The following is a 135,566-nucleotide window of genomic DNA, read 5'->3' on the forward strand; positions in this document are numbered from 1 at the left end:
TTTATCTTATTTACTTATTTTGGTTTTCTTGAGACAAGGCTTCTCTGTGTAACAGTCCAGACTGTGCTGGAACTCTTCTTTGTAGACAGGGCTGGGTTTGAACACACAGAGCTCCACTTGTTTCTGCCTCCCAAGTGCTGGGATTAAAGGTGTGTGTCATAACCTCCTGGCTCCTTTGTGTCCATTAAAAAAAAAGCCATTTAAGACCAATTAGTGCTTCCCAAATATTCTTGTGTGTAGTCTAGCACTGAACAAGATTGATTTAACAGGGGCTACACTTTTTAATTTAATTGTATTATTATTATTATTGGTTATTTTAGAGGCAGTGTCTTGTTATGTAGCTCTGACTGTCCTGAACCCATTATGTAGACCAGGCTGGATCTCACTCATAAAGCTTCACCTGCCTCACAAATGCTGAGATAAAAGTTTGCCCCACTACACCCCATACCCGGGGCTACACTCTTTTTTTAAAATTTAAATTAGAAACAAGCTTGCTTCACATGTCAATCCCAGCTCTGTATCCCTTCCCTCTTCCCCTGCCCCCCACTAGCCCCCCTCACCTCCCACCCAATCCCCACTCCACTCTCCTGGGAGAGTGAGGCCCTTCATAGGATATCTCCAAAGTCTGTCATATCATCAGAGGCAGGGCCTAGGCCCTCCCCCATGTGTCCAGGCTGAGAGAGCATCCCTCCATGTGGAATGGGCTCCCAAAGTCCATTTGGATGACAGGGATAAATACTGATCTACTACTCGAGGCCCTATAGATTGCCAAGGCTTCCTCACTGACACCCAAATTTTAGGGGTCTGGATCAGTCCCATGTAGGCCCCTCAGCTATCAGTCTGGGGTCCAAGATCTCCCCCCTTGCTCAGGTCAGCTGTTTCTGTGGATTTCACCCGCCGGGGCTACACTCTTAACTAAAACTGACTCTCCCTCTTCCAGTAGCTGGCAATTACCATTAGCTCCAAGGCTACAGCAAGAAATATGTGCCTAAACTTCCATTCATTTCCGGTATTTTGTCTGGTTGGGCTTGCACGGGTATTGTGCGTGCTGTCACAGGTGCTGTGAGTTCATAGCAGCTGCCCTGCTGTGTTCAGGGTACACTGTGGTCCCTGAAACCATCTGCTGCCTCTGGCTTTTATGATTTCCCATCCCCTCTTCCTAAATGATGTCTGAGTCTTGGGAGGAGGAGATGTATGGTAGGTATGATCGCTTTAAGGCTGAGCATTCTGTAGTCTGGTATTCTCTACACCTTGATCATTTATGGGTCTCTGTGTTAATCTCTGTCGACTGCAAATAGAAGGTTCTCAGATGAGGGAGGGGTGGGGATGTGTCGAGCCACAGGCACACTGACAAATGCGTGTTTTGTTATCTTTTTGAAAATTTCATAGATGCATGCCATATGTTTTGAACATATTCATCCCCATTTTTCCTGTAATTCAGTACACACCCCTCCCTCCCCCTATTTTGCATCTCCCTTTTAAAAAATAATCCAGTGAATATAATTTGTCCTGTCTGTATACTCAAGGGAATGGGGCCATCTGCTGGAGCCTGGTTAGCCTACCATGGATCACACCCTTAGAGAAAATTCTCCCTTTCCCGGAAGCCATAAACTGTAAACAGATCCTCATCTTAGGAGTGGGGACTTTCTGAACCCTCCCACTCCATTCCAGTGCTCATTTTACTTTTTTCCATTTTTATTCATGCTTCTCTCATATAATAAATCCCGACAGCAGTTTCCCCTTCCTCCATCGCCCCCACCTGCCCCGTTCCTCCATCCTCCTTCTGTACCCCCCACATCCACTGCTCCTCCAGCATCCCTTGAGAAAAGAGCAGTTCTCACAGGAGATATCAGTCTAGTATGCCATAGCAAGATGCAATAAGACTAGGAACAAATCCTCATATCAAGGCTGAACAAGGCAACCCAGTAGAAAGAATAAGCCCCAAGGGTAGACAAAAGAGTCAGAGGTACGTACACCTGCGTCTACTGTTAGGAGTCCCACAAAAACCCCCAGATAAACAACCATAACATACATGCAGAGGCCATAGTGCAGACCCATGCAGGTTCTGAGATTGCTGCTTCAGTCTCTGTGAGGCTCTATGAACCCTGCTTAGTGTGGGCCATGTTCTCCTGGTGTCCTGAACCCCTCTGGCTCCTACAGTGTTTTCTCTTCCTCTCCCTTGTGGTTCTCCGAGCTCCACCTAATGTTTGGCTGTGGGTCTCTGTATTTGCTCTGCCATCTGCTAGAGGAAGCCTCTCTGATAACGATTGGGCTAGACTCTGAATTAACTCCATTTTACTTTTGGTTTTGAGACCTGGTCTGTCTTCAAGTCACATTGTATCCCAAGTAATACTTGAATGTATGACCCAGTTGAGTAAGCTGGGATTTGAGTCTGTGTCTCTGCCTCTGGCCTTGGGGTTAATTCGAGAGTTCTTTCAGAGGTAGAAGGAGGACTGTACTCTGACACTAATGGGGAGGACGGATGGTTGGGTGATCATCGGAGGCTGGATGTCCCCACCTATGTCTCCTCCTTCCCAGATTCTCATCTGTAAGCAAACCATGTGTTGAGCGTCTTTCTCACTGGGACTTCTCTTTCAGTGCTGTGCCTGGGACAGACAGTTAACACCAAGGAAGGTGAGTCAAGTCTTTGGCTGCTTCTGAACCCATGGGTATCTTTAGAGAAGATCGTGTGCACCTGGGCGGCCTGGAGGGAGACCCTTCAATATTCCCTGTAATATTCCTCCCAAATATTCAGCCTTCACCTCTCTTCCTTTTCCCACCTGTCTTCCTTTGTTTTCTTGGTTAAAAATGTTTTTAATTGACAAATAGTACCAGTATATATTTATGGGATGTAATTCACCATTTTGAGGTGTGTTTACTCTACACTTTGATTATGTTAGGCTAAGTCTCATGTTTGTCATCTTTTTTTTTGGTTTTACGAGACAGGGTTTCTCTGTATTGTTTTGGAGGCTGTCGGTCCAGCCCAGCCTCGAACTCACAGCGATCTGCCTGCCTCTGCCTCCCCAGTGCTGGGATTAAAGGCGTGCACCACCACCGCCCGGCCATGTTTGTCATCTTTGACACTCATCATTTTTGTTGTTGTTGGTGAGAGTGTTACACATCTACCGTTGTAGGAATTTTTAAAGAAACTGTCATGCATGGTAGATCTGAGAAATGCATTTATCCTGTCTAAATGGAATTTCAGATCTTTGATGACCATCTTCTCTGTCTGCTTCCACCTTCTCTCTAGGCTCAGGCAACCAACCATTCTTCTCTCATTCTGTTTGTTTCTGGGGCCAATGCCTTTGCATTCCATGTATAAGTGAGATCCTGTAGTATGTTATTCTGTGACTGACTTAATTCATTTAACACCCTCAGATTCATTTGATTGCCACCTACAGCAGCATTTCCTTTCTGAAGGATGACCAATGTTCTATAATGTCTGTGAATCAAATTACTTTTTCTATTCATCTACTGACTGACAGTTGCCTTGATTCTCTCTCTTCTCTACTAGGAATCATGCTGGGAAGAAGGTGGGGGATGAGATAACTCTATACTAGGCTGTCTGTGAAGACCAAGCATGACCAAGTCTACAGCTGAGTGATGACTGCCCATAACCCAGATCTCTCTTAGGATCCCCTTAGCAAGGCCTTGACTGTCTCAAAGATGAGAATTCACACTTGATCTCATGTCTCTATCTTCCTATGTACAACATGTCTCCACATCCTGTTGACCCTTCCCCCTAAATTTGTAAGTCTGTTGTTAGTTTAATTAGTTTGTTTGTTTTGAGACAGGTTCTATGAGACAGGTTCTATGAGACAGGTTCTATGAGACAGGTTGTTTTGAGACTATGTATCTATGACTGTCCTGTAGCTCACTCTATAGACAAGGCTGTTGTAGAACACACAGGGATATGCCTCTTTCTGCCTTCCAAGTGTCGGGATTACATGCGTGCAACACCACACACAGCCTCAAGTCTCTCTCTTTTTCGCATAAAAATCTGCTAACATCTTCCTAAGCTTCTTCCCTACCCACTCGTTGGTGTCTTCCCTCGTGTCTGCTCTGAGTGTATACATCATCCTTGTATACACCATCTCACCCTTTTTGACACCATGGAGATTGTTCCTTGCTATGAAGAAGCACAGATATCATCCTTATTTTATTAATGTTTTATTCCAGAGAGTCTTTTCCAGTCCCAATAACTAGGCATCATCCACCAACTCTCTTTCTAATTATTAACAATTATTTTTTGATTAAAATATAATTACATCATTTCTACTGTCTCTATACCTCCTCCAACACATTCTATGTCCCTTTTTTTCCATGATCCCTTTCAAATGCATGGCCTTTTAAAAATTATTGTTACATTTATTCAAATAAATGTATAAATACAATTTGCTGTGCAGTGGTTAGTGTTGCCTATATGTATATGTGTCTGTTTACGTATACATGTGTGTGTGCGTGTGCACGTGCACACACATGCATGCACACACACGCATGCACACACATGCACATGCTTTCAGAGATGACAACTTGATATTGGAAACCAGTTAAGAGGCTCTTCCCTGGGGAATACTAATCCTCCCTCTCTCAGTAGTCATTAAACTCTTGTAGCTCTTCATCTAGGCATGGGGCCCTGTGAGATTTCCCTCATCCAAGTTGGGTGTTGTCTTTGCTCAGGACATGTTTAGGCAGTCGTATTGTTGAGGTATCATGGGTATAGCTTCCCAGTCATATTGGGAAGATACACTCTCACTGTAGATGTCCTTGTTTTCTGGCTTTTACAGTCTTCTTGTTCCCTCTTCTGTGATGTTCCCCGAACCTTAGTTATAGAAATGTGTTGTAGATATATCCATTGGGAACAGACCCTCATTACCAGTTGTTTTCTGCGTTTTGATCAGTAGAGGTTTGCTGTAATGGTCTCCAGGTGCTGTGAAAAGAAACTTCTTCCCTGAGGGTGGAGAGGCCACCTAGCCAGTCAGATCAGCTGAATCAACTTTGGCGATCAATGGGGTGACAGATGTTGCAGCCAGATCGGCCTCATACTTGATCCTCTTATCAGGCTTGCTTATCTTTAGGTTCTTCAACATTCTTCCATTTTCTTTAAATACTCCAGTCATCCATGACCCTCCGAGTACCTCACAGGATGAATTTTAACTTAATTTTTAAAATGACAAAAATCGCATGTGTTTACCATGTCTGACTTCATATTTGGAAATGAGGAGATATTAGTGAAGGACCAAATCAAACCAATTAGCATATGATTCATTTCAGTTCTCACATTTCACACATTTCAGTTCTCAGACAGCACTTAAATCCTGCTCTCAGTGACTCCAATGGACACGAGGCTTTGTGTTAACCATCTTTGGCATATCCCACAGAAGAAGGACTACTTCTCCTAATGAAGCAGAGGGCCTGTCTGTATCCTTTGAAAGGCACTTTAACCTGTTTTATCAGTGTTTGATTCTCCATGTCCCTGTCAGCTATGTACAAGGAGTTTATGCCTTTAGGGTCTCAGCGCAAGTATCTCTCCTCTATCATTTCAGGGAGGACATCTCTGTTCTCACCTGTCACTTGAGATTCCTATGCTCACCCCTCACCTTCATTGAAGTTTTGTGTCACAGTACTGGACAGTTTATTCTTTCTACATCTGTCTTTTCTTCCAAGTTTCAGCTTCAAATGGAAGAAATTGTGTTCCTTGTAAAAAGGAAGCCATGGAAATATAGAAAACAACTTCAAAATGATGACTAAGATATTAAAAATGGTTGAAAGAATGAGTGAAGGAAGGAGAGAGGGTTAGGAAATCTTGGTTTAAGTAAGGGCAAAAAATTTCATTTACACATTGCTAAGGGCAGGAGGTCAATTATGCAGCATGGCTAGCAACTATGCATTTGTAAGCTTGGAAATTGCTAAGGGGGGTGGTGAATGTTATCCCCAGAAAAAGGTAAATTTATGAGTTCATCCACATTGATTATCTTGAATCAGCTGTTTCATAGCACACATCAAGACATCATCTTAAACACAGTAAAAGTCAGCATTTTAAATTTGTCTTTGGGCATAATATACTTATTTGTGATTTATGGGGATGCTCCTACATTCAGACAGCTTGAAGCAGGTGGGCTTTTAAAGCCGCAATAACAGACTGGACAGAAGGTGGAGATAGAGGTAGTAAGTGCAGAGGTCCCTGGAATGAGGCATTTCCCAGAGATTCAGTGGGCTCTGTAACAGACATGTCCAGCCTGGCATGTTCTGAGATTTCCTTGGATGAATCTTTGCTAGACCGAAGATGTGCTTAAGATTAGGTTTCTTGGTGTCATGTGGCAGGAATTCAAATGCACACAGAAAGTGAGGATGTCATGGAGCTGCACTTTCATCATGTCTGGAGAACTCTAAACTTGGTGATAATATAGAATGCACCCCTAAATTGGTTTAGTGTTGTGATGGTGTCCTGCCTGTGTACACTGAGATTCCTGCTCTGCTCTCTCCTAGGGTTTCTGGAGATTCCTTCCATCTCCGTTGAACCAGGCCTTACTGTCCCCCAAGGGCATTTTGTAACATTTGTGTGCTCAAGCTCTAGTGGGTATGACATATTCCGCCTGGAGAAGGAAAACCAGGAAGTCACGGATAAGAAGAGCACCCCTCATTCTCTGACAGAGGCTCGATTCCGCCTTGGCCCAGTGGATGACAGCTTTGCTGGGAGCTATGCCTGTGTCTATGAGAAAGAGTCCACCTGGTCTCCACCCAGTGAGACCCTGGAGCTGATGGTAACGAGAGATTATATCACCCAGGCTCCTGACCCAGGACCAGCAGTGACCTCAGGTTTGTTCCCAGGTCCCTGGACTCTAACCCTAACTGCTCTCTCCTGTCTCAACTTCCTCTTCTTTTTCTTTTTTTAAACTTTTTATTACTTTAATTTTAAATAGCTTGCTTCACATATCAATCCCAGTTCCCTCTCCCTCCCCTCTTCCTGCACCCTCCCACCCTATCCCCCCCCAGCCTCCCACCCTATCCCCACTTCTTTCCACATAGGGGATATGCAGAGTATGTCATTTCGCTCAGGGCAGGGTCCAGGCACTCCCCTAAGAGTCCAGGCTGAGAGCATCCCTTTGTGTTATGGACACACGAAAGTCCATTTTTATGCCAGGGATAAACACTGATATACTGCCCAGGGCCCCATAGGTTGCCCAGGCCTCCTCACTGATTCAGGGGGTCTGGATCAGTCCCATGCTGGCCTCCCAGATGTCGGTCTGGGGTCCAAGAGCTCCCCCCTTGTTCAGATCAGCTGTCTCTGCTGGTTTCCCCAGCCCATGCTTTGCCAATTGGCTCATCGCTCCTCTCTCTGTGTCACTGGATTCCATGGCTTCAGTTCAGTATTTAATTGTGGGTGTTTGCCTCTGCTTCCATCAGTCACTGGATGAAGGTTCTAGGATGGCATATAGTGTAGACATCAAGTTCATTATCAGGAATGGGTATTTAAGGTGGTCTCTCCACTATTGCTTAGCTTGCCAGTTGGGGTCATCCTTTTAGATCATTATTGGTCTCACTGGTGCCAAATCTCTCTTCTAACCTATGATTCCCTCTATTATGGTATTTCTCATCCTGTTCTCTCCCTATTCTAACTCCCACTCAACCTTCCTGTTCCGCCACGACCTACTCTCTCTTCCTCTTCTCCCCCTCTCTTCTTCCCAGCTCCCACTCACCCCAACCTCTCGCCGTGTCCCCAAACTGTTCAGATCTTGTCTCATTCCTTGTCTCTGGGGTATCATGCATATCTCTTACGTTCTTTCCTGTTTCCCAGACTCTCTGTCAGTGGAAGTGCAGACTGGCACTATCCTGATCTATGTCTAAAATCCATATATGAGTGAGTACATACCGTGTTTGTCTTTGTGACTGGGTTACCTCAGTCAGGATGGTTTCTTCTAGTGTCATCCATTTGCCTGTGAATTTCAAGATTCTATTGTTCTTTTTCTGCTGAGTAGTACTCCATTGTATGAGTGTACCACATTTTCTCTATCCACTCTTCAGTTGAGGGGCATCTAGGCTGCTTCCTGGTTCTGGCTGTTACAAATAATGCTGCTATGAACATAGTGGAACAGATGTCCTTGTTGTATGAATTTGCATCTTTTGGATATAGGACTAAGAGTGGGATTTCTGGGTGTTGTGGTAGATTGATTACCATTTTCCTGAGGAATCTCCATACTGATTTCCAAAGTGGCTGTACGAGTTGGCACTCCCACCAGCAGTGGAGGAGTGTTCTCCTCTCTCCACATCCTCTCCAGCATAACTTGACTTTGGTGTTTTTTATTTTAGCCATTCTGACAGGAGTAAGATGGTATCTCAGAGTTGTTTTGATTTGCATTTCCCGGATGGCTAAGGATGTTGAGCAATTTCTCATGTGTCTCTCAGCCATTTTAGACTCCCCTATTGAGAATTCTCTATTTAGTTCTGTAGCCCACTTTTTAATGCATCCTTTGGTGTTTTGGAGACTTGCTTCTTGAATTCTTTGTAAATTTTGGAGATCAGCCCTCTGTCAGATGTGGGGTTAGTGAATATCTTTTCCCATTCTTTGGACTGCCTTTTTGTCTTGCTGAGTTTGTCCTTTGCCTTACAGAAGCTTCTCAGTTTCAGGAGGTCCCATTTGTTAATTGTTGATCTCAGTGTCTGTGCCACTGGTGTTATGTTCAGGAAGTGGTCTCCTGCACTTCCTGCACTTCATTGAAGAGTATCTCCTACTTTCTCTTCTAAGAGTTTCAGTGTGGTTGGATTTATGTTGAGGTCTTTGATCCATTTGGACTTAAGTTTTGTACAAGGCGATAGACATGGATCTATCTGCAGTCTTCTGCATGCCAATATCTAGTTATGCCAGCACTATTATTTGAAGATGCTTTCTTTTTTCCATTGTATAATTTTAGCTTCTTTGTCAAAAATCAAGTGTTCATAGGTGTGTGGGTTAAAATCAGGGTTTTCAATTCGGTTCCATTTGTCTACCTGTTTATTTTTGTGTCAATACCAAGCTGTTTTCAGAACTATAGCTCTGTAATAGACCTTGGAGTCATGTATGATGATGCCTCCTGAAGTTCCTTTATTGTATATGGTTGTTTTGCCTATCCTGGGTCTTTTGTATTTCCATAAAGAGTTAATTATTGTTCTTTCAAGGTCTGTGAAGAATTGTGCGGGGAATTTTGATAAGGATTGCATTGAATCTGTAAACTGCTTTTGGCAAGATTGCCATTTTTATTATGTTGATCCTACCAATCCAAGAGCATGGGAGATCTTTCCATTTTCTGGTATACTCTTTGATTTCTTTCTTTAAAAACTCAAAGTTCTTTATATACAGGTCTTTCACTTCTTTGGTTAGCATTATCCCCAGATATCTGATGCTGTTTATGGCTATTGTAAAGGGTGATGTTTCTCTGATTTCTTTCTCAGCTACTTCATCATCTGTATATAATAGGGCCACTGATTTTTTGAATTTACCTTGTATCCTGCCACTTTGCTGAAGGCGTGATTTATCAGCTCTAGGAGTTCCCTTGTGGAGTTTTTCGGGTCACTTATGTAAACTATCCTATCATCTACAAATAGTGAAAGCTTGACTTCTTCCTTTCCTATTTGTATCCCCTTTATCTCCCTTTGTTGTCTTATTGCTGTAGCTAGAACTTCAAGTACAATATTGAAGAGATATGGAGAGAGTGGACAGCCTTGTCTTGTTCCTGATTTTAGAGGACTTGCATTGAGTTTCTCTTCATTTAGTTTGATGTTAGCTGTTGGTTTACTGTATATTGCCTTTTTTATGTTCAGGTGTGTTCCTGTTATCCCTCATCTCTCTAGGACCTTTATCATGAAGGGGTGCTGGATTTTGTCAAAGGCTTTTTCAGCATCTAGTGAGATGATCATGTGGTTTTTCTTTCGCAGTTTGTTTATATGGTGGATTACATTGATAGATTTTCTAATGTTGAACCATATCTGCATTCCTGGGATGAAACCTACTTGATCATTTTGGATGATTTTTCTGATGTGTTCTTGAATCTGATTTGCTAGTATTTTATTGAGTATTTTTGCATCTGTATTCATGAGGGAAATAGGTCTATATTTCTGTTTCTTAGTTGTGTCTTTGTGTGGCTTGGGTACCAAGGTAATTGTAGTCTCACAAAAAGAGTATGGCAGTGAGCCTCCTGCTTCTATTGTGTGGAGTACTTTGAGGAGTATTGGAATTAGCTCTTCTTTGAATTTCTGGTAGAATTCTGCACTGAAGCCATCTGGGTCTGGGCTGTTTTTGGTTGGGAGACTTTTGATGACTGCTTCTACTTCATTAAAGGTTATAGGTCTGTTTAGATTGTTTATCTGTTCTTGATTTAGTTTTGGCAAGTGATATGTATCCAGGAAATTGTCCATTTCATTTAAATTTTTGTGGAGTACAGATTTTCAAAGTATGCCCTGATGATTCTCTGGATTTCCTCAGTGTCCATTGTTATGTCCCCCTTTTCCTTTCTGATTCAGTTAATTAGCATGCTCTCTCTCTCTGTCTTTTGCTTAGTTTGGACAAAGGTTTGTCTATTTTGTTGTTTTTCTCAAAGAACTCACTCTTTGTTTCATTGATTCTGCAATGTTTTCCTGGTTTCTACTTGATAGATTTCAGCCCTCAATTTGATTATTTCCTGGCGTCTGCTCTTCCTGGGTGAGTTTGCTTCTTTTTTTTTTAAACTAGAGCATTCAGCTGTGCTATTAATTCTCTAATGTGACTGTTATCAAGTTTCTTCATGTGGGCACTTAGTGCTATGAACTTTCCTCTCAGCACTGCTTTCAGAGTGTCCCACAAGTTTGGGTATGTTGTGTCTTCATTGCCATTGAATTCCAGGAAGTCTTTAATTTCTTTTTTATTTCTTCCTTAACCCAGGGATGGTGCAATTGTGCATTGTTCAATTTCCATGAGTTTGTAGGGTTTCTGCGATTTGTGTTATTGTTGAATTCTAATTTTAATGCATGGTGGTCTGATAAGATACAGGGGGTTATTCCATTTTTTGTATATGTTGAGTTTTGCTATGTTTCCTATTATGTGGTCAATTTTAGAGAAGGTTCCTTGTGGTGCCGAGAAGAAGGCATATCCCTTTGTGTTTGGGTGGAATGTTCCACAGATGTCTGTTAAACCAAGCTGGGACATAACTTCTATTCATTCTTTTGTTTCTTTGTTAAGTTTCTGTCTGGAGGTCCTGTCTCTGGTGAGAGCAGAGTGTTGAAGTTTCCTACTACTAGTGTGTGAGATTTTATGTGTGATTTGAGCTTTAGTAATGTTTCTTTCATGAATGTGGTTGCCTTTGTATTTGGGGCATAGATGTCCAAAATTGAGACTTCATGTTGATTTGATGGACTTTTCCTTTGATGAATATGAAATGTCCTTCTTTATGTCTTTTGATTGATTTTAATTTGAAGTCTAATTTGTAAGATATTAGGGTTGCTACACCAGCTTGTTTCTTGGGTCTGTTTGATTGGAAAATCTTTTCCCAACCCTTCACTCTGAGGTAACATCTGTCTGTGCCATTGAGATGTATTTCTTGTATTCAGCAGAAGGATGGGTTCTGTCTTCGTATCCATTCTGCTAGTCTGTGTCTTTTTATAGGTAAGTTGAGACCGTTGACATTGAGGGATATTAATGACAATTGATTGATGATTCTTGTTTTCCTTGATTTATTGGTAGTGGAGTTATTGTGTGTAGGTTCTCCATTTTTCTTATGGTGTCTGGTAAAGTGGGATTATATATTGTCTATGTCTTTGTGAGTATAGTTATATTCGTTGGGTCTAGGTTTTCCTTCTAGCACTTTCTGTATAGCTGGATTTATGGATATGCATTGTTTAAATCTGGTTTTGTCATGTAATATTTTCTATTTCTCCATGTATGGTAATTGAAAGCTTTGCTGGATATAGTAGTCTGGGCTGGCATCCTTGTTCCCTTAACATTTGTACTACATCTGTCCATGATCTTCTGGCTTTCATAGTCTCCATTGAGAAGTTGAATATGTTTTCTGTACCTTTGAGCTGTATTTCTTCGCCTTCTATACCTATTATTTTCAGGTTTGTCTTCTTCACGGTGTCCCATATTTCCTGGATATTTTGTGTCAGGGATTTTTGGTTTTGAGATTTTCTTTGGTTGATGACTGTATATCCTCTAACGAGTCTTCAACACCTGAGATTCTCTCTTCTATCTCTTGTATCCATTTTTGCTACTCAGTGTCTTTTTATAGGCAAGTTGAGACCATTGACATTGAGGGATATTAATGACCATTGATTGATGATTCTTGTTTGTGCTTGATTTATTTGTAGTGGAGTTATTGTGTGTAGGTTTCTTCCCTTTTTCTTTTCGTGTTTGGTAAAGTGGATTACCTATTGCCTATTTCTTTGTGAGTATAGTTATCTTTGTTGGGTCTGGGTTTTCCTTCCAGCACTTTCTGTAGAGCTGGATTCATGGATATGTATTGTTTAAATCTGGCTTTGTCATGGAATATCTTGTTTTCTCCATCTATGGTCATTGAAAGCTTTGCTGGATGTAGTAGTCTGGCCTGGCATCCTTATTCCCTTAGCATTTGTAGGACATCTGTTCAGGATCTTCTGGCTTTCATAGTTTCCATTGAGAAGTCATGTTTAATTCGGATAGGTCTGCCTTTATATGTTACCTGGCCTTTTTCTTTAGCTGCTCTTAATATTTTCTCTTTATTCTGTAGATTTGATGTTTTGATTATTATATGGCGAGGTGACTTCTTTTTCTGGTCCAGCCTATTTGGTGTTCTGTAAGATTCTTGTATTTTCATAGGCATATCCTTCTTTAGGTTAGGGAAGTTTTCTTCTATGATTTTGTTGAATATGTTTTCTGTACCTTTGAGCTGTATTTCTTCACCTTCTCCTATACCTATTATTCTCAGGGTTGGCTTCTTCATGGTGTGCCATATTTCCTGGATATTTTGTGTTAGGGATTTGTTGGTTTTGAGATTTTCTTTGGTTGATGACTGTATATTCTTTAATGGGTCTTCAACACCTGAGATTCTCTCTTCTATCTCTTGTATTCTATTGGTGATACTTTCATCTGTAGTTCCTGATTGTTTACCCAGCTTTTCTATTTCCAGCATCCCCTCATTCTGTGTTTTCTTTATTGTTTCTACTTCAGCTTTCAATTTTTCAACTGAGTTGTTTCCTTTATTTGTTTGGTTGTTTTTTTCTTGGTACTCTCTAGATTCTTTGAGAGATTTGTTTATTTCTTGAAATTTTTTGGTTCCCCTTTTCCTCCATTTCATTTATTTTTTGTTTGTTTTTTTCTTCTATTTCTTTAAGGAATTTCCTCATTGGGGGTCTCTATCATCTTCATAAAATAATTTTTAAGGTCTGTCTCTTCTGCTTCATCTATGTAGTGCTTTTCAGGTCTTGCTGGCATTGGGTCTCTAGATTCTGGTGGGGTCATATTTCTCTTTGTATTGCTGAGTGAGCTCTTATTCTGTCTTCTTCGCATCTCTTTTTCCAGTGAGTGTAGGTGGGGTCTTTCTGTCTCCATTGGTCTCCTTCTTTCCTGAAGCTAAAGCTGGGGACCCTGGAGGGTGGGGTCTGAAGCTGGGGACATCAGAGGTTGGGGTCTGGAAGGACCGATGCCTTTCCTGTGTGGGTGGGTCCTCTGGATGCCAGGAGTGGGCCCCTGGAAGATTGGGGGGATGGGTCATGGGCGGGGGATGGGGATGGTCCCAGGGGGACTCAAGCTCACCTGCAGCTGGGGATGCCAGAGGTTGGGGTCTGGCAGGACTAATCCCCCTTCTTTTTGTTAACCACAAGGCTCCTTTCTCCCTCCTGCATCAGCAAATGTCCCCTCTGCTCTTAAACTCCAGATTTATAGAGCTTTAGTCTTAAGAGATCCCATGAATGACCTAGATACAGTTTTGACGGTAGGACTCTGAGTTGTTCCTGATTTCTGGGTAGGGACTGAGCTCCAGCAATGGTGGGTGTAGACTCCTTTTTGGGAATGCAAGTTTTCTTCAGTGGGTATGGTGATTTATCCTGTCCTTCCATTGAGTCTGTAGGAATATATTTCCTCTGGCTTGGTACCCTTTCACTAAACAGTTCAGAGAGGGATGCTGGGCACATCTGGGCTATTCTTTTGGGAGTGTTTTCATATGGCCTGCATGCAGTCAGGCCCCAGATTTTACTAGAGTCAGGGTACAAAAATAAGTCTATTTCCATGTCTCCCCACGTATTTCTTGGAGATTCTCAGTGTTTATTCTGTGCATCCAAGCAGAGTGAGTGACAGGGGGAACAGAATGAAGGACCAACATTCAACAGGAGGGATTTAAGAGGGCCTCTGCCATGTTTTCTGTTTCCCTGTCCTTTCACTTCAGGTCTCTCTTGTGGTCTGTGGTTGAGAGATAAACAAATCTCCCCTTTTGGATTTATACTTAGGATGGAGAAGGGGTCTACATAGCTCTCCTCATGAGTTCTGTCTCATTGCCAGTGTTGTAGTTTATAATGGATTATTTGCTGGTTTGATGTACTGAGTAGCCTCCTGCTTAACCTTGGAGCCAGGAACATCAGGGTGTCCTCCTCCTCCTCCTTCTCCTCCTCCTTCTTCTTCTTCCTCTTCTTTGTCTTCCTCTTCCTCTTTTTCTTCTTGTGCTTTTGTGATGAGATTGTAACACACCAAATAAAAACCCAGAGTCTGAGATTGGGGTTCAAGCTTGAAGCTGAAGATCAAAGAATCAAAGCAGCCAAGCTGGTAGATCTTACCTCTATGAAGCTTAAATGGCAATCCTGTCTCCATGATTCCTCAGAGGCAAAAACTCTGAATTCCTGTCACCACCTCCTAGAACTTGCTTTATAGACCAGGTTGGCCTTGAATTCACAGATCCAAAGACAGGCGCCATCACACCTGGATGCCATTTTTCTTTTGTAGGCTTCTACAGAAAACCCACCGTGTCATTCTTGCATAACTCTGCAGAAACCTCAGGAGGGAAGATGACAATTCAGTGTGATTCCTTACTGGGATATTATAGGTTTATTTTGATGGAGGAAGGAGAACAGAAACTATCTAAGATGATAGATGATAGATGCACAGTATGTAACCAATGGGCAATTCCAAGCCCTGTTCCCTGTGGGTCTGTGGCTTTTGGCCATAAGTGGATGTGCAGAAACTATGACAATTACAAGGTCAATTCACATGTGTACTCAGAATAAAGTGACCCCTTTAAGTTCCTGGTGTCATGTGAAGAAACTTGATCATTGACTGAATAATTTTTTGAGATTTTCCTCATAGATTTCTGAGTCTTATTTCCAGGGGAACTAAAATTGGAGGTGACTCAGAGAAACTTGGGGCCTCTGATCCAGGTGAAAACCTAATACGAGAGGCAGTGACACCTTCAGGGAAGGATAAGAAGGAGCCAAGCATCTCTTGTACCTCTTTTCTGCCCATCTTCCCCCTGGCAATGTTCAGGAAGCCCTCCCTGTCAACCCATCAGGGTCTGTACCCTGGAGAGAAGTCAGACCCACAGAGACACCCTGTCATCAGCTGTGCTCTGTTTAAGGAATTCAACTGTCCTCAAATGTCCTGACTCACCCCCAGGACTAGATAATGGGTTGCAGATTCAGTCTTCTTGGAGTGGTCGGACCTAATTGAACCCACACTCACCCTAAGCACAAGTGAGAAACCTAGAAAATTTAGTCAAAGACTCAGATTCAAAACAGGCCCTGAGTGGGAAGCCCAGGCGATGCTCACTAGAATGAGGAACAGGAGTGTTATGGAGGGAGGAAGAGACAGAGACAGGGAGGGACTAAGTTTGAGAAAATAGAAAGACATAGGTCCTCAGAGACTGGCCCTGGTGAGGTCTCAACTCAGGAAAAGGTGAGCAGCCTCTCTCCTGTCCTGGTCTTTATGATACTTCCCATTATATTCTCCCTTTCCATGATCCAGGACCTACAGTGTCATTAGGAGAGTGAGTGACCTTACTCTGCTAGTCTCGGAGCCATGTGAAACACTTTCTGCCTTTCCAAAATTGATACAGTCAGTCTCCTCTTGTGTCTAAGACCCAAAATTGCAGCTCAGCATTGTCAGAATTCTCTGTGATCCCTGGGATTTCAACTTTCTTTGTGACATGTAGGGACTTGGTCTGTGTTTTCTTGGCCTCATCCTTGGAGGTGACAGATAAGAAAGCCTTCTCCCTCCTGCCATTGTTGACCTCAAAATCCATGCAAAGGGAACTGCTTGGATGTGGTCTTCAAGCAGTTTTTGAGACCTTCACGCAGTTTTCCACCATTTGAGACATCTGAGATGGGGCTTCATTCTAGACCCAGACCTCTCTGCTTCTGTCAGAACTGTACATGTGAAAGAAACAGGGGCCGGGGAGACGCCTTAGTGGTTAAGAGTGTACGCTGTTTTTTTTTTTTTTTTTTTTTTTAAGAGAATGACAGTTTGGCTCCCAGCATCCAATTTCAGCAGCTTCAACTGCGTGTGACTCTAGTTCAAGAGAATCTACCTCATTCTTATGGCAACAGCACACATAGACACACACACACACACACAGAGAGAGAGAGAGAGAGAGAGAGAGAGAGAGAGAGAGAGAGAGAGAGAGAGAGAGAGAGAGAGAGAATAGAGAATTTTCATTTTGAGACAGGGTCTGTCTATGTATTTCTGGCTGGCCTAGCATTTACTATATTGACCAGGCTGGTCTCCAAATCACAGATATCTACCTGCCTCTGGTTCCCAAGTGCTGGGGTCACAGGAATGTGTCCTGACACCCAGCTTCAATACAAATAATTAAAACAAATCTTTTAATAAAAGATAAAAACCACAGAAGATGTTGAGCTGAAACATGAGATTTTACATCAGTCTTGAGTTTCAGCTGGATAAGAGGAAACCAGAATATTATGGGAATGGTAAAGATTTATAAAAAAACCCCTACTCATTCAGAAGCCTTCCTCTTTCATGTGCCATAAAAACTGGGGTGATATATTATTTATGATTTAATAAAGACTGCCTGAGGTATCAGAATGCAAAGCCAGACACGCTAGTTAGATGTAGAAGCTAGGCGGTCATGTTACATGCCTTTAGTCCCAGGACTCATGAGACAGAGGTAGATGGATCTCTGTTAGTTCAAGCCCAGACTGAGCTACATGAAACTGTTCCAGTCTAAAAGGAAATAGCTCATACAAAGGAGATCTCAGCACTTGGGATTCATGCCATTAATCCCAGCTCTAGAGAGGCGTAGACAGAAGCAGGGTTTCAGAGCTGGCATTTCAGTCTTAGAATTAGTCTTTAACCATGCTGAGGACAGGACGGCCCCTTCAGCCTGAGGTAGAGGTAAGAACTAGTGGCTGCCAGGTTTGCTTTTTCTGATCCTCAGGCAATCTTTATTAAATCATGTGTAATACACCACCACAAAAAACCATACTCTTGAGTGCATTAGTAGATAACACTCTGTATGGCACACTGGTACCAACCATCCCTGCAGTTTGTTTTGCAAGGGGAACACATCATGTTATCAAGATGTGATGCTTAGGTCTGACCACTACTCAGAGGATACTGGAAGCTGATAGGGAACACAGGTAACTGGGTGACAACAGGGCAGGACACAGGGACACTGCCTTAGTGGCTCTTTTATCCAGCTGCTGAGAGACTTTGAGGGTGCAACCCCCCACTCATGCTTGGAATGTCCTCCTGAGTCCCCTCAGATTAAGAGATGAGGCTGATCAGGTCACAGTGAGGTCTTATTGTGGATGAGAATGAGGTTCCAAAAAGACATGCTGCTTTTGAGAGGCATCCCACGCTATGGGTACCACTCTGCTCTGCCCATCTTGAATTCACTGTGGCCTCCATACTTACTGTAGAACTGACACTTCTGCAGTTACTATGGTCATTACCACCTAGCACATTTTTTTACCCAAACATCAATCTGTTTCTTCTTTATATTTTATGTTTACACATGTGTGTATTTGTTCCTTTAATTTTTAAACCTTTGCAAATGATTTAAAGCAAAACTGTGTGTGTGGGTATTTTGCCTGCATGAAGTCTGTGCACAATGTGTATGTTTTGCCCACAGAGGCCAGAAGAGGGCATAACATCCCCTTGAGACTGGACTTACAGACGCCTTTGAACATACAGCACTCATAGAGGTCAGAAAAGAACACTGGAAACTCTGAGTCTGGAGTTACAGCGAGTCGTGAGCCATCATGTGGGTGTTGGGAATTGAACTGGGTCCTTTGGTAGAGCAGCCAGTGCTCTTAAATATTGAGCAATCTCTCCAGCCACAAGACTTCCTTTTCTAAAACTGGAGCTGGGGAGATGACTCAATAAGTAATGTGAACTTTTCTCAGCATGAGAACCTGAGTTAGGATCTCCAGTATCAACACGAAAGGCTTGGAATAGCTGTAACCACAGATTTGGAAAGGCACGGACAGGAGGATTTCTTGGGTTGGCTTGTTGTCTGCTTTTGCTGAATCAGCAAGTTCAAGTTCAGTGAGAGACACCCTTCAAATGTGTTGGAGAGAAATTGAAGAAGACATAAGATTACTGGATGCTGGCCTCTGGCATCCATATGCACGCATGAAAACACACACACACACACACACACACATAGGCACAAACATATATACACATGCACAAACACAAATTTTTGCTCTATAATAAATTCATAAATGCCATCTAATCCTAACAAAATAGGATTGGTCATTTTTTATAGTAAAATGTATATCTCATAAACTAACTCACATAGGAAGTTATTGTTTTCAAGGTTTCAAAACCTGAGGCTGAAGAAATGACTCAGTGATTAAGAGGACTCTTCTTCAAGAGGACTCAGGTTCAATTCCCATACATATTCAGTGGGCATAGACACCAGAAGAGAGTATCATATGCTTTAGGCCTGGAGGTGTAGACAGTTCTGAGCTATCATGTAGAGGCTTGGAATGGAACTCAGGTCTCTTGCAAATACAGCGAATGCTCTTAACCACCAAGCCATTGCTCCAGCTCTGGTGTTTACATTTCTACATATAGAAGCAGGTTGTATTTCCCATTGGCAATACCGGCACTTAGAATTTACATGACTCTGTGTATATCTGTATCCCTCTGTATAGCACATTGTGAATCAGACTTTATGATGTTAAGTTAATGATAGGTTCAAAGGATTATGAAGTCCCAGGGTATCTGGCGAGGATATGAATTCATTTCCTGTTACATACAGAAGATGTGCTAGAGTCCCTGAGGACCCGTGCTTGATGATTAGCCTTTGGGTTGTAGCATGTGAGTCAGTGGTAAATCATCTCTGTGAAAATTAATTTGCATGACCCTGTGATCAGAATCAACAGAGAGCATAAGAGGGGGCTGCTGCTTCCGAATGGGGACACAACTTCTCACCAATCCTGAGTTCTTGGGAGGCACAGATACATTTTAAAAATCCAGATACAAGTTCAGAACTCACAAAGGATAGTAAGGCTGAATTATCAGAAGGAAACTGGCTGTGTCAGGGAAAGCGCTCACTAAGTCTACCTTAAGGGGCTGCAAGGATGACTCAGCAATTAAGAGCACTGGGACAAGCTCCAAGCTCCAGGTGTCCGTTGGAAGAGAGGGAAGAGAGGGATCATGATGGGGAAACCTTCAGAGACAGCTGACCTGAGCTTATGGGAGCTCATGTACTCTGGAGTGATGGCTAGGGAGCCAGCAGGGGACCTAACTAGGCCCTCTGCATTTGGGTGACAGTTGTAACTTGGTATTTTGTGGGGCTCCTGGCAGTGGGACCAGGATCTGTCTCTGACACATGAGCTGGCTTTTTGGAACCTGTGCCAGATTTTGTTGATTCCACTGGGAGGCTTTACTCATTCTGAATGGAGATGGACCAGGAATGGATGGGGTGGGGGGCGTAGGAGGAAATGGGGGGGGAAGGACTGGGAGGAGAGGAGGTAGTGGGAACTGTGGTTGGTATGTAAAACAAATTAATTAATTAATTAATTAAAAGAGCACTGGCTGTTCTTCCAGAAGATCCAGTTCAATTTCCAACATCCACATGATGGATCACAAACGACTGTAACTCTAGTTCCAGGGGATCAAACACCCTCACACAGACACACGTGCAGGGAAAACACCAATGCACATAAAATTTGAAAAGTAAAGACTCTACCTTAAGTCATGAAGATGAAACTTAAGAAACTATACCCCAGGGGAACATTTGTATATCTTCGGTATGAACATCCTCCTCTGCTTCTTTATTTCCTGAGTACAGCTCAGCCCATTACAGAATAAGTCAGACCCCCAAAACACCTGGACAAGGAGATTCCCAAGATACGGAAATACATAGATACAGAAGGTAGAGTCTTGTCCGTGGGAGGCATGTGCCCTGTGTGGACGTTCAGGTTGGCTTTGATCTTTATTGTGATTTTTTTTGTCCAATTCCCAGGCTCATATCCCCAGGATCACCGTGGGGAGAATCTCATTCGGATCACTGTGGCTTCTTTGGTTCTGGTGACTCTTGGAGTTCTGCTGTTTCAGGCTTACCACAGCCAGAGAAGGAAATGAGAGCACAATGGCTATTTTTAGGCAGGGAAACGGCACTCACACACTGGAGAGGGCAAGTACGGATAACGGAATGGAGGAGTACAAGCAATGTACAGTGATATCAACATACAAAACTATGGAATCCAGTTTTCTTGTCTCGTCACTAAATTAGTAAAATAAATAAATTTGAGATGGAGCTACCTAAAGGTTCTTTACTTTCTTCATTAGGTTCCTAGGCAAACATACTGATGTTAAGATCTCAAGCATGCTCATGCTTGTGAAATTCATATCCGCAATCACCAAGCGATGACAGCAGCCTAAGTAAATGGCAGCATATGAACTTATTAATGGACAAAACTGGAGTGTATGCCACCTCGAGAGACATTTCTATCAGTTCAGGGTGTCAATGAAGGGCAGAATGCCTTTCTTCATGCCTCGTCCTGCTGGAGTCCGTAACAAAAACCCATGAGCCTTTCAGCAGAACATTTGAACTGAGCCATCGATTTGTAAGTGAGCCACTTTTACTAGGTGGAGATCCAGAAACACACATCCGGGAAATGAAAGAGTGAAGATGGGCTTATTGCACATAGTGGATGAGGAGAGCAAGGAGTTTTTGAAGAAAGGAGGCATGGGATTTTATGCAGGGAGCCCAAACATACTTATGTCATAAAAGTCTTTAGAGGTGTGTAGTTTCTCTATGTAAGGCGAGAATACAAGAAAGGAAGTACAATAAGGGAAGACTGTAGATACATTTTCAGCAGCCCAAGAAGATCATGGGATAGAACATTCTAATCAAAACCTGCAACAGTCATCAGAAACACTTTGGGATACATTCACCTTGCAGCACAATAATAATTGAAGGGAGTCTACACGTGGACATGTTCAGTGGGTGTCATTAAGCTGGTCTCTGTTAAAAGAGAAACATGGCATGTACTCTCTCATATATGGATCTTAGACATAGATCTGGGGAGTGCCAGCCTACAATCCCATGGCCAGAGAGTCTGGGAAACAGAACCTTCATTCAGTGGCTGATGGAAGAAGAGGCACACTCTCATGGCTAAGCATTGAGCTGAACTCAAGAAAGCCAGTAACAGAGAGGGAGGACTGATGAGCAAAGGGGTTAAGACTGGGCTGGTTTAACCCCAAGAAACAGCTGACATGATAAGGGTTAGCTCTTGGATCCCAGATTGATGGCTGGGAATCCATCATGGGACTGATCAAGAACCTCTGAATGTGGGTGTCAGTGAGGAGGCATATTTAATCTATTGAGCCTTGGGCAGTAGATCATTATTTATCCCTGGCATACAAATGGACTTTGGGTGCCATCCCACAATGAGAGATGCACTCTCACCCTGGACTCTTGGGGGAGGGTCTAGGCCCTGCCCTGGATGAAATGACAGACGATGGACACACCCATGGAGGGCCTCACCCTCCTTGGTGAAAGGAGGAATTGGGGGGAATTGGTGGGAGGGCACGGGAGGAAGGGAGGGAAAAGGAGAGGGACCTGGGATTGACATGTGAAGCAACCTTGTTTCTAATCTAAATTTAAATTTAAAATAAAAATTAAAAGAAAAAAAGATGGTCTCTGTTGATCACAGTCAAGATCTGCGTCAAGATCTGGGAGTCCAGATGAAGAGAGGGAGGAGGGATTCTGTGAGTCAGGGGTTCAAGATCATGATGGGGAAATAGACAGCTTGTGAGAGGTCATGGACTCCAGACTGGCAGTTAGAGAGCCTGCATGGGACCTACCTAAGGCTTCTGCACGTGGGTAAACAGCTGTGTAGCTTGGATGAGACCCCTAGCAGTGGGACTAGGATCTGTCCCTGGCACATGAGCTGACATTTTGGAACTTATTCCCATCGGTGGAATGCCTTGCTCAGCCTTGATGCAGGGGGGAGGAGCTTGGTCCTGCTTCAAAATGCTATGCTATGCTTCGTTGACTCCCATTGCAGGCGTTACCCTTTCTGAGGAGTGGATTGGGTGGGAGTAGAAAGGAGGTTGGGAATAGGGAAGGGAATAGGAGGAGAAGATAGAGGGAAAACTCTGGTTCGTTTGTAAAGTAAATGAAGCTATTTAACAAAAATGTAGTTGGTCTGTGTCCAAAACAGAAATGCCTCCAAGGACGCTCAGCTTGCATCATGAGTATCGCAGACGGGAACACTGTCTCAGTCTAGGTCATGAAAGAGTGGCAGGGAAGCCTTTGGGCAAGCTGAGCTTTCTACACAAGTTTTAGCTTTGTGCAGGAGAGTTGCCTTGAAGCTATTTTAATACAGAATATGGCCTGCAATAGTGTCAGACCTGCTCAGTAGCCAACAACAGTGTGAAAGCTCCCTTTGTATTAACTGAGTAAGTTCCAGAAATATATTGTATGGTTAACAAAATTTTTTAATTTATTAGACAACCACAGTCAGGCTTGGTGATGCATACCTAGTGCAAACTTACGACACTGAAGCCAAAGAGTCCATTGAGGCCACGAGTTCAAATTTTAATCTATTCTTTTTGAATTTTATTTTATATTCCATCCACAGTTCTCCCTCCCACCCCTCCTCCTGTCTCTCCTCATCTCTCCCCAGCTCACCTCCAGTCCCCTTCTCCTCACGGGTAAGGGCTACCATCCAGTTAAAGAGACGGAAAATTTATTTAAAAACAGATGTAAAGTTCTTTTTGTTCTGTTTTGTATTTTTGAGACAAGGCCTTTATATGTATCGTGTGTTCTGGCCTGGAATTCATTGTGCAGACCAGGCTGGCCTTGAACTCACAGAAGTCTACCTGCTTTAGACTACTAAGTGCTGGGATTAAAGGCTTGAACTATTATGCCTGGCTGAAGTTTAGTGTTTAATTATAAAACCTTTCACACCTAAGTGAAGTTTTTGAAAAACATATAAAATGTCTTAAATAGTCTAAGAAGAATTCAACTTAGTCATCTTAAGGAATTTGAAGTTTTAAGAAAAATATTCTTCAAAGCCACAAAGAAACCCTGTCTCGAAAAACCAAAAAAAAAAAAAAAAAAGAAAAATATTCTGTATGTTATAGTCTCACATGGCCCATTTTATTTTGTGACACTAACATGGGAATTAAAAACAAAAAATAGGCCGGGCGTTGGTGGCTCACGCCTTTAATCCCAGCACTCGGGAGGCAGAGGCAGGCGGATCTCTGTGAGTTCGAGGCCAACCTGGTCTACAGAGTGAGTTCCAGGACAGCCCTCTGCAAAAGAGAGCTTCTCTGACCAAGGTTGAGAGAAGCTCACATTTATGAAGCAATTGCTGGCTTGATCCTCTGGGATTGAAAAGTGATGTTCTCAAATGTGATACATTTACACAATGGAGTACTACTCAGCAGAAAAAACAATGGAATCTTGAAATTCAAAGGCAAATGGATGGCACTAGAAGAAATCATCCTGAGTGAGGCAACCCAGTCACAAAAAGAGAAACATGAAAGGGAGAGGGATCTGGAATTGACATGTGAAGCAACCTTGCTTCTAATTTAAATTTAAATTTAAAAGTAAAATAAATAAAATAAATAAAAACAACAAACTCTCTCATATATGGATTTTAGACATGGATCAGGAGAGTGCCAGTCTGCACTTCCACTGACACAGAGTCTGGGAAACAGGGAAGAACCTAAGAGAGATATGCATGGTACCCCAGAGAAGAGGAATGAGAACCTTCATCCAGTGACTGATGGAAGCAGAGGCAAACACCCACAGTTAAACACTGAACTGAACCCATGGAACCCAGTGACACAGAGAGAGGAGCAATGAGCAAATTGGCAAAGAATGGGCTGGGGAAACCAGCAGAGACAGCTGATCTGAACAAGGGGGAGCTCTTGGACCCCAGACTGACAGCAGGGAGGCCAGCATGGGACTGATCCAGACCCCCTGAGTGTGAGAGTCAGTGAGGAGACCTGGGCAACGTATGGGGCCCTGGGCAGTGGATCAGTGTTTATCCCTGGCACACAAATGAACTTCGTGTGTCCATAACACGAAGAGGGATGCTCTCTCAGCCTGGACTCTTAGGGGAGTGCCTGGACCCTACCCTGAGTGAAATGACAGACTCTGGATATCCCCTATGTGGAAGGAAGTGGGGATAGGGTGGGAGGCTGGGGGTGATGGTGGGGGATGCGGGAGGAGGGAAGGGAGAGGGAACTGGGATTGACATGTGAAGCAAGCTATTTAAAATTAAGCTAATAAAAATAAAATTAAAAAAAGAAAAGTGATGTTCTCAGACACTCCCCACCTACCCACCGCCCAGATCCAACAGGTTCTCCGTGTCTCTGTGGAGGAGGGAAGAGTGGAAAACATTCAGTCCTGCAGCCTTAGGGTTTCCAGAGCTCTGGCTTGTGCAGGAGGGTCATTCTTTCCTGGTAGTCCCTCTCAGACTCATACACTCCGCCATGACCTCTTCTTTCACTTAAGCAGAATTACTTTTGAATGTAGTCTTCAATCTACAACTGCTCACTACAATGATACCTGCCTCCTCCTAGCTCCCTGTTTTGCCTGACACACCCTGTTGTAAGTGTTCTGGTTAGGAATCTCAGCTTCCTGACCCTGACTGCCCACAGAGGGTTCCTCCCAGTCCGATCCAGGGAATGACCCAGACTTGGGACACTGTACGCCAGCTTTGCACTGATACCTACTTTTCCACACTTGGCATCTTCTTAGAATTGTGACTGTCAGCAATGGCTCCAGTGTGACACAGTCAGACTCGTATGACACAGATGCTCATGGTTGACAATACTGGAGTGGACCTGTCTTGTGCACTTACATAGAAGGGCAGCTTAGTTCTGACTACGGGGCCTGGACAATCAGTTTAGACATCCCAGTGCTCATCTGCTGTGACAATACATTGCTTATGATCTAATAAAACCATCGAACATCAGAGAGGCAAAGCGGCCAGCCACTAGAGAGTTCTCACCTCTACCAAGGCTGAAATGGAGATCTTGTCTTCCCTGTGTCTGGAAATTAAATCTCATAGGAGAACCTCTGCTTTTTCCTTATATACCTCTCTAGTGCTGGGATTAAAGGCGTGAACTCTTTTAGATTGAAACGCTTTCGTGCAGTACTGGGTGGTCTTGGACTCACAGAGATCCATCTGCGTCTGTCTCCTGAGTCCTGGGATTAAAGGTGTGTGTCATCATTGCTCAGCTTCTATAACTGACTAGTGTGGCTTGCTTTGTATGCTGATCTCCAGTGGATTCATTAGATCATAAACAATATATTACTGCAATCTGCAAACAGGGAGATGGGAGTTACAGATGCCTGCGTTTGCCAGGATCCCTTGATTCTACTTTCATCACGGTGCCAGGATCCCTTGATTCTACTTTCATCACGTGGAAAGCATCCTCTGCTACAGATCTCTGAGGATCCTACACTCATTGTTCCTGCTGCGTTCTGTGAAATGGGTTATTCTTCATTCAGGGAACTTCTGTTTCTCTTTTTCTTTCCTGACCACCATGCTCTACAGTTTTCACATGTATCATAAAGGACCATCTGTAAATACTCAGAGCAGAGAGAGACACACATTAGTGAGCATCTAAATTGTGCATGTCCCTAACTCATGTGGTACCCTGGGCAGGAAAACGGTGACGGCTGATTTCTCAATGCCCCAGACAGCACGGCACCACGAACAATCTGAACAGCGAAGTGCTTACAGCAGGTTCCAAAGGAGGAACCTCTGAAATGAGACGCCAGTGTTCCAACAGTCACTGGCAGTAATAGGCAGGCATTAAGGAACTGTTATAACAGTGAGGAGGCACGAACAGCTCTGTTCCCGCCGAGCTGGGTGTGTTTGCTGCTGCTAAGACAAGAAGAGGGTATTCCATGCAGGGGCCCGTTCGTTACAGGAACCCACGCCCAGAACCACGAGAATAGCTGTACTTCCTTCTCCATTTCCCTGTGTTCTCCTTTGTGCCCATCCTCAGCGTGAAGCTTGATGTGCAGGGCACAGCTGGGTGCTCAGTGTGCCGGCTACTCTGCATTCACGCTGCAACATCACCCTGTATCTTTTTAGGGCTAGGAGATGACTGATCTCAGTCAGGACCCCATCTTCGCTATGCAGACGGGTGAACTGGAAGAGCGGACTCTCCATGGAGAGTTTTTAAGAGAGAAGGATCAGTTTTCATCCTCAAGTGCAAGGGGGCCCAGCAAAGGGAGGCAACAAGTCTGTTTGCTGCTACTTTCTGAGTGAGATAGGTTAGGGAAGAAGTTCTGGAGTGCATCCAAGCCACAGCCCTAGGGAAATGAGAGGCAGTCGGCTAGGGAGGGCTGTTCCACTTCCCATGTGTATTCTGGAGAAATAACCATGTGATGCCAGGCACGCAGTTTCTCTCTAAAGGTCTCATACTCCGTGCTGTTTGGCTATGTGGCCAGACTCCGTCCGTGGTGTCTTCCATAAATACAGTTACAGCCACTGAGAGAAGGAGCCATGACCTTCGTCTTCACAGTCCTGCTCTATCTGGGTAAGATTTGAAGAAGAGAAGGGGATTATGGTCCACACAGCCAGGCTCCAGCCAATCAGGAAACTCCAAGGTGTTTAAGTGGTTTCAGCGAAGGGAAGGCTTATTTATGCTGGCAATAGGGGACAAGTTCTGACAAGGGACTCTCTTCTAGGGCTGTGCCTGGGCAGACAGACTCTAGTGTTGGCAGGTGAGTGTGTGTGCAGCTGTTCCAGATCGGTCATCACTGGGGACTTGAAGATACCCATGATCAGTGGGGCTTGAGAACATCGGGCGATGGGGGAGGCGGTGTGTGTGTGTGTGTGTGTGTGTGTAGAGGTGCTGGAAATGAAGGCTGACATCAGAGGGGGAATGTCCTATCACAGAGCCCCTCATTTCTTTTCAGGGAATCCCCCCAAGCCAACCCTCAGCGTTCAGTCAGGATCAGTGGTTGCCAGAGGGAAGCAGGTAACCATCTCATGTGAGGTGACCACAGGAGCCCGGGAATTCCGTCTTTACAAAGAGGGGGGTCCACATCCCTGGCGCACAAAGAACACACTCGAGGCCACAAACAAGGCTGAGTTCTTGATCCCATCAATTGAACAACAACATGGAGGGAGGTATCGATGTTACTATAAGACCCCTGCTGGGTGGTCAGAGCACAGTGACCCTCTGGAGCTGGTAGTGACAGGTGAGAACACCCAGCCACATGCTCTGCCCCAAGAAAAGGGGTCTGTTTTCTTTCCAGGAGTTTCCTGGTCTTACAGCCCAACACTGGAAGGCACCATGGGCTCTGTAAACCCACTTAACATGTTACTACTTTCTCTCCTAGGATTCTATAGTAAACCCAGCCTCTCTGTCCAGGCCAGAACTGTGGTGACCTCAGGAGAGACTGTTACCCTTCAGTGTGGCTCACAGCTGGGATTTAGCAGGTTTGTCCTCACTAAGGAAGGAGAACAGAAGCCTTCCTTGATCCTGGACTCAGTGTTTATGAACTCTACTGGGCAATTCCAGGGCTTGTTTCCTGTGGCCCCTGTGAACTCCAGCCAGAGGTGGACATTCATATGTTACGGCTATCATGTGGCCAGCCCCCAGGTGTGGTCAGAACCCAGTGACCCCTTGGAAATAAATGTCTCAGGTGAGGAAGCCCGATCATTGATTCGAGTTGTTGATGGTGTTAAGGTTTCTGCCATGATCCCTGATTTTTCCTAAGGGAGTCCCCAGGACTCAGGAGGATGGGGGAAACTGAAACAGAACCTCAGTGCTGGTGTGTGTGTGTGTGTGTGTGTGTGTGTGACTGTGTGTGTGAGTGAGTGTGTGTGTGTGCTGTGTGTGTGTGCTGTGTGTGATTGTGTGTGTGTGTGAGTGTGTGTGAGTGTGTGTGGTGTGTGTGTGAGTGTGTGTGTGTGAGTGTGTGTGTGTGAGTGTGTGTGTGTGTGTGTGTGTGTGTGTGTGTGAGTGGCACCTGCAGGTTGGATGTATGGGGAAAGGCATTTGGCAGACATCAGCTTTTCCACCAACACCTAGTCCATGTTCCCTGCAAGGCTGCCCAGGAAGCTCTCACTGCTGACTTTGCAAGGCCCTCATCCTTTCTCTTGGAGATAATCTGACTCTCCAGTGTTGCTCTTACATAGGTTATGAAAGGTTTTCTTTGTCCAAAGGATGGAGAGATGACCTCACCCACATCCCTGGCCTGTTTTACCAAGCTGGTCTCTGAAGGCCAACTTACCCTGGGGCCCTGTAAGCACCCCCACAGGGACTGGTACAGATGCCGTGGTGTCCAAAATATCTCCTTCAAGAGGCCAGTACCTAGTGACCCTATGGACAACCTGATTATAGTTGAGGATCTGAGTGGGTCTACTCAGAGACTCAAGACTGCACAGCACCAGGTGATGAGGAGATGATGAGCAGGAAGAAAGATGGGAATCTCAGGACCAAAAAAAAACCAGGAGGTGGGGTCGGAGCAAAGTCATGGAAAGCAGGAAGAGATCAGAGTTACTAGAGACAGGTTCAGAACAAGATGGGCAGCCCCTTACACATCTTTCTAGGACAGCTAGCTCTCTGTTATACTCTTCCTCTCAGTGAAGTCAGGCACCATGATATCCCCTAGAGAGAAAGAGATCCCGTCAATCATGGGAAATAATGGACACTTTTTCTTCTGACCAAGGCAAGAGTAGCTGCCTTTTTTCTGTGACTAAGATCAGTGTTTCCTGGCTCAGCAGTATTGGGTAGAATTCCAAATGAGTGCTGTGACTTCCCCTCATGGAGATATTTAAAGATGCTGTGGTTGCTGAAACTCATCACCCTGTCTGTTGTCATGCCACAGCTCCCCTGTGGAACTCAAGGTCTTAGGTCAAAGGACCCTTACCTGTCCTGTCTGTGCTCAAGTGTCCACTCATTGTCCCACTCCCAGGAGAACTCTACCTCTAATTATACATATTAGTGAAATTCAGGGCGGCTTTGTTCTAAAGTGACTTTGATGCAAACTTTGAACATGAAGATTAGAGTGGGTTTGAAGCATCCAGCAAGGAGACCAGTAAGAACCAACCACAGAAGGGAGGGCTGGTCCAGACACGCATGAAGTTACATTCTGAGATGAATGCATATTTACAAGAGAGAAGAAACACAGGTGATGGGGCCAAGAGTGTAGCTCAATTGGTAGAGTTATTGCCTAGTATGCAGGAGATCCTAATAGTATAAATAAAAGGGGACCCATGATTGGTACCTGTAACCGCAACACTCGTAAAATGGAAGCAGGAGGATCAGAAGTTCAAACTCATCCTAGGCTACATGGGGAGATAAAGACCTGCTTGGGATACATAAGACTCTATTCCAAAGACAAGAAAGAAGGAGAAAATAAGACAGATGGGAAGGAAGGAAGGAGGAAAGGAAGGAAGGAAGGAAAGAAGGAAGGAAAGAAGGAAGGGAAAACAATGACAGATGAAAGAAGGAAATAAAGAAAGGAAGAAAGAAGGAAGGAAGAAAGAAAGAAGGAAAGAAAGGAATGAATGAATGCATGCATGAGAGAGGCAGAGAGGGAGGCAGGGAGGGAGAAGCAGAGTATGAAATTAAATTAAGAAAATTGAACTTGCTAAGCAAGGTATTGCACAGTTTTATTTCCAGGACTCAAGAGGCAAAGGCAGACAGATCTCTGTGAGTTCAAGGCCAGTCTGGTCTACCTAGAAAGTTTAATGACAGTCAAGGCTACAAAAAGAGATTCTATCTCACATAACCAAACTAAAAAAACTAAGACATTTGAGCTATTTTAAAATTATTGTATAAAACATTACAGTAAAATCAAGCATAAACAAAAATGTCAAATTGTTTCCTTTATTTTTTTACATTTATTTCATCTTTAAAAATAATTTCACAAATAATTGTATTTATTTATACTGTTTCTACCCTTTCCTCTCTGTCTCTCCAGCTCCTCTTATGTATCCTTCACTCCTCAAATTTATGACCTTTTCTTTAATGATTGTTATGTGTATGTATATATAAATAGAACATGCTGTATACAAATACAGTGCTATATTTAGTATTGCTCCTGTGTGTGTGTGTGTGTGTGTGTGTGTGTGTGTGTGTGTGTGTATGCTTGTGTTTAGGGCTGACCACTTGGGATTGGATCACCTACCAGGGTCTCTTCCCTGGAAAAGATGGCATCTTAATCTCCCAGCAGCCATCGGTTGCCTGTAGCTTCCTCATCTAAGTGTGGAATCTTGTGAGATTTCACCCAACCACATTGGTATGCCAACTGGTTTTATCATGCAGGTCTTGTTTAGACAACCACACATTTAAAAAAATCATGGTGCAACTCCTTGCTGTAGATAGAAGACACTGTCTCACAGCAGATGTCCTAGTGCCTTAGTCCTCTAGTTCTTAAAATCTCTCTGCCCCCTCTTCTGAGACATTCCTTGTATTGCAACCTTGTCAGTTAGGGGTGTGTACCTCATGATTACCTGTTCTCTGTATTTTGATCAGTAGATTTTGTAGATTTCTGTGATGGTATTTGTATTCTTCAGACACACACATACACACACACACAGAGAGAGAGAGAGAGAGGGGGGGCAGAGACAGAGACAGAGACAGAGAGATTTACTACTTAACCCCAGCTGGCCTGGAACTCACTCTGTAGATCTATAGACCAGGCTGGCCTTCAACTCAGAGACCCACCTGCCTCTGCCTGTCAAGTGCTGTAATTAAAGGTATGTTCCACTATACCTTCTCTTAAAATAATGGTACCAGGGAGATAGAAGGGAAGAAAATAAAAACAGAGGACCTAAAAAAAAACTTGGATCTTAAGTATTTCACACATCCTCCTTAAAAAGCATAATGCTCATTTTTATTTTATGGTCATTAGTGTTTTGCCTATGTAAGGCAGAAGCCCTGGAACTGGAGTTGCAGATCGGTGTGAGCTGCCATGTGGGTGCTGGGTATTGAATTTGTGTCGCCTGGAAGAGCAACCAGTGCTTTTCTTTGACAGAGTTTCTCCTGTAAAACTCAGGTATCTCTGAGTTCCTGGACCTTGCTTTGTAGACCAGGCTGGTATCAAACTCACAGAGATTCACTGGTCTCTGCCTCTAGATTACCGGGATTAAAATCCTGCACCACCACCACTGCCACGTGGTAAGCCAGTGCGCCACCTCTGCAGCCCCTCCACAGCCTTCTTTTTTCCCTTTGGCTCCTAGGAGCAGTTCAGCCCCTTGAGCAATCACCAAACATCTCAAACTCCAAGGCAGGTAAGTAAGAATTGTCAGTCACAAGACTCAATACAGAAGATGAAGTCATGTCCAGGGGGAGCAATCTGCCCTGACCTCTGGGACCTCTTTTTATACATCCTCCAGGCTCACAGGCCCAGGATTACACAACGGAGAATCTCATCAGGATGGGGATGTCTGTCTTGGTCCTTGTACTCCTGGGCATTCTGCTGTTTGAATCTCAGCGCAGCCGAAGACCCGCCCGACACACAGCCAGGAGAGAAAATAGTGCATCTGTCAAGGTGGCAGAAACATGAAAATAAATCTGAGGATCTCAGGTGGTTCTGGGACAGAAGGTGGAGAACCATTTTCAGACACTATCCAGGGAGCAAATGTGATTCGAATGCAGGGAAACATCTGGGTATCATGTTTGTTTGTTTGTTTTTCTAGACAGGGTTTCTCTGTATTGTTTTGGAGGCTGTCCTGGACTCACTCTGTAGACCAGGCTGGCCTTGAACTCACAGAAATCCTCCTGCCTCTGCCTCCTGAATGCTGGGATTAAAGGTGTGTTCCACCTACGCCCGGCAACGTCTGGGTGTTGTGGTGGAGAGGTCTTCTACAGCAAATCATGTTAACCTCTTCACCCACATCAGCAGTTCTCAGCCCCCTTTGGGGGGGGATTGCATATCAGATATCCTGCATATCAGACATCTACATTACAACTCATAGCAGTAGCAAAATTACAGTTATGACGTAGCAGAGAAAAATAATTTTATGGTCTGAAGGTCACCACAACACGAGGATCTGTATTTCAGGGTCACAGCATTACAAAGATGGAGAACCACTGACCTAGATGTATACTTTAGCTGACTATCCCCTCTTTCTTCCCACCTTTAGTGATTCAGGGGAGGGATAACCCTGCCCCAAAAGTTGGGTCCTCACCTTCATGCATCTTCTGTTTTTCCTCTCTCTCATTTTCCTTTATTACACGCTACCACATTCCCCGCCTGGATCGCGAGCCTCCATCTCCTCTACTGAGAACAAAGACCTTGGCTGAAACAGCAAAAATAATGCCGAACAATCAGATTCCAGATTGGAAAACAAGATCTGAATGTGTGTGGTGACCCAGTACTGTCTCTTGAATCCTCATCTCTCAATGCATGTCCTTTGTGTAGTTTTCTTGAAACATGGAGGCTTGCAACCAACACACCTGTATTTGAAGGAACTTTCTGGTGGGGTACAGCTGGCATGGCTTTGAAAATATAATTTTCCATTGATAATTAAAGAAGAAGAGGTCATGAGTGTGAGAGAGTGTGGGGCGACATGGGCAGAGTTGGAGGAGAAAGAGGAAGGGGAAGAAATTATGTAAATACGGTACTCATAAAATTTGGAAAAAATTAAATAACTTCTCCCACAATCGTGGTGCACATGGTCTTGCTTAATTACTTTATAGACAGCTTCATAACACTACTGAATGTTATTTATTTCAGTTTAGACTTGATGTATGAAACAGTATTTTTAAATTTCAAATTCCATTATTTACTGCTAGTATTTATAAAAATAGCTGGCATGTAAATGGATCAGTCTTGGACAAGTTTGTTATAAGTGCTGATTCATTCCATGAAGTCTTTTTATTTATTATTATTACTATTATTATTATTTGTTTTTTTTTAGATTGAGTTTCTCTGTGTAGCTTTGGAACCTGTACTGGAACTTGCTTTGTACACTAGGCTGGTCTCAAACTCACAGAGATCTGCCTACCTCTACCTTCTAAGTGCTGGGATGAAAGGCATGCACCACCTGGCCCATGGGGTCATTTTTGAAAAATAATTAATTCCTGTGTTATCTGCAATGATACTTACAGATATTTCTAATATGTACCTTTAATTTTCTTACTGACCTTACTGCAATAGTTAGGGCTTCAAGTACAAAGCTGAACAATCTATAGAGAGAAGGGATATTGGTGCCTTCTTCTTCCTGATTTACAAGGAGATTTTTGGGTTTTTATTGTTGAATATAATGTTAATTTCAGTCTCAGTACATTATCTTATTCAGGTGGAAAAATTTCTCTGTTCCTAGTTTTTTCTGTGATTGTCTATAATTAATGCATCTAGGAAACTGACATTTCTTTATCTAGGTGAATGCCTTCATCATGTATGTTTTAATTTTTTCCTTGTTGATATAGTGGATGGTATTAGTTTCTGAATGACCAAGATTTTCAAGCCTGTGCAAACCCATAGTTCATGGTGTATAAATCGTCTATACACATTTGATTAAATTTGCTGATGCATATATGCACTACTAATATTAAAATATATTCTCACATATGATAGTCTCATCATATAAAAGGTTCATGCTGTCCTAGTTAACTTTCTATTTGTGTGATAAAGCATCATGAGCAAAGGCAACATGGGGGAGTAAAAGATTTTTCATTTTACAACTCCCAGATCACAGTTCACAATGAAAGGAAGTCAGGACCCCAAGCAGAGCAGAATTGGAGACAGGAATTGAAGGGAAACCATGGGGGAATGAAGCTAACTGTTGTCTTCTTTTTCTGCTTACCTAACAATATTTAACAACACCCACACAACAGATTCAATATTATTTTGTCTTGAAATTGTCTCCACCAAAAATTTAGCCCATTTATTTTTAATTTAGCTTCAGACAAATTCTTAAGATGGACAGAATAAAGTCAGAGAATTTGCCCAAAAATCACAGGGATGACGTCTATTCCAGTTAGAGCTAAACTCCTCAATTCCCTCTGAAACCTCTTGAGTTAGGTCTCTAGGTTTGCACTTGGATGGCCTGTTAAGTTTGCTTATAAAATTCAATTTCTTTTCTAGTTCAATGTCCCATAGTCTTTCACATTTCTTCAAAAAAATCCTAACGTTCTCAGGTTCTTTACAGCAACAGCCAACTCTCTGGTACCAACTTTTCTGGTGCTTTGATGAAGCACAATTTATAGAAGAGTTTATTTTGGCTTATGGTTCCAAAGTGTGAGAGTCCATAATGGCAGGGCAGAGGCATTAGGTAGGTATGGTGACAGGAGCAGGATGCTGAGAAATGGCCTCTTGAACCATAAACACAAAAAGAACAAACCGGAAATGGAAAGTCTTTAAACTTTCAAAACCAACCTGCAGTAGTTGGGAGCTAGACCTACCCGAGGCTTTCTCAGAGGCCCCAATAAAAGGACAAAGCAAGAATTAGTTCTGTGTATTTGTCCAGAAGCAGCCTTGGCAAGGCTGGTCTAGGGTTAGAGGCTGTGTCTCTAAAGAGTTGAGGTTGTCATTTCTGGGGACTTGACATCCTGCTCTAGACTGTAATTATCGGTCCTAAGGAAGTTGTGTCTGTAGCATTCTACGTTCTCTTTGCCAACGTTGTCTGTTTTAGCTCTCTGCTGACTCTGAACCATTCCCCCGACCCCCAGACAATATATATGATGCTATACTTCTTAAACTTGCTTTGCCTAAGCCATCAGCTTATTCAGTACCTCCTGGTCTCAGTGATTGCTTTTAGTCTTCTTTATTTCTTGTCTTCCTTATTCTTTAATCACAAGTTCTCTTACTAGATCCTCACCATTCAGAATCCTTACTCCTGTGTGTATTGATCACCCAGCAACATACTTCCTCCAGCAACACTGCATCTCCTCACATTTTCCAAACAGTGCCAGCATCTGTGGATCAAATGTTCAAATTCCTGTGACTAAGGAGAACATATTTAAACAACCATACCCTCACCTCACTCTCTCTAATCTCCCTCACACCTTGATCACCCACCCACTCCAAGTTAATTACCACACTCATGTCTTTTTCTTACCCCTCCCTGCTGAACTAGGCATTTCTTTCTAGTGGATTCTGGGCAAGGTGAATTCATTGTCTTTAGTTGTGTATCGATCAAGGAAGCTAGGCTTCAGTGAACAGCTCCAAAGCAATGGTCATACAGATGATATTTGTTAAACTTAATGGGTCTCTAGGCCAAACAGCAGAGATAAACTATGTTCTCAAGTGGCTCAGATACATGTACTGAACACCCAATGTACAATGAGGCTGAAGGATGCAATGACAGGAACAGAAGACACCTAGCAACTTTGCAGTGAGTCTTTGGGCTTAAGGATAACTGGTATAACTGAAGAAGTCAAGCGAAGGTTCCACATGTACTTCTTCACGCACATATTCTCCATCTTTCTCTTAGATACTGTCTTAGTCACTGATCTATTGCTGTGAAAAGACACCATGACCAAGGCTACTCTATTTTTCCATATTTTTTTATTTAACTTTTTATGCAAGTCACTTTCAGTTCCCTTTCCCTCCCCTCCTCCCCCACCCCCCATTCCTCCCAATCCCTCACCCCTACTCCATCCCTCCTCCACTCCCCAGGGAGGGCAAGGGCCTCCATGAGGGAGTTCCAGAGTCTGTCACATCATCCCAGGAATGGCCTAGGTTCTTCCCCATGTGTCCAGGCTGAGAGAGCATCCCTCCATGTGGCATGGGCTCCCAGAGTCCCTCTGTATGCCAGGAATAAATACTGCTCCACTCTCCAAGTTCCCACAGATTGCCAAGGCCTCCTCTCTGTCACCCAGGTTCAGTGGGAGGGATGTCTGGATCAGTCCCATGCTGGCCCCCCAATCATTAGTCTGGGGTCCATGTGTTCCCCCTTGTTTCGGTCAGCTGCTCCTGTGGGCCTTGCCAGCCCGATCCCAATTCCCTTGGTCATCACTCCTCTTTGCAAGTGGGTTTCAGGAGTTCAATTAGATTCACAGCTGTGGGTGTCTGCCCCTGTCTCCATCAGCTACTGGATGAGAGTTCTAGGATAGCATATAAGGCAGTCATCATTCTCACCATCATGGAGGGCATTTAAGGTAGTCTTAATGCCAGTTTGTGTCATTCCTGCAGATCTGTGAAGATCTCACTAATGCCAGATTTCTCCTCCAACTTATAATGGCTCCCTCTTTTATGGTATCTCTCATCCTTTTCTCCTCTATTCTTACCCTGGCTCAACCTTCCTGCTCTCCCATGTCGTCCTCTCCTCTTCTCTCTCTCTCCGGGTTATCATGCATATCTCTCTTAGGGTGCTCCCTGCACCCCAGACTCTCTGGTGGTGGGATTGTGGGCTGGCAATGCCCTCCTCCATGTCTAAAATCCATATATGAGTGAGTATATACCATGTTTGTCGTTTTGTGACTGGGTTACCTCACTCAGGATGGTTTCTTCCAGTGCCACCCATTTGCCTGTAAATTTCAAGATTCCATTTTTTTCTGTGTAAATGTACCACATTTTCTCTATCCACTCTTCAGTTGAGGGGCATCTAGGTTCTTCCCAGGTTCTGGCTATTACAAATAATGCTGCTATGAACATAGTTGAGCAGATGACCTTATTGTATGAGGGTGTATCTTTTGGGTATATGCCTAAGAGTGGAATTGCTGGATCTTACCGTAGACTGATTTCCATTTTTCTGAGGAATCTCCTTGCTGATCTCCAAAGTGGCTGCACAAGTTGGCATTCCCACCAACAGTGGAGGAGTGTACCCCTTTCTCCACATAACTGCCATTAGTGTTTTTGATTTTGGCCATTCTGACAGGAGTGAGATGGTATCTTAGAGTTGTTTTGATTTGCATTTCCCAGATGGCTAGGGATGTTGAATACTTTCTCAAGTGTCTCTTGGCCATTTTGGACTCCTCTATTAAGAATTCTCTATTTAGTTCTGTACCCCACTTTTTAATTGGATCCTTTGGTGTTTTGGAGACTTGCTTCTTTAGTTCTTTGTAAATTTTGGAGATAAGCCCTCTGTCTTATGTGGGGTTTGTGAATATCTTTTCCCATTCTGTGGGCTGTCATTTTGTCTTGTTTACCTGTCCTTTGCCCTACAGAAGCTCCTCAGTTTCAGGAGGTCCCATTTATTAATTGTCGATCTCAGTGTCTGTGCTACTGGAGTTATGTTCAGGAAGCAGTCTCCTGTACCAATTTGTTCAAGGGTACTTCCCACTTTCTTCTCTAAGAGATTCAGTGTGGCTGGATTGATGTTGAGGTCTTTGATCCATTTGGACTTAAGTTTTGTGCTTGGTGATAGATATGGATCTATCTGTTGTCTTTTGCATGCCAACATCCAGTTACCCCAGCACAATTTGTTGAAGATGCTTTCTTTTTTCCATTGTATAGTTTTAGCTTCTTTGTCAAAGATCTGAATTCTTTCTCTTCCCCTTTATTGTCTATATATAGTAGGGCTACTGATTTTTTGGTGTTAATTTTGTATCCTGCCCCTTTGCTGAAAGTGTTTATCAGCTGTACGAGTTTCCTGGCAGAATTCTTTGGTTCACTTACATAGACTAGCATAGCATCTGCAAATAAAGACTTCTTCCTTTTCAGTTCGTATTCCCTTGATCTCCTTTTGTTGCTCTAGCTAGAACTTCACGTACAATATTGAAGAGATATGGAGAGAGTGGACATCCTTGTCTTGTTCCTGATTTTAGAGGAATCCCAAGGCAACTCTTATAAAAGAAGGCATTTAACTGAGGGCCGACTTACAGCTTCAGCCCTTTAATCCATTATAATCATGGTGGGGCACACATGGCGCTGTAGCAGTAGCTGATAGCTGTATCCTGATCTGTAGGCTGAGAGGATCAGTAAAACTGGGAAGCAGACACTCACAGCTGAACACTGAGCCGAACTCCTGGAATCCAGTTGCAGAGAGGCAGGAGTGATGAGGGAAAGGGTCAATACCACGCCGGAGAAACCCACAGAGACAGCTGACCTGAACAAGAGGGAGCTCATGGACCCCAGACTGATAGCTGGGAAGCCAGAATAGGACTGATCGAGACTCCCTGAACGTGGGTGTCAGTTTGGAGGTCTCTGGGCAATCTATAGGACCTCTGATAGTGGATCAGTATTCAACCCTACTACACAAATGGACTTTGGGAACCCACTTCACACAGAGAGATACTCTCTCATCCTAGACACACGGGGAAGGGTCTGGGCCCTGATCCAAATGATATGACAGACTTTGAAGATCGCCTATGGAAGACCTCTCCCTCCCTGGGGAACAGAAAGGGGATAGGATAGGGAGTCCATGGGGGACAAGGAAGGAGGGGAGGAAAAGGGAACTGGGATTGACATGTGAAACAAGCTTGTTTCTAATTTAAATAAAAAATGATAATGATGTTAAAAATTGGGTCTTCCATGGACTTTTGAAATCTCAAAGCCCACCTCCAGTGACACCCTTCCTTCATCAAGGCTGGATCTCCTAATTCTTCTAATGCCACCAAAGAGTTCCACTCCTTTGTTACTAAGCATTTGAATATATGAGCCTGAGTGGGCTATTTTTATTATACCACCACAGACAACCACACTGATGTTCTGAAGAAGTGAGTGTAGATCTGTGGTGCTGAATTAATTGATTGGCATGGTGTTAAATCAGGAAATTTGCTCCTCTCCATATAATTCTCTCAAAAAGTATAAAAGCCTTAAGTATTAGCCTCAAGTTCAAGAGATAATCTATCATGGTTAGAAAGTTAGTAAAAATTACTATCTACCTATAAGGGCTTCCCGAAACATTCTTGGGCCCATAATCCTATATAAATTCTGATTTCTACAACCTTCACAGGACACTAACTACCACCATTTAAGATCTGCAATGCCAGGGAGCTCTCATGATCTTGCACAAATAGCATTGGAGATATGTACTCACTGGATGATCGGGCTATCCAGACACACAATGTGCAGAATGGTCGCCAGGGGAGTCACACAAACACTCAAGATAAGGCACAAAGATCCTGCCCAAGATTGAGGTCAGGCTAGGACAGAAAGACTCCTACTCCCCACCATGAACCTTACCGTGAGTAGTAATGGTCCTTGGTCATTGATGGACACACAGGATGGCAGGAATAGGTCATCAGAGTCCACCAAGGTATGTGCTTAGTGACTGTGGTGCATGAAGAGTGGACTATGAAGGCAGTGGCCCGGGACAAGGGTGGCAGACCAGCAGAGACCCCAGTTCCTGGGGAGTTGCTTCTATTTATTTATTGATTGATTTTTAATCAAGGGCCATATTGTTACTGTTGTGTCACACCACAGAAGGCTTATGGGATGCCATGTGAGGCCACCAGTCACCAGTCATCTTCGAGGCAAGCACATCACATGTAGCTCACCAGTAGGTGGTAGCACCTGCTCCTGCTGAGACTGATGCCTGTGGGGCAAATGTCGTGACTGAGTTCACAGCGTGGAGTGCATGTCTGTTAGTTCGAAAGGAACGTCTCAGATGAGGTTACAGCTCAGACAGAGCATCCGCTTAGCAAGCAAGACGCTCTGGGTTTGGACAGAAGGGATATCCCACCACTTACTCTCAGGCCAGAGAAACCCATAAGACCATGATACTGTGACGTACTGGGAATGACTGGTCATAGCTTATGTACAATGAAGGGTTTGGAGTGTTGCTGGGTCTGATAGATCATGAGACTACTCTCTTTGGAATGGATGTAGTGAAAAGTTTGGGAGATGCTGTGCTGTGTGCATTTTCATGTTATACTCAATGTATATAAACAATTCACACAGAGACATAGAATTTCTAGATATAGGTTATGAAAAATTGTCAGCATTGGTAAAAATACATGATGTTGTTATCTTTTGGACAGTAGAAGTTATGGACTCAGGTACCAAGGCAGAGAATACTAGGTGGCCTCTACTGGTCATATGACAAAAAGGAAACGTGTATTTCCTATGATTTCCCCCGTACATGATGCTGAGGTAGAGACCTTTTGTAGAGTGGATTTTTTAAACTAGTGAATACAATAAGGAAATATTCTACATCACTTGGGTCTAGAGTAATCCTAGCACTCAGGAGGCAGAGGCAGGAAGATTGACAGAATTTAGATGTCAACCTGGTATATACTGAGTTCCAGGCCAGCCAGAGCTATATATAGAGAGCTCTGGTTAGAAAACAAGGAAGAGGAGGAGGAAGAGGAGAAAGAGGAGGAAGGATGTCCAAGGATGGTGGTGCACACCTGTAGCTCCAGAATTTGGGAGGCTAAGATAGGAGGATTGTAAATTTGAGGCCAGAGTGGTATACACAGCAAAGACTGTATCCCAAACATCTTGAGCAATCGCTTGGGGTCCTTGGAGCCCTCATCCAGAGGACTCATGTTCAGCTTCTAGCAACTGTGTCAGACTTTTCAGAACTGCCTGTAAGTGTAGCTCCATGGTTATGGACAGGTTCTTGCTCTCATATCCCCCACCTCTCTCTACACGTGAGTATGCATTGTGTGTACCCGTTTGTGTTCACGCACACACGCACAATTAAATAAATGCATAAATATTGAAAATACATCTTTAAAAGTCCTGAACAAATAACTAAAAAGTAGGAAATACCTCAAATAATAATTTGAAGGAATTAGAAAAAAGGAACAAACAAGCCTCTACTTAGCAGACTTGAATTGTGATGTGCATGCGTGCATGCATGCATGCTTGCGTGTGTGTGTGTGTGTGTGTGTGTGTGTGTGTGTGTACAACCCCGTGAGAAGGCTGGGTGTCCTGATCTATCATTCTCCACATTGCTCCCTTGAGAAAGGGTCTCTTACTGAACTTGGAAGTAGGCTGAAAGCCCAACAATCCTTCCATCTCTATCCTTGACAGTAACAGAGTTACAGTCTTGTGAGGCCATGCCTCACTTATTGCATGAACTCTGGAGATTCAAACTCAGATTCCGTATACTTGTGCAGTAAGTACTCATACCACTGAGTCATGTGCTAACACTCAGAAGTAACTTTTAATCACCTAAATACAGCTTACCACGTCACAGCACCATAACACCAACCCACTTTGGTTATTGCTCCTGCTTCTTCTTTGACATACTGGGAGCTGTCTATTTGTGTCTCTCCTCCTCTGCTCCTGACCATCCACACAAGGCTTCTCTGTGGGTTGACCTGGGAAACAATCCTGAGTGTACATCTTTGAATTATGGCGTCTGCTCTTCCAGATTTATCATCTGCTCAGGTTTTGCCTGGCAGGGATGGCTCCACCAAGACACACATTCATTTGAGACAGTAGCCCATGGGGACAATACCTGAATGAATCTGTTTCAGCACACAGAGGAGGCAGCTCAGTGGGCAATAAGCTGAAACATCTCGGCGACCATCTGGGAGTAGGAGTGTTGGGGTCACAGATGCCTGCTTTTGCCAGTATCCTTCGTCTTATTTCCGCCACATGGAGAGCAACCTCCTCTACTGAACTCTGAAGGTCCTTCATTCTCTGTCTTTGCAGTGCTCTGTGAAATGGGTTCTTCTTTATCCAGTAATCTTTTGTTTTTTCTTTTATTTCCCCTGACCATGATGATCTGAATATGTTTTAATATTTTTTTAAATTTAGAAACAATTTTATTTCACATATCAATCTCCCCTTCCCTCTCCCTCCTATTATCCCATGCCCCCACCTACCTCCCAACCCATCCCCCACCTACTCCCTAAGGTTAGTGAGGTCTTTCATGGGAGATTCATCAGAGTCTGTCACATCACTTGGGGGAGGGCCTAGACCCATCTCCGTGTATCTAGGGAGAAACAGTATCCCTCCATAGGAATGGGCTCCCAAAGTCCACTTGTGCACTAGGGATAAATACTAGTTCCACAGTTAGAGGTCCCGTAGACTTCCCAGATCTCCTAACTGGAACCCACATTCAGAGGGCTTGTTTTGGGCCAATTCTGGTCTCCCTGCTTTACTGCTGGGGTCTGTGTGCTCTCACTAGGTCAAGTCAGCTGCTGTTTCTGTAGGTTTCTCCAGCACAGTCTTGACTGCTTTGCTCATCTCCTCCCTCTCTACAACTGGATTCCAGGGATACGGCTCAGTGTTTAGCTGTGAGTGCCTGTTTCTGCTTCCATCAGCTACTGGATGAAGGTTCTGGGATGGCAATTAAGGTGGTCATTAATCTCTTTATAGGGGAAAGGCATCAAAGGTGGCCTCTCCACTACTGCCCAGATTCTTAGTTGTTATCATCTTCGTGGGTCTCTGAACATTTTTCTAGTGCCAGACTTTCCTTTAAACCTATACTGGCTCCCTCTATTAAGGTATCTCTTTCTTGGTCTCATCTATTCCTCCCCTGATTCAGTCTTCCTGATCCATCTTGTTCTCCCCCATCTTCTCTCCTTTTCTGTTTCCATTCTTCCCTCCCTTCTCCTCCCGTGCTCCCAATTTGCTCAGGAGTTCATGTCCCTTTCCCCTTCTTTGGGGGACCATGTACTTCTCTCTTAGGGTCCTCCTAGTTTCCTAGCTTCTCTGGAGGTGTGGATTTTAGGCTGGTAGTCCTTTTCTCTATGTCTAATATTCATATATGAGTGAGTACATACAATGCTTGTCTTTCTGTGACTGGGTTATCTCACTCAGGATGGTTTCTTTCAGTTCCATCCATTTCCCTGTGAATTTCAGGATTCCATTTTTTTTTGCTGCTGAGTAGTACTCCATTGTGCAAATGTACCATATTTTCTTTATCCATTCTTCAGTTAATGGGCATCTAGGTTGCTTCCAGGTTCTGGTTATTACAAACAATGCTGCTATGAACACAGCTGAACATATGTTCTTGTTGTATGAGTGTGCTTCCTTTGGGTATATGCACAAGAGTGGAATTACAGGATCTTGAGGTAGACTGATTCCCATTTTTCTGAGAAACTACCATACTGATTTCCAAAGTAACTGCACGAGTTTACACTCTCACCAGCAATGAATGAGTGTTCCCCTTTCTCCACATCCTCTCCAGCATGAACTGTGATTGGTGCTTTTGGTTTTATCCATTATGACAGGATCAAGATGGTATCTAAGAGTTGTTTTGATTTGCATTTCCCTGATGGATAAGATTGTTGAACACTTTCTCAAGTGTCTCTTAGCCATTTTAGACTCCTCTATTGAGAATTCTCTATTTAGCTCTATACCCCACTTTTTATTTTTTTAATTTATTTTTATTTTTTTGTTATTTTTTCTTTTTTAAATTTAGGTTAGAAACAATCTTGTTTCACATGTCAATCCCAGCTCCCTCTCCCTCTCCTCTTCCCCCACCCTCCCCACCAGGTTCCCTGGTCCCTCACCCAATCTCCAATCCAATCCCCAAGGAGGGTGAGGCACTCCATGGTGGATCATTTCATCCAGGGCAGGGACTAGGCCCTCCCACAAGAGTCCCGGCTGAGAGAGCCTCCCATATTGTGGTATGGGCACTCAAAGTCTATTTGTACATCAGGGATAAATACTACCCGAGGCCCCATAGATTACCTAGGCCTCCTCACTGACACCCACATTCAAGGGGTCTGGGTCAGTCCCATGCTTTCCACACAGCCATCAGTCTGGAATCCAAGATCTCCCCCTTGTTCAGGTCAACTGTTTCTGTGGGTTAAACCAGCCCAGTCTTAACTCAGTTCTCTCTTTCTGACACTGGGTTTCGGGAGTTCAGTTAAGTGTTTGTCTGTGGGTAGCTGCCTTTGCTTTCATCAGTTGATGGATGAAGGTTCTGTTTCCCTGACTCTCTGGCAGTGGGATTGTATGCTGGCACTCCCCTGATTCATGTCTAAAATCCATAAATGAGTGAGTACATACCATGTTTCTCTTTTTGTGACTGGGTTACCTCACTCAGGATGGTTTCTTCTAGTGCCATCCATTTGCCTGCAACCATCTGGCCCTGGGCTTTCTTTGGTTGGGAGACTTTTGATGACTGCTTCTGTTTCATTAGGGTCTATAGGTGTATTTAAATTGCTTATCTAGTCTTGATTTAATTTTGATAAGCAATATCTATCCAGAAATTTGTCCATTTCTTTTAAATTTTCGAATTTTGAGGGGTACAGATTTTCTAAGTAAGATCTGATGATTCTCTGGATTTCCTCAGTTTCTGTTGTTATTTGCCCTCTTTCCTTTCTGATTTCGTTAATTTGCGTGTTCCCTCTCTGCCGTTTGGTAAGTTTGGATAAAGGTTTTGTCTATCTTGTTGATTTTCTTGAAGAAACAACTCTTATTTTTGTTTTTTAAAATTTTTTTATTTTAATTTTAAATAGCTTGTTATACATGTCAATCCCAGTTCCCTCTCCCTCCCCTAGTCCAGCACCTCCCCATCCCCCCAGCCTCCCACCCTATTGCCAATTCCTTCCACATAGGCGATATCTAGAGTCTGTCATTTCACTCAGGGTAGGGTCCAGGCACTCCCCTAAGAGTCCAGGCTGAGAGAGCATCCCTCTTTGTGCTATGGGCACATGATGTCTGTTTGTATTCCAGGGATAAACACTGATCCACTGCTCAGGGCCCCATAGGCTGCCCAGGCCTCCTCACTGACACTCATATCCGGGGTCTGGATCAGTCCCATGCTGGTATTCCAGCTGTTGGTCTGGGGCCCAAGAGCTCTCCCCTGTTCAGATCAGCTGTCTCTGCTGGTTTTGCCAGCCCATTCTTTGCCAGTTTGCTCATTGCTCCTCTCTCTCTGTCACTGGGTTCCTTGGGTTCAGTTCAGTGTTTAACTGTGGGTGTTTGCCTCTGCTTCCATCAGTCACTGGATGAGGGTTCTAGGATGGTTATAGACATCAAGTTCATTATCAGGAATGGGCATTGGAGGTGGTCTCTCCACTATTGCTTAGCTTGCCAATTGGTGTCATCCCTTTAGATCACTAGAGGTCACACTGGTGCCTGATCTGCCTTCTAGCCTATGATTCCCTCTTCCCCGTATTCTACCCACCCACTCAACCTTCCTGTTCCCCCATGACCTACTCTCTCTTCCTCTTCTCCCCCTCTCTTCTTCCCAGCTCCCACTTCCCCCACCCCTTGCCGTGTTCCCCATCTGTTCAAAGGATCTTGCCTCATTCCTCTTCTCTTGGGTAATATGCATATCTTTTAGGGAAGAACGAACTCTTTGTTACATTGATTCTTTGTATTGTTTTCCCAGTTTCTAATTTATTGATTTCAGCCCTCAATTTTATTATTTCCTGGCATCTACTCCTCCTGGGTGAGTTTGCTTCTTTGTGTTCTAGAGCTTTCAGCTGTGCTGTTAATTCTATAGTGTGACTATTCTCCAGTCTCTTCATGTGGGCACTTAGTGCTCTGAACTTTCCTCTTAGCAGTGCTTTCAAATATGTTGTGTCTTCATTCTCATTGAATTCTTGGAAGTCTTTAATTTCTTTTTTATTTCTTCCTTGATCCAGGTATAGTGCAATTGTGTGTGCTCAATTTCCATGAGTTTGTAGGGTTTATGCAATTTGTGTTGTTGAATTCTGATTTTAAAGCAAGGTGGTCTGATAAAATACCTGGGGTTGTTTCATTTTTTTGTATCGGTTGAGGTTTGATATGTTGCCAAGTTTGTGGTAGATTTTATAGAAGGTTCCAGGTGGCATTAAGAAGAAAGTATATTCTTTTGTGTTTGGATGAAATGTTCTATAGATATCTGTTAAATCAAATTGGGTCAAAACTTCTGTTAGTTCCTTTATCTCTTTGTTAAGTTTCTGTCATGTGGTCCTGTGTAGTGGTGAGAGTGGGGTGTTGAAGTCTCCCACTATAAGCTTGTGAGGTTTTATGTGTGCCTTGAGCTTTAGCAATGCTTCGTTTATGAATGTGGATGCCTTTGTATTTGGGGCATAGATGTTCAGAATTGGGACTTTATCTTGATGGACTTTGTTGTGAAGAATATGAAATGACCTTCTTCATCTCTTCTGACTGATTTTAGTTGGAGTTTAATTTGTTAGATATTAGGATTGCTACACCAACTTGTTTCTTGGGTCCATTTGATTGGACCCTTTGCTCTGTCTTTGAAGTTCAGGTATGTTTCTTGTACACAGCAGAAGGTTGGATTCTGTCTCTGTATCCATTCTGTTAGCCTGTGTCTTTTATAGATGAGTTAAGACCATTGATATTGAGCGATATTAATGATCACTGATTGTCAATTATTGTTTGCTTTTAGCTTGTTGTTGTTATTGGTATTGTGTGTGGATTTCCTTCCCTGTTTCTTTCTTTTGGCTTTCGGTATAGTAGGATTATTTATTGCCTATATTTTTGTGAGGGTAGTTAACTTTGTTGGGTTATTGTTTCCTTCCAGAACTTTCTGTAGGGCTGGATTTGTGGATTTGTATTGTTTAAATAGGGTTTTGTTATGGAATATCTTGTTTTCTCCATGTATAGTGATGGAAAGCTTTGCCGGTTATAGTAGTCTGGGTTGGCATCCATGTTGTCTTATTGTTTGTAGAACATCTATCCAGGATCTTCTGGCTTTCAGGATTTCCATTGAGAAATTGTGTGTGACTCTGATAGGTCTGCTTGTATATGTTACTTGGCCTGTTTTTCTCTGTTATTAATATTTTTCTTTATTCTGTAAGATTGAGTATTATGTGCCAAGGTGACTTTTTTGTGGTCCACTCTATTTGGTGTTCTGCATGCTTCTTGTACTTTCATAGGCATATCCTTCTTTAGTTTGGAAAAGTTTTCTTCTGTGATTTTGGTGAAGATGTTTTCTGTACCCGTGAGCTGTATTTCTTTGCCTTCTATACCTATATTCTTAGGTTTGGCCTTTTCATGGTGTCCCATATTTCTTAGATATTTTTTGTTAGGGATTTGTTGGAGTTAAGATTTTCTTTGGTTGATGAATCTGTTTCCTCTGGTGAATCTTCAACACCTGAGATTCTCTCTTCCATCTCTTGCATTCTATTGGCTGTACTTACATCTGTAGTTCCTGATCATTTAGCCAGGTTTTCTATTTCCAGCATTACCTCCTTCCGTGTTTTCTTTATTGTTTCAATTTCAGCTTACACACTTTGTACTTTTTGAATTGTTTCCCTCAGTTGTTTGGTTGTTTTTTCTTGGCTTTCCTCACTTTCTTTAAGAGATTTGTTGATTTCTTGTATTTTTTGGTTTGTTTTTTCCCATTTCTTTAAGGGATTTTCTCATTTCTTCTTTGAGGGTCTCTATCATCTTCATAAAGTTGTTTTTAAGGTCATTTACTTCTCCTTCATCTATGTTGGTATGTTCAAGTCTTGTTTGTATAGAGTCCTTGGATTCCGGTGGTGTAATATTGGTCTTTCTATTGTTGAATGTATTCTTATACTGCCATCTTCCCATCCCTTCTTCCAATGGGTGCAGGTGGGGTCTCTCTCTCCTCTCACCTCCTAGTGGGTGTAGGTGGGACAATCCTTCGATGTCAGCAACTCTGAATGGTCCAAGCTCTCTTGAAGTTCTTAAGTAGAGTGTGTAGGGGCACCAAGACTCAAGCAGAGAGAGTAGGAGTGCTAAGACTGCAATGAGGTTATGATCCAGATGGTCTGGCACTCTGGGGTGGGTCCACTACCCTCAGAGCCCACCCAGGAAGTTCCAAGGAGAGGATGGGGGGAGTTGGGCCATAGTGCTTCCCACACTCACCTCAAGCAGAGGGTGTATGGGGCCCAAGACTGTGATGAGGGCAGGCTCCAGATGGTTCTGTGTGCTGGGGCAAGACCACTACATGCAGAGCCAGCTCAGGAAGTTCCTAGGACAGGACTAAGGGAGTTGGGTCTGAGCAGGCCCTACCCTCACCTCAAGCAGAGAGCGATGATCTGAATATTTTACAATAGTACAATATACAAAATCACTGGGCACCTACATCATGCAACAGCATTAATATCTCATATTCCAAACACATGTTGTACCCTGGGCTGGGTATCAGTGATGGTTGAACTTCTGAATATCTATGACACCATAATATCATGGGCAATCTAAATAATGAAGTGCTCATAGAGGTTTCCATATGAGGAACCTGAATTATGACATGGGAGTGTTCGAGCTGGCATGGGAAGTGAGTGACATATAGACATTAAAGAGCTATTATTCCCATCAAGAAGAATTCTGCCCCCTCCAAACATAAACAGTGAGGAAGCAAGGACAACTCTGAAGGTTGTTCTGTAGACATGGAAGTCGATGGTGATATGAAGGAAATTGGGCATCTCATACAGGGGCTGCTCCTCAGAGGAAACCCACACCCAGAAGCAAGAGAACTGATGAGGGATGTCCTTCTATGTGCTGCGAATATGTGTTGCTTTCATTGGATGATGAATAATGCTGATTTGGCCAATGGCCAGGCATAATAAAGCCAAGTGAGAAATTCAAACAGAGATAGGGAGAGACAGAGAGTGGAGTCAGGAAGGTGCCAGGTAGCCACCGGGGAAGCCAGATGTGGGGCCACAAGCCACAAGCTTCATGGTAAAATACAGAATAGAAGAAGTAGGTTAATTTAATTGTGAGAGCTAGTTAGAAATATGCCTGATTCATTGGCCAGACAATTAAATTAATGTTAAGCTTCTGGGGGGTTAGTTTGCGAAGAAAAGACCTCCATTCACCAAGAACAGCTGTGTTTCCTCTCCCATCTCCAAGTGTTCTCTTCTCTGCCCACCCCCAAGGATAAGCCTCCACGCGAGATGTAGTCAGGAGCTCACTGTTTTTTTGCTGTAGATTTCTGCCCTACATCATTAACCTGGGTATTTATGAAGTATCCCAGGCTGGTTAGCAGAATGTCCGTGGTGATAACCTCACAGTGGTGTCCATGCGAATACATGGAGTGCTCGAAGGAAACTATATGGCGCAGCTGCAAAGGGGAAGCGCCTGCCCTCAGGCCTCCTCAACCGGAAGGGGCCAGGAAAGGAAGGGAGCCACTAGTTCTGTCATCTGCTGCCTTTTGACCCTCGCTGCATTGAGGACACATCAGGTAGATGTGAGTTGCATTGGGGGAGGTGACATTTCTGTGAGAAGTGACTTCGGGATTTGGAGTTTGTCCAAGTCAAATTAGGAGGGAGTTGAGACCCAGCTGCTCTCATTTCCCCTTTCTGTGTGGATGCAGATTTTTCACCAAACTGATGGGTGGTGCTTGGCCCCAAAGACCCGAACACCTTGTCTATGTTGTCTGTTCCTAAGCACGGTTGGAGCTCCTGGGAAGAGATACCATGATCTTCACGTCCACAGCCATGCTGTGTCTGGGTAAGATATGAAGATGGATCGGAGATACTATTGTTTTAGAGAGGCTTGACCTCATAGCCCAGCACTGACTGGATTTTTGGAAAGCCCAGGGTGTAAGGATTCAGGGATTATGCTGGCCAGCCCCTGTCACCTGGCAGAATGCACTCAGACAGTTCCTTGGTCAGTCCAGGGTTCCATGATTGCATAGTCTGCATGCAGGACCTCTTTAAAAGAAAGACCCCCACCCACTTAGCTCTCCCTTTTCTTGCTCCTCAGTTTCCCCGTGGTTCCCCTGGGGCAGACAGGACTTTTCCAGTCTCTTCTCTTCTGTCCTCTCTGTCTGTATCTCTTTACCTCTTTTCTCTTCCCTCCCACTTCCTTTCTAATAAAACTTCCTACTTAGGTTCTGTCTGCCTGGCATGTCTGTCCCCTCTACCTCGGTCACCCTCCTCTGCCATGGAATCTGCCAAGGTCCCCCTCACGCTTTGTCCTAACACAGGGGGGCTCAGGAGTCTCTATGGATAGAAGGGTCTGCTCAGTGAGGGATAAACTCACAGGGAACTCTCTTTCAGGACTGACTGTGGGGTTCACTTCTCCAGCGCTGGCAGGTGAGTGTCCTCTGCTGTCTTGGATCTTTACATCTTACTCAGAAGGAGGGGCAGGCTCAAGGATGAGCCGTGGCATGAACAACAGCAAGGTGAACTTTTCCTGCGGGAACCAGGAGGGTGCTGAGACTGAACGGTGAGGACTGAGCCTCTGATTTCCCAGTAAGGATCCATTCCCAATCTACCCTCAGAGCTCTGCCAGGCTTTGTGGTCCTCAGAGGTATGAAAGGGGCTATCTAATGTGAGGCAACCCAAAGGGCTCACAGGTACCACACATATAAAAACAGAAGCCCGGATCTCTGGTGCAAACAGAGTCCACTGGAGGCTGGGAACAAGACTGAACGCCTCCATTGAAGAGTATCATTGATGTATGCTCTTATGGAAATCGTGAAGGTTTATCAGAACACAGTGTCCTTCCTGCAGCTGGTGGTGGCACATAAAACTATATTTAGGAAGAGAAAAAAAGTGATCCCCATTCACAGCTCATCACAGTGAGACTGTAAATCCACTAACATATTCTCTCCATCTCTCCTAGGAGACCCCTACAGCAAACCTAGATTGTCAGTCTTGGACAGCCCTGTTGTGAATTCAGGAGATTATGTGACCCTTCAGTGTATCTCATGGCAGAGATATGATGGGTTTATTTTGACCAAAGAAGGAGACCCCATGTTCTCCAGAACCCTGGAGTCACAGTATATTTTCACTGGGCATTTGCAAGCTATGTTTTCTGTGGGTCCCATGACCCCCAGCAACAGGGGGACATTCAAATGCTACGGCTACTACAAAAGAGATCCACAGAAGTGGTCCATCCCAAGTGACCCCCTGGAAATACACGTATCAGGTGAGGCAGATCCATAAATGACCCAGTCATTTATCGAGACCCTACACTATATGCCAGAAGCTCTGCTGTCAAGGGAATTGTTCGATAAGTGGTACTTCTTGCTCCCAAGTCAGATTTCCAGAGTGTGTAGCTCATTAACACTTCTGCGGCATGACGGGTGTTGGCATATTACTTGGCAGGAACGGGCTCAACCCCCAGGATATGTTCCCCAAGGGCTGGCTAGGAATCACTCTCTCCTGTGGGAACCTGACCTTGTGTTCTTTGGGCATTCTCTATGATGGAACTGCTCTATTCCATGAGGAGGGATGCGACTTCTCCCAGTGCCTTGTCTGACAGCCTCATGCTGCCCTCACTTAAGCTGATTTCCCTGCAAGCTTTTAGCTGCCTAATAGGGGCCATTACAGAAAATCAGTCTGCACGGCCTTTCCCCCATGTTGTCAGCACCAGTGACACACCGGACTTCTTGATTGCAGGCTAAGAGCTCACTGGGTCCAACCGGGCACCCAAATCTAGCATACACTCAGTGGGGGGAGCCAAAGAGATGTGATAAGGGATGTGACATACAGATGGAGATAGGGGAGGGAGCAAAAGGAAGAGGCCAGAGAAAATAGAGACAAAATCTTTTATTATTATTATTTTAATTTTAAATAGCTTGTTTTACATGTCAATCCCAGTTCCGTCTACCTCCCCTCCTCCTGCACCCCCCATCCCACCCAGCCTAAAACCCTATTGCCAATTCCTTCCATATAGAGGATATCTAGAGTCTGTCATTTCACTCTGGGTAGGCTCCAGGCACTCCGCTAAGACTCCAGGATGAGAGAGCATCCCTCTTGGTGCTATGGACACACAATGTCTGTTTGTATTCCAGGGATAGACACTGATCCACTGCTCAGGGCCCCATAGGTTGCCCAGGCCTCCTCACTGACACTCACATTCAGGGGGTCTGGAACAGTCCCATGCTGGCCTTCTAGCTGTCGGTCTGGGGTCCAAGAGCTCTCCCCTGTTCAGATCAGCTGTCTCTGCTGGTTTTGCCAGCCCATTCTTTGCCAGTTTGCTCATCGCTTCTCTCTCTCTGTCACTGGGTTCCTTGGGTTCAGTTCAGTGTTTAACTGTGGGTGTTTGCCTCTGCTTCCATCAGTCACTGGATGAAGGCTCCCAGATGGATATAGACATCAAGTTCATTATCAGGAATGGGCATTCAAGGTGGTCTCTCCACTATTGCTTAGCTTGCCAATTGGTGTCATCCCTTTAGATCACTAGAGGTCACACTGGTGCCTGATCTGTCTTCTAACCTATGATTCCCTCTTCCCCCTATTCAACCCCCCCACTCAACCTTCCTGTTCCCCCATGACCTACTCTCTCTTCCTCTTCTCCCCCTCTCTTCTTCCCAGGTCCCACTCCCCCCCACCCCTCGCCATGTTCCCCATCTGTTCAAAGGATCTTGCCTCATTCCTCTTCTCTTGGGTACCATGCATATCTTTTAGGTTCTTTCCTGTTTCCCAGACTCTCTATCAGTGGAAGTGCAGACTGGCACTCTCCTGATCCATGTTTAAAATCCATATATGAGTGAGTACATACCATGTTTGTCTTTTTGTGACTGGGTTACCTCACTCAGGTTGGTTTCTTCCAGTGCTATCCATTTACCTGCGAATTTCAAGATTCCATTGTTTTTTTCTGCTGACTAATACTCCATTGTGTAAATGTACCATACTTTCTCTATCCACTCTTCAGTTGAGGGGCATCTAGGTTGCTTCCAGGTTCTGGCTATTACAATTAATGCTGCTATGAACATAGTGGGGCAGATGCCCTTGTTGTATGAATTTGCCTCTTTTGGATATATGCCTAAGAGTGCAATTGCTGGGTCTTATGGTAGATTGATTCCCATTTTCCTGAGGAATCTCCATACTCCTTTCCAAAGTGGCTGTACGAGTTGGCCCTCCCACCAGCAGTGGAGGAGTGTTCCCCTCTCTCCGCATCCTTTCCAACATAAATTGTCTTCGGTGTTTTTGATTTTAGACATTCTGACAGGAGTAAGATGGTATCTCAGAGTTGTTTTGATTTGCATTTCCCTGATGGCTAAGGATGTTGGGCACTTTCTTAAGTGTCTCTTGGCCATTTTAGCCTCCTCTATTGAGAATTCTCTATTTAGATCTGTACCCTACCTTTTAATTGGATCCTTTGGTGTTTTGGAGACTTGCTTCTTGAGTTCTTTGTAAATTTTGGAGATTAGCCCTCTGTCAGATGTGGGGTTAGTGAATATCTTTTCCCATTCCGTGGACTGCCTTTTTGTCTTGTTGACTGTGTCCTTTGCCTTACAGAAGCTTTTTAGTTTCAGGAGGTCCCATTTGTTAATTGTCGATCTCAGTATCTGTGCCACTGGTGTTATGTTCAGGAAGTGGTCTCCTGTACCAACTCATTGAAGAATATCTCCCACTTTCTCTTCTAAATTTTCAGTGTGGCTGGATTTATGTTGAGATCTTTGATCCAGGTCTATCTGCAGTCTTCTGCATACCAGTACCCAGTTATGCCAGCACTATTTGTTGAAGATGCTTTCTTTTTTCCATTGTATAACTTTAGCTTCTTTGTCAAAAATCAAGTGTTCATTGGTGTGTCGGTTAAAATCAGGGTTTTCAATTCAGTTCCATTTGTCTACCTGCCTATTTTTGTGCCAATACCAAGCTGTTTTCAGGACTACAGCTCTATAATAGAGCTTGAAGTCAGGTATGGTGATGCCTCCTGAAATTCCTTTATTGTATATGGTTGTTTTGGCTATCCTGGGCCTTTTGTTTTTCCATATAAAGTTGATTATTGTTCTTTCCAGGTCCGTGAAGAATTATGCTGGAATTTTGATAGGGATTGCATTGGATCTGTAGACTGCTTTTGGCAAGATTGCCATTTTTATTATGTTGATCCTACCAATGCAAGAGCATGGGAGATCTTTCCATTTTCTGGTATCCTCTTTTATTTCTTTCTTTAAAGGCTCAAAGTTCTTGATATACAGGTCTTTCACTTCCTTGGTTAACATTATCCCCAGATATTTGATGCTGTTTATGGCTATTGTAAAGGGTGATGTTTCTCTGATTTCTTTCTCAGTCACTTCATTGTCTGTATATAATAGGGCCACTGATTTTTTTGAGTTTACCTTGTATCCTGCCACTTTGCTGAAGGTGTTTATCAGCTCTAGGAGTTCCCTTGAAGAGTTTTTCAGGTCATTTATGTAAGCTATCATATCATCTGCAAATATTGAAAGTTTGACTTATTCTTTTCCTATTTGTATCCCGTGGATCTCCTTTTGCTGTCTTATTGCTGTAGCTAGGACTTCAAGTACAATATTGAAGAGATATGGAGAGAGTGGACAGCCTTGTCTTGTTCCTGATTTTAGAGGAATTGCTTTGAGTTTCTCTCCACTTAGTTTGATGTTAGCTGTTGGTTTACTGTATATTGCTTTTATTATGTTCAGGTATGTTCCCGTTATCCCTCATCTCTCTAGGACCTTTATCATGAAGGGGTGCTGGATTTTGTCAAAGGCTTTTTCAGCATCTAGTGAGATGATCATGTGTTTTTTCTTTCGCAGTTTGTTTATATGGTGGATTACATTGATAGATTTTCTAATGTTGAATCATCCCTGCATTCCTGGGATGAAGCCTACTTGATCATGGTGGATGATTTTTCTGATGTGTTCTTGAATCTGGTTTGTGAGCATTTTGTTGAGTATTTTTGCATTGATGTTCATGAGGGAAATTGGTGTATAGTTCTCTTTTTTAGTTGTGTCTTTGTGTGGCTTGGGAATGAAGGTAATTGTATCCTTGTAAAAAGAGTTTGGCAGTGAGCCTCCTGCTTCTATTGTGTGGAATACTTTGAGGAGTATTGGAATGAGCTCTTCTTTGAATTTCTGGCAGAATTCTGCACTGAAGCCATCTGGGCCTGAGCTTTTTTTTTGTTTGGGAGTCTTTTGATGACTGCTTGTTATTCATTAGGGGTTATAGGTCTGTTTAGATTGTTTATCTGTTCTTGATTTAGTTTTGGCAAGTGATATCTATCCAGGAAATTGCCCATTTTCTTTAAATTTTCGAATTTTGTGGAGTACGGATTTCCAAAGTATGCCCTGATGCTTCTCTGGATTCTCTCAGAGTCCATTGTTATGCCTCCTTTTTCATTTCTGATTTTGTTAATTAGCATACTTTCTCTCTGTCTTTCGGTTAGTTTGGTTTGTCTATTTTGTTGATTTTCTCAAAGAACTAACTCTTTGTTTCATTGATTTTTCTCATTGTTTTCCTGATTTGTACTTGATTGATTTCAGCCCTCAATTTGATTATTTCCTGGCGTCTGCTCCTCCTGGGTGAGTTTGCTTCTTTTTGTTCTAGAGCATTCAGCTGTCTATTAATTCTCTAGTATGACTGTTATTCATGTGGACACTTAGTGCTATGAACTCTCCTCTCAGCACTGTTTTCAAAGTGTCCCATAAGTTTGCATATGTTGTGTCTTCATTCTCATTTAATTCCAGGAAGTCTTTAATTTCTTTTTTTATTTGTTCCTTTACCCAGGGATGGTGCAATTGTGCATTGTTAAATTTCCATGAGTTTGCAGAGTTTGTGCGATTTGTGTTATTGTTGAATTCTAATTTTAACGCATCGTGGTCTGATAAGATACAGGGGGTTATTCCAATTTTTTTGTATCTGTGGAGATTTGCTATGTTTCCTATTATGTGGACAATTTTAGAGAAGGTTTCATGTGGCGCCGAGAAGAAGGTATATCCCTTTGTGTTTGGGTGGAATGTTCTATAGATGTCTGTTAAATCCAGTTGGGTCATAACTTCTATTATTTCTTTTGTTTCTTTCTTAAGTTTCTGTCTGGAGGTCCTGTCTAGCGGTGAGTGTGGAGTGTTGAAGCCTCCTGCTATTAGTGTGTGAGATTTTATGTGCTTTTGAGCTTTAGTAATGTTTCTGTCACGAATATAGGTGCTTTTGTATTTGGGGTGTAGATGTTTAAAATTGAGACTTCATCTTGATGGACTTTTCCTTTGATGAATATGAAGTGTCCTTCTTCATCTCTTTTGATTGATTTTAATTTGAAGTCTAATTTGTTAGAAATTAGGATTGCTATACCCACTTATTTTTTGGGTCCGTTTGATTGGAAGATCTTTTCCCAACTCTTTACTCTGAGATAATGTCTGCCTTTGATGTTGAGATGTCTTTCTTGTATGCAGCAGGAGGAAGGGTTCTGTCTTCATATCCATTCTGCTAGTCTGTGTCTTTTTATAGGCAAGTTGAGGCCATTGCCATTGAGGGATATTAATGACCATTGATTGATGATTCTTGTTTGTGCTTTTTTATTTGTAGTGGAGTTAATGTGTGTAGGTTCTCCTCCCTTTTTATTTTGGTGTTTGGTAAAGTGGGATTATCTATTGCCTCTGTTTTTTTGAGTATAGTTATCTTCCTTGGATCTATGTTTTCCTTCTAGCACTTTCTGTAGAGTTGGATTCATGGATACGTATTGTTTAAATCTGGCTTTGTCATGGAATATTTTGTTTTTTGCATCTACGGTAATTGAAAGCTTTGCTGGATATAGTAGTCTGGGCTGGCATCCTTGTTTCCTTAGTGTTTGTAGGACATCTATCCAGGATCTTCTGGCTTTCATCGTTTGCATTGAGAAGTCAGGTGTAATTCGGATAGGTCTGCCTTTATATGTTACTTGGCCTTTTTCTTTAGCTGCTCTTAATACTTTCTCTTTATTCTGTATGTTTGATGTTTTGATTATCATATGGCGAGGTGACTTCTTTCTCTGGTTCAGCCTATTTGGTGTTCTTTAAGTTTCTTGTATTTTCATAGGCATATCCTTCTTTAGGTTAGGGAAGTTTTCTTCTATGATTTTGGTGAATATGTTTTCTTTACCCTTGCGTTGTATTTCTTTGCCTTCTTATATACCTATTATTCTCAGGTTTGGCTTCTTCACAGTGTCCCATATTTCCTGGATATTTTGTGTTAGGGATTTGTTGGTTTTGAGATTTTCTTTGGTTGATGACTCTATGTCCTCTAATGAGTCTTCAACACCTGAGATTATCTCTTCTATCTCTTGTATTCTATTGGTGATACTTGCATTTGTAGTTCCTGATCATTTACCCAGCTTTTCTATTTCCAGCATCCCCTTGCTCTGTGTTTTTGTTCGGTTTTTACTTCAGCTTTCAATCCTTCAATTGAGTTTTATCCTTCATTTGTTTGGTTGTTTTTTCTTGGTGCTCTTTAGATTCTTTGAGAGATTTGTTTATTTCTTGAGTTTTTCCCACATTTCATGGATTTTTTTGTTTGTCTTTTCTTCTATTTCTTTAAGGGATTTCCTCGTTTCTTCTTTGAGGGTCTCTATCATCTTCATAAATATTTTTTAAGGTCTGTCTCTTCTGCCTCGTCTATGTAGTGCTTTTCAGGTCTTGTTGGCATTGGTTCCCCAGATTCTGGTGGAGTCATGTTGGTCTTTGTATTGCTGAGTGAGCTCTTATTCTGTCTTCTTCCCATCTCTTCTTCCAGTGGGTGCTGATGGGGTCTTTCCATCTCCTCTGGTCTCCTTCCTTCCTGAACTTGAAGCTGGGGATGCCGACCCTGAAGCTTAAGCTGAAGCTGGGGTTGCTGGAGGTTGGGGCCTGGAAGGGCTGAAGTCTTTCCTATGTGGGCCGGTCTTCTGGATGCCAGGAGCGGCCCTGGAAGATTGAGGGGATGGATGTTGGGCGGAGGATGGGGAGTGTTGTCCCCCCCCAGACCCAAGCTCTCCTGAAGCTAGACAAAATCTTTATATCTCAGCCATGGTTTAATCTCAGGCCAGAACAAAGGCAAACCATCGCCCATCCTCCATCCTTCTTCCTTCTAGGAGAGTGATCTTCCTTCCTTCCTTCCTCCCTTCCTTCCAGGAGAGTGGTCTTCCTTCTTTCCTTCCTTATATATTTTTAAATTTAAATTAGAAACAATCATTTTTTACATATCAATCCTGGTTCCCTCTCCTTCCTATTCTCCCATGGCTCCTACTGACTTCCCCATCCTATCCCCAGTCTACTCCCCAGGGAGTGTGAGGTTTCCCATGAAGGATCATCAAAGTCTGTCCCATTATTTGGGGGCAGGGCCTAGGTCCTCCCCCATGTACCTAAGCTGAGAGAGTATCCCTCCGGGGAGAATGGGCTCCCGGAATCCATTCATACACTAGGGATAAATACTGGTTCCACTGCCAGAGGCCGCATATACTGCCCAGGCCTCCAAATGACACCCACATTCAGGTAGCCTGGTTCAGTTTTATGCAGGTTCCCCAGCTGTCAGACTGGGGTCCGGGAGTTCCCACTTGCTAAGGTCAGCTGTTTCTGTGGGTTTCCCCAGCATGGTCTTGACCCCTTTCCTCATTCCTCCTCCCTGTCTACAACTGGATTCCAGGATTTCAAAGAGCCTTCTTTCAAATCCTGTCTTCAGAAAATCAAATGACATTGGTGTGCTAATCATGGAACCTGATGGACTTTTTCCTTGTCTTCAAAAACTCTCCCATGCCTGAGAACCAAAACCATAGCTCAGCCCAACTAGTCAGAATTCTCTTGAGTGTTGTGAACTTTAGACCTGCGTAAGTCATGGGTCTCAAGGGTCTTTTCCATATATCTGAATACTCACTAGTGACCCATGATGCTTACAGTCTCAAGCGAGGGAATACTGACCCAACATTTCTGAACTCAAAGGCTCACTCATTATCCACCCCAGGAGATCTCTTATTCCGGTTGGAAATGAGAGGACCTAAGGAGGGTCAACCAGGGGATATCCACTATTTTGGGAGATGGAGGCTATCATCGTGATGACTCCCTGGCTGCTTCTATTCTGTAGTTTGCCATTCTTGTGTGTTGTTTCTCTCTCTGGAGATTTATAAATGATCACTTTCTTATAGAAGTTACATTTAAGATTTGATCTCATAAGAGAGTTAAGTTTGCTGTTTTCAGATAATCACATGGTATTTATGTATCACTTAGAGATTAAAAGTTTTTCATAACAACAATTATTTGTAATTTTTCATATGTTTAAGGGAAAATGAATCAGATACCCGTTGACTTTATTGCTAAATTAGGTTTTGGGAGCCTTATATTTTCTAAGTAATGAAGCATACAAAATAAAATATTTAGTTTCTCTACATTATTTCATTATATATTTATCTAGGTTATTTCAGTTTCAATGGCTTTTCATTTTTTCTGGTTCACTGATAAAAGTCATATTCATGAATGATGATGTGAAAAATTTTACTTCTCTCAAAAATTTTATTGCCTTCTGTCCATTCTAGAATATGACAAGTTTTAGAAAAGTGTTTTCATCCAAGGATATCAGGTAGTTTTACCTTATTTACACCATGACATTTTCTCCCATCCCTCTCTTCTGAGGCATTCCCTCAATTTATTCATACCTACTTTCATAAACACACTCATACATATTTGTAGCTTTTTCTTTTATTTTATGTGTATTGTTTTTTTGGCGGCATGTATGGCTGTCAACAACTTGCATACAATGCCACTGGAGGAAGGCTTCAGACCCTCTGAAACTGCAGTTAGAAATAGTTTTGAGCTTCTGTTACTTGCTGGGAACCCTATCTGTATTCTCTGAAAGAATAGCCAGTGCTCTTAGCTGCGGAATCGTCTTATCTGTCCTCATGCACATGACTTTTTTTTTCTTTTTGGTTTTTACAAGACAGGGTTTCTCTGTATTGTTTCGGAGGCTATCAGTCCAGCCTGGCCTCAAACTCACAGAGATCCTCCTGCCTCTGCCTCCGAGTGCTGGGATTAAAGGCGTGCGCCACCACCGCCCGGCTTCATGCACATGACTTTTAATTTATTTTTTTAAATTGAGAATTCCATAGATGATTGTGGTGTTTAAATTATTTACACCCCTCTGTCTCAGTCTTCCTCCCCCAAGTCCTCTTATATTCCTCTCAAATTCAAGGTCTTTTTTCTTTAATTTTTATTGTCACACACACACACACAAACCGTACTGTGTCGAATCATTGTTATTCCCATAGGCATTTGCTTAAGACTGAACACTTGGGGTCAAATAATCTATTTGGATATTTCTCCCTGCAGAAAACTGATTCTTTCTCTTAGAAGCCACTGCCTGCCTATAATTCTTCATGTAGGGATGGGTCCTTGTGAAATTTTCCACATCCACATTGGCAGGTCAACTGGTATTGGCATTATTCAGGTCATGTTTAGGCTGGCATATTGTTGATATATCATGGGCACATCTACCTTGTCTTATCTAGAAGGCATAATATCACAGCAGGCATCCTGGTCATCTGGCTCTAAAAACATCTTTTTGACATTTTTCCCCATGATTTTTCCTTTGGCCTTCCTGTAACAGTTGTGTTGTAGATGTATTAGCTAGGGTTAGACACACATTGTCACTTCTCTGCATTTTGAATAGTTTTGAATCTGTATATTGACCTCTATCTGATGAAAAAGTATTCTTCTTTAGTAAGGCATAGGATCTATCATGTGTATGAATTCATGTATGTTTGTGTAAGACCTATAAGTAAGACAAGATGTATTTGGGTATTCATCTTTCTGAGTCTGACTTACTTTGCTTAATATAATGATCTGTAGTTGCACCTGTGTCCTGAAAGCAGTGTTTCTTCAAGCATTCTCCTGCCTCAAGTGTTAATATCTTTAATTCTATATATAGCATATAAGCAAATGCATATACATTGGTGATTATATGTTTATATATTATACTTAAATATATTTATTATTACAAACCAATTCACATCAGGGTATCCAGTTAATATGTTTTTACATGTTTATTATTTTGCCAATCTCTGTAGATGTATATCACCATAACTAGAATACATCAATGTGTGTTTGTGTGTGTGTGTGTGTGTTTTAAAGTATCTATGTACCTTTATGAGTTGCATTGTGGATATTTTGATTAATGACATGCTGAGTAGATTATGAAGCACCATGGGAATTAGCTCTGGATGATAAAAGGAGACAGCATCTCATACTGTTACCCCATTGATCCCTTGACTTCAGGACCACCTGAGGAGCAGCCTTCACCCCTGGATCCTGGATCCTCAGCTGGTGATTCAGTGGGAAGAATGCTTCATTAATTGTGAAGTGGGAGAATACTTTTTTCATCCTTAGCTTTTAGGAGTCAGATAAACTTTCTTCCAAAGCAACTAATATTAAAGTTCTGAGCAAAAATGGAGCACTGGAGCTGTAGAATTCTTTAAGATGACCAAGGGTAGCTCCGTTATAGCAGGGAAAGGATCTTCAAGAAATTATGTGATGAGAAAATTATGCAAGTAATAAAGGAAATTATGGCAGCTCATGAAGAATCATCATCCAAGCTGCAGACAGTGCTCAAAGGAAAAGTCCATAGCTTAGCAAAGCTAAGACTTTTCTATCTGAGGTATTTTAGAGAAGGAAACGCTCACACATATTCTCTTCTTGGTTTAATTTCTTTATTGTCTCATGTTCTCTCATGTTGTTATTCCTCATTGCTCCATTGTTCCCCTTCCTTCTACTGCTTAAAATACTCTAACAATCTCTCAGGTAATACACACCTGCAGCCCTCATCCGGGGCTACAGGGTCAGATTATCTTCTGTAGCCTTGGCAATTCAGAATTAATTTTCACAAATTGAGGTCAGGATTGTGTACAAGGACTTAGTCATTTGCTAACTAGTAATAATTGGGCTGTCTTTGTATTTACAACCTAGCTAGACAGTGCAGTTGTGTGTTCTAGTGAATTAAAAATTGGAAATGTCTGTCTAAAGACCATTAGCAAGGCATCTGGTCTAATCTAAAGCTTCTTTGAAGCTTTCTGTCAGCTAGTAATGCTTCAGCAATACAATGAATTTGAGCCCTTCTGGTTCCCAGGAATCATTAATTTGAGCTGTGATTAGAAGCAGCTTCTAGGGGGGAATTTATGGTCCCTGAGTGGTGTAGCATTTCTTTGCATTCATTTTTATTCATAAAAACTCTATATTAGCTAACATTATTGATATCTAGTTAATAATACAGCTTAAGGAGGAGGAGTTCCATTTTTGACAATCCACATAATATGCCCAGTAGATTAAGATATTTTCATGAGATAGGCATGCTACAATACAGATGGTGGGGGACTCCCCATACCATATACATTGTACCAGCAAGCATGCAGGGGCACAGCAGAAGCAAAATACATTCTGGCGTCTGTAGTCTTGCAAGCCTTGCTTAAGAGAGACATACCCACCAGAGTTTTTCTTGAATTTCAATTGCCATCTGCTACTCCTCTATCATGGCTACTGGCAGGAACTGAGACAAAGTGCATGAGATACTTCATACATCCTACTTCTCTTCCTTGTTTATCAGGAGCGCCTGAGATGACCAGCTCATCAGAAGTCAAGATAGGTGAGTACTGGGATTTCTTCACTAAGGGATGGTTGCAGAGAACCAAGTCTTCCTTCTCCAGTGGAGTCAGGTGTTGAGGGTGGACAGATACTCATCTGGGAGTGACTGTGGTCTGCCCTGACCTGTTTGTGTACAATCTCCAGATTCACAACCCCAGAATCATAAGGTGGACAACCTCATCCGGATAACCATGGTTGGCTTGGTCTTCCTGGTTTTTGGCATTCTGCTTCTAAAGACTTGGCACAGCCAGAGATGGATCTTATATGCTCCTGGGAGATAAACAGAAGAGACAGCAGCACCTGTCTTTGTGGCTGATTCTGAAAAATGTATCTGAGGATTCAAAAGGTTTCTGTAAGAAAATCTGGGGTTTATGTTGGAAACTGTTTTCAGTATTGTTCAGGGAGCAAGTGTGTTTTGGGTCCAGGGAGAGCTCTGGATGCTGTGGGATGATCTTTGTGTGTGCTATGAATATGTATTCCTTTCATTTGTTAATAATAAAAGCTGCTTGACCAATAGCCAGGCAGGATAAGTTGAGGTGGAACAATCAAACTGAGAACTCAGATGAGGAGGGGTGGAGTTGAGAGAGATGTCATACAGTCATAGAGCAAGCAGGGCATGATGTAGAAAATGAGGCCACAAGCTTTGAGCCATGCAGCAAATCATATATAAAAACATGGGTTAATTTAAATGTAAGAGTTTGCTTGTAATAAGCCTGAGCCATTGGTCAAGAATTAATAATTAAAACAAGTCTCTGAGCGATTATTTACAAGTGGCTGCAGGACTGAGGGGAATAGACAAACTTCAGTTTACACCTGAGTGTTGGGGTACAGAGATTTCCCTCTCCAAGATTAAATTTTTCTTTACCATGTTGTGGTCTTTGGTGAGTGATGCCTCCTCTCTTCTGACTACATGACACAGGGAAAATTCTGTCCTAAAATTTGGTTGGGTCCTTACCTTCATGTATCTTTTAATTTTTTTCATTTTAATGTAATATTTCCCTTAATTATAAATCATCACATTCCCCGTTTTCACTTTGAAATTCTGTCTTTTCTAGCAAGAACAAGGTATTTGGTTCAATAAAAATAACCATGAGCATGAATCAGATTCTAGAAATGAAAATAACTGAATAAAAACCAAGTTCTGTAACACACTCTGGGACCCACAGAACCTCTAATCTTCACTACATGCTCACTGTTTCTCCTAAATTCTAAAGATTTGCAAGCCATTCATGCACTGGTGTCTGAAGGAGTTCTCTGGTGGGGTACTGTTCACATGGTTCTGTAAATATCATTTTCTAAACAAGTTCTGACATGCGATATTTTCTGATTGCTGTATATAATATAACTTCTTCATTGCCAGCTTTGTAATATACATATAAAACCATGTGTGAGAAGTTTGGAAATGACACATGCCATCGATGTACTTTCAATCAAATTCAACTGTCAATTTCTGCCACATGCAAAAGCAATTGACATGTAATGAATAAACCTTGAATAATTTTGATATAATCACTGCTGTGTGGACTGGAGAAATGGCTAAGTGGTTAAGAGCACTGTCTGCTCCTCCAGAGGAGTCTGATTCAATTTGTAGCATCCGCATGGCACCTCACAACTCCAGTTCCAGAGATTTGACATCTTCTGGCCTCCATGGGTTTGAATGTTCATGCAGGCAAAACATCCACACACGTAAACCCTCAAAACTACATAAAATAGGAAAAATGATCAATGCTTAATTCTACAAAGTTAATTTGCAAAATAATTCATATTTTCTACATAGAAAATCATTCAACAAGCAAAAATGACAGTTGTAGAGCTTCCTTCTGAATATGTGAACCTTCATTTCCTAGTCTTACTTCATTAGCTGGGACTTCAATTATAAGCCTGAATTCTCCTGGAGAGACTTGGTATTGTTGTGTTCTTCCCAATTAATTGTGAAATCTTCCCTTTCTCACCACCAAAATGATGTTAATTTTAGTGTTCTTTAATATGGCCTTATTAAAAGGAGAGAGTTCTCTATATTTAGTTATTTAGTTCACGGCAAGTGTTTATCATTAACAGATTTGGGGAATTGGCAAATATTATTTCTTTATCTCCCTTCTTACCTTCCTTATTTTTTATTTCCACTTTTGCTGTGTTGCCTAGATGGGTGACACTGATTGGATTTTGGGTTTTGAACAAGGTTTATATAGCAGTGTAAATCTTGCTTGTTCATTATGTATTAATATTTTTTACACAGCATTGTATTGAATTTACATCCCCATCAATAGAATATGCTGTGATAAAAACATATTAAAGAATATTTTTCATCATGTAAACATCATTGAAAGTCAGATGGATACAGTTTTACAGGTCATGCGATCCTATGGGATCACCATCTTACATGTGATCTGTCATTTACTAGAATTTTGTTACGTGGTGTATGAAGGATATTTATTGAGAACTTTGTATTTATGTGTATTGGAGATATTCATGTACAGTTTTGTGTTTTTGATTCTGATACAGGCTTTCTCTGTGTAGCTCTGTCTGTCCTGCAATAGCTCAGTAGACTAGACTAGACTTGAATTCACAGAGACCTACTATTCTCTGCCTCCTGAGTGCTGATGTTAAAAAGCATACATCGACACCACCTGGCATCATTTTATTTTCTCATAAAGTATTTGTCTAAATTTGGTGCTAGATGATGATGGCCTCACATAGGTGTGGTTAGATGTATTACTTTTAGGATGGGAGAGCCCAGTTATCTTCTTGGACTCCCTTCTAGGATTTGGTCAGATCTTTTCCAAACGGGACAGGCTTTTGTGCACTTTCCAAGCACCCTCTTCCATGGAAAGATTTCCCTGATGACTTCACAAGAGTCTTGAAGCCTCATACTTTAACCCTGCAGAAGAAGGAGGCACCTCATGGTCCATAGCCATGAACTCTCATAGACTCTGCAAGTCACAGAGCTTTGAACAAGCAGGGTTGATGCAAAAGAATGCCAGACAGGACCCTACCAGCCTAGGCATTGTGGTCTTTATCACCGACTATATGGTCAGAACAGGACCCTACCAGCCTTTATCACCAACTACACGGTCAGAACAGGCATCAAAGAAACCTGACATATGGGGAAAGAGGAAACTCACTGTTTTTGTCTCAGGGAGCAAATAAGGTCATTTTCCCTTTACCCACCTCTGACATTTCTCAGTAACTCAGAGATTGCTTTGGGAGGAGAGATGGGGAAGCGCACAATGTGAATCAAGAGACAAGGGGATAGATTGATGGAGCAGAGATAACTGGGATGCTGGAAAGTACCTGATTCTCCCCTGTGGTTTTTAAAAAACTTTTTATTTATTCTTTGTGAATTTCACATCATGCATCTTGGGCCCATTCGTCTCACCATCAGTTCATATCCATTGCCTGTCTGTCTTGGCAACCTCCACCACACATAAAATAAAATGTAAGAGAAAATAAAAGGAGAAGAGAAAGAAAACAAAAAAAAAGAAACGTCTCATTGGGGAAGCTGTAGTGTGACACAATGAGTCACACTGTGCGCCATTTAGTTCATATATCTTTGCTTGCAATGTTCATTGCGGAGAGACATTTGTCTGTTTCAGGCCTCTGGCTTCTGCTACATTATGCGTATTTGGCCCTCACTGGGACTCCTCTTGGTTATCCTGTTGTTGCTCTGTGTTGTGGAGATCCTGAAGCTTTGTATCTGCAGGACCAGCCCCTTCATGAACTCCAGCAGACTACCGATTGGGCGAATGTTGGACTTGGCTTACTCATAGTCCTGCGTCTGGGCCAGGATGGTTGCAGGGTTGGTGAGCCTGCCAGATCTTTCCCCCACCCTCACCACCAGGGTGGTGTCTCCGACATTGTCCTGACTTGTTCACCCTGTACCACGAGAAGCATGGGGTGGGGCCAGTTCTCTAGCCTTCATGCATCAGGGCTGGCTCGCCCATGTCTACAGCAACCGAGCCATAGCTGCAGTGTTGCTTCTGTGAGGTGCAGGGTCCACTCTTCTGAGAGCTACAGCTGGTGAGGAGTAGGCAGGCTCTCCTCTCAAGACCTCAGGGTCACCGCTTCCTCTTGCCACAGGCAGTGGGGGAGCATCTGTGTCTTGCCCACACCACCATATGTCAGATGAGGGGTGGGGCCAGATCTACACACACACATTCTGTGAGTTCTACCTCCCCCTCCCCCTCCCAGCTCTGCTGTGCTACCCAGGGGAGGTGTAGGGACTGCTATCTTGAGTGTTCCAGCTGGTAAAGGGCTGAACCAACTTCCCCACTTGCTGCAGATGGTGCGGGGACGGAGGGGGGGAGGGGGGGTGGGGGCGGGGGAGAGGAAAGCCGCGCTCTCCTCTTACGCATATTAGCCAATCCTGCACAAGGGAACAGAGAGGAGGAAGTTACCATTGCAGAAGTTTCAGCCTCTGCCCTCCCTGCATAGTTCTCACAGTGAGTTGCATGGAGTGGAGTGAGGCAACACGTGTTCACAGGGAAAGGTCTCTTCGTCTCCCGTTTTTGCACACTGGCTTACCCGCTCTCCAAAACTGCTGAAGTATTGATATGAAGCAAGAAAAAAAATGTGATTCTTTTTTGCAACAAAACACTGCTACATGTTAATGTACGGGGGTGGGCTTTGAAACGTGCTCAAAGAAAGAGCGGAAAGGGTCACTTATCGGGTAAGGAGATTCGGATGACACATCCAGGCTAGACAGATCAGCAGAGCCAGTGAGGTGAACGTGCAATGGAAGCAAATGTGGAATTTGCATGTGGTTCTCTTGGGGATGGTGATGCGGTGTCCAGACTAGAGATGGATAATTTCCCGGATGTAGACACCTCTGAGTGCCCAGTATTCTCACATTCTGCAATGATCTTTGTGATCACCTGCCTTTCTTCTCATGTCCCCTTGTAGGATGGGGACACAGATATGTGATATCAGTGAGTCATTCCCATTTTGGTTTCTCTTTTTGAGGAATTAGAATGCCAAACTGAAGTCTTCCAGGCCATTGAACTGGCTGACCTTCACCCTGACACTGACATAAAGGATATCATCATCATCGTCTGAGAGAGGAAGAATGAAAACTTTTACATGAGCACTGATAAATGCTCCCTCTGTATCTTAAGGGAAACCAGTGAATATCCTTTCGTGAGCATTCTTATTTTACATATCAATTCCAATTCCCTCTTCCTCCCATGACCCCCACTGACCTCCCCATCCCATCCCCCATCTACTCCCCAGCTAGAGTGAGGCCTTCCATGAGTAAATCATCAAAGTCTATCAGATCATTTGGGGCAGGGCCTAGGTCCTCCCCTGTGTATCTAGGCTGGGAGAGAGTATCTTTAAATGAGGAATAGGCTCCCAAAGCCCATTCATGCACTAGGGATACATACTGGTTTCACCATGAGAGGCCCTCCTTACTGACACCGAAGTTCAGGAGCCCTGGTTTGGTCCTATGCTGGTTCCCCAGCTGTCTGACTGGGGTCAGTGAGTTCCCATTTGCTCAGATCAGCTGTTTCTGTGGGTTTCCCCAGTGTGGTCTTGACCCCTTTGCTCATCACTACTCCCTCTCTATGACTAACTAACTGTTTATGTTTAAGTCCTACAATTTATGCAGAGGGCAATAATAACACCCTATTAATCAAGTCCAGAGAGAAACAGCTTTATGTGGGCAAAGTTTCACAGATAGCCAGGGCTCACTGCCTTGATATTCAGGGCTAGAGATGATGGTCTTACTTCACAGCCACAAATAAAGAACTTACAAGCTTCCTTCCTTGTGCTCATAGGGGCTGCATGCAGGATAAGAAAATGTATTTTTAAGTTTGGAATGCCTTCAGTGGCACTGCCTGGGAAAACGCCAAGCACCTATATGTTGCCATGGTAAATGGCTCTGCTCCTTAAAGTTTACTCAAGGAATGCATTGTGACCCCGAGAAGAAGTTTCTGTAAACTATTTTTTATTAAAAGAAGTTTGTTATTGGATATGTATGTATAAGCTAGGTGAACAAAGAATCTAGAAAGGATTGGAATGAGACAGAGCTAGAGAATTGGAACTAGGGAACAAGAGCATGACTCTTAGATCGTGTATGTCTTTCTCATATAGTCAGGGAATTTTCTTAAATCCTCAGTGCTCTGAGGGCCTGGAGCAGTAGAGGGGAGGGATGGGGGATGAGGACATGAGGGAACGTGATGTTTGATTTGGGGGAAGGATAAAGTGGGGGAAAAATGAAAGAGATATCTTGATAGAGGGACCCATTATGGTGTTAGAGAGAGACCTGGTGCCAGTGAAATTCCCAGGGATCCACAAGGATTACCCCAGCTAACACCCCTAGAAACAGCAGAGAGAGAGTGCCTGAACTGGCATCTTCCTGTAATAAGATTGGTGTATATCCTAACTGTCATGAATTAACTGATGGAAGCAGATGCAGAGATCCATAGCCAAGCACCAGGCCAAGCTCTGGGAGGCCAGTTAAAGAGAGGGAGGAAGGGGTTTTATGAATAAGGGGGTCAAGATTAATGATGGGGAAATCCACAGAGACAGCTGACACATGCTTCTGCGAATTCACAGACACTAGACCTACAGCTGGGGATTCTTCATGGGACTCAGCTAGGCCCTGTCTATGTGGGCAACATTTGTGTAGCTTGGTCTGTTTGAGGGACCCTGACAGTGGGATATATCCTTGGCTCATGAGCTGGCTCTTTGGAGCCCATTTGTTATGGTGGGATGCCTTGATCAGCCTTGATGCAGGGAGGAGGGTTTTGGCAACTTAATATGCCAAGTTTTTTTTTGTACCCCATGGGAGGCCTTACACCTTCGGAATAGTGAATGGGGGTGGGTTGGGGGGGAGGTGGGAGGAGGTGGAGGGGAGAAGGGACAAGAAGAGGAACTCTAGTTGGTATGTTGAATAGAAAATTTAAAATAAAAATACTGAGAATTATAATGAATAAGACTGGAAAGAGAAGACCTCATTTTCACATAACATTCTTAGAGTGCATGCTCTCAGTTCTTCGTAATTCAGTACAGTATTGCTAAAGGATACAAATAGGGAGAAAAATCGAATTATCTATATTTGCCAATGGTATGCTATTATACATAAAGGAGCCCAAAGATTACCAGAGAACTTTTAGAAATTATCAACAGTATCATTGAAGTGGTACTACAAAAAATTGACTTAAAAGACCAGTAGCCTATCAATAACAAAGAAGCTTTCAAAGAAATTACAGAAACAACCCCATCCATGACGAAGACAATTTATGCTGGAGAGGATGTGGAGAGAGGGGAACACTCCTCCACTGTTGGTGGGAGTACCAACTCGTACAGCCTCTTTGGAAATCATATGGAGATTCCTCAAGAAAATGGGAATTAATCTACCACAAGACCCAGCAATTCCACTCTTAGGCATATATCCAAATGAGGCAAATTCATACAATAAGGGCATCTGCTCCACTATGTTCATAGCAGCATTATTTGTAATAGCCAGAACCTGGAAGCAACCTAGATGCCCCTCAACTGAAGAGTGGATAGAGAAAATGTGGTACATTTACACAATGGAGTATTACTCAGCAGAAAAAACAATGGAATCTTGAAATTCGCAGGTAAATGGATAGCACTGGAAGAAACCATCCTGAGTGAGGTATCCCAGTCACAAAAAGACAAACATGGTATGTACTCACTCATATATGGATTTTAGACATGGATCAAGATAGTGCCAGTCTGCACTTCCACTGATAGAGAGTCTGGGAAACAGGAAAGAACCAAACTTCATATCTTTTAAGAAAGAGGTTGATGAAGACAATTGAAGATGGAAAAATGCCTTATGTATATGGATGGAGAAATTAATATAGTGAAAATTACCATCCTGCTGAAAGTAATCTGTAGATTCAATTCAAGCCCAACCAAAATACCAGGACCTTTATTCACAGATATAAGAAAAAGTATCTCAATTATACAAAAACACAAAGAAAGACTAAGGATAGCCAAAGAATTCTGAGCATACGAATGGTATAGATAGGAGGTCTCACCAAACTTGATTTCAAGTTATATTATTGAACCATAGTAATCAGAGCAGTGTGATACTGGAACAAGAGGGATACAGATAAATGAGATGGAACAGTGGCTTCTGATATAAGTTTATCCAACTGTAGTTACCTGATCTTTGCCCAATATGTAAAAAATGGTTGTTGGAGAAAGACAAATCTTCAGCAATGATGATGGTAAACACAGATTTCAATGTGCACAAAAATGAGACTGAATTCTGACCTCTTACCCTGCACAAAATTGAACTTCAAATGGAGTCTGGGGTTAACATGATTATAATACTATACAAATATATATATATAGTACTATATATATGTATATATATTCTAAGTCTTCAAATAATGATAATGATTATGATGATAGCCATTACACAACAAAAATATGACACTCAATCCCTACCCCTCAAACAAGAAATTTTGTAAAAAGAGTATGTGGATTGTCACTAGGGGATGCATAGAAACCAGAGTTTCCTTAGACATTTTCAAGTCTTGAGTTACTCAGTATTCTCTTGTGAGTTTTAGATCTGATGGGATATAGGTGGTGCTCCATATCTTAGCAGTTGGGCTGTTGGAAATAATAATTCCTTCCTGGCTTCCTAATGAGATACTATTATTATGTGAGGGAATTTCTAAGGATCCCTGATTGAATTTGCACTTTATAGTTATGGCTTTTTAGGATGATCTGTATATCAGGTTGAATGAGCTACTGAGTTTTCTATTTGAGTCAAAGAAGTTCTAATTTCCCCCAGAAGTAGATTTTGATCTTACGGTATCCAAATCTTAAGATGGTGATGAAGTTGGTCATAATAAATCTTCCTAGAAAGGGAATGGAGAACTGGACACAAATAGATATTCATGAAAGCAGAGTTTAGTGAAATGAGTAAGATAAAAGTAGTATAAAGTAAGATAAGTTGTCTCTGCCATCCACTCCAGTAACAGTTATGAAATCAGAGAGGTTGACTATCTGTAAAAACAGTTCAAATGTATCTAGAAAAACAGTTCAAATGTGTATGTAACCCTTCTCTGAATCAATTCCGTAGGGAATTGAATTTGTTTGCTTATGATAGCCATAGTAACCCAGAGTTCCAGAGTATGTTCCCCAGGCCCTCACAATCATCCTTTTATTCCATTGCCACCAGATTTAGAGGTTCCCTGTCCACCTTGGGTCTTCAGGTAGTTAATCCCCAATTGCCAGTGGTGTTTTTTGACTATCTCATTACTAAACATTGAGACACTCACTTCCCTAGACTAATGCAATATCTCGATTGATTGACCCTAGTACCCTGTTTCTTTGGTGATGTAAACTAGAATATTCCTCATCTAGTTACAGAAATCTTTTCCTGTAACTTGCATGAAATATATGAAACATCTTTTTTATATTTTGTTTTTTTATTTAACTTTTTACACATGTTACTTTCAGTTCCCTCCCCTTCCCTTCCTCCCCCCTACAATCCTCCCAACCTTCCACCCCATTTCCCTCTTTGCTCTCCAGGAAGGCTAAAGGCTTCCATGAGGGATTTTCAGAGCCTGTCATATCGTCCCAGGCAGGGCCTATGTCTTCCCCCATGAGTCCAGGCTGAGAGAGCATCCCTGCATGTGGAATGGGCCCCCAGAGTCTATTTGTATGCCAGGAATAAAAACTGATGGACTTTCCAAGGTCTCATAGAATGCTGAGGCCTCTTCTCTGACACCGAGGTTCAGGTGTGTGTGCGTGTCTGGATCAGTCCTATGCTGGCCTCTCAGGTATCAGTCTGGGGTCCATGCGTTCCGCCTTGTTTAGGTCAGCTGCCTCTGTGGGTTTTGCCATCCTGGTCTTGATTCCTTTACTCATAACTCCTATTTGCAACTGGGTTCCAGGAGTTTAGTTCGGTTTTTAGCTGTGGGTGTCTGCCTCTGCTTCCATCAGTCACTAGATGAGGGTTCTAGGGTGGCATATAAGATAGGTGGGACTAGGAGTCAAGTAGGACTCTAGGAATGAGAAACACAGGGAGTCATCATGTAGTTGCCATAGGGGTAAGAAGTCCGGACCCTTTTCTCCGGTAAGAGAAATACTTAGATTAACAATTAAGGAGTAAATACTTAAGTCAGAGCTAGCCAGTAGGAAACAAGCAAGGCCAACAGCTTCGTAATTAATTTAGCCTCCTGTGTGTTCATTTGGGACTGATATGGCTCTGGAACCAGGCTGGTGGGAAGGCTTCCCTCTACATATGATGTTCAGGAGTGGGATCATGAATTTCCATGTAGAATAACAAAAGCTTTAAAGGAATTTTAGAAACAAAACAACGGAGAAAAGCATGGGTTCTTGGTGGCAGCATTTTCTCTTCTCAGGTGGGCTCTGTTTTGCTAGCGACAAGCAGAGACTCACCAAGCTCACTTAAGGGAGTCTTCCTGACTCAGCATAAGCAAAACAACAACAACAAAAAACCCAGCAAGGTTCTTTTAAGAGGCTCTGCTAACAATTGAAAGGTGTGTACGTACAGCTGGAAGTGGCAGTGACCACATCTCTAAGCCAGCAGCTTTTGTTGGATGTCAGCATAGACTGAGACAGTGAGCTGGAATCACGCTTACACCCGCCATCTGGGAAAAACTTCAGTTTAAACAGCCTCGGTTTTAACAGATAAGACACGTGGCCAGAAAAACATAAAGATTTACAGTAAACTCAGACTTGGATGAATAAAAACCTCTAAAGGTTTACAGTGTGTTTAAAAATAAATGTAGGATTGAGAGAGAAAACGAAATGGCATAGTGGTAAATAAATAGAGAAACTGGCTGTGGTGGAGCACGCTAGTAGGATTTTCTCCAGAGGCAGAGGCAGGTGGATTTCCAGAGAAACCCTGTCTCAGAGAAATAAATAGATAAATAAAAGTAAAAGAAATAGAGTAATAATAAATAAATAAGCCATATAAAGATTGAAAATACACAGAGAGTCTGATACTGCATGCTATTGTGTTTTTTAGTTTTTTGATTGCTAAAGACGGAAACACTGCTAAAATATACTTGATTATAAATGCTGGTGAATTAATCCAAATTATATATTTCAAAAATGTTTTGACTTCTAACTTTAAATATAAGGACTGGTTACTTGGGAAAAGAGTTTTTGTTTACGTTTCCACAGAAAATGAAAAGCTGAGGATTCTTTCCAGGCTTTTGTGGTTTGATGAATCAAGACTCCTGGAAGCAGTGGACCAGGTATTCCAACAATTGAGACAGCTAAGATGATGCAGCCTTACAGACCACGAAAATAAGGACTTATACACGTTTCTGAGTTTTGTCATGATCCCCATGGTATGAACAGTGCCCCAATCCAGCACGAAGCTGTTTGGAATGAGCGATATCTAAATCCCTATATTGTTTATAAATCGTTGTTTTCATTTGAATGGTGTTGCTTATAATTGGTTGGTGATCACAACCAATCTCTTTAAAAGGAAAAGGGGATTATGGTATGGAAATGAGTACTTTGTATTGGTATGGTTTTTCATTTATTGATAGAAATTCAAGGTCAATATTGTGACGTGTGTATTTCTCCTCTTCATTAAGTATTGTGCGTATACTGATCTTTTAAAAGATAATGCATAATTGAATACAGACTATAGATAGTTATAATAGTCAGAACTTATAGTTAGGTTTTCTAGCTATACAGAGATATATATGAGATAGATAGACACTCTTCAAACCTTTCAAAGACCTTCAGAAAATGGCATTTAAAAAGGTTTAGGGTTTTTCTTGACAATAACAAATGTCTGCTCCTGGCAGCACCAATTACGTCTGAGAGGAAGATGGGCATCGAAGAACTCGTTATGGAGTTTGCTTTCAACATGGCAAATTTAGCCATTTGGGCAAGAAACTGCTCTTGCCTGGCCTGCTTGACTGTTGCTGTATAAGCTGGACATGCAGGATCCACAGGAAAGTGACTGCTGAACTCAAACAGTCCTTCAGGGTTCATGCTTCATGGAAGAGTCTACAAGACGTTCTACAGGACACATAAAAATGACTGATGGACTGTCAATGCAGATGGATGGTTTAAAATTTTCTGCTTTTATGAGAAGTCTTCCAAAAACACTGTGGCCTATGGGCTGAAGATGGATTCCCCAACATTACAGAGGAACTTCAGATGACTGTTCAGGTAGCAAGATGTCTCTGTCAATCTAGTGTTTATGTATTATCCTTCTGTGGTCTTTGATGGAGCTGAAGACAGACATTTATAATCATAGTTTTCCTTAGTTATGATAAAGATAAGCTACATATAAGATTTTAGACTCACAAATATAGGATAGATGATACTTTCTTTAAATCTTAGTAAATATTAATGAACAAAATATTGTAACTATGTTCTTACTTGATAACTGTTCTGTTATATATAATTTGACTATGTTAAAGTTAAATTTTTTTATTTAGACAGAAAAGAGGAGATGATGGGGAAGTCCTGTGTATATGTCAATAAAGCACAGTTGGCCAATAGGGAAGCAAGATAGGTGGGACTAGGAGTCAAGGAGGACCCTGGGAATGAGAAACAAAGGGAGTCATCATGTAGCTGCCATAGGGGTAAGAAGTCTGGACCCTTTTCTCTGGTAAGAGAAATACTTAGATTAATAATTATGGCGTAAATACTTAAGTCGGAGCTAGCCAGTAAGAAACAAGCAAGGCCAACAGCTTCGTAATTAATGTGGCCTCCTGTGTGTTTATTTGGGACTGATGCGGCTCTGGAACCAGGCTGGTGGGAATGCTTCCCTCTACGCAGGGGAGGACATCTAAGGTAGTCTTAATGCCAGTTGGTGTCATTCTTGTAGATTTGTGAAGATCTCACTAGTGCCAGATCTCTCCTCCAATTTATAATGGCTCCCTCTATTATAGTATCTCTCATCCTTCTCTCCTCTATTCTTACCCTGGCTCAACCTTCCTGCTCCCCCATGTCCTCCTCTTCCCTCCTCTTTTCCCCATCTCCTTCTCCAATACCCCCTGATCCCAATCCAAATAGGAGATCTCCTCCCATAACCCTGCTCCAGGTTACCATGCACATCTCTCTTAGGGTCCTCCTGCTTCCCAGATTCTCTGGCGGAGGGACTGTAGGCTGGCAATTCCCTGACTCATGTCTAAAATCAATATATGAGAGAGTACATACCATGTTTGTCTTTTTGTGACTGGGTTACCTCACTCAGGATGGTTTCTTCTAGTGCCATCCATTTGCCTGCAAATTTCAAGATTCCATTTTTTCTGCTGAGTAATACTCCATTGTGTAAATGTACCCTATCCACTCTTCAGTTGGGGCATCTAGGCTGCTTCCAGGTTCTGGCTATTACAAATAATGATGCTATGAACAGAGTGGAACAGATGTCCTTGTTGTATGAGTGTACATCTTTTGGGTATATGCCTAAGATTGGAATTGCTGGTTCTTGTGGTAGATGATTTCCATTTTCCTGAGGAATCTCCATACTGATCTCCGAAGTGGCTGCACAAGTTGGCATTCCCACCAACAGTGGAGGAGTGTTCCCCTTTCTCCTCATCCTCTCCAGCATAAAATGTCATTAGTGTTTTGGATTTTAGCCATTCTGACTGGAGTGGGATGGTGTCTAAGAGTTGTTTTGATTTGCATTTCCCTGATGGCTAAGGATGTTGAGCACTTTCTCAAGTGTCTCTCAGCCATTTTAGACTCCTCTATTGAAAATTCTCTATTTAGTTCTGTAACCCACTTTTTAATTTCATCCTTTGGTATTCTGGATACTTGCTTCTTGAGTTCTTTGTAAATTTTGGAGATCAGCCCTCTGTCAGATGTGGGGTTAGTGAGTATCTTTTCCCATTCTGTGGACTGCCTTTTTGTCTTGTTGACTGTGTCCTTTGCCTTGCATACGTTTCTCAGTTTTAGGAGGTCCCATATATTAATTATCGATCTCAGTGTCTGTGCTACTGGTTTTATGTTCAGGAAGGGGTCCCCTGTACCAATTCGTTCAAGGGTACCTCCCACTTTCTCTTCTAACAGGTTCAGTGTGACTGGAGGATTGATCTTGAAGTCTTTGATCCATTTGAACTTAAGGTTTCAGCATGGTGATAGATATGTATCTATCTACAGTCTTCTACATGCCAACATCCAGTTACTCCAGCAACATTTGTTGAATATCCTTTCTATTTTTCATTGTATAGTTTTAGTTTCTTTGTCAAAGATCAGGTGTTCAAAGGTGTGTGGGATGACATCAGGGTCTTTGATTCCATTTCATTGGTCTGCCCAAATGTTTTTGTGCCAGTACCATGCTTTCAGGACTATAGTTTTATAATAGAGCCTGAATTCAGGGATGGTGATTCCTTCTGAAGTTCCTTTATTTTACAGGTTTTTTTGCTATCCTGGGTCTTTTGTTTTTCCATATAAAGTTGAGGATTGCCCTTTCAAGGTCTGTGAAAAATTGTGCTGGTACTTTGATGGGATTGCATTTAATCTGTAGATTGTTTTTGGTAAGATTGTCATTTTTACTATGTTGATCTTACCTATTCTAGACCATGGGAGATCTTTCCATTTTCTGGTATTTTCTTTAATTTCTTTCTTTAAAGACTCGAAGTTTCTAATTTAAATAAATATATTGAGAAAGAAAAACATAAGAATGTTCTTAGCTCACTGGTCACAAAAAAAAACAGGCCATGAGGTAGAAAAAAAAGACTCAAAGTTCTTGCCATTCATGTCTTTCACCTGTTTGGTTAGAGCTACCCCAAGATATTTTATGGTGTTTTTGGCTATTGTAAAGTGTGATGTTTCTCTGATTTCTTTCTCATCCCTTTTATTGTCTATATAGTAGGGATACTGATTTTCATAGTTAATTTTGTATCCTGCCACTTTGCTGAAGGTGTTTATCAGCTCTAGGAGTTCCCTTATGGAGTTTTTCGGGTCACTTATGTAAACTATCATATCATCTGCAAATATTGAAAGTTTGACTTCTTCCTTTCCAATTTGTATCCTCTCAATCTCCTTTTGTTTTCTTATTGGTCTAGCACGAACTTCAAGTACAATATTGAAGAGATATGGTGAGAGTGGACATCCTTGTCTTGTTCCTAATTTTAGAGGAATCGCTTCGAGTTTCTCTCCATTTGGTTTAATGTTGGCTGTCGATTTGCTCTATATTGCTTTTATTATGTTTAGGTATGTTCCTGTTATCTCTGATCACTCCAAGACCTTTATCATGAAGGGGTGTTGGATTTTGTCAAAAGCTTTTTCAGTGTCTAGTGAGATGATCATATCATTTCAGATTTTTTGATTGATTTTAGTATGTTGAGGCATCACTACATCCCTGGGTGAAGCCTACTTGATCATGGTATATGATTTTTCTGGTGTGTTTTTGCACCCGATTTGTCACTATTTTATTGAGCATTTTTGCATCAATGTTCATGAGGGAGATTGGTCTGTAATTCCCTAACATGGTTATGTCTTTGTGTGGTTTGTGTACTAAGGTAATTGTAGCCTCATAAAAAGAGTTTGGCAGTGATTCTTCTGTTTCTATTGTGTGGAACAATTTGAAGAGTATTGGTATTAGCTATTCCTTGAATTTTTGGTAGAATTCTGCACTGAAGCCATCTGGCCCTGGACTTTTGTTTGGTTGGAAGATTGTTTGTGGCTGCTTCTATTTCTTTAGAGGTCTTAGATCTGTTTAAATTGTTTATCTGTTCTTTTTTTTTTTGGTTTTTACGAGACAGGGTTTCTCTGTATTGTTTCGGAGGCTATCGGTCCAGCCTGGCCTCGAACGCACAAAGATCCGCCTGCCTCTGCTTCCCGAGTGCTGGGATTAAAGGCGTGCGCCACCACCACCCGGCATGTTTATCTGTTCTTAATTTAATTTTGGTAAGTGATATCTATCCAGAAAATCATCCATTTCCTTTAAATTTCCCAATTTAGTGGAGTACAATTTTTCAAAGTATGAACTGAAGGTTCTTTGAATTTCCACAGTGTCAGTTGTTATGTCCCCTTTTTCATTTCTTTTTTTATCATTTTTCATTTTAATTTTAAATAGCTTGTTTTACATGTCAATCCCAGTTCCCTCTCCCTCCCCTCCTCCCTCACTCCCCTTCCCCCCCACCCTCCCACCCTATTGCCAAATCCTTCCACATAGGGGATATCTAGAGTCTGTCATTTTACTCTGGGTAGGGTCCAGGCACTCCCCTAAGAGTCCAGGCTGAGAGAGCATCCCTCTTTGTGCTATAGGCACACGAAGACAGTTTGTATACCAGGGATAGACACTGATCCACAGCTCAGGGCCCCATAGGTTGCCCAGGCCTTCTCACTGACACTCACATTTGGGGGGTCCAGATCAGTCCCATGCTGGCCTCCCCACTGTCAGTCTGGGGTCCAAGAGCACTCCCCTGTTCAGATCAGCTGTCTCTGCTGGTTTTGCCAGCCCATTCTTTGCCAATTTGCTCATCACTCCTCTCTCTCTGTCACTGGATTCCTTGGGTTCCGTTCAGTGATTAATTGTGTGTTTGCCTCTGCTTCCATCAGTCACAGGTTGAAGGCTCCCGGATGGTTATAGACATCAAGTTCATTATCAGGAATGGGCATTCGAGGTGGTCTCTCCACTATTGCTTAGCTTGCCAATTGGTGTTATCCCTTTAGATCACTCGAGGTCGCTCTGGTGCCTGATCTGTATTCGATCCTATGATTCCCTCTTCCCCCTATTCTACCCCCACCCCTCAACTTCCTGTTCCCCCATGACCAACTCTCTTCCTCTTCACCCCCTCTCTTCTTCCCAGGTCCCACTCCCCTCCACCCCTCGCCGTGTTCCCCATCCATTCAGGGGATCTTGTCTCCATCCTCTTCTCTTGGGTACTATGCATATATGCATATCTTTTAGGTCCTTTCCTGTTTCCCAGACTCTCTATCAGTGGAAGTGCAGACTGGCACTATCCTGATCCATGTCTAAAATCCATATATGAGTGAGTACATACCATGTTTGTCTTTTTGCGACTCGGTTACCTCACTCAGGATGGTTTCTTCCAGTGCTATCCATTTCCCTGCGAATTTCAAGATTCCATTGTTTTTTTCTGCTGAGTAATACTCCATTGTGTAAATGTACCACATTTTCTCTATCCACTCTTCAGTTGAGGGGCATCTAGGTTGCTTCCAGGTTCTGGCTATTACAAATAATGCTGCTATGAACATAATGGAGCAGATGCCCTTGTTGTATGAACTTGCCTCATTTGGATATATGCCTAAGAGTGGAATTGCTGGGTCTAGTGGTATATTAATTCCCATTTTCCTGAGGAATCTCCATACTGGTTTCCAAAGAGGCTGTATGAGTCGGCACTCCCACCAGCAGTGGAGGAGTGTTCCTCTCTCTCCACATCCTCTCCAGCATAAATTGTCTTCGGTGTTTTTGATTTTATCCATTCTGAGGGGAGTAAGATGGTATCTCAGAGTTGTTTTGATTTGCATTTCCCTGATGGCTAAGGATGTTGAGCACTTTCTTAAGTGTCTCTTGGCCATTTTACCCTCCTCTACTGAGAATTTTCTATTTAGCTCTGTATCCCACTTTTTAATTGGATCCTTTGGTGTTTTGGAGACTTGTTTCTTGAGTTCTTTGTAAATTTTGGAGATTAGCCCTCTGTCAGATGTAGGGTTAGTGAATATCTTTTCCTATTCTGTGGCCTGCCTTTTTGTCTTTTTGACTGTGTCCTTTGCCTTACAGAAGCTTTTTAGTTTCAGAAGGTCCCATTTGTTAATTGTCGATCTCAGTGCCTGTGCCACTGGTGTTATGTTTAGGAAGTGGTCTCCTGTACCAACTCATTGAAGAGTATCTCCCACTTTCTCTTCTAAAAGTTTCAGTGTGGCTGGATTTATGTTGAGATCTTTGATCCCCCAGACTTCATCCTTATGATCAATCATCACTGTTAGTTACAGGTACAACCTCTTCTTTAGCTCTTATATAGAGCCAACTGGAAGATCATGAAAACCCACAGTCAACACCAAGGAATATTGAAGCCAATCAGTGGACATGTATTATGGGAAAACTCCATTTAACTGAAGCATTTAGGCCTTTAAGGGCATGGAGACATCTGGCATGCAAAGGAGAGTATCTGAAGGGGCTCACCCTTTCCTAACCAACACCATCCTGCAATTTTATCATAGAAAGCAGCATTTTTTGGGGGAAATCCAGGGTATAGGAGGCTATGAGAGGTGCAGCAGGTGCCAACTGTTCAGATGCCAACCCACCAGAGGAATAATTGTCTGATGGGGGACAATCCTGTCTCAGAAAGGTCTGTGGGACTTTGCTTCTGGAAACTGTTGGTCCTGACTATAATTTCATTTGGGCAAAAGCATCTGTGGTGTCTCCCCAATACCTGTATTGTAGTGTGTAACTTCATGTGATGTGTATATGTAATTTCATGATTGCATCTCAATCTTATGGGCACATATATTCATGGATGATCTGGAAGATGATTTCTCATTAACTGTATACTTTTGATATATAGGAAATATATTAGGATATGCTTCATAACTAGATCTATTATCCCACAAAGCCAACTTTGTTCCTTTTACTCAAACAACACACAATTAGCTGATTTTTTTTAACCTCAGATCAAGCTCAAAGAAGACTAAAGGCTTCTGTAAATGGATCACGTTACAGATATATACAAGGTCAGTCTTACTAATGTCTGACCAAGATTATTAATGCAAACCAACTTCATGCCAATTCTTTGCTTGCCATGTGTGGCTGGTAAAGACCTGTGTTTCAGAGATTGTCTCACCAAGGACTGTGTCCCCAGCCTCTGGTTACAGTCTTACATCTGGAATCTTGAAATCTTGTATTGTCATGGTAAATGGCTCTGCTCCTTATTGTTTACCCAAGGAATGTCCTATGAACAATGAGTTGTAACTGCTGCAGCATTTTTCTCATCGCCTCAACCCTCCTGTAAGAAATGTATTTAAGCTAGTTGAACAAAGAGGCAAGGGGGAATTGGAAAGGAGAATTGAAACAAAGGAGAACTAGAAAGAATTAGAACTTAGCAGAATATTAGAGGACAGAAAAAGACAGAAAAATAATGAACATGATCCAAAGAGCATGTCTGTGAGTTTATTACATACCTCTCAGAGAGAAAACAATTTAACCAGTTTCACTATACTGTGGAGTTTTTCTTTAAACCATGGGAGGAACCTTTGGCAGCTGGTCTTTCAGGCAACTAATACCAGGCCAATATCTCTGTATTTTCTTCTCCATTGTAAGCCATTATGCTTCTTTTTAAGAAAGATTTATTTATTTATTTGTTTATTTATTTACTATGTATACAGCATTCTGCCTCCATGTATTCCTGTATGCCAGAAGAAGGCACAAAATCTCATTATAGATGGTTATGAGCTACCATGTGGTTGCTGGGAATTGAATTCAGGATCTCTGGAAGAGCAGCCAGAGTACCATCATCATGTTTCTTAATTCTTTATGCTTGTGGTGGCCAGTAAAATGAGCTCTGGTTCTTTTTCCAGATCTGGGTGATCTACTTAAAAGTTACTGACTGAATGAGGAGTCCTAATTCCTGCGTGGGGTGGGGGTACTCCAGGATTCTTCACTCTGAAACCCCAAGTAATTTTCATTGATCATGTTCCCTTTACAGGCCTCTCAACACTCTTCATCTCTATCTCTCTCTGTCTCCCTCTCTTAAAAAATGGAGTTAACTCTATTAACATGGTTTTGTTCCTGGACTGCAGAATGTTTGACCTCTGCTTTGAAAGCACTTTCTGTTCTGTTTTGTTCTCTTTCACAACCAAAGTGGCCTCTGATTCAAATGTGCCTTTCAGTTCAGTTCATTTCAGTTTAGTTCAGTTCAGTTCATTTCAGTTTAGTTCAGTTCAGTTCATTTCAGTTTAATTCAGTTAATTTCAGTCATACTTAGTTATTTAATGTATTGTGGTGTCTGACTTATTTTAGAGTTCTTTTAGAATGAATAACCTGAGCTCTACTTTAGTCAATAAGTCCACAGGGATGTTCTGGAAAATTGTCATGATATTTACAATGCCATGACTAAGAAGAAATTGGCACATTCTTGTAACAGATCCAGGCTTCTTTATTCTTTGGTCTCCAAAAGAAATGATCAGTTACTGTGACCTACATTACAATGTCATTCTATATATATTAAGCCTACATAACAAACTCTGACTTCTGACCTTTCAACCTTTACTTAAGGAAGGTTTGTCTAAGCATTTTAGTGTTCGACCTTGCTTGTGCCTAAGGTGCTATTTGAATTATTGCAATTTTTTTATGTTCCCCTTTGTCTCTAATGGGATTAGTTGAGACTTCATTTGCTTCTAGAATTTCAGAAAAAAGAAAGAAAAACAATGGACAGCAAGGTATTATATAGTCTCTTTCTACACCATTTGGATGTTTGAAAATGGCCCTTAAAGGGTCTTTCTTTGCCCCAACACCTTGACATCTGTCATTGCTCAACCTGGTATCACAGATCACAAAGCAACTGGTGAACAACAGGAAGTGGAGACAAAACACATGGTGAATCAGCAGTTTCTACAGATAAAATTGTTTCAAGACAAGAGAAGGACATGTGACAATCAAAACAAACTCAAGTTAGGCATGGTAGAGCACGCTTGTGATTCCAAACAATGACAGATGATAGACGCTAAAAGACAGATAGAGGGGCTGGAGAGATGACTTAGTGGTTTAGGGTACTGGCTGCTCGTCTAGTGGATCTGTATTGAGTTCTAGCACTCACATTGTTGTTCATACCCACAACTTCAATCTTTTTTTAAATTTTTTATTTTTTTGGTTTTTCGAGACAGGGTTTCTCTGTGGCTTTGGAGGCTGTCCTGGAACTCACTTGGTAGTCCAGGCTGGCCTCGAACTCACAGAGATCCGCCTGCCTCTGCCTCCCAAGTGCTGGTATTAAAGGCGTGTACCACCAACGCCCGGCCACAACTTCAATCTTAAGACCCTTCTTTCTGATGTCTGTGGGCACTACACACACCCAGACAAAACACATAAAAATCAGCCATAAAATTTTATAAAATAAGGGAACTTCAGGAGTAGGTCAATTTAATGCAGAAAAGCAAGAATTGGAAGGACAGTCATGTTTGCATCTACTGCCTTTGAAGCTCCTTGGGCGCATCTCTAAGATGGAAACTCCATGTGAGCTTGCAATCAGGTGCTCAAAGGTTTGTGTCTTCCCTGTAGCACCAACCTTCTGGACATCTCCAGGGCTTGGCAGGTAATTGTCCAGGATGGACACCCCATGATGCTGTATGGATAGACAGGGTGAAAGGGTGGGGGAGGTCCAGTGAGGAGGCTCTGAGAAGGGATAATGTAAGCCTTCAACCAGACTTACGTGGGCGGGAACAGGAAAGGAAGCTTCCAGGCCTATTGGCTGCGATGTTCTGGTCCTCTGTGTGATGTGGATAAGGCAGTCGTAAATGAGATTGGGGTAGACATGTCTCTGTTAAAAAAGGCTAGAGAGTCTGGAGCCAACACAAGTATAGAACTGGGGGAAATGAGATCCAACTGCCTGGGAGGTTACTTCCCTTTCCTGCAGCACTGAAGAAATGGCCATCATGTGATGGGGAGTATTTGGCCTCCCAAGGCTACACCTTGTTTTGCTTGTCCATATGCCAGACACTCTGGCCCTGAGGATAAGCACTGTTGTAGCCTCTGGAAGGAGATGCCATGACTATCGCCTCCTTAGCCCTGCTCTATCTTGGTAAGATAAATTGTGGGAAGGATTACTGTGGTGTGTTGGTGGTGGGGAACATGCCTTATAGCTATACCCTGGGCCATTAGGCAACCCAAGTCATGCAGGAGCCTCTGTGGGAGGGGAGGTCTGCTCTGATTTCAGGGGCAAAACTGACACAGCATTCACTTCTAGGGCTGAGCCTGGTTCCCATGACTCATGTACCAGCAGGTGAGTGTGACTCAGGATCTTTCTTCTCCTGTAGACCAGGACCCAATGCTGGACAGGGTGGGAGAAGGAACAACAGGTGTGAAATACTTCTGTGTCATCCTCAGAGGTTCTTGGGGGCTGAGAGCTGAGACAAGAGCACCAAATGCCTTGCAATCTAGATGCTGATTTCCTTGCAGAAATTATTGTCAAGCCCACACTCAGAGCTCACCCAGGCTCTGTGATGACCAGGGGCATGCAGTTGACCATCGCATGTGAGGGGACCTCAATTGCCCAGGAATACTATCTCTATAAAGAGGGAAGTCCGGATCCCTGGCAAAGTCAGAGTCCCATGGAGCCTGGGAACAAGACCGAGTTCTTCTTTCCATCCGTCCATCAGAGCCATGCAGGCAGATATCGTTGTTACTATAAGAGCCATGTTGGCTGGTCAGAGCGCAGTGACTTTCTGGACTTGATGGTGACAGGTAGGTGGCAACATAGTGTCTCCATTCCAAGGTTCTGTTCTCAGGGGGGTATCCTCCCTCGAATATACTTTGCACATCCCAACTCTGGAGGGCAAATCCATAGCTGCTCTCTCGTTTAATGGGATGCCATCTTCTTTTCTAGGATTCTATGGAAAACCCAGTCTGTCAGCCCTTCCCAGCCCAGTGGTGAGGTCAGGAGGGAATGTGACCCTCCAGTGTGCCTCACAGATTGGATATGATGCATTTTCTCTGACTAAAGAAGAAGCAAAGAAGTTCTCTTGGACTCTAGACTCACAGTACATATACTCTAATAGCAGTTTCCGTGCACTGTTCTTTGTGGGTCCTGTGAGCTCCAGACAGAGGAGGACATTCAGATGCTATGGCTACTACTTGAGTAAATCCCAGGTGTGGTCAGAACCCAGTGACCCTTTAGAGCTCCTGGTCTCAGGTGAGGAAGCCCAGCTTGTGTATTGAAAGACACGACTTCTGATAAAGGTACCTAGGGTACCTAGGGGCCCAGGGCTCTCAAACCTATTGACACAGAGCATGAAGACGATAGGACCCATGGCACAGAAACTGAAAGAGGGCAGTGAGAGTGAAACGTGGAATGTCTAGAAGACATATGGGTCTTCATGCAACTCCAGTGTTCCTTTTGCTATTCAGGGATCAGCTCAATGATCTTGCATGTTATGTGCATTATATGTGATTTTATATACTTGTAAATTGAGATCCTAACAGGAGAGAAAACATGGTATTTATCTTTATGTTTTTCATTTATTTGGTTTCATATATTGATCTACATTTACACCCATCTTTTTGCAATCTTCTTGCACAAATAATTTTTTTCTGTAAAACAAATATATCTAAAATTGTGTGGTAGCATATAAACTAACGCATATACATGTATAATTCTATTTAGCTATGTTCACATGCATTTATAATTACATAAATGCATCTATAAAACTGCATGATTATACATATGTACATAACATATAAATTTAATTTGTTTTATGATTTCATATATGAGTATTGTATCTATACTAGCCTTTCTCATCCTCCTCTCACTCTTTCTACATTTTTTCAAGCACTATTAAATTTGCTCTCTGAATTTTAGTTATTATTGTCACACACACATACATACAGACTCATACACAAACACATATATGTATATTCTATAGCCTAGCTTGAGTTTTTTTTTGATTCTTCCATTTTCTTCCCTTGTCTCAAAACCATTTCATCTGAAGCCATCACAGATTCACCATATCATTTGTCTCCATTTCCTGTTGTCCACTAGTTGCTATCTGATCTTGTTATCTTGATCTGATCCTAGGATGTACAAGGGAGTCCAGGTGGTCATTATGTTGGTCTTCTTTGGGTAGCCATACTTTTGAACTTTCACGGGTATAGCTTCCCTGTCTTGTCTAGAAGTCTCTATTTTGTAGCAGATATCTTGTTCTTCTGGCTCTTCCATATATTTTCTGCCTGACTTCCTCAGTGTTCCCTATATTTTACATTTATGGTTTGTGTTACAGAAGTATCAATTTGAACTGGGCACCCAAACCCACTTATTTCTGTTTTGGTCAGCTGTAGATTTCTATAATCATGCTCATCTGTGGAAAAAGATGCTTCCTTGATGAGGGGACAGAGCTATACTTACCTGTGGGTATAAGAAAAGCACTTAGAATGAGGTTGGAAATCGCACTGGTTTAAGAACATGGCAGTATTGGTTTCTAATCTAGAGTCCTTAGCCTCTCCAGACATGGGTACAAGTAACATACTTTTACATGCTTATCATTGGGCTATTCTTTGATGATTTAGGTTACCTACTTACTAGAACATGTCTACATTTTTGGATATTGTGAGCATATCTCTTTAAAATTTTATTTATTTTTATTTTATTTACATTGGTATTCTCCCATGGGTGTCAGGTCCCCTGGAACTGGAGACACAGACAGCTGTGAGCTGCCATGTGGGTGCTGGGAATCAAACCTGGGTCCTCTGAAAGAGCAGTTAGTGCTCTCAATCACTGAGCCATCCCTCCAGGCCCGTGAGTGTATCTTTATGTCTTTTTTTTGTATTGTTTGCGTTGCTAACAATGTGATGATTAGAGGTGAGATGTTAAAAAGAAGCATCACAGGAACTGGGTGGGGTTAGTGTAGGGAAAGAACTCCAGTCTATAATTATTTTGTGCAACTGATATTCATGGGTCCCCAAGAAAAAGACTTTGTGGCTGGATCTTGAGTTCTTAGCCAGTGAATCAGTGCAAACCTATTTCCAGGGGAATAAACTTCTAGATTTCCAGACTGAGATGGGATCAGAGGAAGGTGCCTTTATTCTGAACTAGAAAACCATATTTATCCATATGAGCTCTCCGGAATACAATATATTACGTTCCAGAGAAGAGCTTTGGCCACAGGCTCTGAACTCAGAGCACAGTAAGATCAAAGAAATAAAGCAAAGGCCCAGGAGGAAACCTACTATAGCAGAAAAAAGGTTCATTCCAGGTCTTCATAATGTAATGATAATAATATGCATTTCTAGGATGTAAGAATATGAAATTGAACAAAAAGAATCCATTCTCTTGAGCATTTCACAAATCCATCATGTCTTTGTTTCACAGGAGTGCCTGAGACCACCACCCAACCACAAAATATGTCAGAATTCATGACAGGTGAGTATGGAAAATTCTGGTTTGGTCACAGAGACAGAAGGTCAAATTCTATGTAGAGGAGGGAGCTACTCAGAGTTGAAAACCAGTGATTGTATGGTGACTTTGGTTGGTCCTGACCTGTTTGTCCACAATTTCCAGCCTCACAGCCCCAGAATAACACAGTGGAGAACCTCATCAGGATTGGCATATCAGGTTTGACCCTCATAGTTCTTGGGATTTTGCTGTTTGAGGCTTGCCACGGCTGGGGAAGGACTCTGAATGCAGCCTAGAAGTGAAGAGAAGAGACAGCCACATGCCCTGCATTGTCACCACGTTTGAGAAATAAATCTGAGGATCTTTGGTGTGTTTTTACAAGAAAACTCAATGTTTAGTATTTTGAAACATTTGTGAGAAAATACCCAGGAGTCAAATGTGGTTTGTGTGTAAGAAAAGACCTAAATGTTCGTGTGGAGACTTCTTCCATCACCCTGTTAAGGATCTTCCCCTCTACCTTGCTGTGGACCCTTTAAGATTCTTCCTTCCTCTCTTTTTAGTCCATGATATCAGGAAACATGCTGTTCCATCAGTGAGGTTTGGGTCCTTATCTCTGTATCTTCTGATTTCCCAAGTCTCTTATCATACTTTCCTGTATTATAAATTGCCACATTCCCTATTTTGTAATATGAGCATCTGCTTTTTTTGTGGATTTTGTTGTTACTATGAACACAGGATTTAACTCAGTAACAACAACAGCAACAATTAATGAGCAGAATTCAAGTTTCACAATGCAAAAATAACTGAATATAAATGATGCCTCAAATTCTGTACTCTTAAACCCTTAGGAATTCACCATATACTTATTGTGAGATTTCTACTAATTTATAAAATCTTGCTGCCCAATGATTAAGGGAACTATCTCGGATGCTGTTGATACAATTTTGAAAATATGATTTTGTTAAATAACTCCTGGTTTGTGCCATTTGCTGATTGGTGTGTATAATCCTTTGTATATATACTTTGAAGTCTCATATTCTCCCTGTATACCAAAGTCAGTCAGCTCCATGATGGGAGTAATAAGGAACAGTAATAACAGCAGACATAGCAACTTTTGATCTTCATACCTAGCTCTCGGTGAGGAGGATGGACACCACCAGACTCTGATACATCTTTTCATTCTCACAATAAAAGATATTTGTTTAGTATTTAATGGATTATTGTAATATCTTAGATTCATGAAGAGGAGACCCTCGTCTTATGCATCCTAGTTGTTTTGTTAGGGTGAAGTGTGAACATTCCAGTTTTGTAAACCCCTGTTCTTGTTATTTGTTTGAAAACTGGAGTGTGGCCTTTGGTCTCTGAAGATGCAGAGCCCAGTGGAGATAAAATTGGGACACTGCCAGAAGAGATGGCAAACATGAAGACTTAAGACGACAAAGTCAGTACAAAGGTATGGAGAGCCTGGATAGACCTTAGACCTTCAACAGCCCTTTGTGGCTCCTGAAACTCTGAACATATTTCTGAGGTGTTTTATCTTGATTAAAGTGATTTGTCTGGAAAATGCCATTTTAACTGTGGTTGGGACTATTTTGGGGGAAAAGCAGGTACTTATGTGTATAAAATGAAAAACGCGAACTGAGAACCACTGTGTATTCATTCATGCTACTTTGCTCCTTGTATGTGGACATAATGTTTCTGGCTGCTTTCAGGTGCTGTTGCCTTGATTTCTCTTCCATGATCAACTGTAACCTGTAGCTGTGAGCTATAAAAACACTTTCTCCTTTAAGCTTCTCCCATTTCCCTGAGTATTTTATCATAGTTACAGAAAAAGTAGCAGGGAGAGGCCCTGTGATCCCCTCCTTCAGCAATGCTTGCATGTTGACAACTCAGGGTTATGCCTGTCTTATGTAGGTAACCGCACTTGCTGTAAGTACAATGTGACATTATATTCAGGAGGTGGTACCATTCTTCATTCCTCACTTTCTTCTTTCAGGCTACCTGGGCCATAAAGAGACAGATATAGATGTGCTGACTATGTCAGACACTCAGTGGTCACTTATTCTCTTTGCTTGGACAAGCTACTAGTTTGTACTATCAATTAACTATTACCAATTGCACGCAGAGATGTGTGACTTTCATTGAGACCACTGCAAATCTGTTCACATAAATACAGCTAAGGTAATTTGACACCATATGAATTTAGAAAAGTAAGAGTATAAGATTCCTCTGTAGGGTGTATAATGATTCCTGAATGGATATTTGATTGAGTATTGTAGTACCATGAATAGATACTCTCCTGTTGAACATACCTCATATAACATAAATAAGCAGTTAACTGTTCCTTTAACAGTCATGCCACTATGTCACAAGTAGGCAGATGGAGCCTTTCTGGTAGGTAATATAGGACATAGGATCCAGAGTTAGGTAGGACCATTGGTGACTTTTTTTCCTTAGAGGTCTATACAATGCATTCCAAGTTATGAAGCTAGTGAAAAGGAGGAAAACTTCAGCTCTTTTTCAGCTTTCTCCATATTACACAACAAAAGTTTATGATATCTTCCTCATTTGGGTCTAATTATTTAATAGGAAACCAACATTGATTTCAATATGCTGTATTGTTGAGATGTATGCTTCTGGGTCCTCCTTGTCTGACAACTCTGACTTTGAAATACATGATTCTAAACTACTGTTTAACAAACTGTTGCTTCTGGGCATTATCCATATTTTCAGGAAGTCTTTATTACAAATCTTTTATAATTCTATTTTAATTATAAAGTATCATGTTTCTATACAGCTTTTTCATTGACCCTTATTTTTCTTAACCCACTTTACTGACTTTCTTACTGTGAGGATTGAAACCCAGGTCTTAAAACTTCTCCATGTTATCACACTGTTATATTCATATGGTAATCTTGCAAGAAAGGGTATTAACATATTCCTACCATAGGGAAGGAGAAAGTTTATGATCTGCTTGAGGTTGAACAGTTTTGTGTTATCCCTTGTCTTAAATGGAAGCTAGTATGGATCACCCTAAGAAGGAGAATAAGGTAAGATCTTCTAGGTAAACTGAAGCTGAGGAGGGTATTACAGAGAGGGAATGTGGAAGAGAACACGATAGAATGGAATGGTTGAGTTGAGGGAGGGTTGGAATGCTAGAGCAAAGAGAGAAATATCTTTTTTTCCCATTTTTAATTTTTGATTTAATTTTACATTCCAACCACTGTGCTCCCTTCTACTCCCCTTATCTCTCCCCCCCAGGGCACTCCCAGTCCACTCTTCCTCACAGGTAAGGGCCCCCATGAAGACTCAACATAGTTTAGCACAATAGGTTGGGGCAGGGCCAGACCCCTCTCCCATGCATTAAGTCTGAGCATGGCATCCCACTATGGGGAGTGGGCTCCAAAAAGCTAGCTTGTGTAAGGGGATAACATCATGGTCCTACTGCCACTGAGCATGGCATCACACCCTAAGGAGTGGCATCCAATAAGCTAGCTCAATTATCAGGTTTTTATCATGGTCCACTGCCAGGGGACCCTCAACTAGTCCAAATTTCACAACTGTCTCCTACAAATAATGGGTAAAGTTTGGTCCCCTGGAGTCTCCATAGTTGTAGTTCTAGAGTTCATGAGTTTCCATAAGCTTGGTTCAACTGTCTCTGTAGATTTCTCCATCACAATCTTTTTTTTTTTTTCGAGACAGGGTTTCTCTGTAGCTTTGGAGGCTGTACTGGAACTCACTTTGTAGACCAGGCTGGCCTCGAACTCACAGAGATCCGCCTGCCTCTGCCTCCCGAGTGCTGGGATTAAAGGCGTGCGCCACCAACGCCCGGCCTCTCCATCACAATCTTGACCTCCCTTGCTCATGTATTCCCTCTTCCCTCTCTTCATCTGGATTCCCAGAGCTTTGCCTGGTTCTTGATTGTGGATCTCTGTGTCTGGTTCCATCAATTATTAGATGAGGACTCTACAATGATAGTTGTGGTATTCATCAATCTTATTATAGGGGTAGGCCAGTTCAGGCATCCTCTCTACTATTGCTAGGAATCTTAGCTGGGGTCCTCCTTGTAGACTCTTGAGAGTTACCCTAGGACCAGGTTTCTCCCTAAGCCTACAGTGGCTCTTTTTATTAAGACAGAAAGAGATTTCTTAACAGAGCCAGCCATTCTGGGGTTAGGGAGAAATGTGGTGCCAGGGAAATTCTCAGGAATCCACAAGCATGACCCCAGTTAAGACTCTTAGCAATAGTAGAGACGGTGCTGGAACTGACCTTCCCCTGTAATCAGATTAGTGAATGCTGTAATTTTCCTCATAGAACCTACATCCAGTAACTAATGGGTGCAGATGCAGTAATCCACAGCCCAGCACCAGGACAAATTCAGGGAATCCAGTTGAAGCAGGGAGAAAGGAATATATTAGCAAGGGAGGTCAAGTTCATTACAGGGTAACCCACAGAAAAAGCTGGCCTGGACATGTGGGAATTCATGACTGACATCTGTGGAGCCTCCTTGGGAATGAACCTGGGCCTCTGCATGTGGGAGAGAGTTGTGTAGCTTGGTCTACCTGAGGGGCCCCTAGCAGTGAGACCGGATCTTTCTCTGGATGTCTTACTCAGGCTTAATGCAAGGGGGAGGGGCTTGTTTCTGCCTTAACTTAATGTGCCATACTTTGTTGATTCCCCATGGAAGGTTTTACCTATGGAAGGAGTCGATGAGGGGTGGGTTGGGAGGGAGGTGAGGTGTGGGAGGGAAAACTGTGCCTGGAATATAAAATGAAATTGAACAAACAAAATTGGAAGCTAGTGACATTCCTCCAGCAAGCATCAGTGCCTGAAATGTTGAAACAGAATCTGCAGTGCCAGATGAGGAGCTGTGGTCAGGAGAGAAGGACTGAGGATGAAGAAATGGTGAAGTTTAGATGTGGAGCGATGATAAAGAGGGTCAGCCTTTTATCAAAATGAGGAAGTCAGAGGAACAAAATTACAGGAAACTAAAGTACAACTCAGGCCATAAGGGGGTAAGTTTCCTCCAATATCTCAGTTATGCCTTGTCAACATTTCCAGAAACTCCATTCTGTAGCCTTTGTCTTGTAATGTTCCTATTCACCTCTAGTCAACCCAGGAAGAGTCTGGTCTTCTTTAGCTCTTATTTCACGACTGTTACTTCTGTCATTAACTCAAAAAAATCTCTGTCCTGAGATGTTCTTGTTGCTGTACAAATGGAAGGAAGTAGCAAAAGCCATCCTGAGTGAGGTAACCCAGACCCAGAAAGACAAATGTGTGTGCACTCACTCAGAAATTGGATATTAGACATAGAGCAAAGGATAACCAGACTACCAGGCCACAACCCCAGAGAACCTAGGTAACAAAGAGGACCCTAAGAGAGACATACATGAAGGCAGAAAACAACACAATCTCCTGAGTAAATTGGGAGCATGGCAGACAGAGGTCAGGATGGAAAGGTAGAGGGTAGGAGGGAAAGTGTGTATGGGGAAATTATACAGCTCAATAAAAATGGCAAAAAAGAAGAGTAGAAACATGTACACAGTAAAACAAAGTAACCTTAAATTTGTATCAATTTACAAAAACCCATACCAAGGTAAAATATTAGAGGCTAATATTTGCTTTAAAGCATAAAAGTAGATTCAATAGTCTACCCTTTTATTCCATCATTTCCATATACCCCCTTTTTTCTCTTCAGAAAGAGATCCTTGAATCCAACTTCCCTTGCTTAGTTTCTTTCCTTATCATGAGTAGTAACAATTTGCAACCAATTGCCCAAATGATGACAAACATCCATAAACTGCTGAATGACCGAAAATCACCTAAACCAACTCTTAGAAATATGGGCATTGTGTTCTCCAGATTGCTTCCTGTTGTCTGGGGGTGATGGAATCTTTAGGGAAGCCTTAGAAAATTAACATCATAGGCAAGCTTGCGAGAGTTAGCTGTTGTCTAGCTTTGGTGTTACAGGAAAATGTAGAGCTTATCTAAAGTCTGTGAGGCTTCACCATCTGAGCTGGCAGCTGTGAAATTGTTCTGGATGCAGAATTTTGAGGAAACTGCAACAGAGGCAGTCTGGCCCTCTGAAAGACTGGACCACTTGAGCTATTTGTCTTTATTGGTATCTGGTTTTTGTTAGGAAAACACACAAACTTGAAACCCACCATGCAGCCCTGCACATGGTGCTGGCTGGCTCAAGCCAGCAGGCAATGGCCCCATCTACTCCATGTTTGGAAATTTTTAAAGCTTTCTCGGGTCCTGCATGGAAATACTTGCCCCCCCCATATTGGATGCCTTTTATAAGGAGTCTTTCCCTGGCCTGTCAGCCAGCTCCCAATAATGACACAGAGACTTTTATTAATTGTGAAAGCTTGGCCTATAGCTTAGGCTTGTTTCTTTCTGATTCTTATAGCTTAAATTAAACAATTTTTATTTATCTATGTTATGTCATTTGGATCAGTTACCTGTTTTATTCTGTATCTCAAAGTTGATTGGAATCTCTTGTAATCTCTCTGGCATGGTCTGAATTCTGAGGTTGTTCCTATGCTTTTTCTCTGTCCTTAGAAATCTAGTCTGTCTCTCCTATCTACCATGACAAAACCTCTTTTCCATTTTCCAGGTCTAGTTTCTTCTCTGTGTCTGGTATCTGCTGATGACTGACTTTTTTCCTCCCAGACTTCTCTCTCTGCCCAGATGTCCCACCTATACCTCTGGCCTAGATAATGACTATTCAGATTTTTATTGCAACAATCACAACAATCTTTTTCACACCATACAAATATCCCACAACAAATGTTATACCTACACCGGAGACAATATGCCTGTGGATAAAAGTAGGCATTACTGTATTTCAGTGTCACTGTTGTGATATGAGCTATTGCAGTACCCATTTGCAGATAGAGCACAGAGATACACTGCCACCGACTCTCTTGGAGCCCTGACTCTACCTCAGTCTCCATGGTAGATAAAGTCTCCCTGCAATGATCCTTCACAGGGTAGGTCTAGGAACTGAACAGTTTCAGCCTCTTTTCTTGAACAGGGAAGCATATGTGTTTTAGGAACTTTAAGTTTGGGGAAGTTTCACTTCTGTTTTTCAACTCATGACTTTGATGACATTTACAGTTTAACCATCTTCAAAACATAGGAGCAGAGAGGGGCCCTTTAACCATAACATTTACATGGCCAAAACCCTCTTGTATCCCTACTACATTATCAAACATTCTGAAAGTTGTTGAATGTCCAAATCACAAGCAACCCTGAACCCATAAGTACTATGAAAAATGACACTTACATTAGAAAATGATGCTGATATTATACAACCAGGATACTGCTGAGGCTCATAGCTGAGATGCCAACAACATTTAAGTTAGAATGGACATCTGTGATTGAACAAGCATTAAAAAATCAGCCTTCACCAAAACCAGGAGGATTCTGAACAATGAAATAGAAACCCAAATAAGAAAGAATGCTGATAGGCTGTTCCTATGGAAATCATGTATATTGCTAAGAAAATGGAAAGGAATCTAATGGAGATTTGTTAGAATATAATCAGATCAAGAGTCATGAGAATGCCACACTTCCTTTCACAATTTCCTGCAAGTCTCCTCTGTGTTTACCCAGGAGAACTGAAGGATAAGGTGGCCAGTGTGTCCCTTCTGGTCTGTATTCTCCCAACAACATCAATCTGCATCTTCTTTTGCTCTGGATCACTACTCTCCAGGCATGGCATGTCTCTTGTCCCATTGAAGTTTTGGTAGCTGCACAGAGGTGACCTGTATAACAGTGACCCTATTAGTATTCTTTCATGTTATAGATACTCCTAAAGCTACTCCTCTTCAATCAGAACTATAGAGAGTTAAAAGTTGCAGGCAAAGACTGTTTTCAGAGAAATAACCACTGAGAATTTTCCAATATTACTGAGCATAATGGAGCACACTCTTCTCAACAGTTGAGTGTGAGACTGGCTGGTGGATCTAGTCTGTTATGCATAGCAAGTTCTAGTACAGTCAGAGAAACATAGTGAGAGCCTGTCTCAGCAAACAAACAAAACCACTAAGACTCCCCAATATTGACAGCACACTTCTTAGGAACACTCCTATAATTCATTTGTTCCACAGCTTGATTTGTGTGGAATATTTGTTTCTGTCACTGTTTTCTCATGTGGCATGTGTAGGCATTGTTCTTGTATTCCTAGGTCAAGTTCACACAACATCCTCAAAGCATCTCCCAGGCAGGCCAGAAAACTGGCCATGAGTTTGGTCTGGCTGAAGGAGTAAAGGAGCATCAAGAAGAAGCTCTGAGAAGCTAGGGAAAAGGAGGACCCTAAGAGAGACATAGATTTTTCCCCCAGAGAAGGGGAAAGGAACAAGAGCTTCTGAACAAATTGGGAGCACAGGAGGGAGGGGAAAGTAGGTAGGAGAAAGAGGAGGGGGGAGGAGAACATGAGCGATAAGGAAGATGGCATCAGGGAAAGAATAAGAAAAGATATGTCTTAACAGAGGGAGCCATTGTATGTTTAAAGAGAAATCTGTCACTGGGGAAATGTCCAGAGATCCACTAAGAATCCAAGTAATAGTGGAGAGGCTCCCTTAAATGTCCTTCCCCTATAATCAGATTGATGACTCCCTTGAATGCCATCCTAGAGCCTTCATCCGGTGGGTCCTGGAAACAGAAATAGAGACCTACACCTGGGCACTGAGGTGAACTCCTGGAATCCAGATTTAGAGAGAGGAGTGATGAACAGAGCAGGTCGGGACCATGCTGGGGAAACCCATGGAGACAGCTGACCTGAGCAAGTGGGAGCTCATGGGTCCTAGTCTAACAGCTGGGGAAGCAGCATAGGACCGAACCAGGGCCCCCGAACCTGTGTGTCAGTTGGGAGGCTTGAGTAGTCCCTGTGCCATCTGGCAGTTGAACCAGTATTTATCCCTAGTGCAAGAATGGACTTTGGGAGCCCACACCCCATGAACAGATACTCTCTCAGCCTAGATACATGGGTGAGGGCCTAGGCCCTGCCCAAAATGATGTGACAGACTTTGATGATTCCCCATGGAAGGCTTCACCCTCCCTGGGTAGTAGATTGGGGTGGGATGGGGGTGTCAGTGGTGTGGGGTGTGGGAGGACAGGAGAAGAGGGAACCGAGATTGATATGTAAAATAAGATTGTTTCTAATACACACACACACACACACACACACACACACACACACATCTGGGGGAGAAAGATCAAGCTCCTCAGGGCTCTGCAAGAGCAGAGGTGGCTCAGGAAGTCACTAGGTTTATATTTTGGGTTAAGCCCTGGTATGTGGTGACTGGGAGCATTCATGCAATTGTAGAGGGATACAGTGGAGATGTTCCACAGGAAGAGATCACTGTCAGACTTGGGGTTGTGATACCAGAGCACTGGAAGCTGAGGGAAAAGAATGAGGAGTCTGATACTTGAATTTGCAATCCCAGAGCACAGTAAGCTCAGGGATAAGAGGGAGGAGTCTGAGACCTGCATGAAGTTTAAGAGGTTTGGTCTCAGACAAAAAAAAACAAAACCAAAGAACCACAGAGAGACAGAAGCCACACATTCTGGAGCCCAACCCATCACAGCACAGGGAAGAAGAGTCAGGCGCCTGGTTAGAGCAGTTCCTCTTCAGCAACTACTAATATGCCATCGTCATGACAGGAAGCAGAAATAAACCTGCAGAGGCCACACAGCTTGTGTCTGTGTGTTCGGAAAGGAGACCAATTATCTGAAAACGTGTGGTAACTGGAGATGTCATGACCCCTTTTCTCGAAGTCTTGCTGTATCTTGGTGAGATACCAAATGGGGATGGGGAATTCTTGTGTGAGAGAATCCACCTCACAATCATGATTTGGGGCACCAGGATTTCTCATCAGCTCCAGAAGGTACCAGGAAGTGGATGATATATTGATGTTTCAGTGCAAACACTCACAGGTAATTCTGTTGCAGGACTGAGTCTGGACATCAGGATCCCAGTGCTAGCAGGTGAGTGTCTTCCCAGTTGCCCCAGATTGGACAACCTTGATGGGGATCACAGGTAACTCATGAACAGAGCAGATGGAGAACAACATGTGAGGCCAGATGCTGGGGATGCCTGAATAATTCTGGGTCTGAGAGCTTGTATCTCAGAGGGATTTCTAGGGGGAGGTCTTGTGTCTCAGAATTTATGTCAGATGGGAAGATCTGTGGAACCAACTGCCAATTTCTTTCAGGGACCCTCTCTAAACCTACACTCAGGGCAGTGCCAAGTAATGTGGTGGCCACTGGAAGCCAGGTGACATTCTTATGTGAAGGACCCTCAGAGGCCAAGGAATATCATCTCTACAAAGAAGGAAGTGAGGATTACCTGATGCCAACAACCATTCTAAAAACTGAGAACAAGGCCACATTCTCTGTCTCATCAGTTCAATGGAATAATGCAGGGCAATATACGTGTGAATATAAAAGCTCCACCGGCACATCTGAACGCAGTGACAATCTGGAGCTGGTGGTGACAGGTGACAGAACCCTCCTTCAATCCCAGGATTTTCTTAAGGAAAGGAATATGTTCAAAGGGGGGAGTCTCCACTTCAAAATCTGAGAAGATGGGAACAATGATTCTCATGTAAGTCCACATAACCTGCTTCTTCTTCTTCCTTAGGACATCATTCCTACAACATCACCCTGTCAGCACTGCCCAATATGGTGGTGACCTCAGGTGATAATGTGACCCTTAAGTGTGTGTCAGAACGGGCATATGATGTGTTCATTCTAATGAAGGATGATGAGAAGTTCTCCAGGCATTTGCCCTCACAGAATATCCACCCTGAATACCTTGGCCCGTTTGGAGCCCTGTTCACAGTGGGTACTGTGAACCCCAGCCAGAGGTGGAGGTTCACATGCTATGGCTATTACTTGAGCACCCCCCAGTTGTGGTCAGTGCCCAGCAACCACCTAGAGCTCCTGGTTTCAGGTAAGGCAGTACAGGAGGTTCATTTGAGTGTGATTGCTACTGACACAGGATACCAGGAAAGGACCTGATGTGCTGCGCGTGATCAAGAGGCAGTACTTTTGACACCAGTTTCACCAAATGTGTGATAAATCTAGACTTGAGATACAAAAATCTGGGTGGATAATCACAGTGGTCCTAATGAGTTAAGGGAGAAATCAGGTCTTTATGTGCTGGTCTCAGGTGAGGAAATTTCAGGCACTTTGTGGAATCACATTCTCCCAGATGTGGGTTCCTAGTGTAAACCATGGTGTGTGGTGTGTCTGAAGATCCAAAGCTCCTGAGATAATTGACACAGCATACAGACTGTGGGAGTCAAGGCACAAAAAATGAGGGCAGGGCATAGGAACAGTGAAACCTGCAAGGGTCAGGAGACTGATGAGTCTTCTCATGGCATTTCTGTTCCTTTTTCTATTCAGTGTTAAAGTAAAAGAGCAGCAGCAAGTTTGACTTTTACTGTGAAACTGTTCAATGTCCCACTTCTCACCTACTTCCTTTCAGGGAAACTGAAAAAACCCACCTTGTGGGCTGAGCCAGGCTCTGTGATTGCTTCAGGGGATGCTGTGACCATCTTGTGTGAGTGGACAAAGGAAACCCAAATATATTTCCTCTACAAAGAAGGAAGCCCAGCCCCCTTGGATACTCAAACCCCGAAAGATCCTGGTAACAAGGCCATGTTCTCCATAGCATCCATGGAAAGGCATCATGCAGGGAAATACTGGTGTTACTCTTACAGATCTGCAGGGTGGTCAAAGCGTAGTGACCCACTAGAACTGGTGGTGACAGGTGAGAGAATAATTCTTCAATCCTAGGAATTTCCTTGAGGAAAGGAGTGTGCTCATCGTGGTGTCTCCTCCTCAGTTTACAGAAGAGGGGGCAATGTTTACTTTCTGTTTCCACTTAAAAGGCTTCCTCTTCTCTCCTAGGACTTTACTCCAGCAAACTGACTCTGTTAGTCTTTCCCAGTCCTGTGGTGGTCCCACGACAGAATGTCACCCTCAAGTGTGTGTCACAACAGGCGTATAACAGATTCATTCTAATGAAGGAAGATCAGAAATTCTCCAGTGCTGTGTCCTCAAAGAACATACACCATGGTCTTTCAGGAGCCACTTTCGAAGTGGGTCCTGTGACCACCAACCAGAGGTGGAGGTTTACGTGCCATGGCTATTATGTGAATAGCTCCCAGTTGTGGTCATTGCCCAGTAATGACCTAGAGCTCCTGGTCTGCGGTAAGGAAACTGCAGCCTTATCTTTGAATAGTGATACAGCAGACACAGGATCCCAGGAAAAGACCTGATGTATAATGGTTGATCAAGAGACTATACTATTGTCACCAGTTTCACCAAATGTGTGATAAATCTAGACTTGAGATACAAAAATCTGGGTGTATAATCACAGTGGACCTAATGAGTCAAGTGAGGTCTTTATGTGTGCTTCTGCTATTGCAAATCAACTTCAATGTCATTGGCAAATGTGACCCTTTATGTGCCACTGTCCTAAGACATGCTCTTATTTTTCTTCTGCATCTTTTCAGGGAACCTTCAGAAACCCAACATTTGGGCTCAGCCAGGTTCTGTGATCTCTTCAGGGAGTTCTGTTACCATCTGGTGTGAGGGTGTGCTAAAAGCCCTTACCTATGTGATACATAAAGAGGGAAGCCCAGAAACCAGCAACACAGAGACCCAAGTAGACCACAACAATAAAGCAAAATTCTCCATCCCATCTGTAACCAGCCTGAACGCAGGGCGATATAACTGTTACTCTTACAGCTCTGCTGGGTGGACAAAGCGTAGCGACACCCTGGAGCTGGTGGTGTCAGGTGAGAGGACACTACGTGCCACAGTCTTTGCCTGTGTCCTCAGGAAATAATCGCCCAAAGGTGTGCTTGAACAGCACACCTGCTGCAGACAATGTAGCCAATGTTTCTTTTAAAAGGCTGCCTCTTCATCTCCTAGGTGTCCATGATGGCAAACCTACTCTGTCAGCTTTACCTAGCCCTGTGGTGACTTCAGGTGGGAATGTGACCCTTCAGTGTCACTCATCCAAAGGATATAATGGGTTCATTTTGACTGGGACAGATATGAATTTCTCCATGTCCCAAAAGGCAGAGTTCATAAACAATGGTCACTTCCAGGCTCTGTTTCCCGAGATCTCTGTGACATACAGGAATAATGGGTCCTTCAGATGTTATGGATACTATACAAATACTCCATATGTGTGGTCAGAGTCCAGTAACCTGCTGGAGATACATATCTCAGGTGAGGAAGCCTCCTCTATCACTTAGCTCTTTGACATCAGAAACCTTTGTTATAAGTCATTCTGCCTCACAGAGGGTTAGATTCCATGTTGGATGAAGACAGCTCTTGACAGCTAAGGCCCATAGTGGGAAAAACCATGGCCCTCTAAGAATAGGATGGTATTTGGAATAGATTTCAAGAGCCAGCTGTATGACTCTCTTTGTATCTTCCTTCCAGGGATGTCATTGAAGCCCTACTTGATGACCCAACAAGGCACCATCTTGGAACCTGGAGAGAACCTTACCCTCAAGTGTTCCTCTGAGACAAATTATGATAGATATGCTCTGTACAAGGAGGGGGAAAGTGACCTTACACAAGTCTCTGTCCATCAGCCTCAGGCTGCACATTTTCATGCCAACTTCACCTTAGTCTCTGGGAATTATTCCGTTGGTGGTCGCTATAGGTGCCTTGGTGCACATAGCAACTCCCCTGAGTGGTCAGCCCCCAGTGACCCTCTGGACATCCTGATCACAGGTGAGGAATAGAGTGCATTCAGTTGGGACCCATCTTGGCACAGGCTCATCTGGGAGACAAGCTGGGATCCTTCATCAAGTTGTTGATGAGCGTCTCCAGGGTAGACTATGTCTAGAGACAAAAGAGCAAGAAGAGACAGTACAAGGGACTGTCTGTTTAAGTATAGAGACTAGGTTCTGATTGAGTGCCTCAGAGCAACAACTCTAGATCCTCACTCACTCATTATTTCTTTCCTTTAGGACACCTGCCTGTCAAACTTAATCTCTCAGTGCATCCAGGATCTACTGTGTCCCCAGGAGAGAATGTGACTCTACGGTGTCAATCATCAGTCCCAGTGGACACTTTCTTTCTATTCAAGGAAGGTGCAGCCACACCCTACATGCAGCAAAGATCACAGTCTCAAGATCCACAACATGAGGCAAAATTCTCCATGAGCACTGTGACCTCGGCCCTTGGTGGTTCCTATATCTGCTTTGGCTCTCAAAGCTCATCCCCTTTTTTGTTGTCACACTCCAGTGACCCTGTGGATATCATAGTCTCAGGTGAGGTGACCCAGGAGTTTGTGAGCTCAGAGGGTAACCCTGGATAATTGATCTAGGAAGTGACCTATGTAGAGTTTAAGAAGTAAACTATGATTTCTCAATTAATAGACATCATACCTTCTTTATTGGAATCTAGAAGATTCCAGGTAGGAAGCTGGGAGTTTCTGGAGGGGCTGCAGTGTAGCTAAGAGTCTGAGATGAGATGAGAAAATTTGTGCATCCTCCTACACATAATTCCTCCAACAATTTTTCTAGTTTCCTGGGTATTAAAATCCATTCTGATAGAGGTTTTATATATTTCTGTATATGGAGGATGCTTCTTCCTGAGTGTATGCAGATACTCTGTTCGCATTTGTCCTCATTCCTTTATCAGCTTGGATGGTGATCAAATCCTGGGTTTCAAGCAGAGGCTCCAGTATGTTTCCCAGAAGTTCAGAAGGTAGTCTGCAAGGAAAATACCCTGATAAAGTGTGATCTTGTTGATCTGTCCTATTGTGAATCACGTAAATTGATAGCAGATGTTAATTCCACAGATTTTCATCATCTAATGTGTCAGGTCATGAAAAGCAGCTCTTTATATCTGTTATGTCTGACTACAGAGGTCTAAGCATGAACTTTTGTGCAGGGTGTGTTCAGGGGTGATCAAGCTATTTATGTGGTTGGTATATTTTTGTCTGGAGTAGTCGACATGTACTAGCCCCTCTTTTGTGTGTTGCTCAGGTTCTGCATGTGTAAAATGGGAGAACCCTGGCACAGACATTACGTTCCTTTAAATGATGATATTATCTGTGTCACCTACTTACAGAGAAAGAGTCTAGATTCCTGTTCTGCAATGGTTCTGCTCCATCAACCTCTGTGTTGGTGACACTGTATAGGGTCATGGCACAGTGATATCGTGAGACATCAAGGATCCCTCCTTCCTGTTCATGAGGATTAGCTCCAGTGTAGGGAACATGGTAGGAGGCAAGACACCCTGGGTTCAATCCTCAGCCAAGCACCTTTCTTCTTGGTGTTTTGTATCAGGGAATATGACTGGAATTGATGATAGACGATCCCATGCTACAAGGCTATGAGAATCATAGGCAGTAAATATAAAGACCCAATATGGGGCATTGGCACAGTAGGTTTCCTATTTATTTATTTACTTGTTTATTTGTTTTTGTCTTATACAGTACATCCCAATTGCTACTTACCCTTCCTCCAGTCATTCAAGTCTCCCCAAACATATTCATTCTCCTCCAGAGTCAGGAGCCCAGTGTCATCACCCTTAATAAAGAATAGACATGCCACAACAGGATATTGTAAGATCAAGCACAAATTCTCATATCAAAGGCAGGGTGAGGCCACTACGTAGGAAGAATAATGTCTAAAAAGCAGGAAAATGTGTCAGCTACATCCTCACTACTACTTTCAGAAGTCCCTGAAAACAGCACACAAGAACCATAACATGGAGAAGACCTAGTGCAAACCCTCTCATAATCTATGATCATCTCTTCAGTCTCACACAAGCGGCTTTGTTCACTATTCCTTACTCATGATGTCACCTGTCTCCTAGGACTGGGAAGGCACCAAAATGCTGTGATCTGGGTCTCTGTGGCAGTCTTCTTTTTGCTCTTCCTTGTCCTCCTCTTCCTTTTCTTCAGATTGAGGCATCAGATGAAAGACAGGAAAGGAGGTGAGCATGTTATGGGGGTTCTGTGTTTCAGGGTGTAAGTGTTCTCTCTGTGTGCTCTGCAAGCAGGGGTTCATAGAATTAGCCCCAGTGATAGTTGAGACAGTGACACATCACTTTAGAAACACTTTGGCAGAATTTTAGCACAAAATGTGATTTGGAAATGTGTGGAATGTCCTGTGTTTTATGAATTTTCTACCTCATGGATGATTTCAATACACATGCAATGCATTGTTAATATCTTTTCTGAAGTTGCTAGTTAAGGTCTTCCATCCTCCTGGCTGAGTCTCCTTCCTCTCTTGCAGCCCATACAAAGACTGACTTGCAGCCTCCTGCAGATTCAGTAACCAGGCACAAAAGCCTCCAGAATAGGTAACTCATACTCAGAAACATAGATTATAGCTGCCTGACTTCCCTCACAGCCATTTGACACTTCATTGTTTCCCCAGCTCCAACCCAGCTCCTGCCATCCAGGAAGAAATCTTGTGTGAGAAGAAGTGGGCCCTGGAGGGATATTCCTGAGTTCAGAGCATCATGGGGTGGTGAAACATCTGGGATTCTGGACCCTCTCTATATACCCTTGTCCTCTCCATCTTCTCTTTCCCTATTTGTGATAGAGCAGGGGTCTGGGGAAGTGAATTGCCCTAACATTCTGGTCAGGGGATGTCCTGCATGTTTTGTCATGACAGATGCCACTGTGAAGGTGAAACGGGCTACAGACAGCATGGAGCTGGATGTTCTGGTGAGATTCTCACTTATCCACAATGCTAAGAACTTTTGATCCAGTACAACCCAGGAGCAATCTCTGTTCTCCCTTCTATCAGTCTATAGTATCGTTCACAGCTAAATCCTTGTTTCGAGAAGGACATATATTCTTTATGCTATACCCTCATTTTTCCTTGATTATTTTTGAGAACATAGCTCTTTCTGACTCCTCATTGTCTCTTGCTTCTAGAATGCTTCTTTTTTGGCTTCATTTTTTCTTTTCTTTTTTTTACTTATTCTTTTCTCATTATATGTATCAATCACAGATCTCAATCCCTTCATCCTCCTGCTGTCTCCACCTTCCCCCATCACACCCCACCCCACTGCTTGGAGAGGTTAAGGCTTCCCATGGGGAGTCCAAGGCCCTCCCCCATACCTATCTAGGTTGATCAAGGTTTAGATCCAAAGAGAATGGGTTCCAAAAAGCCAGTTCAAGTACTAGGGATACATTCTGGTCCCACCCCAGTGTCTTCACAGACTCCCCAAGCCACACAACTGCTACCCATATTCAGATGGCCCAGTCTGGACCCATGCAGGTCCCCTATCTGTCAGTCCAGAGCCAGTGATCTCCCATTTGCTGAGGTCATAGGTGCGTGTGAACTTCCCCCAAATAGTCTTGAACCCTCTGCTCATATTATCACTCCTCCCTCTCTTCAACTGGACTCTGGGAGCTTGGCACAGTGCTTAGCTGTGGATATCTACATCTGCCTCCATCAATTGCTGGATTTGGTTTTTGTGATGATAATTCAGGTAGTCATCACCCTGATTACAGGGGTAGGCCAGTTCAGGTACCTTCTTCGTTAATGCTTAGGTTCTTAGTTGGGGTCATCTTTTGTATTCCTTGTGAATCTCTAGTGCCAATTTTTCACTAGCACCATAATGACTCCCTCAATCAAGATATCTCTTTCCTTGCTATTGCTCTCCGTCCTTTCCCCAACTCTATCATTCAGTTCTGTCATGTTCTCCTCTCCTAACTCCCTCTCTACCTCTCATTTGCCTTCCCTTCTCCATTCCATTATACTCCCAATTATCTCAGGAGATCATGCCTATTTCTCCTTCCTAGGGTGACTCACATATGTCTCTGTTAGGGATGTACTTGATAACTAGCTTTTCTAGTGTCAAAGATATAGGCTGAGTATAAATTTCTTTATGTCTATTATCCACTTATGAGTGAGTACATACCATGTTTGTCTTTCTGGGTCTCTGTTACCTTACCCAGGATGGTTTTTTTCTAGTCCCATCCACGTGCCTACATATTTCATGATGTCATTGTTTATTTTCCTGCTGAATAGCACTTCATTGTCTAAACGTACAATATTTTCTTTATCCATTCTTTGGTTGAGGGGCATCTAAGTTGTTTCCAGGTTCTGGCTAGTACAATAATGCTTTGTTGAGCACATTGCTATTAATGTAATAGTGATATGACAGTGCATGCTTTGCATATTTTCCCAAGAGTGATATTTCTGGTTCTTGAGGTAGATTTATTTGCAATTTTCTGAGAAACTGCCAGACTAACATTCAAAGCAGCTGAACATGATTTCATTCCCACAAGCAGTGGAGATAGTTCCCCATTCTCCATATCTTCTCCAGCATAAGCTGTCATCAGCGTTTTTGATCGTAACCATTCTGATAGGTGTACTATGGTATCTCAGAGTCTTTTTGATTTCCATTTCCTGGATGGCTAAACATGTTGAGCAATTCCTTAAGAATCCTTTGAACAATTCAGATTCTTCTGTTGTCTAGATGCTTATTGGGACTCAGAAAACAATATGAGGGTAAAAAATTGTAGTTCAATGGCAAATTACTTACTTTAGCTTTATGAGGCCTTGGAGTTTAAGCTTTAGTTATAAATATTCAATGCCTTCTTCTATTTTTCCCCAACTCATTTTCTCTGATGAATTCAGACAGGCTCTCACAGCATCCATGGTGCTCTTTACTTGGGTAGGAATGTTGCCACTGAATACTGGGTGCCTCTCACAGCTTCACAATCACTCAGGCCTCAGGCATGTTCATTCTTGTTTTGCCTTTTTATATGGGCACTGGTAAAACTCAGACGCTCATGTTTGTATAGCAACAACTCTGGTATTTGACTCTTGTTCCCAGTTGCTGTATGTCCCTCTTAATCATGCTTCTGTGATGGCTGCACATACAGCATGAGACAGAACTCCTTACCAATCGTGACCATCTAATGTGAGAGGTGAAATGTAGATGAAGTCTAAGAGTGACCACTGCAAAGTATATAAGAGAAGGCAATTATAGGATGTTGGTTGACGTAATGTGACATACAGATGGTCATTGTGAATTTAAGTAAACTTGAAGGAACACTTCTGATGGGGTCCAGCTCCAGGAGTCCTCCCAAACAAAGGGATGAAGTACTGTACAACTCATGTTGATTAAGGGCATGATTGTTGAACCCAGAGAGCTAACTGTCCTGAGCTCCCAGGAGCTCAGAGAGTATAGCCAGTAGTTTGGGAACCTAAGCTGGACAGACCTGGGCCCTCTGCATATTTAGCTGTTTAACTTTGTTTTTTTTGTAAAGCTTCTAGTAGTGAGATCAGGAAATGTCTCTGGTGCTTAGCTGGCTTTCCCCTTTCTGAATGGATATGTGGGAGGATTGGATGGGAGAGTAGAATGGAGAATGTGGAAAGGGAAAAGGAGAAGAGGAAGGATAATCTGACTTTGTATGAAAATAAATGAAAATATTTTAATTGTATAATAAAAATAGAAAAAGGAAGCGTTGTTAGGTGAAGTTTCAGTAAATAGGTCCATAAAAGCCTGTAATGAATGTGCATATCTTGGAATGTTACATGGCAATTCCCAGTGTCCTGGTGGCAGAGAAATTCACTTTGTAAAGGATGTAAGCACTGGGGAGGAAGTCACTGTATCCTGATAATATGTCAGGAATGCTAAGCAGAAAGTGACAGGCACTCAAATTCCCTCTGAGATCCTAGAAGATCCCACAAGCCATGGTTTAGTTTCACATAAATATCTGAAATATCATTCTTACACACAATGGAAGGATGTGTCAATAGCATTCTTAGTAACCAGGATGACTCCATTTGTTTCATTGTGTTACTGCTTCAGAGCCAAAGTGAGGAAGACCACTCCCGTGATTTGTATGCCCAGGTGAAACCCTCCAGACGCAGAAGGGCAGACATGACCTCTTCTTCCCTCAAGAGAAAGGAACTACAGGCCTCAAATGACACCCAGAAAAAAGGACCCCAAGTGACAGATGAGCAGGTGGGTCATGTCCTCTCTAGTCCCCATGGACCCAGGGCCCAAGATCAACCTTCTTCCACATTTTCACACTCCAGGCTGATCCCTCTGATGAGCTCCATGATGTGACCTATGCCCAGCTGTGCATCATGACACCAAGACAGGGCCAGGTGGACGTCCCATCTTCCAGGTGGAAACATCCCCGCTGAGAACGCACTCTGGTATCTACCAGTCAGGGAGATCCAAATCTCTGTCTTCTGTGTGGGAGGGAGGACTCAAGAGTTTCAGTCTTAGGTGCACAGGTACTGTGCAGACATTTTCAGTCTGTAGGAGATTCTGAGAACTTTGAGGACTTACCTGATTCTAGAGTCAGAGATAAGTAATGGCTCTCAATTTTATAAATGGCTCAACTGCGTTGTCAATAAACAATGGATAAAATGAGGACAGATGAGAGAAATAAAAGTGGCATTTTTTGTCATTTTCTTTGTGTTTTCATTATGCTTGAGATTAACACAATTACATTTCCTCTTCCCTTTCCTCCCTTTAGACATCATTTCCATAGATCTATTTCCACCCCATTTCCAATTCATGACCTCTTTTTTCATTCATTGTTTATATATATATATGTGTGTGTGTGTGTGTGTGTCTGTGTGTGTGTGTGTTTGAAGATGCATATTAAAGTTTTAAACATTTTTACTCTGAGTATGTATATATATGTATATATGTGCACATATTTGTATCTCTTCGTCAATTACATCTTAATAAACTGAAAGTTTTTCTTTTAGTTTCTCACACAATGTTGTATAGTTAGTTTTCAATAAGTTACACTTGTATAATCTTACACAGTGTTGTATCGTTAGTTTTCAAAAAGATATGCATGAAGTTTCATATTCAGTGATGTACCGTTAGGTTTCAAGAAGTTACGTATATAGATTCTCACAAAGTGTTGTCTCACTATTTTATTTTATTAAAAATTTTAATTTTAAATTTAAATTCAAATTAGAAAGAAGGTTTCTTCACATGTCAATCTCACGTCCCTTTCCCTTTCCTTCCCCTCGTCCCACCCCCTCCCACCACCCACCTAATACCCACTCCTTTCCCCAGGGAGGGTGAGTTCTTCCATGAGGGTGTCCATAGTCTGTCATTTCATCCTGGACAGGTCCTAGAACCTCAAGCAAGAGTCCAGGGTGAGAGTGCATCTCTCACTGTGGGATGGGAGTCCAAAGTCCATTTGTATGCCAGGAATAAATACTGGTCAACTACCAAAGGCCCCATAGATTGCCTAGGCCTCCTCACTGACACCCACATTCAGGGGGTCTTGATCAGCCCCATGCTGGATTTCAAGCATCAGCCTGGGATTCAAGAGTTAACCCTTGTCAGGTCAGCTGTTTCTGGGGGTTAAACCAGCTCAGTCTTAATCCCTTTGGTCATCAGTCCTCCCTCTCTGTTACTGGCTTTCTTGAGTTCAGCTCAGTGCTTAGCCGTGGGAGTCTGCCTCTGCCTCCATCAGCCACTGAATAAAGGTGCTGTTTCCCTGACTCTCTGGCCATGGGATTGTAGGCTGGCACGCCCCAGATCTCTGTCGAAAATCCATATATGAGAGAATCCATGCCATATTTCTCTTTTTGTGACTGGATTATCTCACTCAGGATAGTTTCTTCTAGTGTCGTCTATTTGCCTGAAAATCTCAGGATTCCATTGTTTTTTTTTCTGCTGAATGGTACTCCATTGTGTAAATGTACCACATTTTCTCTATCCACTCTTTGGTTGACGGGCATCTAGGTTGCTTCCAGGTTCTGGCTATTACAAATAATGCTGCTATGAACATAGTGGAACAGACATCCTTGTATGAATGGGCACCTTTTGGATAAATGCCTAAGAGTGGAGTTGCTGGGTCTTGTGGTAGGTTTATTCCCATTTTTCTGAGGAATCTCCACACTGATTTCCAAAGTGGCTCAACAAGTCGGCACTCCCACCAGCAATGGAGAAGTGTTCCCCTTTCACCACATCCTCTCCAGCATAAATTGTCATTGGTGTTTTTGATTTTAGCCATTCTGACAGGAGTGAGATGGTATCACAGATTTGTTTTGATTTGTATTTCCGGGATGGATAAGGATGTTGAGCACTTTCTCAAATGCCTCTCAGCCATTTTAGACTCCTCTATTGAAAAGTCTCCATTTAGTTCTGCAGCTCAATTTTTAATTGGATCCTTTGGTGATTTGGAGACTTGCTTCTTTTTTTTTTTCAGGTTCAAGCTTTTTTTATTTATCTTCTCTGTTTTTAGACAAAGCATTTGTCTTTTCCAAGATGGTGTCTTGATCTGTTTTATTTACTGCATAGTCTACTTTATCCAAGTCTTTCTGTGCATAGCTGTGTTGTCCTGGGTTCATAACTCCTGAAGAAATTAAGGTACAGAAGTCTAGTGAAGGCAGTAACTCTGGAGGCATCTGGGTTTCAGAAAAGCACTTAGCAATGGTAGGGGTTACTTTACACAGGTCATGATTGCTAGTCTCTCTGCCTGTCCCTCCTTTCTTTTCTAACTTTGCGGCTGACAGATATATACATTTCTTTTTTTTGACTTTTAAATTTTTTTATTTTAATTTTAAATAGCTTGTTTTACATGTCAATCCCAGTTCCCTCTCCCTCCCCTCCTCCCGCACTCCCCTTCCCCCTCCCTCCCACCCTATTGCCAAATCCTTCCACATAGGGGATATCTAGAGTCTGTCATTTTACTCTGGGTAGGGTCCAGGCACTCCCCTAAGAGTCCAGGCTGAGAGAGCATCCCTCTTTGTGCTATAGGCACACGAAGACAGTTTGTATACCAGGGATAGACACTGATCCACAGCTCAGGGCCCCATAGGTTGCCCAGGCCTTCTCACTGACACTCACATTTGGGGGGTCCAGATCAGTCCCCTGCTGGCCTCCCCACTGTCGGTCTGTTGTTATGTCCCCCTTTTCATTTCTGATTTTGTTAATTTGCATGTTCACTCTCTGCTGTTTGGTAAGTTTGGACAAAGGTTTGTCTATCTTGTTGATTTTCTCAAAGAACCAACTCTTCGTTGCATTGATTCTTTGTATTGTTTTCCTGGTTTCTACTTTGTTGATTTCAGCCCTCAATTTGATTATTTCCTGGCGTCTACTCCTCCTGGGGGAGTGTGCTTCTTTGTGTTCTAGAGCTTTTAGCTGTGATGTTAATTCTCTGGTATAACTGTTTCCTGTTTCTTCATGTGAGCACTTAGTGCTATAAACTTCCCCCGTAGCACTGCTTTCAAAGTGTCCCATAGGTTTGGGTATGTTGTGTCTTCATTCTCATTGAATTCGAGGAAGTCTTTAATTTCTTTTTTTATTTCCTCTTTGACCCAGGGATGGTGCAGTTGAGCATTATTCAGTTTCCATGAGTTTGTAGGTTTTCTGCAATTTGTGTTGTTGTTGAATTCTAATTTTAAGGCATGGTGGTCTGATAAGATGCATGGAGTTATTCCAATTTTTTTGTAGCTGCTGAGGTTTGATATGTTGCCAAGTATGTGGTCGATTTTTGAGAAGGTTCCATGTGGTGGTGAGAAGAAGGTATATTCTTTTTTATGTGGATGAAATGTTCTATAGATATCTGTTAATCCCAGTTGGGTCATTACTTCTATTAGACCCTTTGCTTCTTTGTTGAGTTTCTGTCTGGTATTCTTGTCTAGTGGTGAGAGTGGTGTGTTGAAATCTCCCACTATAACTGTGTGGGGCTTTAGATGAGATTTAAGTTCTAATAATGTTTCTTTAACGAATGTGGATGCCTTTGTATTGGGGGCATAGATGTTCAGGATAGACACTTCATCTTGGTGGGTTTCACCTGTGATGAGTATGTAATGACCTCCTTCATCTCTTTTGATTGATTTTATTTTAAAGTCTAGTTTGTTAGATATTAGGATTGCTACCCCTGCTTGTTTCTTGGGTCCATTTGATTGAAAATTTTTTTCCCAACCTTTAACTCTCAAGTAATGTCTGTCTTTGAGGGTGAGGTGTGTTTCTTGTATGCAGCAGAAGGAAGGGTTCTGTCTTCGAATCCATTCTGCTAGTCTGTGTCTTTTTATGGGTGAGTTAAGGCCGTTAATATTGAGGGATATTAATGACCATTGATTGCTCATCCTTCTTCGATTTGCGATGGTTGTTGTTGGTGGAATTATGGGTGGAATTTCACCCCTTTGTTCTTTTGGCTGTTGGTAGAGAGGGATTCTCTAATGCTTATGTTTTTCTGGTTGTAGTTAGCTTCCTTGGGTTGGAGTTTTCCTTCCAAAATTTTCTGTAGGGCTGGGTTAGTGGACACATATTGGTTGAATCTAGTTTTGTCGTGGAATATCTTGTTTTCTCCGTCTATAGTGATTGAGAGCTTTGCCGGGTATAGTAGTCTGGGCTGGCATCCATGGTCTCTTAGTGTAGGTAGAATATCTATCCAGGACCTTCTGGCTTTCAGAGTTTCCATGGAGAAATCAGGTGTAATTCTGATAGGTCTGCCTTTATATGTTACTTGACCTTTTTCCTTAGCTGCTCTTAATATTCTTTCTTTATTCTGTATGTTTGGGGTCTTGATTATTATGTGGCGAGGGGATTTTTTTGTGGTCCACTCTATTTGGTGTTCTGTAGGCTTCTTGTACCTTCATTGGCATGTCTTTCTTAAGGTTGGGAAAGTTTTCTTCTATGATTTTGTTGAATATGCCTTCTGCCCCTTTGAGGTGGATTTCTTCTCCTTCTTCTATACCTATTATTCTTAGGTTTGGTCTTTTCATGGTGTCCCATAATTCCTGGATGTTTTGTGTTAAGGATTTGTTGGATTTAAGGTTTTCTTTGGTTGATAAATCCATTTCTCCTAATGTATCTTCAACACTTGAGATTCTCTCTTCCATCTCTTCTATTCTGTTGGTAATGCTTGTATTGGTAGTGCCTGACTGTTTGTCCAGCTTTTCTATTTTCTGCCTTTCTTCAGATTGTGTTTTTTTTAGTGTCTCTATTTCAGTTTTCAACCCTTGCAGCGTTTGCATTGCTTCTTGCAATTTTCTGTTTATCTGTCCGTCCATTTGTTGCCTTTTATGAATTTTTTGGTTTGTTCTTTCTTCCATTTCTTGCATTTTTTGGTTTGCTTTTTGTTCCATTTCTTGGATTTTGTGCTTTGTTTCTTCTTCCATTTCCTGCATTTTTTGGTTTGTTTCTTCTTCCATTTTTTTCATTTTTTGCTTTGTTTTTTCTACCATTTCTTGCATTTTTTGCTTTGTTTCTTCTTCCATTTCCTGCCTTTTTTGGTATGTTTCTTCTTCTAATTCTTGCATTTTTTGCTTTGCTTTTTCTTCCATTTCTTGCATTTTTTGCTTCATTTCTTCTTCCATTTCGTGCCTTTTTTGGTTTGTTTTTTCTTCCAATTCTTGCATTTTTTGGTTTGTTTTTTCTTCCATTTCTTGCATTTTTTGGTTTGTTTTTTCTTCCATTTCCTGCCTTTTTTGGTATGTTTCTTCTTCTAATTCTTGCATTTTTTGCTTTGTTTTTTCTTCCATTTCTTGCATTTTTTGCTTCATTTCTTCTTCCATTTCGTGCCTTTTTTGGTTTGTTTTTTCTTCCAATTCTTGCATTTTTTGGTTTGTTTTTTCTTCCATTTCTTGCATTTTTTTGGTTTGTTTTTTCTTCCATTTCTTTGAGGGATTTTCCAATATCCTCTTTTAGGGACTCTATCATTTTCATGAAAGTGCTTTTAAGGTCGTTCTCTTCTGCTTCCTTTGCGTTGGAATATTGGGGTCTTGCTGGTGTGGAGTCTCTAGAATCTGGCGGTGTCATATTTGTTTTTCTGTTGCTGACTGTGTTTTTGTATTGTCTCTTTCCCATCTCTTCTTCTAGTGGGTGCAGAAAGAGCCCCTTCCTGGTCTGGGGACCAGAGTTCCCTTTTGGTGGGTGCTAGTAAGTCCAGTAATCTGGTGGTTCTTCTATACCTTGTCCAAATGCTGGTCCGTGGGTGGAGAAGAAGAACAGGAATCTGGGGTGCTTAGCCTCCTACCTGGTCCCCTGGACCCTATGCTGGGTCCTGTTGTACCTGATCCAGAACAGCTACTCCCCTGGTCTCCCTGGCTCCTGTAGTTTCCTGGTCTCTTTGGTGGGAGAGAAGATCTGGAGTCTGGGGTGCTTGGCTCCCGCCGGGATTGGGAGCTCTGTGCAGTTCCCAGGCGATCTGCAGGCTCTGGAACACAGGCTGGGAAGCCGGCCTGTTTACCTGATGCTGCCAGAGAGGCAGCTACTTCCCTGTACTCCCAGCCTCCTCTCGTTTCCTAGTCTCGTTGGTGGGAGAGAAGATCTGGAGTCTGGGGTGCTTGGCTCCCGCCGGGATCGGGAGCTCTGAGCAGTTCCCAGGTGATCTGCAGGCTCTGGAACACAGGCCGGGAAGCTGGCCTGTTTACCTGATGCTCCCGCCGGGATTGGGAGCTCTGTGCAGTTCCCAGGCGATCTGCAGGCTCTGGAACACAGGCCGGGAGGCCGGCCTGTTTACCTGATGCTGCCACAGGAACAGCTGCTTCCCTGTACTCCCAGCCTCCTCTCTTTCCTGGTCTCGGTGGTGGGAGAGAAGATCTGGAGTCTGGGGTGCTTGGCTCCCGCCGGGATCGGGAGCTCTGTGCAGTTCCCAGGCGATCTGCAGGCTCTGGAACACAGGCCAGGAAGCTGGCCTGTTTACCTGATGCTCCCGCCGGGATTGGGAGCTCTGTGCAGTTCCCAGGCGATCTGCAGGCTCTGGAACACAGGCCGGGAGGCCGGCCTGTTTACCTGATGCTGCCACAGGAACAGTTGCTTCCCTGTACTCAGATGGTGTCTTTTTCAAACGTATACTTTTAGCTTCTTTGTACACAATCAAGTGTTTCTATGTGTGTGAGTTTATATCAGGGTTTTCAATTCCATTCTATTGGCCTTCTTGTCTGTATTTGTGCCAACACCAAACTGTTTTCAGGACTCTAGTTCTACAGCAGAGCGTGAAATCAGGGATGGTGATGCCTCCAGACATTGCTTTGTTGTATAGAGTTGTTTTGGGTCTCCCTGGTCTTTTGCTTTTCCTTATAATGTTGATTATTGTTCTGCCAATGTTTGTGAAGAATTGTGCTGGGATTTTAATGGGGATTACGTTGAATCTGTAGATTACATCCATTTTTTGGTTCACTCTATTTGGTGGTCTTTAAGCTTCTTTTACCTTCTTGTACCTTCATTGGCATGTCTTTGTCTAGGTTGGGAGTGTTTTCTTCTATGATTTTATTGAATAAGTTTTCTTCCCCTTTGAGTTGGTTTTCTTTTTTTTAACTTTCTTTTTTTATTTTTTAATAGCTTGTTTTACATGTCATTCCCAGTTCCCTCTGCCTCCCCTTCTCCCGCACCCCCCATTCCCCATCCTTGCCCTGATGTTCCAAATGACGCTGTAATGATAAACGGCACACTTATAGAAAGAAAATCTAAGTATTTATTGTAGAAATTACTCACAAGATACCAAACAAGTAACCCAGATGAGCCCAGTAGTTTTCTGCTGCTGAACTGGAAGCCGAAATCCGGGAAAAGAGACCAAGACTTCATTTGTGCAGTCATTTGTGCCTTCCCCTGTAACGCCCCCTAGCCATGCCCAAAAGTGGGCCTGTCTGGTGACCTAGTTCACCGCCTACATACGTATACGTCTTTACGTCCATACTTATACGTCTTTAGTCATGCCGAAAGTGGGTGTGGTTATCGGTGTGGTAAACTCCTCTTTTATTACTTCATCTGTATGTGCCTCTAGTAAGTCACATGGTTAATGGCAGCATACAGGCTTCCTCGTATAATTCCCCTTTTAGTCTAAAAAGGACAACTAACTTGTGTCCATGAACAAAATGTATCAAACATCTATCCTATCTAAACCTAAGCTTATCTGAAAGAAACACCCAAATCTGAACACCTCCTTCAAATCCCAACTCTAAAATAATTGAAAACTAACACTTACAGGTGTAAACTATCCTATAATATCAATAGTAGGGAGATGGGGCATGGAATTCTCAAAACTACTTCCTGCTGAGATGGGACAAGGATAATCTCATGGGGAGCTGTGAGAAAAAAATTTTAGTGCAACAAAATCTTCAGTAGATCAGATAGTCTCTGTATGGCAGGAGATGCTTGATTGAAGTTCCTGACTGGGGTTCTAGTGTTGATTGAAGCTCTCTTCTGAAGCTCTGGCCAGATTGTAGATGATGTGCTGTTTAGTTTCTTGGTCCGGAGTTGTGTAGAGTGATGTAGTTTCAAGCCAGTTTCAGGATGGTGCTTGTCAGGTGGAGTCAGTGATGTGGGGCAGTTCAGATGCTTCCAGTGGAATCAGGTGGGGTCAAGGAAGTAGATCCTCATTCTCTTTTTGAAGCAGTTGAAGATTGCTATCAGGAAATCCCTTGTTCTCTGGAAAACTCAAAAATTAATGTTAACAAAGAAATCTTTTAACTTTTATATGTATACATACTGGAAGAGGTGACAACAGGGAAGGTGTTAAACATGAAGGAAATTAGACTTTTCAGAAAAAGAAATCCACATATAACAGTCCCTAATATTATTTTCTGCTGTCTTATATCAATGCTTCTTTGACAAAATACAAAAATTCTGAATTTTATTTAAATAATATGCTTGAATTTAGAGTAGGAGAGACAATCCAACTCCAAAGTCAGCTTCAGTTAAATGAATGGGGACTGAAGTATGTGAAGAAACAAAGATAAAAGGGTACTATGAAAAACAATATAGAGAGATTTAGACTTTGATACCACACAGAGAGTGACTGTTTGTTTGACGGTCCTCAGGGTAGCTATTCATTCTTCTTCCGGAATCCATATGTCCAGTATTCTTTGCTGAGTTTACCTGTGAAGACAAAAAAGAAAACACTTCTCTTTCCTTTTAGGAGGTCACTTTACCCATGGTAGAACATGAATTTGTAGATGAGCTGTTATCTTCCTCCTCCTGAGATGTCTTCTGTTCTGATGGAATCTTAATTAATTTTGATGGCACCCAAAGCTTTCCTTCTCCTGTGGAAACAAAAGCATATCCCCTTCCCCAACGTAACACATATCCTGGTTTCCAGAGTGAGGTCATGACATCCTTAAAATACACTGGTTGGTTCAATTCAGAAGTCTTCTCTGTAGTCCAGTGTCTTTATGCTGCAGTTTGTCCTTTTTCATCAGCATTAAGAAAATTCAACGTTAGTAAAGCATTATGTAACCTGTGTTTAGGGGTCTTTGTTCTCCCTGGCTGTTTATGAAGCATCTCTTTTAAGGTTCGGTTAGATCTTTCAATTTCTGCTTGTCCTGTGGGATTGGAAGTTATATCAGTTACATGTTTTATATTAAAATATTTGAAAAATTGTTCCAATTTACTGGAGACATATGCTAGAGCATCGTCAATTTTTATTGTTTTAGGTATACCCATAACAGCCATCACCTCTAAGAGGTGTGTAATAACAGAATCAGCTTTTTCAGAGCTGAGGGCAGTAGCCCATTGGAAGCCTGAGAACGTGTCTATGGTATGGTGTACATATTTCAAACTGTCAAATTCTGGGAAGTGAAATACATCCATTTGCAAAAGTTCATTTCTGTGAATAACTTTAGGATTACAACTGCTGGTAATGGAGTTTGATTGTAGAATGAGCAACTGAGGCAATTTCTTACTATTTCCTTGGCTTGTTGCCAGGTGATAGAAAAAATCCTTCTTTAAGCCTTTGCTGTTATCATGGTGTTTCTTAAGAAATTCTGAAGCTTCCAACACATTACCTACTAATAAACGATCAATTTCATCATTTTCTTGTCCCAGAGGACCTGGCAGACCTGTATGGGATCTGATGTGTGTTATATATATAGGATGAGTACTGTTTCTGATGGTTTCCTATAATTGTAAAAATAATGAGGTTAATTCTGTACTATCAGGAACAAATTCTGCAGTCTCAATGTGCTAGGCAACTCTTTCTGCATACTGAGAATCCGTGACTATATAGAGAGGCTCTATAACGTCTTTAAGTACCATGAGAATTGCATATAACTCTGCCTTTTGTACGGAGTTGTAAGGGCTTTGAACTACTTTACTTATATTTCCTGATTTATTCCCTGCTTTACATGACTTGTGTGCATCCGTGTAGAAGGTAAGAACTCCAGAAATAGGTGTTTGCCTCACAATACGGGGAAGAATCCAAATTGTTTTCTTTATGAATTTGATTCTCTCTGCTTTGGGATAGTTATTACTAATACTTCCCAAAAAGTCACTGCAAGCTATTTGCCAATACTTATTATCCTTCCATAAGGAGGAAATTTCCTCATTCGTTAAAGGTACAATAATTTCAGCTGGGTCTTTCCCAGTCAGTTGACGAAGCCTTAACTTACCTTTTAATATCAAATCAGAGATCTTTTCTATATATGTTTTCAATTTTTTATTCTGTTTATGTGGCAGAAATACCCATTCTAGAATGTTGTCTTTCCTCTGCATAAATATTGCTGAGGGGTATTCTCTAGATGGTAAAATAACCAGAATACACTATAGCTTTGGATCCACACGGTCCACATGTGCTTCTAATATTCTCTTTTCTATCCATTCTAATTCTTTTTCAGCCTTAGCTGATAGTACTCATGGGCTGTTTAGGTCTTTATCTCCTTTTCAAGCCATTTTCAGGTGTTTTAAATCATGGCCTTCTACACCGATAATTGTCTGTAATTGAGAGATTTGAAGATCATTAAGAGTCCAGTAACGATCTCTTCTGATCTGTACTTTCTGCGGTGTACTTTTCTGAGCATCTATTTTATAACATAAAGAGCTAATAGAACCTCCTCTTTGTATTGTTTTCTGGGTCAATTTGTAATCCCCAGTGAGGCAATGTTTCCTTTACTGCTTCAAACTTCTTTTCCAAAGTATCCTTATTTGAATCAGATAGTAATATGTCATCCATATAATGATATATTAATGAATGTGAAAATTTTTTACAAATTATTACTAGAGGTTTATTCACAAAACATTGACATAAAGTTGGGCTGTTTAACATACCTTGAGGTAGTACCTTCCACTGGAATCTCTATACCAGACGGGAATTTTTATAGGTAGGTACTGTGGAGGCGAACTTTCTCTGTTGTTTTCTTGTAACAGTACGGTGAAGAAGCAATCTTTTAAGTCTATAACTATGAATGGCCAATCCTTAGGAATTAGAGAAGGTAACGGCATCCCAGGTTGTAGAGACCCCATAGGCTGAATTACCTTGTGGATGGCTCTAAGATCAGTAATCATTCTCTGCTTACCAGACTTCTTCTTGACAACAAAAACAGGTGAATTCCATGCACTAGTTGATTCCTCAATATGTCCAGCATCTAGCTGTTCCTGAACTAACTTCTCCAAAGCCTCTAACTTCTCAGATGTCATAGGCCATTGACCCACCCAGACAGGTGCATCTGTCAGCCATTTTATGGGTAGAGTTTTGGTTGCTCTGTAGGTCTGGCACTAGCATCCTGCTTCTGTACAGCCTGTACATTTGGCATCTGTTTTCAATACTGCCTTACTATATTCTTTCTACCACTAAGAGCTTGTCTATAATTCATAGCTGATACAGGAGGAATGTTAATCTGCATATTCCATTGCTGGAGTAGATCACGACCCCAGAGGTTTATAGCAATATCTGCAACATATGGCTTTAACCTTCCTTTCTGTCCTTCTGGCCCAATAAAGTCAATCCATCTAACGCTCTGTTTAACTTCAGATAGGGTTCCCATCCCTAAGAATTGAACATTAACCTCTTTTAAAGCCCAATTTGGGGGCCAGGATTTCTGATTAATGATGGTCACATCACTTACGGTGTCTAAAATGCCATTAATCACCATACTTTTTAATTTAACTGGTAACTTGGGTCTATGATATTGTATAGAAGATTGCCAAATATATGTTTTGTATTTCCTCCTGATATAACTGATTCATCTTCTGGAGCTAATGTATTATCCAGTGCCGTATTATTTACAATAGGCAGTGGATCTTGTAATTGTCCTGGGAGAGGCTGCCCTCCACTGTCACTGGGAATGACCGGATAATCTTTCTTTCTGGGGCCTGCTTGAGGCCCTGATCCCCGTTTCCCGGATTTAAAGATCTACTTGGTCTATCTCTTGTGGACCAGCATTCGTCAGTTCAATGACAGACCTTTCCACACCTCCTGCAGAGACCAGGATGCTGAGGCCTTCTTTTTGATGCATTCCTGGTAAAAGCATTATTTCTATGAATGTGTTGTCTACAGTTTCTACTCAGATGTCCTATTTTACCACAGTTAAAGCACGTGGCATCTTTATGTCTGTTAAAATTCTTGGAGATTGCCTTCCCTCCCCAGGCTTCTATATCATCACGGGTAGGGTATTTGGCATCCTGGTGCCTCCTCAAGCCTGTAGAAATAGCTTCACCTACCCAAGCTCCCAAATCCCGACTTTTACATTCCAGGTTCGCTGTATGTAGGACCCATTCCTCCAATGGCGCTGACCTTATTTTTAATGGCCAAATTACCTGCCTGCATTGAGGATTTCAGTTCTCATATGCCAAAGATTCTATAAGGAGGAGTCGCCTGGGTTCTGGATTTGCTACTTGTACTTCTATTGCTCTGGATAATCTCTCTAAAAATTCATTGAACCTTTCCCTTGGGCCCTGTAATACCTTGGTATAGGGTTGCATTATCTCTCCTGTTTCACAAACCTTATCCAAGGCTTTTAAAGCAGCTGTACGGCATAAAGACAGCATGTGCTCATCATATGCAGACTGAACCTGCGTGTCAGCCTAAGGAGCCTCCCCATGAATCTTGTCTTGGGGTACTTTATGACAGTTCTTTAATTCCTGAATCTCTAAGGCTTTCGCTTCTTGCCTCCATAAAGCTCTCCATTGAATTTGACAAGAATTGTCCAGCACTGCTAAGGCTAATTGTATCCAGTCTTTTGGGGTTACTTTTTTTTTTACAGTGGCTCATGAGGTTAGGAGCTCTTTGACATAGGGAGAATGAATACCATACGAAACAATGGCCTCCTTGATTCCCTTTAGATCTTTCATTTGTATAGTTTCCCATTGATAAGCAATGGGGCCATTTGATTTTTTTTTCCTTGCTGTTTTTTCTGTTACAGATACTGGGAAAACCAAAGGTGAATGCATAGCAAGGTAGGGAGATCTTTCCGGCATTTGAGAGGTGTTGGGAAACTCCTGTCCTGACCTGTTGCCTGTATGTCTGATTCTGAAGTATCAGATTGAACGTCTTATAAATCCTGCAGTCTATTCATCATTGTTTCTCTGAGCTCTTGACATTCTTGGGACAAATAATTTTCTAAGGGCGTTGTGGAATCTTTCATTTTTTTGCATTCATCATTTACACGTGATTCCAAGTACTTAATATTCTCATCCTTAGAAAGCACCTCAATGGCATGTAAACTGCCTTCCACAAATGACATTCTATCAGCTAGTTTGTCATTTCTCTCAGACATGGAACAATTCTATTCTGTTAGCATTTCAGTCTTATGTTCCAGTCTTTGTAGTTTGCAAGTGAAATCAGCAAACATGGAACAGTTTTGTTGGTTAAATGTTTTAACATTATGTTCCACTTTTTCTAGTCTATCTGTTGAACACATTTTTCCTGAAAGTAATTCAATTTTGTGTTCTGTCTCTTTAAACATGTTTGTCAGACCTACATTATCATTTTGAATATCCTGAATATTTTCTACCAAACCTTCCTTAGTATCCTACAAGGAATTTTGCATTTCCTGAATTCTTTGTACTAGGATTTCAAAACTATCCTGCGATGACTGTATGACTTGTATAAGTTTCATCCTATTTTTGAGCCATTTCTTTAGCAAAATTATATTGATTATGAAACTAATAATCACCATTGTGGGTAGGAAGTACCTTTCAGGTAGGTCCTCAACCCTTTCTAAAATCCTATCCATAGAAAAAAACAAGAAAATTCTTAACATTCTTCATCATAATGGTAGCTGACATTGTATCAAGCAGTTAACTTTCTTACCAGAGTTTTATTCAGGTGAAATCAGCAGGCCCCCAGCGAAAGAGCAAATGGCCGAAGTCAGCAGGCCACCAGTAAAAGAGCACGTGGCCGTGAGAGAAATCTCGGAATACCACCTATCCTTACTGGCAGGTAGAAGGTGCTGGTTCCTGGCGGCAGGAATCCTGCCTTGCAGAGCGAGCGAAGTGCTGGGGAAATTAGTGAAATGAGAGTCCACATATGCCTGGTCGGGCCAAGGGGCAGCCACTTTTCTGGGCGTCTGGATCTGGGTTCTGAAACTCCTGACACCAAACTGATGTTTTAAATAATGCTGTAATGATAAACGGCACACTTAATGAAAGTAAAACTATGTACTTATTGTAGAAATTACTCACAAGATACCAAACAAGGAACCCAGAATAGCCCAGTAGTTTTCCACTACCGAACTGGAATACGAAATCCGGGAAAAGAGACCAAGACTACCTTTGTGCAGTCTTTTGTGCCTTCCCCTGTATCGCCCCCTAGCCATGCCCAAAAGGGGGCCTGGCTAGTGACCTAGTTCACCACCTACATACTTATACGTGTTTATGCCTGTCCTTATACATTTTTAGTCATGCCTAATGTGGGTGTGGTTAGTGGTGTGGTAAACTGATCTTTTATTAATTCATCTGTATGCGCCTCTAGTAAGTCACATGGTTAATGGCGGCATACAGTCTTCTTCCTACACTCGCACCCTATTTCCAATTCCTTCTTCATAGGGGATATCTAGAGTCTATCATTTCATTCAGGGTAGGTCCAGGCACTTCCCTAAGAGTCCAGGCAACGAGAGCAACCCTCTCTGTGTTATGGACACAGGATGTCTGTTAGTATTCGAGGGATAAACACTGATCCACTGCTCAGGAACCCATAGGTAGCCCAGGACTCCTTATTGACTCTCACATTCGGGGGTCTGGTTCGGTCCCATGCTGGCCTCCCAGCTGTCGGTCTGGGGTCCAAGAGCTCTCCCCTGTTCAGATCAGCTGTCTCTGCTGGTTTTGCCAGCCCATTCTTTGCCAATTTGCTCTTTGCTCCTCTCTTTCTGTTGCTGGGTTCCTTGGGTTCTGTTCAGTATTTAACTGTGGGTGTTTGACTCTGCTCCCATCAGTCACTGGATGAAGGCTCTAGGATGGTTATAGACATCAATTTCACTATCAGGAATCAGCATTCAAGGTGGTCTCTACACTATTGCTTAGCTTGCCAATTGGTGTCATCCGTTTTGATCACTAGAGGTCACAGTGGTGCCTGATCTGTCTTCCAACCTATGATTCCTTCTTCCCCCTATTTTACCCCCCAGTCAACCTTCCTGTTCCTCCACGTCCTACTCTCTCTTCCACTTCTCCCCCTCTCTATTTCCCAGGTCCCCCCCCCCACCCCTCGGTGTGTTCCCCATCTGTTCAGAGGATCTTGCCTAATTTCTCTTCTCTTGGGTACCATGTATATCTTTGAGGTTCTTTCCTGGTTCCCAGACTCTGTCCATGGAAGTGCAGACTGACACTCTCCTGATCCATATTTAAAATCCATATATGAGTGAGTACATACCATGTTTGTCTTTTTGGAACTGGGTTACCTCCCTCAGGATGGTTTCTTCCAGTGCTATCCATTTACCTGCGAATTTCAAGATTCCATTGTTTTTTTCTGCTGAGTAATACTCAATTGTGTAAATGTACCACATTTTCTCTATCCACTGTTCAGTTGAGGGGCATCTAGGTTGCTTCCAGGTTCTGGCTATTACAATTAATGCTGCTATGAACATAGTGAAGCACATGCCCTTGTTGTATGAATTTGCCACCTTTGGGTATATGCCTAAGAGTGGAATTTCTGGGTCTTGTGGTCGATTGATTCCCATTTTCCTGAGGAATCTACATACTGCTTTCCAAAGTGGCTGTACGAGTTGGCCCTCCCACCAGCAGTGGAGGAGTGTTCCCCTCTCTCCACATCCTTGACAGCATAAATTGTCTTCGGTGTTTTTGATTTTATCCATTCTGACAGGAGTAAGATGGTATCTCAGAGTTGTTTTGATTTGCATTTCCCTGATGGCTAAGGATGTTGAGCAGTTTCTTAAGTGTCTCTTGGCCATTTTAGCCTCCTCTATTGAGAATTCTCTGTTTAATTCTGTACCCTACCTTTGATTGGATCCTTTGGTGTTTTGGAGACTTGCTTCTTGAGTTCTTTGTAATTTTTGGTTATTAGGCATATGCTTCTTTATGTTAGGGATGTTTTCTTCTATGATTTTGTTGAATATGTTTTCTGTACCATTGAGCTGTATTTCTTCACCTTCTTCTATACCTATTATTCTCAGGTTTGGCTTCTTCACAGTGTCCCATATTTCCTGGATATTTTGTGTTAGGGATTTATTGGTTTTGAGATTTTCTTTGGTTGACCACTGTATATCCTCTAATGAGTCTTCAACACCTGAGATTCTCTCTTCTATCTCTTGTATGCTATTGGTGATACTTGCATCTGTAGTTCTTCATCATTTACTCAGCTTTTCCATTTCCAGCATCCCCTCGTTCTGTGTTTTCTTTATTTTTTTCTATTTCAGCTTTCAATCCTTCAACTGTTTGAGTCGTTGCCTTCATTTGTTTGGTTGTTTTTTCTTGGTACTCTTTAGATTCTTTGAGAGATTTGTTTATTTCTTGAATTTCCCCCATTTCATGGATTTTTTCTTTCTCTATGCCTTTAAGGGATTTCCTTGTTTCTTTTTTGAGGGTCTCTATTATCTTCATAAAATGACTTTTAAGGTGTGTCTCCTCTGCTTCATCTTGTTAGTGCTTTTCAGGTCTTGCTGGTATTGGTTCCCCAGATTCTCGTGGAGTCATGCTGGTCTTTTGACTGCTGAGTGAGCTCTTATTATGTCTTCTTCCCATTTCTTCTTCCAGTGGGTGCTGCTGGGGTCTTTCCGTCTCTACTGGTCTCCTTCCTTCCTGAAGCTACCTGCGATCGCCAGAGTTTGGGGCCTGGAAGGGCTGATGTCTTTCCTGTGTGGGCGGGTCTTCTGGATGCCAGGAGCAGCCCGGAAGATCGAGCAGATGGGGGTCAGGTGGCAGATGAGGAGTGTCCCCCCTGAGACCCAAGCTCACCTATCTATCTGGGATCGCCGGATGAGGTGGTTTACTTCACCTTCTTCTATACCTTTATTCTTAGGTTCAGTTGTTATGGTGTCCCATATTTCCTTGATATTTTTTGTTAGGGATTTGTTAGATTTTAGATTTTCTTTGGTCTATGAATTTATTTCTTATAGTGTATCTTCAACACCTGAGATTCTCTCTTCCATATCTGGTACTCAGTTGCTTATGCTTGTATCTGTAGTACATGACTGTTTGCCCAGCTTTTCTATTTCCCACCTTCTTTCACACTGATTTTTATTGTCTCTATTTCGGTTTTCAACCCTTGCACTGTTTGAGTTATTTATTGCAATTTTTGCTTAGTATTTTCCTCCATTTGTTGCATTTTTTGGTTTGTTTTTTCTTCCTTTTCTTTAAGGGATTTTCCATATCCTCTCTGTGGGCCTCAACGATTTTCTTGAAGTTGTTTCAAAGGTCATTCTCTTTTGCTTAATATGCATTTAATTTTTTGAGTCTTGCTGGTGTGGAGTCTCTTGAATTTGGTGCTGTGGTATTTGTTTTCTGTTGTTGTGTGTGTTTTTGTCTTGTCTCTTTCTCTTCCCTTCTTCTAGTGGGTGCACAAATAACCTCTTCCTGTCCTGTTGTTTAGGGGTCCAGAGTTCTCATTCGATGGGTTCAAGCAAGTCCAAAACTCTGGTAGTTGTCTTCTTCTTATTCCTAGTGATGGTCTCATGGTTGGAAAACGAGACTAGGATGCTGGGGTGTGTAGACTCCCACCAGGTGGGTAGGCTCAGTGACAGTCCCCAGTCTGTCCCCAGGCACTTGAACGTTTTCTTCCATTTTTAACAGGTGTTTCTTATTTCCTCTTTAAGGGCCTTTCTCATGTTTTAAAAGTTATTTTTAAGGTCATTTTTTCCTGCTTCCTCTGTGTTGGGGTATTCACGTCTTTCTGTTATAGAAGCCCTAACTCTGGTATAGACATATTACCCTTTATGATGTTTACTGTTGCGTACCCTTCTCTTCCTCCAGTGGATATAGTTGGGGCCTGTGATTCAGGGACATCTTTTCCTCTAATTGGTATAGGTGGATTATATGGTTGGTATTTCTCTCACATTGGGGCTGGGGCTAAGACTGCAATGGTGGCAATGCAGTGCTGGATTGTGTCCCGTGTGTCCCAATTTGTGGGTTGCCTTTTTCTTGCTGAGTGTGCCCTTTGCCTTACAGAAGCTACTCAGTTTCAGGAGATCCCATTTATTAATTGTCGATCTCAGTGTTTGTCCTCCTGGTGCTATGCTCAGGGAGCGGTCTCCTGTACCAATTCCTTCAAGGGTACCTAACAATTTCTTTTCTAAGAGGCTCAGTGTGGCTGGATATATGTTGAGGTCTTTGATCCATTTGGACTTAGCTTTGGTGTGTGGTGATAGACATGGATCTATCTGCAGTCTTCTGCATGCCAGGATCTAGTTATGTCAGCACCACTATTTGAAGATGCTATCTTTTATTCCATTGTAAAATTTTAGCTTCTTTGTCAAAAATCAGCTGTTCATAGTTTTGCGAATTAATCTCAGAATGTTCAATTGCATTCTACTGGTCTACCTGTCAATTTTTGTGAAAATATCAAGCTGTATTCAGGGCTAGAGGTCTATAATAGAGCTTGAAGTCAGGAATGGTGATGCCTCCAGATCTTGCTTTGTTGAGCAGGGTTTTCTTGGCTATCTTGGGTCTTTTGTCTTGCCATATAAAGTGAGAATTGTACTTTCAAAATCTGTGAAGAATTGTGCTGGGATTTTCATGGGGACTGCATTGTGTCTGTAGATTGCCTTTGACAGAATTGCCATTTCTACTACATTGATCCTACCTGTCCTAGAGCATGAGAGATCTTTCCATTTTCTGGTGTCGTCTTTAGTTTCCTTCTTTAAAGACTCAAAGTTCTTGCTATACAGTTCTTTCACTTGTTTGGTTAGTGTTATCCCAAGGTATTTTATGTTGTGTGTGGCAATTGTAAAGGGTGATGTTTCTCTGATTTCTTTCTCAGCCCTCTTATCTTGTGCATATAGTACAGATCTTTATTTTCTTGAGTTGATCTTGTATCCTGCCACTTTGCTGAAGGTGTCAATCAGCTGTAAGAGTTCCATGGTAGAGTTCCTTGGGTCACTTATGTAAACTATCATATCATCTGCAAATAGTGAAATTTTTACCTCTTTCTTTCCCTTTTGTATCCCATTGATCTCCTTTTGTTGTCTTATTGCTCTAGCTAGATCTTCAAGTAAAATATGAAGAGGTATGGGGAGAGGGGACAGCCTTGTCTTGATCCTGACTTTAGTGGAATCACCTTGAGTTTCGGCCATTTAGTTTGTTTTTGGCTGTTGGTTTAATCGATAAAGGCTTTTATCATGTTTAGGTATGTTCCTTTTATCCAAGATTTCTCCAAGACCTTTACCAGGAAGGGGTGTTGGTTTGTCAAAGGCCTTTTCAGCATCTAGTGAGATGACCATGTGATTTTTGTTCCTCAGCTTGTTTATATGCTGGATTACATTGATGGACTTTCGTATGTTGAACCAACCCTGCATCCATGGAATGAAGCCTTCTTGATCATTTTGAATGAGGTTTATGAAGTGTTCTTGGATCCCATTTTCCAGTATTTTATTGAGTATCTTTGCATCAAAGTTCATGAGGGATATTGGTTTGAAGTTCTCTTTCTTAGTTGTGTCTTTGTGTGGCTTGGGTATCTATGCTATTGAAATCTCGTAAAAAGAGTTTGGCAAAGACCCTTCTGCTTCTATTGCATGGACTACTTTGAGAAGAATTGGTGTAACCTGTTCTGTGAATTTCTCATAAAATTCTGCACTGAAGCCATCTGGCCCTGGGCTTTTTTGGTTGGGAGACTTTTGCTGACTGTTTCCATTTCCTTAGGTGTTACAGGTCTATTTAAATTGCTTATCTGTTCTTGATTTAATTCTGGCAGGTGATAAGTATCCAGGAAGTCATCCATCACCTTTACATTTTTGAATTTGGTGGAGTACAGGTATGGGGGCTAAAAAGAGCTAGGGGGATGAGACTCTTTATTGGTTACGGTTTCTGCCTGTAGAGCAGCGTGTTGACCTTTGGTTCATGGCTTCCTTGACTTCTCAAGTAAATGATTTCTCCCTCCCCTCCTTCATGGTAAGGTTGACAACTACCTTATAAGCCATCCTAGAACCTTCATCCAGTGACTGATTGAAGCATAGACAGATACCCACACCTAAACACTGAACTCAATTCCTGGAACCCAGTGACAGAGATGGAGGAGTGATGAGCAAAGGTGTCCAGACTGTGATGGCAAAATCCACAAAGACAGCTGACCGGATAAGGGGGAATTTCTGGTAGAATTCTGCACTGAAGCCATTTGGGCCTGGGCTTTTTTTGGTTGGGAGATTTTGATGACTGCTTCTATTTCATTAAGGGTTATTAGGTCTGTTTAGACTGTTTATCTGTTCTTGATTTAGATTTGACAAGTGATATCTATGCCGGAAATTGTCCATTTCCTTTAAATTTTCAAATTTTGTAGAGTACATAGAGTCTGCCAATTCACTCAGGGCAGGATCCAAGCACTACCTTAAGAGTCTAAGCTGAGAGAGCATCCCTCTTTGTGTTATGGACACATGATGTCTGTTTGTATGTCAGGGATAAACACTGATCCACTGCTCAGGGCCCCATAGGTTTCCCAGGCCTCCTCACTTACTCTCACATTCTTGGGGTCTGGGTCAGTCCCATGCTGGCCTCCCAGCAGTCTGTCTGGTGTCCAAGAGCTCCCTCTTGTTCAGATCAGCTGTCTCTGCTGGTTTTGCCAGCCCATTCTTTGCCAATTTGCTCATTGCTCCTCTCTCTCTGTCACTGGGTTCCTTGGGTTCAGTTCAGTGTTTAACTGTGGGTGTTTGCTTCTGCTTCCATCAGTCACTGTATCAATGCTCACAGACGTTTATAGATATCAAGTTCATTATCAGGAATGGGCATTCGAGGTGGTCTCTCCACTATTGCTTAGCTTGCCAATTGGTGTCATCAGTTTAGATCACTAGAAGTCACACTGGCCCCTGATCTCTCTACTAACCTATGATTCCCTCTTCCCCCTATTCTAACCCCAGTCAACCTTCCTGTTCCCCTAAGACTTACTCTCTCTTCCTCTTCTCTCCCTCTCTTCTTCCCAGCTCCCACTCCCCTCCCACCCCTCACCGTGTTCCCCATCTGTCCAGAAGATTCTGCCTCATTCCTCTTCTCTGGAGTACTGTGCATATCTCTTAGGTTCTTTCCTGTTTCCCAAACTCTCTGTCATTGGAAATGCAGACTGGCACTATCCTGATCCATGTCTAAAATCCATATATGAGTGAGTACATACCATATTTGTCTTTTTGTGACTGGGTTGCCTCACTCAGGATGGTTTCTTCTAGTGCCATCCATTTACCTGCAAATTTCAAGATTCCATTTTTTTTCTGCTGAGTAATACTCCATTGTGTAACTGTATCACATTTTCTCTATCCACTCTTTAGTTGAGGGGCATCTAGGTTGCTTCCAGTTTGGCGATAGGCTTGAGGGGGATGGTGGGAGGTTGTGGTAGGAGGAGAGGGAGAGGGAACTGGGATTGACATGTAAAACAAGGTATTTAAAATTAAAATAATAAAAAAGCGATTGAGTAGTAGTATAAATACCATATTATAAATACCACATTATAGAATCATGGAAATGACAACCCGTCCTCTGGGCCCTATTCTACTAATGACAAACTAGTCATAGATGCTGTCGACATTCAAAGTAAAGAGAATAGGGATTACACAAGCCATGAATATTATAGAGTTCATGGATGACAGGGGTATATGTGGTTTTATGTGCCTCAAGCTGGTGGGGATGGAGGAGAAGCACTACTGATGGACGGAGGGACACATGCCTTGCTTCAGGACAGTGCACCATGAGGAGAAAAGGGCATTTAATAGTGGAAACTTGTGAGCCTGAGAGCACAGGGAACCTAGGGACATTTAGGGGACAAATTGAGGCAAACAGGAGCTAAAAATTTTTTTTGGAGTACAGATTTTCAAAGTATGCCCTGATTATTCTCTGAATTTCCTCAGTGTCCATTGTTATGTCCCCCTTTTCATTTCTTATTTTGTTAATTAGCATACTCTCTCTCTGTCTTTTGGTTAGTTCAGACAAGGGTTTGTTTATTTTGTTGATTTTCTCAAAGACCCATCTCTTTGTTTCACTGATTGTTCTCAATGTTTTCCTGGTTTCTACTTGATTTATTTCAGCCCTCAATTTGATTATTTCCTGGCATCTGCTCCTCCTGGGTGAGTTTGCTTCTTTTTGTTCTAGAGCATTCAGCTGTGCTATTAATTCTCTAGTGTGACTCTTCTCCAGTTTCTTCATGTGGGCACTTAGTGCTATGAACTTTCTTATTAGCTCTAATTTCAGAGTGTCTCATAAGTTTGGGTATGTTGTGTCTTCATTCTCATTGAATTCCAGCAATTCTTTAATTTCTCTGTTTATTTTCCTTCACCCAGGGATGGTGCAATTTTGCATTATTCAATTTGCATGAGTTTTTATGGTTTCTGCGATTTGTGTTATTGTTGAATTCTAATTTATATGCATGGTGGTCTGATAAGATACAGGGGGTTATTCCACCTTTTTTTGTATCTGTGGAGGTTTGCTATGTATCCTATTATGCGTTCAATTTTAGAGAAGGTTCCATTGGTGCCAAGAAGAAGGTATATCCCTTTGTGTTTGGTTGGAATGTTCTATAGATGTCTGGTAAACTCAGTTGTGTCATAACTTCTATTCATTCTTTTGTTTCTTTGTTAAGTTTCTGTCTGGAGGTCCTGTCTAGCAGTGAGAGCAGAGTGTTGAAGTCTCCTACTACTAGTGTGTGAGATTTTATGTGCGATTTGAACTTTAGTAATGTTTCTTTCACAAATGTGGTTGCCTTTGTATTTGGGGTAAAGATGTTCAAAATTGAGACTTTATCTTGTTGGATTTTTCCTTTGCTGAATGTGAAATGTCCTTCTTCATCTCTTTTGATTGATTTTAATTTGAAGTCTAACTTGTTAGATTTTAGGGTTGCTATACCAGCTTGTTTCTTGGGTCTGTTTGATTAGAAAATCTTTTCCCAACCCTTTACTCTGAGGTAACATCTTTCTGTGCCATTAAGATGTATTTCTTGTGTGCAGCAGAAAGATGGGTTCTGTCTTCGTTTCCAATCTGCTAGTCTGTGTCTTTTTATAGGCCAGTTGAGACGGTTGACATTGATGGATATTAATGAACATTGATTGATGATTTTTGTTTGTGCTTCATTTATTGGTAGTGGAGTTACTGTGTGTAGGTTCTCCTCCATTTTTCTTTTGGTGTTTAGTAAATTGGGATTATCTATTGCCTATGTCTTTGTGTGTGTGTAGTTATCTTTGTTGGGTCTAGGTTTTCCTTCCTGTACAACTGGATTCATGGATACGTATTGTTTAAATTTGGCTTTGTCATGGAATATTTTGTATTTCTCCATCTATGGCAATTGAAAGCTTTGCTGGATAGAGTAGTCTGGGCTGGCATCTTTTCCTGGTGCCTTTCCTTTGTGGGCGCATCCTCTTGATGCCAGGAGTGGGCTCCCCTGGAAGTTTGAGTGGATGGGTGATGAGTGGCGGGACCTGTGCACACCTGAAGCTGGGGATGTAGGAAGTTGGCGTCGGGAAGGATTGATGCCTTTCCTGTGTGTGCGGATCCTCTGGATACCAGGAGCGGCCCCCAGACCATTGAGGGGTTGGGTGATGGGCAGGCGCCGGGTGGCCCCAGGGGGCCCAAAGCTCACCTGAATCTGGGGACACTGGCGTTTGGGGTCTGTGGTTTTATTAACTCTTATTTTTCCATTATTACTTCTGCCATTAGCTCAAAAAATTCTGTCCTGAGATGCTCCTTTTTCTGTCCTCTGTCTGATGTAGTACCTTTGAAAGGATACTCTCTAACTTGTTGAGTTAGCAACAGATTGCTTATGGGAATACGGTATTCTTGTTTTTGTAAGCCACTACCCAGTTTTGCATTGGATTTTGTGATTCAGATCCCTTTTATTTATTTTTATTCCTACGAGCAATCCATAACTTTGCTCTTCTCTTCATTTTGTCTATTATATATTTCCTATCTAGCATGAATATAGTTTTGTACAATAGGCATGCCTGTTAAACTTCACATGATGAAATATATACATAAGGTGTGTGTGTGTGTCCTGAAGATGTTTAAGGTCATACTTATATTAAGAATAGCATATATGCGTGAGTATTACCAGTCTTAGTAACTATTCTATTTCCATGTTTCTGTAATGAATTCTTATTGGATTATATTGGTATACAAATCAATGCCCACAATACAATTTTTCCTTTCTGTACCAGGGCATTTCTTTTAGCTCCTCTAGCCTTTTGTGGCACAGCAAACATCATCATCATCATCAGAGGATGATCAGGTGAGGTTGTCTGGTACAGGACTTATATTTTCCAAAATTATCAGCTAAGTTAACCAGGTTTGTCTTGTCATTGTTCAGCAGCTGCCTTCTTCTGTGTCCTGCTTGTCCATTTGGATAGAATACTGTCATCTGTAGAGACAATGGCTTTCTTGTCCAGTGGATAACTTTTCTACAATAAAAACCAACATCATATGTTGTTTCTATAATGCCCATCAATCTTTTTGGAAGTAAATTTGTGCTTACAAGTTCAGATGTGTCTCACTAACATGAAAGGCCTTATGTTATGAAAACATCTTAAATGCCATATTCTGTCCATCTCTAAAGTGTTTCAAGACCAGCTTATGATCTAGTAAATATATATGTAATCTTGAAATCATACTTCACCTGACTACAAGTTTGACTGTTATAGACAACTAATTACTAATCTGTATTTCTCAATTATACATTACAGTTTTAAAAGAGTTGCACAGACAAATGAACATGTCTTGGTGAATACAACCATTATTGTACCTGGCAGAGATCACTGCTGAGTATGAGTGATGGTGACTTTTCTCCTCTGGTTTCGTACATAACACCTTCTAGTAGGAAGAAAGCTAAGCCGCAGGAATGAAGCTTCCAGGTCAACACCAGTGCATCTATGTTCTATAGAACTATGTAACTTAAGTATGTTGTGTCTTCAGCAATAGGATCTTACTGCCAAGTTCTTAAGGGTAACCAAGAGCATTGGCAATGGACTATAACGCTTGGAGGTCTTTGGGACCTCACTGACCAACAAATACATAAGAAGTAACTAAAAAAAAGAGTTGTACAGGTACAATACTTTAAAGAAGTGTAGAAACATATATAGAGTATAAAAATAATATTAAATTTGTATCAATATACAAAAATCCATACCAATGTAAAATATTTGAGGTTAGTGTTTGCTTTTAAGTCTAAAAGAAGATTCCATGATCTATCATTTTGTCCTATCATTTGCATATTTACTTTTTTCTTTTCAGAAAGAGATCCTTGAATCCTGCCTCCATTTATTAGTTTCCTTCCTTATCATGACTAGTAACAATGTGCAACCAACTGTCCAAATTATGACAAACATATATACACAACCACATGACCAAAAATCACCCAACCCACCACTTGGAAATATGGGCAACATGTTTTCTAGACTGTTTCCTGTTTCCTGGGGGTGATGGAATCTTTAGGGGACTCTTAGAAAATAAATACAATGTGCAAGTCTGTGAGAGCTAACCGTTGTCTAGTGTCTGTGATGGGAAGTTGTAGTGCTTATCTGAAGTTTGCCTGGACCCTCACAACTAGAACCTTGGAAATCTTTTGGGTGCTGAATTTTAGGAAACTACAACTCTAAAATGCTGGACCACTTGGGCTACTTATATTTATTGGTGTCTGGCATTTTTGTTCTGAAAACACACAAACTTTAAACCCATGCAGCTTCACACATGGCACCAGATTGCCAAGTCAGCAGACAGTGGCCACCCAATAAACTGTTGAACTACAAAGCCACATCTAGCTCCATGTTTGGAACTATAAAAAGTGTTTTCAGGTTCTATATGAAAGTACTTGTCCCCACATTGTATGCCTTATGTATGTATTCTTTCTCTGGCCCATCAGGCAGCTCTGAAATAATGACCCAGTCACTTTTTAAAAAATTATGAATTCTTGGGATATAGCTTAGGGCCATTGTAATTAGTTCCTTTAGCCTACATTTATCCATTTTTGTTTATCGATGTCATGTCACATGGGTCAGTACCCTCTTTTTCAATATGTATCTCCAACTTGTGCTGAGTCCTCTATAATCTTGCTTGCACAACCTCTATGGTTAGATTCCTTCTCCTCTTCTGTTCTCCAGAAATTCTGCCTATATCTCCTGTGAGTATTCAGTCATTATACTGGCCTGCCCCCATCACCTGGCAGAATGCACTCAGGCAGTTCCCTGGTCAGCACAGATGCAAAGGACCCTGTTAAAAGAAAGACCTCTGCCCAGTTATTCTCTCTTTCTCTCTTTCTGCCTCTCTTTCCTGCTGTTCCTCTCAGCCACACTAGACTTTACTGTCTCCCTCTTCTTTTCTGTTCTTTCTCTGTCTCTGTGTCTCTATGTCACTTTACCTCATTTCTCTTTCCTTCCACCTTTCCATTTCTAATAAAACGTCTCACTTCAACTCTGTCTGCCTGTCATATTTGTCCCCCACTGCAGTCCAACTTGCCTACCATGGAATCTACTAAGGCCCCCCACATGCTTTATTATATTATCTACTATCTATCTGTCATTACAAATCCCCTCTCTCTTCATGCAGCTCCAGCTTCCTTTCAATGCCTGGTGTCTGGATAATGACTCTGCTTTTCTTCTTCCCAGAATTCTCTCTCTATCCAGATGTCTTGCTTTTACTTAATGCCTTTTCCATTAAGGTTTTATTATTTATTATTATACAAAAGCTTTTCACACAGTGTACATATATCCCACACAACACATACCTACACCAGAGACAATACATCTGTGGATAAAACTAGGAATTAACCTATTTTAATGTCACTGTGGACACCTGATAGTAATATGAGCTATTGCAGTACCCATATACAGATAGAGCACAGAGATACACCCCTACCAATACTCTTGGAGCCCTGACTATACCTCAGCTACCATAGAAGACAAAGTGTCTATACAATGGTCCTAAACAAGGAGAAGTTCAGGGACTTAACTGTGTTATCCTCTTTTCTTGAAAATGGAAGTGTATGCATTTTAGGAACTATCAGTTTGGGTAAGGTTTCACTTCTGTTTTTCAATTCATGATTTTGAAGACATTCATAGTTTAATCATTTTCAAAACATAAGAGCAGAGAGGGGCCCTTTAACCATAATATTTATATGACCAAAACCCTCTTGTATCCCATCTACATTGTAAAACATTCTGAAAGGTAACCATTCCTTGAATGTCCAAATCACAAGCACCCCTGAACCCATAAGTACTATGAAAATGACACGTACATTAGAAAATGATGCTGATATTATTCAATCAGAATGGTGCTGAGGCTCATAGGTGAGATGCCAACAACATTTAAGTTGGATTGGACATCTGTGATTGAACAGGCATTAAATCAAATTGAGCCTTCACCAAATCCAGAAGGATTCTGAGACAGAAATAGAAACACGAAAGAAGAAAGAATGCTGATAGGCTGTTCCTATTGTTCCTATGGAAATCATGTATATTGTTAAGAGAAGGGCAATGAATATATTGCAGATTAGTTGGCAGAATATAATCAGATCAAGAGTCATGAGAATACCACACTTCCCCAATTTCCTGCAAGTCTCTGTGTTTACCCAGGAGAACTGAATGACAATGTGTCCAGTGTGCCCCTTCTGGTCTGTATCTTCCCAGCAGCATCCCCTGCATCTTCTTTTGCTGTGGAGGACAGCTCTCCAGGCATGGAATGACTCTTGTCCCATTGATGTTTTGGTAGCTGCACAGAGGTGACCTGTATAACAGTGGCCCTTTTAGTATTCTTCCATGGTATAGATACTCCTAAACCTATTCCTCTTCAATCAGAACTATAGAGAGTTAAATGTTGCAGGCAAAGACTGTTTTCAGAGAAATAACCACTGAGAATTTTCCAATATTACTGAGAATAATGGAGCACACTCTTCTCAACAGTTGAGTGTGAGACTGGCTGGTG

General features: G+C 42.3%; 4 protein-coding genes across 11 annotated transcripts in view; all 4 read left to right on the forward strand.

The window, feature by feature from the left end:
- Positions 1 to 20,696, forward strand: part of Lair2 (leukocyte associated immunoglobulin like receptor 2) — a 24,442-nt gene extending 3,746 nt beyond the window's left edge. The window contains exons 2-4 of one of the 2 annotated variants that reach the window (XM_040734152.1): positions 2,599 to 2,634; positions 6,490 to 6,819; positions 20,403 to 20,696. In XM_040734152.1, the coding sequence (XP_040590086.1) occupies positions 2,599 to 2,634; positions 6,490 to 6,819; positions 20,403 to 20,521 (485 nt within the window). In that variant the 3' untranslated portion in view covers positions 20,522 to 20,696. The remainder of the gene's footprint in view (positions 1 to 2,598; positions 2,635 to 6,489; positions 6,820 to 20,402) is intronic. The other variant, XM_040734153.1, reaches the window with a different exon arrangement.
- A 6,100-nt stretch (positions 20,697 to 26,796) lies between these two features.
- LOC101831976 (leukocyte immunoglobulin-like receptor subfamily A member 5) lies at positions 26,797 to 33,312 on the forward strand. Of its 4 annotated transcripts, none has more exons than XM_021235329.2 (6): positions 26,797 to 26,956; positions 27,108 to 27,143; positions 27,339 to 27,400; positions 27,765 to 28,070; positions 31,618 to 31,668; positions 31,774 to 33,312. In XM_021235329.2, exons 1-6 carry the CDS (start codon positions 26,805 to 26,807, stop codon positions 31,941 to 31,943), a joined length of 777 nt encoding a protein of 258 aa, XP_021090988.1. In that variant the 5' UTR covers positions 26,797 to 26,804; the 3' UTR covers positions 31,944 to 33,312. The 4 variants fall into 4 exon arrangements, with proteins under 4 accessions (XP_021090988.1, XP_021090989.1, XP_021090987.1 ...); XM_021235328.2 differs by having other exon boundaries at positions 26,800 to 26,956; positions 27,339 to 27,623; positions 31,774 to 33,308; XM_021235330.2 differs by lacking the exon at positions 27,108 to 27,143 and having other exon boundaries at positions 31,774 to 33,311.
- A 12,202-nt stretch (positions 33,313 to 45,514) lies between these two features.
- LOC110343535 (leukocyte immunoglobulin-like receptor subfamily A member 5) lies at positions 45,515 to 63,876 on the forward strand. 4 transcript variants are annotated; one of them, XM_040733883.1, is made up of 6 exons: positions 45,515 to 45,573; positions 49,420 to 49,556; positions 50,108 to 50,143; positions 50,676 to 50,981; positions 62,330 to 62,368; positions 62,512 to 63,876. In XM_040733883.1, the coding sequence occupies exons 2-6, from the start codon at positions 49,523 to 49,525 to the stop codon at positions 62,646 to 62,648; spliced, it is 552 nt and encodes a 183-aa protein (XP_040589817.1). In that variant the 5' UTR covers positions 45,515 to 45,573; positions 49,420 to 49,522; the 3' UTR covers positions 62,649 to 63,876. The 4 variants fall into 4 exon arrangements, with proteins under 4 accessions (XP_040589817.1, XP_021090997.1, XP_021090995.1 ...); XM_021235338.2 differs by lacking the exon at positions 45,515 to 45,573 and adding an exon at positions 47,481 to 49,293 and having other exon boundaries at positions 50,135 to 50,143; XM_021235336.2 differs by lacking the exon at positions 45,515 to 45,573 and adding an exon at positions 47,484 to 49,293.
- A 19,961-nt stretch (positions 63,877 to 83,837) lies between these two features.
- Positions 83,838 to 107,802, forward strand: LOC101844703 (leukocyte immunoglobulin-like receptor subfamily B member 3). The gene is made up of 23 exons (XM_040733838.1): positions 83,838 to 84,053; positions 84,219 to 84,254; positions 84,431 to 84,715; positions 84,858 to 85,163; positions 87,336 to 87,386; positions 87,525 to 87,649; positions 90,621 to 90,648; positions 97,320 to 97,355; positions 97,583 to 97,867; positions 98,011 to 98,322; positions 98,860 to 99,144; positions 99,285 to 99,587; positions 99,893 to 100,177; positions 100,314 to 100,616; positions 100,833 to 101,129; positions 101,369 to 101,671; positions 102,045 to 102,110; positions 103,227 to 103,346; positions 103,649 to 103,715; positions 103,793 to 103,830; positions 104,033 to 104,085; positions 107,193 to 107,348; positions 107,423 to 107,802. The coding sequence occupies exons 1-23, from the start codon at positions 84,020 to 84,022 to the stop codon at positions 107,531 to 107,533; spliced, it is 3,885 nt and encodes a 1,294-aa protein (XP_040589772.1). The 5' UTR covers positions 83,838 to 84,019; the 3' UTR covers positions 107,534 to 107,802.
- Positions 107,803 to 135,566: the final 27,764 nt, after the last annotated feature.

The sequence above is a fragment of the Mesocricetus auratus genome, unplaced genomic scaffold (assembly GCF_017639785.1).
Source record: "Mesocricetus auratus isolate SY011 unplaced genomic scaffold, BCM_Maur_2.0 Super-Scaffold_100037, whole genome shotgun sequence".
Classification (NCBI taxonomy): domain Eukaryota; kingdom Metazoa; phylum Chordata; class Mammalia; order Rodentia; family Cricetidae; genus Mesocricetus; species Mesocricetus auratus.

Excerpts from the sequence above, each read along its gene's own strand:
- LOC101831976 (XM_021235328.2), top strand. The coding sequence starts at position 26,923 with ATGACCTTCGTCTTCACAGTCCTGCTCTATCTGG. Across the intron at positions 27,624-27,764 it reads TCTGGAGCTGGTAGTGACAG|GATTCTATAGTAAACCCAGC; the intron begins GTGAGAACACCC and ends TTTCTCTCCTAG. Across the intron at positions 31,669-31,773 it reads CATCTCAAACTCCAAGGCAG|GCTCACAGGCCCAGGATTAC; the intron begins GTAAGTAAGAAT and ends TACATCCTCCAG.
- LOC110343535 (XM_040733883.1), top strand. The coding sequence starts at position 49,523 with ATGATCTTCACGTCCACAGCCATGCTGTGTCTGG. Across the intron at positions 50,982-62,329 it reads CCTGGAAATACACGTATCAG|GAGCGCCTGAGATGACCAGC; the intron begins GTGAGGCAGATC and ends CTTGTTTATCAG. Across the intron at positions 62,369-62,511 it reads CTCATCAGAAGTCAAGATAG|ATTCACAACCCCAGAATCAT; the intron begins GTGAGTACTGGG and ends TACAATCTCCAG.
- LOC101844703 (XM_040733838.1), top strand. The coding sequence starts at position 84,020 with ATGACTATCGCCTCCTTAGCCCTGCTCTATCTTG. Across the intron at positions 97,356-97,582 it reads CAGGATCCCAGTGCTAGCAG|GGACCCTCTCTAAACCTACA; the intron begins GTGAGTGTCTTC and ends AATTTCTTTCAG. Across the intron at positions 98,323-98,859 it reads CCTAGAGCTCCTGGTTTCAG|GGAAACTGAAAAAACCCACC; the intron begins GTAAGGCAGTAC and ends ACTTCCTTTCAG.